General features: G+C 36.6%; 1 protein-coding gene across 2 annotated transcripts; it reads left to right on the forward strand.

Moving 5' to 3' along the window:
- Window positions 1-14,081: 14,081 nt before the first annotated feature.
- LOC117400356 (unconventional myosin-X-like) lies at window positions 14,082-116,067 on the forward strand. 2 transcript variants are annotated; one of them, XM_059023103.1, is made up of 41 exons: window positions 14,082-14,563; window positions 38,858-38,956; window positions 58,333-58,491; window positions 69,918-70,105; window positions 76,083-76,217; window positions 77,106-77,230; window positions 77,647-77,660; window positions 77,764-77,848; window positions 77,960-78,063; window positions 79,295-79,424; window positions 79,714-79,832; window positions 80,038-80,184; window positions 80,488-80,588; window positions 84,587-84,653; window positions 84,849-84,941; window positions 85,406-85,474; window positions 85,851-85,933; window positions 86,336-86,444; window positions 87,183-87,263; window positions 97,070-97,194; window positions 97,767-97,881; window positions 99,047-99,153; window positions 100,282-100,500; window positions 101,115-101,154; window positions 101,289-102,167; window positions 102,378-102,501; window positions 103,252-103,495; window positions 103,863-103,962; window positions 106,464-106,553; window positions 106,753-106,808; window positions 107,223-107,365; window positions 107,969-108,160; window positions 108,412-108,569; window positions 108,873-108,996; window positions 110,129-110,426; window positions 111,066-111,273; window positions 111,728-111,864; window positions 112,500-112,620; window positions 113,075-113,530; window positions 114,123-114,314; window positions 114,611-116,067. In XM_059023103.1, the coding sequence occupies exons 1-41, from the start codon at window positions 14,543-14,545 to the stop codon at window positions 114,722-114,724; spliced, it is 6,171 nt and encodes a 2,056-aa protein (XP_058879086.1). In that variant the 5' UTR covers window positions 14,082-14,542; the 3' UTR covers window positions 114,725-116,067. The 2 variants fall into 2 exon arrangements, with proteins under 2 accessions (XP_058879086.1, XP_058879087.1); XM_059023104.1 differs by lacking the exon at window positions 38,858-38,956.
- Window positions 116,068-121,507: the final 5,440 nt, after the last annotated feature.

Consider the following 121,507-nt stretch of genomic DNA (forward strand, 5'->3'; position numbering starts at 1 on the left):
CTTCTGCACTCAATATTGTAACACAGCCGCTCTCAACCCCTATAAAAACGTAGACCCGACCACAAACCTTTAGAGCTTTTTACGTGCACATTTAATAATACAAAAATAAACACCTAGTTCTACTCGAGCACTAACTAAACATACAGGAACACACTAACTATAAACAGGACAGCTAAGCTGTTTACCCATTAACAACCAAACACCCTGTTTTACACACTGTAGCACGGTAACACAGAGTACCTTTCATTTGACTGCTTGGCAACAGGGTACATCTTCCTGTTTCCTTCTACTCAGCAGTCAGAACAGACTGTCTCTCTCTTAAACTCTACACCTGGCTTTAATTTACAATAACTGCCAGGTGCAGGTGATAATTTAACAATACAATTCAACAATTAACACATGCATTTGCACGTGTGTTTGGCACTATGTACCCATAAGGGGCATGTTTTTGCAGTATTTTGGTTTTGAATTTGTTATTTACTAGTTACTTGAATAATAAAGTCAAAGGAATGTTGTGTAAACTAGACAAGATAAACAATACTGATCAAAATCAAACGGAGGACTTCCTTCTAATTATAGATCTCAAAATATCAGGCTTTTTTTCTGTAGCGACAAGGAGAGGAAGTCATTTCACAGTGCTTTAAAAAAAATTACTGATAGAGACGAGAGGAATTTGTAAGAGGAAAGGCAGTCCCTAATCTCAAATCTTTAGTTAAACCCAAATGGCCTAGGAAATGTTTGTTTTCCTCTTCCTGTTTATTTAAAATGTCAGGCCTTGCCGGGTCCTATTTCTCAAGGAATTCAATCAGCCCTGTCTGTTTGCTCTTGAATAGACAAGAAGGCCTACTATGGTGCTGGGTGATATACATACCACAAGCTGGAGTGGTTAATGTAGTCACCTTTTGAAGGATGTGGATTCAGTCCTCACTGGGGAAATGTATTTACTGTAGATCACTGCACCTGTTTGGGGAGAAAATAAATCCAAAATTATACACAGTTTTAGCTTCAAATGCGATTTTTTTTTATTTATTTATTTTTTTTTATTTTTTTATTTTTTCATATATATATATATATATGTGTGTGTGTGAGAGATGTTGCTCTTTCATTCTAGATGCCAGTCATAAACATATGTACTTAATGTAGGCTTAGTCAGCCTAAGATCACATATTATAATGTGAAATGGTTCATCTCAGTTTGTCTCAGTACTGTTCTATTGTCAAGCAAATTTGGTTGTTCATACTATCACCAAGCAAGCCAAACTATAATGGATCCGAATAAACCGCCTAACAATCCTCAACCTTCGAGATTCTGATATACTTAAAAGCAAACTACAGTATAGGTTTCTGTGAACTTAACATATGTATGCTTATTAAGTTAATGTAATGTTGTATTTGAATTAATATAATGTTTAAGTAATTGTCATAGTAATTAATTACATTCAAGAGGCTGGTAATTGTAATTCAAATTAATTAATTCTCAGGATGTGTAATTAATTGAAATTTGTAATGAACCACAACCCTCCTGTCAGCTGTAAGTCGGTTGTAATTTTGAAATAGTGGTAGATGCTACCTTGAGATGAATACCTTTTTACAAGTCTCTGTCATAGGTTGTATATTTTGGTGGAAAAAGGAGTATTTGCTTTTTTATTAGGGAGATTTGACCTTTTGATGATGAAATTCAAAACCTTAGTCATTGCTCTGGATTTAAAAGTTAATTTGCTGTAAGTTCATAACTTGTACCAAATTAATTATTGTTATAGCAATTAATACAAAATAGTTGTATTGTTTTGAAGGCATCAAAATGAATGAAACAAAAACCCAGCTATTTATCTGTTAATACACGGAGTAGTTTGGCAATACTGCAGTTTGTTAGGATAATCAATACCATGCTAGAGGAATAGAGCTTTGCAATGCAGGTATTTTCCATGGAGTTACAAAACCCTTTTGTTTCTCTAAAAAATGCACAATTCATTGATAGCAAGTGAAAATATTGTAATGGTTTATGACAGAATTACATTTTATGATACCTTAATCAGTCAAAATAATGTTTAGTCTAGTACTGGTACTTTTAAATTAAAAATAAGCCACTCACCTTCTGCCTGGGTTACAGAGGCTTATGATAATATCTTTTTTTTTTTTTGTCACCTGTGGCCTGATTTTGTTTGTGTGCCAGCAGAGCTTAGACTAAACAAGTTCTTTAGAATCTGGTAATTTAACCAATTTAGAAAAGCTGCTTTCCTGTAGTCCATAGAATGTACCTCCTGCAATTTAAACCAGTATTTGTTCTGAACTTGTGGTGATATAAAAAAACATTCTCAAGACTGGCCTTAAAATACCTTTTTTCCAAAAACGACATGAAAATCTCCCACTCGATAGCAAACAACTGACCATGTTGGGGTCCTCATGCCATGTTTCCATCAGAGCAACAGGAAAAGAATAGTAGCCTAAATGTGCATTACAACTGAGTCCAGTGTCTTGTAATCCATAATGACTGAAGAGGGGTTAATAATGATATCTAAAAACAGTTTTAGAAGAAGGCAAAACTTTGGAAAAGACAGTGTCAACACAAAGCGTTATTCAGAAAGAGCAGATGAAAGCCTCAAGAGATGAACTTGTTCAGATAAAAAAGGGGCCCTCCAGGACCTTGTTTCAGTATTGCGATAGGTCTTTCGACCAGTTACCGCCTGCTATTCCGATCAGTTATCACGTTTCGATATTCCAGTCCAATCGTAGTTGATGTTGTGTTGCAATATGACAGGTAGGCCAACAAATACTACCCCCATTCTGCATGCCGTATATCTGAAAATACATGAACCATGCAACACAGGAAAAACATGTATTTTGAGTGGTCTTGGAAATCACATTTTGCGCAATCATTTTTCATGTAAGAGAAAAATCTCACAACTCTCGACTATACTGGACTATATGGCAGCCACCTGTATCAGTACTTAACTGCTCCACTTTGCTGTATTCTGCTTCTGCTCTCAGTCATAATTATATTTTCTGTCTCTTGTACTTGATTTTACTCTTAAAGGTAACCATATTCACGCTTTTTTTCTCTTATTTGAATTGGCTCTTATTTACTACTGATTTTATTGTATTTTATAAGTGCTGTTATACAGTGCCTTGCGAAAGTATTCGGCCCCCTTGAACTTTGCGACCTTTTGCCACATTTCAGGCTTCAAACATAAAGATATGAAACTGTAATTTTTTGTGAAGAATCAACAACAAGTGGGACACAATCATGAAGTGGAACGAAATTTATTGGATATTTCAAACTTTTTTAACAAATAAAAAACTGAAAAATTGGGCGTGCAAAATTATTCAGCCCCCTTAAGTTAATACTTTGTAGCGCCACCTTTTGCTGCGATTACAGCTGTAAGTCGCTTGGGGTATGTCTCTATCAGTTTTGCACATCGAGAGACTGAAATTTTTGCCCATTCCTCCTTGCAAAACAGCTCGAGCTCAGTGAGGTTGGATGGAGAGCATTTGTGAACAGCAGTTTTCAGTTCTTTCCACAGATTCTCGATTGGATTCAGGTCTGGACTTTGACTTGGCCATTCTAACACCTGGATATGTTTATTTGTGAACCATTCCATTGTAGATTTTGCTTTATGTTTTGGATCATTGTCTTGTTGGAAGACAAATCTCCGTCCCAGTCTCAGGTCTTTTGCAGACTCCATCAGGTTTTCTTCCAGAATGGTCCTGTATTTGGCTCCATCCATCTTCCCATCAATTTTAACCATCTTCCCTGTCCCTGCTAAAGAAAAGCAGGCCCAAACCATGATGCTGCCACCACCATGTTTGACAGTGGGGATGGTGTGTTCAGGGTGATGAGCTGTGTTGCTTTTACGCCAAACATAACGTTTTGCATTGTTGCCAAAAAGTTCGATTTTGGTTTCATCTGACCAGAGCACCTTCCACATGTTTGGTGTGTCTCCCAGGTGGCTTGTGGCAAACTGTAAACGACACTTTTTATGGATATCTTTAAGAAATGGCTTTCTTCTTGCCACTCTTCCATAAAGGCCAGATTTGTGCAGTATACGACTGATTGTTGTCCTATGGACAGAGTCTCCCACCTCAGCTGTAGATCTCTGCAGTTCATCCAGAGTGATCATGGGCCTCTTGGCTGCATCTCTGATCAGTCTTCTCCTTGTATGAGCTGAAAGTTTAGAGGGACGGCCAGGTCTTGGTAGATTTGCAGTGGTCTGATACTCCTTCCATTTCAATATTATCGCTTGCACAGTGCTCCTTGGGATGTTTAAAGCTTGGGAAATCTTTTTGTATCCAAATCCGGCTTTAAACTTCTCCACAACAGTATCTCGGACCTGCCTGGTGTGTTCCTTGTTCTTCATGATGCTCTCTGCGCTTTAAACGGACCTCTGAGACTATCACAGTGCAGGTGCATTTATACGGAGACTTGATTACACACAGGTGGATTCTATTTATCATCATTAGTCATTTAGGTCAACATTGGATCATTCAGAGATCCTCACTGAACTTCTGGAGAGAGTTTGCTGCACTGAAAGTAAAGGGGCTGAATAATTTTGCACGCCCAATTTTTCAGTTTTTTATTTGTTAAAAAAGTTTGAAATATCCAATAAATTTCGTTCCACTTCATGATTGTGTCCCACTTGTTGTTGATTCTTCACAAAAAATTACAGTTTCATATCTTTATGTTTGAAGCCTGAAATGTGGCAAAAGGTCGCAAAGTTCAAGGGGGCCGAATACTTTCGCAAGGCACTGTATGTGATGTGATATTTTGTATTGTGATATTTTGTAATGATTTTTTTTTTTTAATTATTTAAATTGTTTTAAAAAATGTTCTCCCAATTTAGAATGCCCAATTATAATTTGTTTTCTCCTTCACCGCAGCGATTCCCCACACAAGCCAATACACCTAGGAACTAGAGAGCAGATGTCCGCAGGCTACCGACCTCTGGAAGACAAAGACCAGCCCAGCCCTGCAAATCTTTTGGCCTGTAGGGGTCGCCGCAGAGCAGTGAGGAGAAACAGTCTAGGCCGGATCCCACATCCAACCCTGGGAGCGCCAAGGCCAATCCGGCGCACCCCCAGAGTCACCAGCTGCCTCGCACAACCAGGATTCAAACTTGCGATCTCTGATTGTATGACTCCTCCTGCACGCTGCGGGGCAGTGCTTTTACCAGGTTAGCCATTCAGGGACCCCCGTAATGTGATACTTTGTAACAACTGTAAGACCCCCTGGATAAGGGTGTCTGCTTAATAATAATAAAAATAAAAATAAAAAGAATAATAATAAATAAATGACCTAAAACCCCATTTTCTATATAATCCATACTGTATATGTAATTTTATATATTCATATGTAATTTATACTTTTGGAACATAGCATTGTTACACTGACTAGTAAAGAGTTATTTAATAGTTATCTAAATTATTAAATCTGTTAGAACACATGCAACACATTTAAAAAAAAAAAACTAAATATTAAGGGGAATTTTGGGTTGTTAGGAGACGAACCAGACAGGAAAATCAGAAATGGCATCTGCTGAAACAACAAAAAGAAAACATACCAGCAGAACTAGCTTACAGATACTGAAATAATAAGGGAAAGTTATTTTGTAAAATGTTTTTTGTGTAATGTTTTCCTCAAAGAGGATAAAAGGGACTGAAATTGCAAATAAAATAAGTGCTGGCTAGCGAGGGATAACGGAAGCAAGCTTTTTTAAAAAAATGGACAGGCTATGCAGAAATTCTGGCCAAAGCTGTAGAAAAAAAAGCTCCAGATTATGTTACAAAAATGTTAATGGTTGCCTAGTGCAGAATGTATTGCTCAAGCATTTTTCAATGTGGTTAATGTGTTTCCTGCAAGAGCTGAAGTGATGCCAAAGAACAATGATATTATTTTATGAAACTGGTGCAATGTTCTCCGAAATTCAGGAATAGTGTTAGCAATTGTGTCCTGCAATTTAGAAATGTTGAATTTTTTTTTCCAATGGTGCAGTGTCTTTGAATAAACCCTGCATACTTTCTCTAAGATGTCTTTACTTTTGTTACTTTTTTTTTTTTTTAGTAATATCAGTCTACAGGCCTGGTGGAGACATCTATGATAAGTAACACATGGGCAAATGGGCAGCTCACCTTTGAGCTTCTACAACTAGGACTATAGAAATTACTAATGTTTCACAAGGAACAATCTCACAAGTTTGGTGTCAGTCTCAGCTTCAGGGTTACACCCCAGCTTGGTTATTAAAGGCTGTAATTATGTCTCGCATTCAATATATGGGGTCAGGTTGGATCCTAATCCATGTCGCACAGAACGACTGATACTTGGCTTCTTATTGGCATGATACATTTAAAGGGAGTTTTTAATTCTAAGTTATTATACCTTTTATAATTGTAATACAATTCAACAATTGTGGGGCTTGTCAACTATAAACCCTTGCACCCATCACTTCAGAGCAAACCGATCAGTCACCTTAATCATACAAATGTTCCACAAGCTGATCACATCTTCCTGTTTTAGAGTGTAGGCTTAATGGCCTGGCTATTTTTTACTGGGATTGAGACATTCAAAACCAGCCACTCTTAATAAACTATGAACTATTTGGGAGGCTGTGTGGTCCAGTGGTTAAAGAAAAGGGCTTGTGACCAGGAGGTCCCCAGTTCAACTCTCACCTCAGCCACTGACTCATTGTGTGACCCTGAGCAAGTCACTCTAGTCTCTGTGAGTTGCCTTGGATAAAGGCGTCTGCTAAATAAACAAATAATAATTATAATAATAACAGACCGTTCCTCCTGATAACAGTGCTAGTTTGTGGCAAGCTATTTGAATAGTTTATTAATGAAAGAGATAGGGGTCAGTTTGAAATGCAATTACTGTTTAGTTTTGAGGCATTTGTAATTGGACCTTTTCCCATTTTCAGGTTGACTTACATGCCTTTCCCATATTCAGTGAGACAGTAATCTAAACTAAATACAAACACAAGAAATATGTAATTATTAATTGATTTTGGTACCAAAAATACTGACTGCTTTATACTTTTAGTTGTAATATATTTTTGGTTTAGTTTTACTAACCTACATATTAAATACATTACTCATACCCATGGCAGACCAATCTTGTTAACAGTTGTATTATACCCTGACAATGTTGGACTCATCTTTAAACAGACATGAGGTATTAGAGTCAGACAACTATAAACAACTGTATATGCCTTATACATAGACACGAACCACATATCAATAAAACCCTTATTGTACGTGACAAACCTTAAGCATCCTCAACCTTTTGTTTTTTACAGTTTGATTAATGGCATAGTGTATGAAGACGGCTGTCCTGATAATTTAGGACTCATCTTTAGCAGACGTGAGGTTTTAAAACCATAAATGTATGCTTTGTTTAGAAATGAACCACTTGAGAATAAGACCATTATTATGCTTGAATACACTTTAGCTTCATAAACTTAAAAGGTTTTTTTTTTGTTTTTTTTTTGCAGTTCTTGATGACTGTCCTTTTGTTTCAGGTGCAATATCCACTCTATTTCCTTTGTTGTATAATTTGGCATTTAATTCAATGAGACGGTAATGTTTCATTGTATTACAAGTTGTCAAACAGACAACAGTAATTGTTGAACCTTTGTTATACAGACGATGCACTTGTTCAATTATAAGCTTGGTATAACACTTCTTTTAACATGTTTTTGAGGGCCTTGTATATATTAATATAATTAATCTTTACTTTAATATTTTTTTTCATTTTATTTATTCGTTTTAAATATTTGACATTCCCCAGTTTGGCGTTCCCATTTCCTCTAGTGGGAAAGCTGCAAACAGAAACACACTCGGGGTGATTTTATTCCTTGGTACAGCTACTTTTGAGGATTAGAAAATATCTTGTCAACCTGCTTCCTCCTAGAATTGGGATGAATGCTTGAGATGTCTGTTGCCTCTCCTTTGACCTCACCTTTCTCTAAGGAAGACACCGGATAAGGTCCAGTTGCTTGCCTCCCATTACAGATCTACTGTGCATCTGCAAATCTGAAATGGTTTCACTTTGTTATTCTTTGTGATAATTTCTACTTTTTATTACAGATCATTTAGTATATACATCCATGGAGGTGTATTTCCATACTTGTTTAGTATAGCTTTTTCATGAAATACTTTACAGCTAACGTAAAGGGTGTTGTGCAATCTGTGGATCTGCCATAAAAATCTATTCTTGAAAAAACTGATTTTGATTAACGGCATAGCTGTTTACATATACACTACCAGCTTGTGTCTCTCCCAATACAATGCACTGCTGTTTTACACATTAATACATTTATGCAGTGGTTTATTTAAAAAAAAAAACGACTATTAATCCAATTGAAATAGAAATAATAGTAAGCAATAAAGGATTTAGAAACTTAATGTTTCTTTATGCCATTTGTTCCAGTTAGATCAACCCCAGTGGTTTACATATGTATTATTTGCAAACTGTATATGCATATAGCATTGCATAACAGCAAAACTGTCAAATTTAAAATTCCTATTGCAATCCAAGAGAAATGAGTCACTGCTAATTTAGTATGATAAGGAAAAATGTTCCTTAAATTTAGTTTAAAAAGACTAAAAAATAAATAAAATAAATACTTTAATATTATCCCTTTAATATTTTGTACTGAAGTGCCATAAAAGGTCACTGTTGTCACTCAGAAAAGAGTAGTTTGACTAAGTTTACTATTGTGCACATGTAAAATAAAAGTATAAATTGCTGCTGTCGGACTTTGCCTTGGCCAAGAAATACTGTGTTCAATTTCAGTTAAGCATAATTATCTAATATATTCGTATAGGCCTCTAGAGGGTGCTCTACATAAAGTACTGTATCAATGAAGCTGCTCTTTGAAAAATACTGGTGTACATGTGCCAGGGTCTACTACTGTTAATTCCAGGCAAGTATTCGTTTTTATAATTAGGCTTCCAGGCCAATAGGGCTGGGAAGCCTCTTATTGCTGGGATTATTCTTATTATTCTTTCCACCAAAAGTTACTCAAAAACTGACGAAATTGGGTAAGATGGTAGATGTTAACTGAACATATGTCGTAGGTCACATGGTTTGGCCGCCATATTGGATTAAAAAAAACATTTTGCCTAAATGTAGAAATTCGTCTTTCGAAAACCACTTATTGCAGAGTGCTGAAAGTTGGTATAGTTGTTGAGGGATAGTTCAAGATTAACTGGTGTTCGTAAGAAGCTGATAGGTTGTGTGGTATGGCGGCTATGCTGCATGACATCATAATCACATGGTACAGACGTCATAATCACAAACTACAAAGATCTTCTCGCCAAACATGGCGACCACATTGGATGACACCATCAACATACAAAACTTTCTTACAAAAACCTCTCTCTGAAACCACTAGTCCGATTGAACTAAAAATTGGCACACATGATCCTAGTGTGGTTGTCCTTAAACGTTGTTCAATGGAAGTTGCTACAACAAAAAACATGGCAGCCACGTTGGATGACATCAACAACTTACAAAACTGGCTAATAACTCAGTGTAGAGTGCAGATCGGGCCATGGTTACTATGGAACACATATAGGAACCCATGTGTGCCCTATCAAAAAATGTCATTGCCTGTGACCTTTGCCTCTCAAAGGCCAAATGTAGAACTGGCTTATAACTCCTGAGAGAGTGCAGGTAGGGTCATGGTTACTATGGAACACATATAGTAACCCATGTATGCATTCTGCACTATTTGCTAAAGTGTTTGGTACTGTTACTGGCATTCTGCACTATTTGCTAAAGTGTTTGGTACTGGTACTGGCATTTTTCACTATTTGCTAAAGTGTTTGGTAGTGGTACTGGAAGCTGTAAAGTTGCTGGCAACTCTAGTTACCTTTATGGAACACACATAGTAATCCATAGGGCAGCAGTGTGGAGTAGTGGTTAGGGCTCTGGACTCTTGACCAGAGGTTCGTGGTTTGAATCCCAGGTGGGGGACACTGCTGCTGTACCCTTGAGCAAGGTACTTTACCTAGATTGCTCCAGTAAAAAAAAAAAAAAAACACAACTACTGTATAAAAGGTTGTTTTGGATTTCACACTGACCACCCAGACCTTCCCAATGAATGTACAGAAACAGATAAATAAAAAAAAAAATGGATTGCTTTAATACCAGAAATGATACAACTGAATACAGCTTACTTTGAGATGATTTACAAAACCCCCCTTCAAAACACCTTCCAGTATATCCCAGTACAAACGTTATCCTAAAAACCACTAAAACCTTCCATAAAACATTAGCAGGCTACTTGCGACTTCAGGGGGATATTATTAGTATTAAGATTATTCAACTCCACACAATATATTACCACAACCCGAACAATATAAGCAGCAGTTTGGTGAAACGGTAGTTCCAGTATATTCACCTGGGCCTCAAAAAGGCCTAAATAACAGTTTCAGGTCCAATAATTAATCCAAGTTGCTAAACATTGTCCCTGTAGAAACGCTAACAAGGAAAGGTAAAGTTGAAGGTGACCGATCCAAGAACCTCCTAATCCATTGGTTTATCCCAGTGTAAGGCTTATATTTAGCTCAAGACTTCCTGTGTCCTCCATTCAATTCCCCCTGGAACCACACATCCCCTTCCTGTACTTTTAGTTCCCGTTTTATAATGGACTGACAACGATAGTTAATTGGTGCAAATGGAAAACACCTGGCTGCATTTGGACTTTGAGGAATGGGACTATTTTCTCCTTCTATTCACCCGTGCTGTATTACAAATAATAAACATACTAAACTATAAATACATAGCACAGCAATACAAAATAAGCAGCAACATGCCTCTCTTTGGGTAATAAAGAAAATAAAATGTGAAGCATAAGTGCAAAAACCAAACTAACTAAATATAACAAATACAAAAGCATAATGTGCACAACCCCAACTACTGTATAGTCCCTCGTGACACACGATTCAGACTTATTTTGTGATATTGGTATGTAACATTCACATGAGCATATTTTGAACAATATTTATTATAGTCTTTGCAAGGATTTTTATTTCTGAATTAAATATTTTTTTGTCTGAATCAAGGGTAACACATACTTATTCAAAGAAAAACACTTCAGCCCATATTGACAACATGATACCTTGATGCTACATGTTGTCTGAAATATTTTCCGCATGTGTTTTCATCAAAAATAAAAACAACATCACAACATTGTTTTAGCCCAAACCCATTTTTTTTGATATTTTGATATTTTTTTTTACCTCGTGGCCAGTGAAATCTGAACCTTTTCTATGACTATAATTTGTCAGAATAAAAGTAGCGATTGACTTTATTCTGTCTCCAGGGATTATCATGTTACAAGTGCATAACAGAGAGAGCACCAATGCAATTTATTTTCCGTTGTTGAGAAAAAAAAAACTACTGGTATGCAGCCTAAAACAATGTGGCTCATGACTCAGAAGCTCCTGCAATTGAAACAATATCCTCTTTAGGATGTCTTTGTAGAAATAATAATACTGTCCCCAAGATACTTTTCTAACAAGCTAAGGACACAAATTGATCATCTTATAACAAAAGGACCAATATTCACAGCAGAGAAGAGAGAGTGAACAGGGGGATATACCCCCATATCAATTCCAAGAGGTAATTTTGTTACTTCAAATGTACCAAATTGATGCCTTACACAGAGCACATGTGAATCTATTTTATGATTCATCATTGTTTTGTTTATTGCATGCACTTATTTTTTTTCCTAAAATGCCTTTTTTCCCAGCTAAAAAGATCATACAAATTGGTACCAATGCTGAAGACAATGATCAAAGCTGTTGTTCAAGGTAATATGTTATTCATTAGTGTGCATTGTTGATTTGTTATTATATTAACACCACTATATATCTCCCATGGTGGCTATAATAAAACATTTTGGCATATAGAAATGTATTATTTTGCCAGCTGCTGTTGTGCCCCGAGGGACAGCAGAGAATGTAATGCTAAATTCACTACACTGATCGGGTTAGAAGTGTGAGATTAAGAAATATGTTAGCTAGGATAACACTCTTTTGTTGGGTGTAACTTTGACCTAGCTTTCTTTTATATATATACACAACAGGTACACCCTTACCCTAACCAGACTAGTCTTGCTAGTAACAAAATATAACCCGAGGGTCAGTCAGTCCACAAACAAGTTAATGCAGTAAACATTCCTGCTACAGTAATTAGATCTTGGTATTCATTTTTCTTTGAATCCCACAGACATAGATTGTAGGTTTCTGTCTTATGAAACAATATTGCTAATTAAGAAAAATGCTGTCTGCAAGTATGCAAATAAAAATATTAAAGGTTGTAATGGTTTAATTTAGAGCCATGGCAATGTATTGTCAGGACTTGCTGAAAATGGAAAGAGATCTGTATTGTATACCTTTATCTATCTTTATACGGACCTGCTGTCTCTGTGTAAATGGTTGTTTCCCAGCCTTTCTGACAAGTAATTACTGTGTAGGTTGATTTTTATGATGACATGGATGTAACAGCCACACCACACAGTGGAAGGAACCACATTTTTTGGTTTGGGAAGAGATTTGAAATGTTTGGAGAGGTATAGCATTAAGGTATAGTTCTCAGTACTCGTTTAGCACTGTCAGCAAAATTGAAAAGTAATTTATAAAATTAAACAAACATTTTTATGAGAAGTCTCTTTCAAAGGAAAACTCAGTTTGAGAAAAATAGTTCTACATTTAAAAAACAAATCTGTATTACCTACAAATATGTAAAATAGCATGCACTGAAAATATTAGTTTTTATAACATTACTTGACTGATGTAAACATGCTTTTTTTTTAACTTCCATGTGCCTTGTGGTATTATTACATTATATATTGCCTCTACTGTACTCTATCTTATGGGTCCTAAAAATAAGTTTTGATTGGTCATATAGAAGTTCCCATCTATATTTTGAACATTGTGACCAAGCCAACTAATTTATCTGAGATTTGTAAATACATACTGCCATCTTTGTGACAAAAATGTACAATGCAGAGTATATATATAAAATAAATAATGTAATTGTATGTAAAAATAATGTGATACCTTGTAACAATTGTAAGTCGCCCTGGATAAGGGCGTCTGCTAAGAAATAAATAAATAAAATAAAAATAAATAAATATATATATATTACAATTCTTAAAAGAAAATAAACCATCAGTTGGTAGGAAGGTAGTTGCCTCTGCTTACCAAATTGAAGGAGCTGAGAAGTAGAAGGGGTCATTAATGACCCCCCTCCCTCACAGAATTATACTAATTATCTCAGAGGTTTTCAATCCTTGTCCTAAATCACTTCCTAACAGTCTAGGTTTTTGTTTAAACCAGGAACAGTATATTAGCTTTGAACTGCATGGTGTTTTCCAATAGCATCTACTTGATGTAAACTTATACCGTACAGTTGCTGTTTTGTCGAGTTATTGGGGGCAGCAGTGTGGAGTAGTGGTTAGGGCTCTGGACTCCTGACCAAAGGATTGTGGGTTCAATGCCAGATGAGGGACACTGCTGCTGTTGCTCCCGTAAGAACCCAACTGTACAAATGGGTAATTGTATGTAAAGATAATGTGTAAAAAAATAATGTAATTGTATGTAAAAATAATGTGATATCTTGTGCCAATTATAAGTCGCCCTGGATAAGGGCCTCTGCTAAAAAATAAATAATAATAATTGTGATACAAAATTTAAAAAGCCATGATAAGAAAAAAATGATTTGAATTACAATGGGGTCTTTGGCAACACAATTTCAGATAAATACTGTGTAGCGTTTAGAGAAGGGAAAAAGTAAAATTATGTTTTATTTGTCGTTCTTTTTTTTTTCGAAACATATAGACAATGTGAATAAAGACAAACATGAAAACGCTGCCAATATAGCAGCTGTTTACTTTCAGTATTAACTAATTTGAATCAGCGGTTCTACAAGTATAAATGCTCATTCTTAGTAGTTTATACAGTATTCGTACATATGACGTGTTTAGCTGGACCAAGAACTAACAAGGCAACAGAAGCTGTGTGTTCCGGCTCCCCACGGGCGGAGCAAAGTGATTTATTCAGGAGATTGGTTTAAATTTCAAAACGTCCTGGGTGGAGCTCCAAGTTGCACGGTAGTCAGCCCCTGAGTTTGCCTTGAGAACTACATACATACTTCAGTACTTGACAATGTGAGAATGTGTGCATGTGTTTAGCATAGTCAGACAAAGTGCGATACAGAAAACATTTTTGTTTTCTTTTAAATCGAATTGTGTTGTGACACTTGACTGAAGAGTATTTTAAAACTGAGAGGATAATATTGTTCCATAGGTGGAGAAACGAAACGTGCCACTTTTTGTTTTGTAAATGCCCATAAGGAACTTCTGAAACAAAGGATTCTCTGTGGATGTTTTGTGTTCTGACTTTTGCTGTGGAGAAGACTATTAGTAACTGGTAATGTCGGAGGTGACTCTTCATTCATGTTTTATATACACCATTAACGTATAGTCCAGACGGACTTTTGTAGACTGTAATACATCTGGATTAATAAAAAAGCAAAAAGCATGGATAATTTTTTTATGGAGGTGAGTACAATATTACTGCTGTTACCGGTATATAATTAAAAGAAACATCTGTTATTTGTTGCTGTTGTTATTTTGAGAGAGAGAGAGAGAGAGAGAGAGAGACCAAATAAACGCAGCTTGACACATGAAATGGAAGTTATTTGTAGGCTATTACGCATGCATTTTAAAATAATCGAAAAAATAAAACTGCCTGTTACAGTAAGTAATATAAGAAATGTTTATGAAACAATTTGCTTGCCTTCTGTTTTGTTGCATTGGTAGATTATTTATTTAAGGAAATACTGAGTGTAAGCATGCAAAACTAAACTTGTTTTAGGGCTAAACTTATGTGGTGCGCTTGTGATGCTAGTATAACACGTATTTATACACAGCGCACCTTGGTGGATCCCTGCCACCTGCGGTTTCTCTTTGGAAATGTCTCTGGACATTTACTCCTGCTGATAACATGTTAGATTTGCGCAATTCAGGACATGTCGGGTAAGGTGCATCACCTCAGCAAGGATGTGTCTGGGTAAATGTCTTGGTTCCCCCGATGGTTCTGGTATTTCCTTTAAAAGGAGGGGAGGGGGTTTGTTTGAAAAACAAATATCAAAGAGCTGGAACAGTATATACAGTATTTGAATTTACTGAGCGGCCATTGGTTGTATGATTCCTTTTGATGACAGATGGACAGTAATGCACCTGTGTCATTTACATGTAAATATAGATATAGAAACCCATTATTGACATTTATGTTCCAAGTTTTATTGATATATTTTTATTATTACTGTAAATCTTATTTGGAACAGAATGTTTTATTATTGTTAATTGTGACAATGGTGACTTCCTGCAGAATATACACAGCTGGAAGCATACCGAATCATCCTGCTACAACACTGCTATTGCCATATACAGTGTGATCTATTAATTGTATCACAACTTGAATTCATGAATGGCCAGGCCACAGCACAGATCGCAGAAGAATTTTTGAAGCGTAGTCCAATTTAAGTAAAGAATTGCCAGTTGCCACTGGAACTGGAACTGGAAACTTGAATTTTTTTCAGGCATGGTGAATATTGACTGATTTTCCACTGTGTAAAAAAAAATTAAAATAACTTAACATAATTAATTACACAGGAACATTTTTGCTTATTTTTGTTTGTCCTGTGTGTGACAAATTTACAATTTGATTTTGTTTGTACTTGCTAGAACCAAAGTCATTGTATTTGTCTTGCTCTTAATAGTATTATTACTTGTACTGTGATTCTTGAAATGTATTTGTTTACGACTGTAAGTCGCCCTGGATAAGGGCGTCTGCTAAGAAATAAATAATAATAATAATAATAATAATAATAATAATAATAATAATAATAATAAAACTGCCCAGAAAGAAGGTTGGAAAAAAATCTATTTTAAATTTGTAAATTCTAATATGAGATGATTAAAACAGCACAAAACCACTCCCCCTTTCAGAATTTTATAGACAAATGGTACTTAGTCCAGAAGGTACAAAAAACAGCTGACCGGTCTTTCTGTCAAAACTGCAAGCGGTCAAATATTTTCTACAGCTTTTAGCTAATCTAGCTGAAAACAAAGGACCAGTCTTTGAGCTAAAGGGCAGACTAAAGTTAGAACATTAATCACAAATTTCACTTTTTTTCTCTAGAATAAAGATACAGCACCATCTGTCACATTATGTTGGCTACATTAATGCTCATTTAAAAGCGGTGTGAAAATGTGGTATGCAGCCTGGGTAGGACTGGTTGTTATCTGGAAACACTCCTTAGGTGAAATACCTGTTTTTATTCAAATTTCATAACAGGCTGTCTATCAGGAAGTGAATGTTTATTTACCTGTCGGTTACTAATCCTGAGAAATGATTATATTGCTCACCTGAGAATCAGTTGCTAAATGAAGGGATGGTTTCTGTAATTTACTCACAAAGAAATTGCTGTAATATAAGTTTCACCTCTTTTGTGACTCATGGATAGAGCCTTAGTGTGCTGTATAAAACCTGTGGGAAAGCACAAACACATGTATATGTTTAGAAGTAAAACAATTATGACGCATGTGTTTGTTTTCTTGCATTTTAACAGTACATTGCATAATATGTGTTTTGCATTACTTTGGAAGGGTGCTTTGCCACTTTTTGTTGCAGAGCTTTAGTATAGAATGAGAGTTTTATATAAAAACAAAAAGGCATTGCAAATCTTTAGAAGTTGCAGTGCTGACGTTTTAAATACACGGTTTGCTTTGAAAGAAATATTGGTGTTTATTGAATCAGGGCCTTATCTGATGACTGGCTAAATAAACCTGCATCTCTTTGAACCTCTGGTAGGGGATGGAAAAGAATAGTTTTCTTTTTCAGCAGGAGCTCAAAGGGTATAACTAACCTTAGGATGTGATTGTAATTATGGTTCTTCTATATTTATGGAGGTTTTTAAAAAGGACAGAATAAGAAAAAACAGTGCTGACTGTGTGGCATTATAACCAAACGAGCAAGATGGGCTGAATGGCCTCCTCTCGTTTGTAAACTTTCTTATGTTCTTATTATTTAATGCTACTACAGCTTTTGTTTGTTTTGTTATTTGGCACTTTTGAAAATATAGCATAAGAAAAGTTAAACTCAAACTATCTTTTGAAAATTTAGCGTTTTAGTTTTATCTTTTGTTTTCCAAATACTCATGAGAGAAGATTATTGTTAAAATGCCTGTATACTGAAAATAATTGTATATGCCTCAGAATTTGGTGTGTTGTTTATTTTATTTGTACACAAAAATGGTCACAGAAAACTTCTATATTATGAACAGATAAAAGTAAATAATCAGTTTCTGTGCCTGTACTGTGTAAACCTAAATAGTTTTAAAATCCCATTTTCCTAAAATCATTAGTTCAGTTAAGTGTTGACAGTGACTCCTGTTCTCTCACTATTAGCATTCCCTACATCTTTAGCAACTATATGATTATAAATGCTTTATGCATTTGAAATACTGTATACTGTCTACTAGTTATAATGCATAATACATAACCTATTTATTAAGAATGTGTTACAGACTGAACAGCTGTATTATAATACATTTTATCATAATACAAGAGCTATCTTTTTTTCATTCAAATAAACTAGCAGCAGCCCCACACCCTTCTATTGTACACATTTCATAAAATAACAAACATACATTTAAGGGAGATAAATACCTCTGTGTTTAAGTGACAGCTGTTGATCAAAGAAAATGCTGAACTGTCGGAGCACTTAAAAGGGGAATACTTCACTGTTGTAAATTACAGATGTGGGGTTAATTGTTACCATTGCTGACTTGCACGCGCCCCTATTGTATAACAGGCAAGGTCTCTGTATTGAACAGGGACTTAAATGACTCCCCCTTAGGATCAACAGCTCATGGCACCCAATGGGAGTAGGAAGATTTGAACTCCCATTGTGTTCCCCAATTACATTATATCTGCAACCTGTGAAGCATTATGCATAGCTTTAGACTGACAAATCCTCATCACAGAAACAAAGGCTGCTCTATTTCTAAAACCTTTTAGATGCTTAAAGACCAGAGCAATAAATAATATTTCTTAAACTTCCACATAACAGATCCTGAAGCATTATTCATTTGGTTATTAGACATGTTGTGCTTTTTAGAGATCCTGGCCACTAAAAACACTGTGAACGCCTGCAGCATTCATTTTCATAAATAGTGAAGTAGTCTCTTATTTTCACTTTATCATTAAAGAGTATACCAGACCTTTATATTTACTTGAAAGCCTGAAAGGCCTATAACATCATTAATTGTTCTTGGCAGATAGAGTTTAGAATCCCATCCTGTACTTGGTAAGTCCTTACCATTTCAATAGTTAAGTACAAACCCAGGCAACAGAATGAATTTGAATTGGGCACCATGAATGCAAGAAACCTGGCCAGCGTGACAAGGTTGTAGACCACCATAATAGATTGGACCAGTGGGAAGATAAGGGTGGAGATGTTGAAGGGAAGGCATGGAAATTAATCAAATGCAACAGGGACAAGTTACTTATTTAGGTTTTCTGGTTAGAATTAGATGGCATGTTGTGTGTAGGAGGCAGTCCTTTTGAACCCAAGTTTCAAAACTTCCTTACTGTATGTTTTAGTATCAAAGGAGAAAATGCATCCTATCATCAGAAGTACAAATGCTTGTATTTAACAACACTAGTGAGTGCAATTGTATCTTGAATGGGACAACAGCATATGTTGGCACTAACAAGATCAATAACATAATGACCTTCTGGGTCTGGTCTATACCATTGCATGGTGATCGAACTTGCTGAACATTAACCAAAAACACTGGAAATTAATTAGAGACTGCCCTGTTAGCCTTCATACTGCAGAGCACCAGAATGTTTAAATAATATACCCCTTTGTTAATATGTTATACATAAAGTGAGTCACGCGGTTGGCATGTGACAACTCAAGAAGTCATTCTGTTCAAGTGAAGCACAACACCTAGCACCAGCCTCAGACTTGAAATAATGATGCTCTTTAAGAAATTCTGAGATTACAGTCTGCCACTGTGGGATTTTAAGTATTTTTCATAATCTACCTAAAGTTCTACTGTAGTAGTTTTTCTTAAAGACTAATTGGTATGAATTTGGCGTTACATGAACCTTATGTGTTCCTGTAAAATAGGGAACATAACCTTTTGCTCTTTGAAATACCGCTGACATACAGGTGCTGTATAAATGATAAATGTACATGATTGTTGTTATAACATAAGTGTGTGAGGGGGAAGGGGTATGGTTGTGCTCCATGGTGTACAACATAACTTATGTCATGTATATTTTTCAAGTGCTGCAAGCATATCTTGAGACAGAGAGAAGCCCAAACTATATCAGTCCGAAAAAGTGGAGTACAAGTTGTGTAGGATTGGATATGATACGGGATACTTCAGTTTTAGTGCTCAAGACAGTATTACGGTGTTCATTATCATTGATTTACTATGGAATACTGAAAAGGTGTTTTTTCGGATTTCAATTGTCGACACTTGCAGTACATGGTACTATAGAGTCAAATTTAGAATTTAACAATGGTTTTAATACTATTTTTACAGTTTGAATTGAAAAGAAAAACTGCCATGAAATGTGTTTTTTAATCGTTTCTTCCAAATTGATATGGATAGCTTATTTTGACTTCTACATATAGCTGCATTTTTGTCCAAGAAATGGATTAGGCTGTGAAAACAATGACCTTCTCAAGTGGCTTGCAGTTACTGAAATGCAGTGTGGTCTTCAAGTTCTGAAACCCCCTAATGGTTTGTACAACAGCAGTATTCATAAGGCCTTTCAAGTATTTATGTCTGAATTCCTAGAATTATCCTTCACTGTTGACAACGTATGGTGTTAAAAGGGCTAAGGTGTATTGCAGAGATCAATCATGCATTTCAGAAGCCAAAATACTTCTATTGTAAGCGATCAAGTAAAGAGAACAAAAAAAAAAAAAAAAGCTAAGAATCAACAGATACATCATGAATATTCAAGCATTTTTCCATTTTAGGCTTTTCAAAGGCTTGCTGGTCTTATATGAGCTGGAAATATATCAATGTTTAGTATTCAGTTAAGTGCATGAGTTTTTGTTGTAGTCTTCCGGTTGTACAGACGTGCTCAAATTTGTTGGTACCCTTACAGCTCATTGAAATAATGCTTCATTCCTCCTGAAAAGTGATGAAATTAAAAGCTATTTTATCATGTATACTTGCATGCCTTTGGTATGTCATAGAATAAAGCAAAGAAGCTGTGAAAAGAGATGAATTATTGCTTATTCTACAAAGATATTCCAAAATGGCCTGGATACATTTGTTGGTACCCCTTAGAAAACATAATAAATAATTGGATTATAGTGATATTTCAAACTAATTAGTTTCTTTAATTAGTATTTAAGTTAGTTTAATTAGTAATTCAGCCTATTTAAATGGAGAAAAGTAGTCACTGTGCTGTTTGGTATCATTGTGTGCACCACACTGAACATGGAGCAGAGAAAGCAAAGGACAGAGTTGTCTGAGGAGATCAGAAAGAAAATAATAGACAAGCATGGTAAAGGTAAAGGCTACAAGACCATCTCCAAGCAGCTTGATGTTCCTGTGACAACAGTTGCAAATATTATTAAGAAGTTTAAGGTCCATGGAACTGTAGCCAACCTCCCTGGGCGCGGCCACAAGAGGAAAATCGACCCCAGATTGAACAGAAGGATAGTGCGAATGGTAGAAAAAGAACCAAGGATAACTGCCAAAGAGATACAAGCTGAACTCCAAGGTGAAGGTACTTCAGTTTCTGATCGCACCATCTGTCGCTTTTTGAGCAAAAGTGGGCTCCATGGAAGAAGACCCAGGAGGACTCCACTTTTGAAAGAAAAACATAAAAAAGCCAGACTGGAATTTGCTAAAATGCATATTGACAAGCCACAATCCTTCTGGGAGAATGTCCTTTGGACAGGTGAGTCAAAACTGGAGCTTTTTGGCAAGTCACAACAGCTCTATGTTCACAGACGAAAAAATGAAGCTTTCAAAGAAAAGAACACCATACCTACAGTGAAACATGGAGGAGGCTCGGTTATGTTTTGGGGCTGCTTTGCTGCACCTGGCACAGGGTTCCTTGAATCTGTGCAGGGCACAATGAAATCTCAAGACTATCAAGGCATTCTGGAGCGAAACGTACTGCCCAGTGTCAGAAAGCTCTGTCTCAGTCGCAGGTCATGGGTCCTCCAACAGGATAATGACCCAAAACACACAGCTAAAAGCACCCAAGAATGGATAAGAACAAAACATTGGACTATTCTGAAGTGGCCTTCTATGAGTCCCTATCTGAATCCTATCGAACATCTATGGAAAGAGCTGAAACTTGCAGTCTGGAGAAGGCACCCATCAAACCTGAGACAGCTGGAGCAGTTTGCTCAGGAAGAGTGGGCCAAACTACCTGTTAACAGGTGCAGAAGTCTCATTGAGAGCTACAGAAAACGTTTGATTGCAGCGATTGCCTCTAAAGGTTGTGCAACAAAATATTAGGTTTGCGGTCCCATCATTTTTGTCCATGCCATTTTCATTTGTTTTATTATTTACAATATTATGTTGAATAAAAAATCAAAAGCAAAGTCTGATTTCTATTAAATATGGAATAAACAATGGTGGATGCCAATTACTTTTGTCAGTTTCAAGTTATTTCAGAGAAAATTGTGCATTCTTCGTTTTTTGTGGAGGGGTACCAACAAATTTGAGCACGTCTGTATAATTAGTTTGAATTGTTAATTTTAATGCACTGTTTTTACTGGTCCATAATGGTAGTAATTTGTTGCCTAAATCTGGAACATTTTGTTCATTGGGAATCGATCAGACAGATTTGTTTGTCAAAAGACTACAGTACATTAGTCCTTCCTAAAAATGTAAATTCTAGCATGCAGTTGTAAAAATTATGGCCATAAGTTTTGCATCACCCTATATAATTAACTAATTTTGCTTCATAAAGTTGAATGAAACCTGCTGAATAATGTTACGTTAACGTATTGAATTATATACCGCTTTGTAGTTTTCCATATACTTAACGAAAAACTGACAAATTGAAAAATTTGAAAAATTTCAATCTTACATGAAATACTGTACTACTATTATGGCTTCTGGTAGACTTTTGCAATATCATTTTGTAGTTTCTTTCATATCTAAATTATGTTTTATAGTTTTGTTATTTTTTATTTTGTCTCAATCCTAAAATTGTAGGTGATGCAAAACTTTTAGCGGTACTTATCAGGTAGATTATTAGACTATTCACTAAGCAACTCTTACATTTGTTAGGAAGTTTAACTGCAATTTCAGTGCTATCTTTCTGAGGAAAGCTTTTAAAAACTATATATATATATATATATATATATATATATATATATATATATATATATATATATATATATATATATATATATATAATTTGAACCAGAAACTCATTAAAGATGACAATATTAGCAAAGAGATACAAACATGAAAATAGGTCAGTTATCATAATAAAGTTATGTATTCACTTAATAATATTGTTGCATATTTGGACCCTCACTTTAGATTTCCACTTGTTTTGGCTCAGCAGGCAGAAGGACTCTTACTGCGTTCTGTAAACTAAGAATGTGGTGGTTGGGGTTAAAGGTCCTTGGAGTGAGTATTTGATTGCAAACAGCAGTCGTTTGTCAATGTAATGAAGATAATGTTGCTATGCTAACCATCATTAATAGATCAAGAGAGAAGTCATGCAGCCATGAATTGCAAAATGATTTGCCTTGCTTGAGGCAGTTTCTTTATTTAACATTTCATGTCCTTTTGGTTTTCTTTCTACCTCACTGTTTGGGCGCGTGACAGAATCTTAGGGGGGATTTGTTTAAACGTTCCATCAAGCGTATCACATTTTCTATTGCGTTTAATTCTTCCCCACCCCTCTCTTAGTAATCTACTTAGCTCATATATGGACAGATGATTCAATTACCATGATAAAAAATGCATGCTTAAAAGTACAGTAGAATACCCAACACATTCTAAATAAGCCCACAGTGGATGATCAGTCCAGCAAGAATGAAAATTACCTGCATGCCTCGTGTGAATCACCTTGGCTAGGAAAGCTTATTTTTTGTATTAATATGAATTAAAATATTCATCACATTTGAGCACCATTACCGTACAAAAGTAAGCAGGAAAAATATGAGATCATAAAAAGCTTTGATCTGCTAATGAATACAGTTGGGCAAATAAAGTGATGCCTACCTGCAAGACATGGCACATACAAAGATAAAAAAACGGAATCCTTGAACAACCTCAGGCTTGTTTATTTTGGTTGTTAGAGGTCATACTGTATTTTGTTAAAGCGATCATATGTAAATGATGACAGACCTGTAGTTAAAAACTGAATATTTCAGTCTTTCTGATTTTATGTATGATAGCATTGCTTTTTTGACTGCAACAGTTTTTCATTACATTTGCCTGTAATTAGAAGTTTCCATCCTGGTCCTGGAGAGCCCCGTCCTGCAGCTTTTCTAGGTGTCTTTACATCATCAATGGTTAAAGATCTGTACCACATGTTAATCTTGACTAATTTAGCCTCTAATTGGTTCAATTAAGTATCTGAGAGCTTGGCTGGAATGAAAACCAGAAGACTGTAGCTCTCCAGGACCAGGGTTGGTGACCCCTGCATTTTTGTGTGGTTGAAAAAAAATGTGTTCGCTGAAAAGCATTGTGTAATTTTTTTAAATGCTTTTTATTCAGTTTAATACACATTACTCTACTCTAAGACATGTGACTATGATTAATAATCAGAAAGAGAGTAATGAAATATTTTAATTTTGCCTTAAAATTCCCCATTGGAATGCATTTTGTGTAAGTACCTTAAAAATGGAAGAATCACAGAATTGAGCCTCGTACCCCCCCCCCCCCCCTTTTTTTATTTGATTATTTTCATTACCAGTTGATGTACTTTCAGTATGCTATCATCTTGCAATTAACAGCTTTTTAACAGGTTCCTACGATGTCGTGTACAGTGTCACCCATTTCAAACTTTGCATATGATTTGTATCAAATTAGCTTTATACTGGATACTGTATACTGTTTGTATCCGAATATCTCGTAGGGAGCTCAAAGCAACCCACAAACACATGAGAGTGAGTCTCAACGGGGCTAACGGACCACCCTTGTATAAACTATCCTTAAGAGTGCAGAAAATATAAACCGTGTTCACAGCGCTGTATTGGGGCATAGCTGTAGAACTGTATAAGAACAATATAGGCTATGTAGTAAAGCACACTAATGACGTTTCTCGCATTTTTATATAGCACAAATGCAGCTCCACAATCGGGAGACTATATATTTTTCCCTTCATAATGAATTATAAATTGCAACGCTAATCACATTGAATGTAAAAGAAAAAAATGTTTGTTTTTTTTGCATAATGGAAAATACTGTAAAGTGACTGCATCTGTATTTGTCACCTTTTTTTTTTTTTTTGTGCAAACTTCATGGCCGAACTTGTATTTAAGAAAAATAAAACCGTGCTCGGGTCTTCTCAGTGCTGGGAAAGAGTGGGCCGGAAATGTCTGCTCCAGCAACCACCCCGCTCTAGTGTAATGGGGCCTCCAGGACCAGACTTGCCCACCAACTTAAAAGTGATATTTGCCCACCCCAGTGGCTCAAATAAAGTAAACACTCTTTCTTTCCCCAGCATTGACAGAATGTTTTAATAGAGCACTGAGGAATGCATGCTTCACAGTATGTGTTAATGTTCTTTAATAGTAGTTACAGGATATTGCATATTTAATACCAGGCACTTTTGCTACCATACTGGAAAAACTAAAACAAACTGCTGTTAACCCTGTGCCGTAGGTCTAATTAGTCAACCAAGTATAGCCTGTTATGTTACTGTGGCTGATGTTCTTGGATAATATTAACTCCGTCTTACACGTTGTAGTTGTTAAAAGCTAAGCAGTCATTTTAATAGTGTTGTGTATTGTCTCAAACTATATGAACAAAATTGTATTGAACAGCTGTTTATAATAATCGAGATCTGAATCTAATATCAACATTAACAATGCAAGACATCTTAAGTGAAGAAGGTTAGAATGGCATAGGTTTATTTTCTAAAAACTGAAGCAGCAGGCAATTCTAGGGATAAGGGGCAGAAAACTGTAGAGGGACTGTTAAGAACATGTGGTATTTTCGCAGGCATGCGGTCTCAGTTGAAATATTTTAAATGTGCAGCTGTCTGGCATACTTTAAAGTACTACAGATATAATGAGGAGGATTGCCATTTCCTCAAATAAAAAAACCCGAAAAAAAAGTACTGTGTTATTTATTCCAGACAATTCCAAAACCAGAACATGTCAACCCCACTATATATAATCAAATATATTTGGAGTCCTTTATGTAAATAAATCATACAATATGATATATTATTGGTCTACTCTTGATAGAGTTAAATATAACTGCAATTTTAAATATTTGGTTACTCAGACACCATTTTCTTTAAAAAATAATAATAAATGAAATAGAAAAACACAAGATGATTTGCTATTGGACCATTGCTGCACATTAAAAACTACCTGAAGGGTACTGTATTTGCACACATTGCTACTTATATTGAAATCAATTTACTTTCATTATGCTGTAGTGATAGATAGGCAGTGGCTGCTGTCCCCCTTTTCTTGGTGACACTCGAGACAGCATTACTAAGCTCTTGCTGCATTTTCTTGCTTCCACCCTATGTTTTTATTTCTGCTTTAGAAATACTAACTGATTTTTACCTACTTTGAAAAAAGTGGAGAAAACTTAGCTGGAGAAAAAGCAAACCTATCCAAAAAAACGAATATTATCAGATATTTTAAATAATATAAAAATATGAGAGTTTACGAACAAGAGTCCTTTCAGTCCATCTGAGCTTCTCCGGTTCCTCGTAGCTGATTGATCTCAGAACTTTGTCAAGGTGGGTCTAAAAGGATCTGGGTGTTTCTGCCTCAACAGCATCTCCAGGAAGCCCATTCCATACCCTCGCCACTCTCTGTATCTCCACTTAATTTCCAGCTGTGTCCTTTGGTCCTGGTTTCAGTACTTGGCTTAAAGTCATGGTTTGGGCTAACTAGGTCAACTCCTTTTAAGGCTTTAAAAACTTCAATCATGTTCCTTATCATGTCATTAACTTTCTGATCATCAACACAGACATTATTTGTCCAAAATTGTTTGTTTACATATACAGTAGTATTGAGCTGTATTTTAGTTTTAACATTTTTTTAGTATAGGATAATCAAAGGCTCTCTCGTGGCTAGTTGGACACCTGTTCAAGGTTACATAAATCTTATGTTTCTTAAACACATACATGTGACTAATGCCTACGTTTTCTGATTTATGTCATATTTTATTAATTGGGATTTAACAAGGCATCATAAACAGATATTCTTTCATAGCCTATACTTAGCTGTGGGCTACATGGAATATTACAGTAATTAAAACACAAGCAAACTCCTTTCTGAGACACTGCAGTTTATTATCAGACGTGATAGATTACTAATTGCTTTGGTAGCAGTGTTGTGCATTTGAGGGTAAATTATAATTAGGGCGTCTGATTTTCGGGTTAGATCGGGTAAAACCCAAAAATCAGACACCCTAATTATAATGTTTGTTTGTGTGGCAGATTTAGACATGTTCTTTTCTGTTTCTATGTTTAGAAACATACAGAACATTGAACACTTGTATTGCTATTCGTCACTGACCTGTTTATAGAGCATATAGGCCTTTTATCTGTATGGGAGAAAGAGAAAGTAGGAAACCTGAGCTCTCAACATATGCATATCAAACAGAGCAAGACAAGTTTATACTGGAAAATATCCAGTTTACATTTCTGTTAGCTTTTATGATTTACTTATTTAAAGATTGAAAGCACTTTATTCTCTGACTTTTTTTTTTTTTTTTTTTTTTTTAATTCCCGTTATGGCCTCCCTCAACAGCTGCACTTTAACAGCCACTTAAGTCATATCTTCCTACTGAAATGTGTTCTTCCTATGTCTTATCAAAAAATACATAGTGTAGTACTAGTAACTGAGATACTGTAGCTTCCAGACTGTAGCGGGTTCCTAGCTCTCCTACAGACTACCACATATTTCATGGTATTAGGAACCTGTTGTAGCTTTTTATTTCTTTTGTCAAGTTAATCTGAAATTTGAAAACAAATGTCAGCAAATTTGTACTATTTGTACAGCACCAGTATTTCAGTTTGCTAAATGGAGCCATTCAAATACAAATACTTGTACAGTAGTTCCGTTTATCGGCCTTGGATAGCTAAATGTTGATTAATTAGTCTGAAAAGTTCCTTATGAGCAAAGTAATACAAGAGCTGATTAGCGAGTCCAAAGGACTCATTAAATGTGAATGACCAGAATCCACATAGATTACCAAAAAAAAAACGTTTAACAGTAAATGGCCTTTAGTTTAATTCCTGTACAAGTAATGAGGCTCCTGCCACCCATAGTTCCATGACTGACAGCTGACTCTCTTGAAAGGAGACACAAGTCTTAAATTCCTTGCTACAGTAGTTCAACCTCAATTATTCTCTGAGTGAGTAGGAGAGTAGTGTTTAATGCTCATTTCCGAAATGCCAGGTTTGAGCAGCACAGCTGTCCCCTTGCCCTTTATTGTTCAGAGCTAAAGTAATATTATGAGCACTCATACTTCAGTTCCGAGTCACTTATTTAACATCTATTAACATCGGCTTGACGCTACATGCTGGGATACAGTGGGAACAGTAGAAGTCCTTCCTGGCTCTGTATAACCAGGTGACTTCCTGGTCCCAAATTGTGGCACGCATTATTAAACACCTTTTCTTGGAACCCCGAGGATCTATTTTAGTTAATTAAAGCAGAAAAGGGTAAGCCAAGGGAGTGAGTGGCTTGTTCATGTGACAGAACTATTACATGCTAAATGGAGAGACAATGGGTGATGGAGTTACTGTGTTCTAACATTACGGTTAATGAAGAAGTGGTAAGAGACAAGGGTGTTGCTGTGTTGCTGACAGCTTGTGTTTTAGATGTGCTCTGGCTGTTCACTGCATGTCTGCCAACCTGGCCTTGAGACCAGGAAATCTCTTTTCAGCACCCTGTGTTGCACTGTGAATACAGATGAAAGATGCTGTGAGATGTTTAGTGTTTGCGTTTGTACTTAATGTAACGCATTGAAATGAACGTTATACTAGAAAAAGTGTCTCGTTTTGGATCATGGATTCATCATGCTTATTTTTTCACAGGTTCTCCTCAAAAAAAGATTTTCATTCTAATAATATTACATTATTTTCTATTCCACCTGTAGCTGTGGTTAGTCCCAAAGGATTTGAAAGGCTTTACCTGCATGTCAAATAACAGACATTTACTTTTAACTACACTTCATATTAACGTGGAACACATTTGAGTACAGTAGGTAGCAATGTGAATGTAAAAAAGACTTTGTAAAAGTAGAATGGCATCAGAGAGTTGCTTTTTATGTTTTCCATGACTATTACATAACATGAAGGTATCAATAAATGGCTGAGTTAGTCTTGCTTGCTTGTTCCCATGTCATGTGGCTCTGCAGAGCTGTGGCTCATAAATCTAAACCTTCTGGTGTGCATTTTAATGATCCAAACAGCTTAATTACCTCTCAAATTACCCGAGATACTGTAGTGTAAAAACCAGCAAAAAACATATTTTGTACAAAAAAATCAGGTGACAGTGAAGAATCATGTCTTTTTTAAATTGATGAAAATGTTTAGTTTTTACACCTTGGATTTTATCTATGGGTGGGGAATTCTGAAAAACTGCAGTTCTAAGTAGACCCCAGTATATCTTATCCTGGGAATGGAACTGATCCGTTGGTGTGGGTGTTATGCAGAAGCATTACTTTGTACATACTAAACGGTGTGTAAGTCAATGAGTGGCTCGTTTAGGATGCTTCCTGTTTCACAGATTCTTATCAAAAAAAAGAGTTTCATTTGAATAATATTACATTATTTTCTTTTCCACCTGTAGCTGTGGTTAGTCGCAAAGGATTTGAAAGGCTTTATGTCAGATAATACAGGCATTTACTTATAACTACACTTTATATTGATGTGGAAGTAGTGGAACACATTTGAGTACACCAGACAGTGCTTAAGACAATGATTGGGGTTTGTTAAGGCCCTGGGTGATGCGTCGATCCATTGTATCGAATGATTAACGTCGATGGTCAAGCATATGCATATTTTTGTTTTATTTTTTTTGTGTTACTTTTGACACCACTTCCTCTGCCTGCTTGAGTTTTCTTTATGCACATTCATATCCTGTTCAAAAAACATAAGGTAATTGTATTTTTGTGTTCATTTTATAACACTACACACACATGAATGGTGAGAAAACAACCATGGTCGCTTTCCTAAAGTAGTCTGTTTGGTCAGAAGCATCTTGAGCAGCCCAGCAACGTCGCTTCCCAGCGAGCAGGTTTTCAGCAAGGCTGGGCAGATGGTAAGCAAGTTCTGTTCATCTTTTAAAAGCAAAGAATATGGATGCTATCATATTTCTTAACAAAAACAAAATCTAAGAAATGGACATCAAGATACAGGACTCTTTTTTGCAAATAAGTTACGTTGTTGTTGCAAAAGGTGAACCATCCATTACCTGGATTTACTTGTTTGATTATTGAATGGATTATAGTTGTGCTTTTACTGCCACTTGGCACCAATCAAGAAAAAGAGGGTAAGACACTTTTTAGAGGAGTTATGCATACTATGATGTCTTTTTTTAATTTGATGTTATAGTTTTCAGTAATTTAGAAGCAATTAAGTGTATTATCAATAGCTCTAAATGTGTTACTGGACTTTTAGTTTTGTAGACTTTTTTTAAGCACATCAGTGCATTGGCTGTTTTGGAAAATTGATGGATTCCTTTAGGAGGTGATATTTAAAATTTGTTTGGAGATGTACTGTAATTATGGCTGTCATGTTTTTATCCCAGATTTTGTATCTCCTACTGTAACATAGTATTTCCTACATATTTGTGGATTTATTAAAAATAAATATTTGGCTTTTAATTTGGAAAAGAAACAAACAATTTGTCTTGGATTCAGTGAATATCCACTTACTCATAGCACTGACCATTTCCCTCCAGTACCTTACAGTAGTGTTCAGGCAGTTGCCATGGTACTGTATTTGTCAGGCTCATAATATATGGCCCAACAGGTGTTGTTGATGTGAAAATAGGTTAACATAGAAATGTCTTTATCTAGTTGAAATGATGTTAGAGACAAACTGAAAGATATTGCACACTCAATAATCTACACTTTGTCTGGCTTCCACAATTAGCTTGTTAAAACTCTGCAAAAGGTACACTTAATTGGTAAGGTGTCATGTTATTTAACAGTTTTTCTTACTAACTTTACTGAATGGTACCGTTATAAATCTTTGTATTATTATTATTATTATTATTATTATTATTATTATTATTATTATTATTATTATTATTATTATTATTATATATATTTTTTTTGCATCATGCATTAAACTTCTTGACAAAAACTCAAATGTTAAACAGCTAAATTGTTTTTTTCAGTTGCCAATGTGCTACCACAGAAATGTATGAAGTACTCTGTGGTTTTTACTGCTGTTTATGAAGACTGGTCTTTAAAAAGTACCACGTAAGCAGACAAAAAATATATTTCAGCACTTGCCAGAGGGTGGCTGTGTACAGTAGGCTCATAGGTTTTCAGTTCACTTTTAGTTTTAAGCCTCTTAAACAGCAAGGTGGTATAATTGAAGCAGGGGGAGAAAAGAGAAAACAAAATGTTAAATTTAGTGATTGTTTATTCATTCAGGAAAAAGGGGAATTATGATTTAGGTCATGAGTCTTTTTTATGTTATTCATCGCAACTATAATATTTGGTGTTCTGCTGATTTGGGGTATTAGGAAGTTTTAATGTTTTATGTATTGCATTATGTATTGCATTGTAATTCATTAAAAAAAAAAAAAAACTTGAAAAAAAAAATAGTTATGGTTTAAGCTTAAAGCCACAAGTGTCAGAAAATCCCTTACAAAAAATGTCAACTAAATTAACTTCAGTGGTGCAGTTTGAAGCTACAAGTCAGCAAATGCCATACGACCCATAACTCGGCTACATCCAGGCTAGACTTTTAGCATAGATACTGAAATGTGATGGGCAGGGTAGCATTCAGTGGTAAGGGAGCAATGAAAAAGGGAAGAACATATATTTTAAAACCATAGCAATAACACGTTTAGTTTAAATGCCAAGCCTTTGTTTGTTCTTACCACCTGTTAGGCTCAGAGACAGACTTGGTTACTTACTTGCTTGCTGGGTGTCACTCAACTCAAACAAAACTGTTTATTGCATTTTAATATACACTGACATCTGCTACTGTACTGTTGTTTACTTTATTAATTATTGCACCGACTTTAAAATTAACCTAATTGTTTGTTTTTTTTCATACGTGATATCTTTGAAAGGGTCTAATGCAGCCATGCTCTACCCCAGCTATAGGAACTGTTAATCGGCTGCATTCGGTACTGAAATTTAACACTTTAAGTTACGCGATTGTGTTTACTTTGTGACTGTTAAACAAATGTTTAATTATGAAAAAGCTGAATATGTAAGTAGCATGTTGTTCTTAACCACCTGTAACAGCAGTGAAATTCACACCCTTTGATCTATATTCAGTTAATTTAAGTTCATACAGTTCTACATTTTTCTTAATGTGATTTAACTTTCAGATATCCCGCTAGCGTTCTGAAAAGCCTATTTTCAAAACCAATCGGAACAAAATAACACTAGTGTTCTTCCAGGATCGACTTAATATTCTCCCATGTGAGGATAGTAATACAGCCAAAATAAATACAAATTATAATTAATTGTGCTGTAGCTAGCAGTCTAGATAAGCTGCTTACCTGCTGTTTTTACGCATTAAAAAATCCAAAATGCTCACAAAATTAATTTAATGCTTACAAATATGCTTAGCAATTTTGCTGCACAGCTTGTCTACCTCCGCTCCCGCCTCCCCTGAAACTTCCACTAACAACTACATCTCCCAGAATGCAATGTCTTCAGTTACTAGGAAATTGTGCACAACAAAAACCAACCCAACAAACATTATCCAATGTCTGGCTAGCCCAGTTGTATTTGCAACCAATCACTGTAAGAATAAGAAAAAATCGAAGCTACACAGGTTGAAGCGTAAACCCCCCAGTCCGGCTACAAATCCAACTGGAACCATCGTCAGAGTCAACCACTGAAAAAAGGTGCCTATAATATTAAACAAACTGTTTAATGCATATTTTATTCATCTTTATCTTTATAGCTTTATATTGAAGTTTTAACATGTTCATGCACTGAGCCGATAAAGAACCTTGTAGAACACACGCCTGGGGTTATACAGTAGTTCAAAGTAACATTGCAGTTAAAATGGAAGGCTGTTTTTTAATGCCTACCCCATTACCATTAAAGATTGTACAGTATTTAATCAAGATTACTCATGACTTCAAGGTAGTGTCGCATTTAGCCCCTGAAATACATTTTACTCTATCAGTGTTTAAATTAGAGGGTACGTTACTCCCAGACCCAAAATCTTATCTGGAGCCCTGACTATAGCAGTATGTATTTTATAGTTTTTTTTGTTTTTTTTTTTAAATCAAGGTCTAAAGAAACAAATGAGGACAGTGTTTAACTGTTGGTTGATTATTTTTATGTATCATCTGTGTTGTATATTTTGGGCATTAACTATTAATAACAAAAATTGGATTTGCAAAGCAAAGATGTGTTTCCTATCACACATAACCCAGCATGACCAAGATGCATTTTGCAAGGAGAAATGTCACATGTTAATTTAAAATTACTTGTGCGTAGCTTTTCTGCTACATTTGTTTAGATGAATAATGGAGAAAAAGTTCTCCCAAAACCAAAGGATTCTAAACCAGTCGTATTTTTCATTTCGGTTGTCTGTTATGTGATGATAAAGTATTCCACAGCATCACATCTATTATGCAGACACCTTTGTTTCTGCACGTAGTCTACTCTGTGCGTGTCTATCAGCACACTTACATGCATAACTGGCAAGGGTTCAAGTCAGCCAGTTGTTGCAGTACCCAGCTGATTCAAATTATAGACTTGGATCCCATGCAGACTTTATTAACATTTTCCTTCACATCTCTCTGTTTTTGCTGAAATAAAAGGATTCCGAATTTAGGCCATTATCCTGAACATTCTTATCTGTGTACCTACGTAACTAAACACTTCTGTTAATTAAATATTGTAGCACGTAAATGCCAAGCTGGCTGCTGCTCAAGAAAGAAGCAGATTGATCTCACTACCAGTGCACTAGTATATATTCTGTTTCTTTTATTACATCTAACTGAATAGATAATGGCATGCGTGTTACCAAAGCAAACTTTTTTTTTCCCTCCACGCTTCAGAACAGCATTAGATAAAGGGGTATTTGAGTATTTTCATGAAGAAATTACTTTTTAAAAGTGTCACAACCTCATGAAAACAAAGGGGAGCGAATCCTATTTCTCAATTAAATAACAGTGTGTTGTCATTTATTTATCTTTATTGGACATTTTATAGAGAATATTGGCCTATTTTGAGATTTCTTATTTAAACCCAATCTGATTCTGGTGAAGATGTGTGTAAATAATGACCAGCTCAGCTTTTTTACAATCAAAGAGCAGACGAATCCTATTCTGCCTTTGTAGAGATCATACCGCTAATACCACTGGTTCCAAAGAAGATTTTCAAACCTTACTGATTAGAGCACACATATAAATAAATAGGTGGCACTAATTTGACAAATCTTTCACATTAGTTTGAGATTGAGGTTTTTGTGCTATCTTTTTTTAAACACAAGATTAAACTAATGATTTGGATATACAGTAGTCTGTTGCGTATCTGTCTGCGATGGGACCAGAGTAAGGGCAGATAAGTAAAAAGGAAGATAAATGAATCCTGTTTTAAATACCATTATACACAGCTGGAACAATTTCTATATTCACACAGTAATTGTTTTGAGATTCAGCTTTTAGTGGGGAGCTCCCCTAAATCCCTCGTTTAGAAAGATACAGGGTATTAATGCTTGTGACAGAGTAGCTGTCTGTCGTGTGGGTGCGTGCATTCGCTGCTGAGTGAACAGGATTTATTTACGTATCAACACACTGAACAGCTCACGTGACACTACCAGCAATGGCAGTGCACGGAGTACATACAACACAGTGTACGAAGACTTTGGTAGGATCTACAATCTCAGAACTACTCTGTTCATAATAAACTAACGTTGCTGAAGAGATTGATCATGGTGGATAAACGGTTAGGGCGGACGTGTGACGGGCGGACGTGTGACGGGCGGATATGTAACGGATTATTGTAGTTCATGTTTCTGTTCTCCTGTAACTGCATTTGTGTTTAACTAGCTATGTTTCATCACTGGGGGGGCAGAGGGGGGATCCCTTCAAGATACAAAATACGTTTTAGACGCGTGTATATTCAAATTATTTGAGGCTTGTTTAATGCTTTTCCTGTCTAAACAAGTAAATGGACATATTTTTAAAATTAGTAAGCCAGGTGTTGAAATCATTATTGCTGGAGGAGGTACTGTATGGGTTATGTATGTTTGACCTTACCCACAATGCACTCGTATATCCTGACTGTGGAAAAACTGGTCTTAACTTTGAATGACAGCCAGTTCAATCTAGTTCTATTTCTCAGTCCCATGTTATTTTTCTTACTTTTTTGGATTCTCTTCTCATTCTGCAGTTATGCATAAAAAATAAATAAATAAATAAATAAATAAATAAATAGATAAATAAATATCTATCAATCACACATTCTTCTTTTGGGTGTTTTAATAGTCATGGATGAATTTCTACAATTATGCTATAAACATTTTTATTAGTAGAACCTAGGCAAACAAACTGGCCTGGGCCCTCTAACATTTTAAAAATAAAATAAAACTACCAAAAATTTGAGAGAGTGTTTTTATTTGAATATTGAGGTCATACTTAAAGCGAGCCTGTTATCAGCTGGTTATATAGTATGTACGCTGGCAGTGCAAACTTCCGCTTATGAGTACACCTGTCAGCAGCTCACAGCCGCACCTGCCTGCTTGACCTTCAGAACTAATCAAGCTGACATTTTATCTTCTGTTCTGTGCACCTTCTTTGACCTATCATAAACATACACACACGCACGCACGCACACACACACACACACACAGTGGTACACATAAATATTGACACCATCAATTAATTTCAATAATATTCAATAATAAATTAGAATGTGAAATGATATCTGAAACCACACAGGGTGTTACGGGCAGCACATTTTTTATACAAATTTAACAATTATGGTATAATTTAATAAGACCAGCCTAAATATCTACAAGTTTGTCATCTGAAGTAAGATATCTTAAGAGTTTGCATTCAATCAATCAATCAATCAATCAATCTTTATTTTATATATCGCCTTTCATAGTGTAGGGCTCCTGATTTTCCATTCTTGGGAATGGTAAATTTCGTTTTTCAAAATGACCAATTCCATTTTTCAAAATGACCAATTCCATTTTTACCAATTTATTAAGAATTAACAACGTAATTTGAACATAAATAACATTTTTACATAAAAAAATCTATTGAATTCATTTTATTTATTTTTTAAGTCCCTGAGATACTGTAGTTTTCTGGAAAAATATTTCTTAAAGCAGTCCACTAGTAACAATGTAATGTAGGTCAGTCAACAAATAAAGGTGTTTTGAAAAAAAATGCTCATTGCTTGCATTACAATATACAGACTAGTCGAAAACAAGGGGCATTATTACAAAAATATACAATTTTCATAAAATTACAAATTCAGTACAATGTTCAGGACACTTCTCTCTCCCATCTGTAGTTTCATCTGCAACAACGCAGACTGGTTTATGCTGTACTTGCTGTAAAGCTGCTTGCATGTGTTTCTCGTATACCCTGGACAGATAGAGTTGCCTTAGTTAGAGCAGGGCTCTTCAACTAGTTTTTTTTTTAATTTAAGGGGGCCAGATTGGAAAAAAGTTAGCAGTAGGTGGTCCAGAGAATTTTACTCTGCACATTTTTAAGCAATAAGAAATATTACATAACTTAATGTTCATATATTAAACAAGACTTTCACATTTTACCATATGAACAGTACTTTAATAATAGAACAGTGTGAGAATTTAGTGGAGTACCATTACAAACATTTTAAAATGTATGCGACATATTAATAGTACAACTTAAGAAGAGATCAGCGCTTCTACTTTTGAGCTTCTAACTACTGTGCCCTCTGGATATGTATTTATAAAAGCTCCTTGTTTGGTTTCAGACTTGAGCACTCGAAGTTCAAGGGTGTACAATGGGCAGTTTTGATCTTTCTTGACGGTTGTCAGTGGAGCAACAGTGTCGATGATATGAGTAAGGGTGGCGTTGTAGAGGGTCACCGTATCGTCAACGGAGGACGGGAGAGTACCAGTTAGAGGGGATGAAGAGACACATTCAGAGAGCTTCAGAGGATTCAGCAGATTCTTGGGACAGAAGGAGATAACAGTATCAGTAGTGGAGGAAGGAGCAGGGAGATTAATATTAGCAGTGATTAAGAAATGGTCAGAGAGAGAGAGGTCTGAGACAGAGATTGGAGATATTGAGACCCCTGGTGATGAGCCCATGGTGATGTTCTTTAGTGGACGATAGATAACAAGGGTGACGGACATGGGAGAGGGGAGCTTGATGGTGAGTAACTCGTGCTTTAAATTATTGTACTTTAAAACCTGGTCTGTTCATGAGACCATGGCAATGGATCTTGAGGGAAAAAAAACACAGTTGGACTTGCATGTTTGATCGGACAAATTAGCAAAAAATACAATTCTTTAGAATGTATAAGCCAGGGGTATACCCTGGGTAGAAAAGGCATATTTGATTTCACGACCGAGGCTTTGCTAAATGGATTTGAGACCTTGTTTGCTTAGCCAAGTTACATTGTTTCTATTTCTTTCTTTGCTATTTATTTTCAATTAAAGCATTTCTCATTGTTTGTTACGTGAGAGCAGGTGACAGTTTTACAAGACAAATACAGATAGCATGTGCTAACAGAACCACAAAGGCACCAAGCTACATTAACGAAAAGACAATCTGAAAAGTTTTGAGTTTGTGCCAAGGCAGCAGCTGTTTGTTTAATAAGTGAATTAGCTAACTGGACTTGCAGGTGCAAATGTCAGCTCTCTGTGTGCTTTCCTTCTCACTCTTACCAGTAGTAGAGAAGGTTTAAATTCAGAGGGGGTTATACAAAAACAATAAGACTGTGTGTCTGGAGGGTTTGTTTTAGAGGGGAAAGCTAGTTAGCACACGAGAGCCAGACTGCCTGTTTTAATATGCTTAATGACACAACACAAAGGGTGTCATTTTGTAGAGCACACCTGAAAGCAACAGCATCAGGGTTCCAGCTGTCTGAGGTGGTTCAATGCGTATTAGCTCTGGAGTGACTATGCTAGAAAGTGCTGTGATACATTATTTTGACAGGAAGATGCATATCTGGGGATGTGTGTGTGTGTGTGTGAAAGTGTGTATTTGTTTTGGTGCCTTAAATTGCATATGGAACAAATTAAAATAATGTAAAAGCTGAAGAAAGTTTCTTGTATTTTTTTTAAGTCATCTTCTATGTAAGTGTAATTAATCTTTCGTGTTTACTAGCACACACTGTGTCATCATTTCCGTTCAGTACTGCACATTTGAACATTTGTTTTAACACACATGAATACAGCTTTAATAATATAGTGCTTACAGCTTGAATATATGAGTTAATCAAGGAAGAAGTCTTATAAGAGACAGCGATCAATTTCAGCCCTTGTTTAAAAGTTTCACGTGAGCAGTTGCCCGGAAGTCACTTTCGACAGGTTTCTGTTGTTGTATCAACAAAGATATACTTGCTTACTGAATAAAAGCTACTCAGCAGGTTCATGTACAGTACATATTGTGTGTTGGTCAACCTGGAACTTGACAGTCTGTGTTTGAATGTAGCTACAGTATGATGTGGGACCAGGAACACCTATTACTGTGCAGACAGCAATAATGAACAGTACTCTAGAACACTTTCTGCCACTTAGGTTCACATATTCACACTTTGTGCTTTTGGACTCTGAACCTGGGATACAGAACTATGGCGTATATTATGTTATGTTGACACCAGTGTGCTAAACTGAGGATTGCCCCTCTAAAACTCATGTGTTCTAGTCAGACCTTTCATTGCTGTTGGTTGGAAATTACTTTGATTAAGTGTAAACTAAGGCTTGATGTCAAAGGTCATGGCCCTCATGGAGAAAGAAGTCCCCTGCCCTACCATTGCTTTTCATAACAGTGAAGCTCTGTTACCACATAGGCTTTTTACATTAACTAATCCATAACCCATGCTGAGGCATAGTATTTTGCACATAGGGTTTTTCATTCAACTAACCACTGACTACAAGATGTGTGGCAATGTATTTGTTTTAATCCTTCTCCATAACTTTATAAATACTGCTTCGTAGAGATTGTACCCCCCCCCCCCCCCCCCCCCCCCACGGGTGAAGGAAAATAAGCTAATCTAAGCAGAAAGGAAACAATTGGCATAGCACGTTTAATACAGTTCCTAATTCTGTGAAGGCACAAATATGCTCGGTGTAGTTTCTACTGGGTCTGGTTGAACTAATGTTAGATAATTTATGAACTCTTAATCTGTAAAGTTTAACATTTACTGTATATAATCTATAAAGTGTTTTTTTTTTTTATTTATTCTACAGGGAGCAAGAGTCTGGTTGAGAGAAAATGATCAGTACCTACCTAGTACAGTCTCGTCCTGCGCAGCAGGAGTTGTGGTGCTCGCCACAGACTACGGGCAGGTATGTAACCAACTTAGACTACTGTGTGTGGGGATTTATTTTACAATGGCCTTACTTCACTTCACATTCCCTCCTACAATGTGGAGACTACCCCAGAGTGCTTATTTTGACTTCTACATCAAGTAAAACTCATCACATCTAAATCCTACTGTGAGATACAGCCAAGCCGTTTGGTAGGCTGTAAAACTTTGACATACTTTTAAATTGTAAAGAAAGTATCCATGCTTGAAACAACAGTTAAGCGATATGCTTTCTATAGCTTGGAGGCTAGGTCCTTGAGAACGGTTACATGACTGTAATTGCTATTCAGCAAGGACACTGTAATGCACTGAAATGAACAGTAGAAATTGGGAGTGCTGTGCTAGGTGAATTATTCCGAAATGCATATTTCAGATGAGCACCTCCAGGATGGCATTTTTTTCAGTTACAACCTACTTCATAAGGAATATATTTATTCCACATTTAGTCATGCTTTCATCTACAGCGGCATGTCCAGAGAAGTTGGGTTAAAGACACAAAGGCAAACGCTGATTATAATCAAAACAGCTTTAAAAATGTAGAGTCTGTATCTGAATTAGTAGAATTCATGTCCTCCTTTCATTATATTAACTTAAGTGTATGCTTCTAAAGCTAAGTAAATAAGTTAACTCATACCAATAACTAGCAAACCAAGCAACTTTTATTAATATGTACATGGGTGTTTGTTCAGTCTTCTGCTATAAATCGTAGAGATATGGCTTTATAATCTGAGCAATCCGCTTCAAGTATTTCATTTTTTTTGCACTGGTGAAAGAAATGACACCCCAAGTACAGTAAGTCTAATCTACACACGGTGGAGATCTAATCGAATTTCCTTGACGTTTCAAAAACTGTTGATTTGTTCCCACAAAAAAAGCTTATTGATGTTCGTGTGTGTTGGAGAGGGGCAAAGGGGGTTCTGCTTCTCACATATACTCCAAAGCACCTGTAAACACTTCTGTGCATCAGGAAGACTACACTGAACTGTGACTTTAACTCCTCTGTGATCAGCTCAGTTATTAGTGCTCCTTGAAGAATGTATGCTAACAGACTGAGAACTCTTTCAATGGATATAATCCCACATACTTCATAAAAATAAATTAATAATAGAAGTTAAACAAGGACATTTGGAAAGAATTACTACTACTATACAGTAATTTGTGCTGCATGCTTAAAAACATTTCCAATCAGTAATTTCTGTAAATAAATCATTTATAAAACTACAAAGTTTTATATAAAGTTTTAAAAGGTAACACAAATCCTAGTCTTTTTAACACCTTCACGTTCAAATCGGTTTATTTGAAAGGTTTAAAGCAAAAAGCAGGTTGGAGAGCAACATGTTACATATATTTACATGGTGGTGTATGTTATGTTTCGTATAAACAAAGTTATTCAAGCATGAAAAAACAGCTTACTATTATAGGTTAACATGTCCTTGTCCCTAAATCCAAACAAAAGGAAGACCAATGGCTTGGGGGAAGGATAACAAAGGTCATTGTTGGTGCAGGTGATTCATTTTGTTTTAGATCTTTTTTAGGTTAATATTGTGGTGAAAACCAATCTTGCTCTGAGCATGTCACTCAATAAAATGGTTTAATACAGGGCTGGCATGAAGCCTCTTAGCTTAGGGTAGCCACCCATGCAGTGACATATCTGCTGTAGCCCAAGCAGAGTGTTGAAGACCATGTGAGAAAATCATTTGGTTAATTTACTGTGAGCTGCTATAAAACTGTGTTCCCCATAGCTTCTTGCAGTAACAAAATGCACAGCATGTGTTGATATACCCAGCCCTGTGGTATAAATGGCAATGATCAATTTCTTAAAACGGGAATTTAGGTGGGTCAGATATCGGCGGTTTGTTTTCACACTGATTTAAGATACTTCCGGTCAGTGGTTGAATGCCCCGTGCCATTGAATTGAATGACCAGCGCATATGCTGTTTTAAAACAATATTTTTTGCATTACATTTTTTCTCTACTTTAAACCATCTTGGATAGGTATGTCTAGTTGACGAACAATGGAAGTCTACTTATAGAGGTGCCTTTCTGAAAACAAGTGTGATTTTATATATTTATCACAGCTAGATATAACAAGGGCTTTGTACACCCAGCCGAAAAGGCTGATGATAACTGAAGAAAAAGTGCACCAAACCATTGTCTCACTGTATTGCAAACTACAACAAACTAGACTTGCTTTATCATAATTAAAACAACTTTTATAAAAGCACACAGTAAACTGCACAACACTACCGTGCATGTGATATCACTAAACCTTGCGTGATTTTAAAACCATGTTTATTAAGCATGTACCAGAGGAACAGAGCTGTATTGATGTTATTCAGTGGAGACAGCTTGATTTGTTCACATGAGGTTGATGTTATCATGTCAGCAGAGCATCTCATTTGACTTCTATTTAACTGCCTCCTCTCATAAGTGTTGTGTTTGTCAAAGAATGCTTACATTTCTATTCAGTCTTTTTAATGTGTTCCATCAACACATTTCTAAAGTATAATTCCCACTTCATAAAAGATGTAAACCTCTTTCAGGGTAAGCAACAGCTTTTGTTGTTTAATCCCCCAAGGAATTCGGGTCAGTTTTAATTCCATTGTTCTACTAGGGTGATTTGTATAATTTACCTTTAACTTGAAATTGGTAACTGAATATGCGTTTGTTTTGCTGTTCTCTACCTTTTAAATTGCCTCCTAAACTAGGCCTGCCTTTGTTTGTAAATTTTAGCTAACTAACTGAAAAGTGATCTCCGTGCTTGCATGAAAATAATACATTCTCTCCAAAAGACAGGTGATCAAGTGTCGCAATTTTTATTTTAATCAGGTGATCAAGTTTGTACCTGGAAATGTGTCCATCATGCTCTGAGAGGTCAGGGTTCACACAGTCTTGTTCTCCAGCCTCCACCCCTGTAAGCTGAAACCATGGCACCTGTTAACTGGGAGATGGTTGATACCAAAGCAGTTAAAAAGAGTAGGGAGACCAGATGTTGTCCATTGTCCCTCAGTGACTGCCTAGCTACACAGTTACTGAGATACTGTAATTATGTAAAATATAAAGATGGGATGGCTTTCTTGTCTGTTTTTTTAATGACATTTGACACATGAATACCTCTGAGTCAACCACAGCTACAACTACTGAGGGCTTTGCAAAGCAGCACATGAAGACTTCTGAAGACTTCATAATGTTCAGTTCTACACTGCTCTGCCATTGAAAGAGTTATCTCACTTTGTAGAGACAGATCTTGCTGGCAGCCAAACAGGAAATAATGCACTTTATTCATTCTAGTATTGTTTAAGATATGTTTTCCAGTTTCAGTAAATATGTATGTAGTTATAAAAGTAGATTTTCTTTTATTATTGAGACTGGATTGAAAGAAATCAAATGTACTTAACTGCCTTGATGAATTTTAAGAGGGTACCCCGATCATCCTTCAGAAAACAAAATAAATGAAACCTATAAACCTTTTAAACATTGGAAACAGTTTAACATATTGGGATTTTTTTTAACTGTTAAAGCTCTCCAATATTGCTGTTACATAGGCATTCTGTGTTGGCTCTTCTTTCATATCAGGCTTAGTAGGGTTTGCTGTTCTATACAGAGAAGGGAAATTAAAGGAGAACACCAAATACTTTTAAAATTAATCCATATCTCTGTTAGACTAGCCTGAATAAACAAGACAGATACTCATATGTATTTATACTTAAGTATGTACAAATATTATTGAGTTGTTTACTTGGCTTGATGAGTTGTATACCATAGACGTAAGCTCTTTCCTTTTGTACCGCCAAAATGACCTACAGTATGTTACCACGGAGTCCTGTTTGACAGTTGCTAAAAAAGCATTTCAAGTTGTCCCATAATTGTGTTCCTGAAATAAATGTTACAGTGCATGGGAGTTGAAATGCAAACTGATCACATGCAAACTCTTGAGAAACGGATTGAAGGGAAGTGATTGGTCATAATTTATCGTTTTACAGATACACTCAATCTCTAATAAAGTGTAGCTCACATGTGCCTGGTGTCATCAGCAAGTGTCCAAGGTCTGCATTTCTTTCCATACTTACTTGACAAGGGTGTTTAAACCATGTTAGATATGATTTAGGATAAAGAAAGACACAGTTCGAAACGTCTTCTAGTCAAATAAAAATCTGTCTGCAGAGCTGGCATGCAGAACTAGCTTGTATAACTAATGTAACTAGTTAAAGCGTATTAATAATACTAATTCACAACACCTGTCATAACTACAAACAAAAACAGTGTTTTATATCTAAACTAGAGTGTGTTCACAAAGACAAAAAAGCTACTGGTACTGAATTTGCAAATAATTGTAGCCATATTGTCCCATAAGAAGTCAACATGTATTTAATTATTTTATGATGCATTTTTTGTACCAAAATATGTTTTAAAGAAAGAGCAAGCACAAAGGCATTTTTTTCTTAGACAAATATAACAATTGCAATGGTACAGAAGAAGTAAGAAACAACTTAGTTGCAAGAATGTATTGTTCTGTTTCTTGCTAGTTTTGTACTATTAAAAAAAAAAGAGTAGGTTCTGGCCTTTGTGCATGCTTTAAAATAAGAGTCTTGTATTTGGGCCAGAAAAAGGCATTGTATCACTACCAAATTATGGGTCAATATGGCTACAATTCAGAGTTTGGGGAAATTGTACTATTTTATTTTTATTTATTTATTTATTTATTTATTTATTTATTTATTTATTTTTTGTGAACAAGCTAGTAACTGTCTCTGACTTGAAAAGCCCTATTGGCTTTCTTTTTTTCTGAGAGGAATATAACAATTGTACCGTTTAGAAAAGCAGTAAGCTGTTTACTTGCAAAAATGTATTTAGTTTCTTGCTAGTTTTTTTATTTTATTTTATTCTATTCTCTGAACATTAGCCTTAGCCTTGTTGCAAAATAGAGCCAATGGGTCAGTCCTTGTCAGGTCAATTACCCTCGAAACCGAAAGTTAATAGATTTTGATGCTGTTTGGCAGGGATGTTGGTGCCATAGAGATATACGATTTCCCTAAGTTTCACGTCTCTAGGTCAAACGGTTTTTATGTGAGAGGTCACCAAATATTTGACCCGGAATGGCTCCCAGATCAGACCAATGACGTTAAAGTACCAATAACTATTTTTTAATGCTACAGTAAAAAGTAAACTATTGCTGGAAATATCTCTCTGTGCTCTATCATAATTTTGACCATTGACTTCAATTGACCTGTCAGCCCCAACATGGATGACCAAAATCAAGGTTAGATACTGAAGTTCACACCATCCTCCTAAGTTTGTACCAAAAATCAGCCTTGGATCTTGATGGGATCAGAAGGTATTCACTGATTACATTGTGTCGTTGTAGTTTCATGGGTGATACAAGAAAGAAAAAACAACTTGGAGAGGGAGAGGGTAGAGGGTTAAGTTAGTCAGTAGAAACATGTATAGGACACATCTAATGTCTACCAACAGTTCAGTGTGCTGATGCTGCATCATGTGTTGAAAGAAGAGAAGACAATCGGCCATGAACTGCTTATTATCTTCTCTTCTTTCTAGATGGCTTGCTCCATAGGGACTTTCATTAGGCCAGTTTACCCTTTACCCTTTCACATGGCATGAAATTGCGAAATCTATGCCGGTGTAATACTGTCATAACCCTTTCACACAGCCAAAGAGATCACGCGAGTACAACTTTTAAACCTGTCAATCAACAGATTGTTCTCGTGCAATCTGAAACACTGACAAGACCTAACACATGCACGCAGTGTTTAATTTGTAAAGAAAGAGGTGCTGGGGCGCAATAATACTGAACCTAAGAAGCGCATGTTCAAAATCATAATACGTTTATTTGAAAGATTATTGTACGTACTAGTGTTAGATGTTTACAATCACATATTCTACATCATATACAAAGTAAAATTATTAAAGGCAACCGCAGGACAAATAATTAAAAATAAAAAAAAAGCCTGTATACATGTTTTGTTATGGTTTTGCAAAAAAAAATGTAAAGGCATTCAGAAGGACGACATTGATGAAAAAACGCACCCCAACACGAACACTGGTTTGACCTACAGTTTGCACTATTATCAGTGATGTGTATGCAACAGAAGCCGCTGGTAGATTACAAAAACTATTAATTAAACTTAGGCTAGGTAGTTGTTAACTTAGTATGTTTTTATTCTCTATTAATTAAATTATATTCATTGAAAAAGGCAAGAGAACCAGATTGTTATTAATTTTATTGTTTTGGTTTAATATAATATAGCAGGCTACAATATATTTTCTTTCATTAAAAAGTTGTCGTTATTCTTTGAAATTAATGTTCAGGTTTCATATTTTGTAGTGTGCTGCTCATTTAATCAAGTTCTTACACAAGTAGTGTAAGAAGTTGCTTGTATCGTTCATGACGTTTTTCAAATCAAGTAAGCTTATTTGTGTATAAAAAACGACAATAGAGTTGCAGCCAGTGTCAGCTTACTTAAAGGGCACTAAGCTGAAATCGTAAAGTAATTTAAAGGTGGCTACAAACATGGCAGCGGACTGTCTCTTTAGCGTGCGCACACAAGAACTTGCAGACTTAGTGCAACTGTGTTGAGATTTTAAAAAGAAAACATTTTATTAGATTTTTAACTAGAGGTACCGGCACTATAACTGCACGCCCAGAGGTTCCGGGGCTGTGTGACGTGGCATGTTGACATTGAAACCACACCCACTATAGCGCTTCAGTGACGGTATAGCCTTTCACACAGGCAGTTATGACGGTTCAGTGCCGTCTCTGAACCACATCGCAAGGTGGTTCAGAGACAGCATAAAATATGATGGTTCTGTGGTGCTATAGGCAATACACACCGACCTATAAGCCGCTTCAGTGGCGGTTCTGAACCGTCATAACTCCTCTGTGTGAGAGCACCTTATGACACCAATATCCCTGCCAAGCAGCATCACAATTGGAAGAGGTCAGGTCACAAACCTTCCTGAAGTAAATGATTTGACATAGACTGACCCCACTATGGCTTTTCATTTCAGAAAAGATTACTGGAAAGGTTTTCATTTGCACTGACCCTCTGCCCTGTGAATGTATTTACTGGTAGTAGGGAATGTATGCTACTGTATTTTTTTTTCTGATTGCATGTTCATTATAATCTGTGAACGAATTTGGAGACAACTTTTCTGAATTGCAGCAGACCACTGTGCCTTGTGTACTAACTATTTGGTACAATTGTCTGTTTGTGTTAGTAGGGAGGTTTGCAGAGTACATTGTGTTTGTGGCAAAAGTGTATTGGTGTTGTTCTGTGAACAATCGAACTGTAGTATAAAATGAGTGGATGTGCACAACATTAGGAAGAAGTTTACAAAAAGTGTTAGTAAATGTTGCTCCCTTGTTTTACAGTGTTCAATTCTGTTAAAGCGCTTGCATTTACAGTATACTTTTAATTCCATTTGGCAGCCACTTGGCTAAGTTCACATGGACTCAAATGTTATTTCTAACACCCATCACCTTTAAGCATGAATGTAATCTGTAATTCAGAAGGGTAATGGAAAGCAAACCCATCTTAAAAACGGTAGCTACTTTCTTGTTGAAGTTTTACAGTAGTTAGGTCAGTTTTTGCAAGTCTTACTTATTGCTGCTGCCAGAAGAGGTTTATTCATTCTGCATCTGTTCTTTGGCTTAAGCCCCAAAGTAGTGACTTTGTTGTGTCTGAGCACTTAAATACTGTCTGCATCGCTAAGTAATGAAGGGATATCATTTTCACAATTGGGAAATCTAAATAGAACTAAGTTGAGCATAATCTTTAATGAAACATGGTTACTGTAGCTGAGCCAACCCTTTAGACTATCCACCTACTGCCTAAGAAGCTCATTTAAGAAGACATGTTGCTGACCTCTGTTGTATTAATTGTTTGGTATGTGAGAGCTAGTTTTTTTTTTTTTTAAGTGCTTTGGTGTATAGTTATTGTGTTCAATTTTTAAATGGAAAGAAATATCTTCCTACCCTTGCTTGGCTTTAATTATTTTAGGCCTAATCACATTGCACCATTCTGTTTGCTTAGTGTTTTGAAAGAATGAGAGAAAGTAACTATATTCTCCTGAACTATTTAGGGGCTTTCCTAAGCTTTACTTCCCTTGGATTTTATAGGAGAGTTTCTTAATAACAATAATTATTTCTTTTTTATGTGAAGTTCAGTTCACGACTTGAAGATTAGCGTGAGATCACCATGTGCAAATGATGTGGTTTTGATGTGAATACAAGGCCTACAGAATATGCTGTAAAAGATTATAATCTGAGTATGCCACTCAGTGTTGTCATGAGAATGTATTTACTGAAGATCAGTGACATTAAGTCAACACAGACTTGAAGAGACAACAAAATGTTTTGGTTGATAAGGCCTTGTGATGGGGTACACCTCGTCCCTGTATTATTATTTGTATATTTCGTATTATTATTATATTTGTATTTGACGGTGGGAAAGCCGTGTTTTTTTTATTGTTCGTTTTGTTTATTAATTTAAAAAACCTGTGTGAATGTGGCTGGAGCCTCAATAAGGTAATTGTTTTATTGATTATTAATTAAGGCTCCAGCCACAGCTTAAAAGAACCAGCTCCAGGCTAATAGAGGGAGATTTTCCTTTGAGTTAGAGACGGGAGGACGGTTTGGAACGAGATCATACATCCGAAGCAACTGCTACCGCTGTACCACTCGGTATTTGTTTCTTTATGTATTTTTGGCCATCAAGCCCTTTTGTTTGGTATAAATTGTTTTGTTTATTGTTTGATTTATTATTAAAACCCGAGCGCAAACGCGTCTGCCTTTGTTTTGTATTGCTTCTTCCTGGTCCGTGACGTCAGTACTGCAACCGCTCTGCCACATATGGAATAATACAGGGACGAGGTGTACCCCATCACAGGCCTTCTTCGTTGAAAGAGCGGCATTCTAAATAAAGGCACAATTGATGCATTGTGTCCCTTATTCCATAAGGAAGAAACATTAACTAAAACAATCAAATGGTTATCTACTTTACATAATCTGAAGTTTCAGAATAGGACCAACTACAGTACGTGTGAAACTGTCCTCATAATAATTGTTATTAACATGTTGGTAGCATTTGCCATGCTTTCCCATGAAAGGTCTTAGAGTGTTCTTCCACCTTTAACGATGATAAATACCTAATGTTCTGATGTGACGCTGAAGTTAAAATGGGACAAACGCAGTATTTTCAGATAGAGTGAATGGGAGCCCTGTTAACACGTTCATGTCTGTAGGAGCTGAAATAGTTAATAGTTGAGCTTGTTGATTGATTTGTGATGCAGTGAACTGTGCAGATCAACACCAGAATGTGAAAGTGCTTACATTCCATGTCTATGTGGGCTGAAAAGTGGAGAACTGAAAATGAACCTTAGTCCTGGTACAGGAAAAGAAAAAAAAAAAGCCTTGCTATGGAGGACAGAAGTGTAGATACATTTTCTTCCTTTTTGTAGGATAAATCCAAAATTTAACAATGGTAAATAATTGTTTGGTTTGGTTACTTTTAAGTCCAACAAAAGTCTGTAAACCACCTTTTTAATTGTGCTTCTTTACATTTATATCATTTTGCAATGTGTAAATTATATGCATAGTAATATATGTTTGTCATTCATCTAAAGGAGTAATTTTAGGTTTACTGAAAATCACTTTAAAAAAAAAAAAAGGGTTGTGGCCCACTTATTTTTGTATATCTTTGTCATTTTATTTCAATTGTTTTTATTATATATATATATATATATATATATATATATATATATATATATATATATATATATATATAAAAGCAGAATGAAAGTATATTTGATCAAAACACTCTCTCCTCTGACACAGCTGCTTTTGAAATTCTTACAGGACTAGAAAGTAGGATGCTAGATCCATGACTAGAGAGTAGGATGCTAGATCCATAATTCAAAATAGTAAATTCTCAACAATTATGCAAAGTAGCATAAACAATTAACCAGTGAATACCAGTATTCTTGCCTATTGCTGTTGAAAAACAAAAAGGTTATAGTGTGTGTTAATTGTCCTAAATTACACAGTGCAGTCTGTGCCGACTCACTGGAACTGGCCCTCAAGCTATTTCATAAGCACGCCTTGTGAATACATGGAAAAAAGATGGATTTTGTCAGTGGTTTATTGCGAAATAAAAAGCATATTATCAATGTCGGTATACAGTAGTCACATGTATCTTGAACAGATCCAGTAGATCAAGTTTAAATTGAACGAATTGCTAGGGTTGGATTTTTCTGTGGTGCTCAGTTTTTACAGCTCAGCAGGTTCTGGGTGTGCAATCAAGTGTGTTAACAATTAATTAATTAAAAACATTTCTAAAACAGCACCATATGTTTCCTTTGAAATGGGTGCTACAAATCAACACAAACATAGTTTAGATTTAGACAAGAAATTCAAATACTGTAAAACATCTTGAAATATTGAAAACGGTGAATCTGAGAAGGACCCTTTTACAGTGATGAGTTTATATATACATTTCACTGTCAACATGACCTAACTGTAAATGTACTGAATGTGTGAAATAACAATAATATAAGCTACATTTAAGACAGTACATTTTTAATTAAAGAAAAAAAAAATCAGATTTGAAATTAGAAATAATCATAAAAAATGTGCATGAATATATTTAATGTTGATTTCAGATAATACCGGTTTATTTTATGTTTAGTCGAATCACGTTACAAATCTTCAAATTATGTATTAGATGTAATAATATTAAATAACAATGAATAATCTTTGCTCCCTGTGGCAATGTGCCCCGTCCCTGTGTGCATTTGTGTGTATGCGTGCGTGTGTAAATGTTGGTGTATAGATTGGTACACGGGATATAAACGGGTCTGTGTTTCACGTGTATTTAAAAAGTGTAGATTTGTATTTAGGCACGGGATTGCACATCACGCACGTGCATTTAAAATATAATATGTGAACACGGGGTTGCACAGAATTAATTCACGTGCTGGGATTCAAGTGAATAATTAATTAGTAATTGAATCCCAGCACAATAGTATATATAGACGCACATTTCTTGCACTCAGGGTTGGGTGTTCGGAAGAGGAGAACGGGTGAGAGAGAGAGGAGAGTTAAAATCATTAGAATAATTATAAGTGTTTTGTACTCACCGTGTTTGTTTGTCTCCGTGCACCGTTTGTTAAGTGTTTAGTCGTTTTGTCTGTCTGTTTATTTTGGCGTCAAGTGCCGTGTCCTGTTTTGTATTCCATTGTTCAAACCTTTTATTTGTTATTAAACGCTGAGTGCAGCCATTGCACTCGGCTCATCATCACAACCACCATCTCTGTGTATTCCTTTTCTGGTCTGACGCCACCCACTCTGGCCGTCTTTGTGACACTCCCACACAGCAGCACTAAATTCTTTAGGTTTCGCTTAATCCCAGCATGTTTCAAATATGACTAGGTCTATGTGATTTAAGACTGCAGTCTACTGGCAATTATTACCTGTTCATTAATCATTTTTTAGCTGCGCTCAGCCTTTTTTTTTCATAGTGACACTTTATACCTTTTTAACATGAAGTCGGTTTGTTACTGCACCAGATTTAACGTCACATTGGAAAGTTAAGAATTGTTCTTATTAGCGTAAGGATAAGTTCAAAGGCAGGGGCCCAGCAAGAGGCCAGTTTAATAAGACAAAGCCAAATACAGCCATTAAGTTTTATCATCAAGGGGAAATAAAAAACAGATTTGCACTGTAGTCAACTGGCCTGATTTTTTACTAAAAAGCTGAATTTGTTTTTCATTGATTAGCTGCCTGTAACGTATGATATTATTTTCTTTATTACTGTTGTTTTAAAGGGCTAAAAGTTGTAAGAATTACAAAAGTTGAATATTTCTAGTTTACGTATTACATTTGAGATTACATATTTAACTGATTGAGTTTGAACCATACATGTTTTTTTATCATTGTTTGTACACTGTAATGGGTAGATCTCCTGGTTAAATAAATAAAAACTGTCCCCTCTGTCTCTAAATAACCTTCATCACTGTGCTATAGATTTGCAGTGATGATTCCAGGTTTTTAGGGTTTGAAGGTACTATTTCGCTATAGATTGTTAAATGGTCTGTATTTTTTTTTTTTTTTTTTTAAAGCTAATCTGTTGCAGAAACCCACACCCTCTAGTCCCAGTGGCGTTCCACATTCTCCTTATATTCCTGCTGATAAGAAGGGATGATGCTGAATTTTGCGAGAGGCCCTGATTTAACATCTTGCACGCTAACTGCAATAGATAAACATTTTACTGACAGGAAATTTAACAGAACATCTGTTTTAAATCCTCAAAAGATATGGATGGGATCAACATGTTTCAGAGTTTGAAACAGGTTCCAAAGTCATGAATACAGTGACCACTAAAGAGGTGTGTCTTTAAATTGATTAAATCCGTATCTTTTTGAGAAGAGATTATGTCAATCCCTGAAGATTTACAGTGTCTATAATCTCTTAAACCAGGTACAGTTTTTGTGCTTTGAATACAGCTTTACACAATATGCTTCAGAACTGTATACAGTATAATGTATAGTATACCTTTACAAGTTTAAATGTAGTTAATTGGAATAGCTTTTATACCCACAAAGGTTTACCCCTGAAACAGGGTTCTAGTGGAGGCTATTAACATGTTTTTACATTTACACTATTACAAACGTTTAACTAACTGTATACAATAGGAGTATGTATGTATGTATGTATTTGGATACATATTGGATGTGCTTTTCTTAGGGAATACATTGAGATTTATAATTTTACAAAATTCCTGTGCCCTAATTTATGTTTGACATAATTAAAATGAATTCTGTTTAACCTTTTATACAAATATAATAAGACAAGCTTTGTCTATTTAACAGCCAGAATTCAAAATGATTTGCCATGTGACTTCTAGATTGTTTTAGGGAAGGGAAAAAGAGAGTGACTTGTACGAAGTTCTGGAAGACTGAACATTTTCCTTCATGTGATTTTTTAATTTAATTTTGAAAATCTCAACAAAACACTATTAGATTATACATGAATAAGAATTCTTCTTTGTTCAATTCAGGTCAGAATCATTACCAGCCACAAGAGTCAGACAACCACAGATGCCTGTCTGCTTGTGTAGAGCTACCAGTATAGTCTGGCTCTGGGTGTGTGGTATACATGTTCTATGCTCTGATTTGGGGAAACATGGGAGTTTCAGGATTTAACATACAGAATCTGGTAACTGTGCATTCCAATAACACTTGCAATTTTATTTTACTGGGCTTAACATGAGCATACAATAATAAAAAATGAAAAGCAGAGTATTACCCCTACCAGAAACAGGATTTGGGGTGCTTGAGAGGAATGTGAAGAATGAGGACAACCACAAAATAGTGTCATTTCTAAGGTCAGACGATTCTTTCAGCTGGAAACAGCTTTGGTTGGATGCCAGAATAAAATGTCAGAACTGGCTTTGATTTGCATTACATTTCTGCCAGCAGCATGCCTCTATAATTAGCAGCATTTCCTGTTGAGATAGATGGAAGATATTAAAACTTCCCTGGTTCCCACTTTTTTTCTTTTCTTTTACATTTCATGTTCATGTCAGCAGAAAATGTATAAAGCTAATCTTAACATATGCCAGAGACGTTTTTTAGCGACAGGAAGGGTAATATTTTATTTGAAAGAAAAATAAAATAGTCTTTCACATCAGCTAGATTTGAACATCTTTAACACTAGAGCTACCGGAGTGTTTTTTTTATAACTGCTATATTAAAATGCGTATAAAACTACTGGTGAGTCACACGCTACGAAACTGTTCTGCGTTATTGTTTGTTTTACTTAAGATTATGTTTGTGACACCGTTTTTGCAGCCTGCTTGGTACACGTGAGGGACACCTGTTGCAGCACAAAACTTGGGGGTGGTTTTGGAAGAGGTTATGATTGGTTGCATTGTTTAAAATGTTGCAAGTTTATACAAATGCTGGGCTATAAAATGGGGTGATTTTAGCAGCTCAGAGATGAGTTTTGGGATGCAGCAGGAGCTTACGACACTGTGGAACAGTAGAGAATTGCAGTGCATGAGATTTGGTTGTTTAACTGTTTTATTTTATACAAGTGTTTTGTTTACCCGTCTTTTTATTGTGTGCCCAAGTTCGATTCTGTTGGCTATTCGATGGTAATTTCTGTCTCCAGTCTTGCAATAGCTGCTTTGGTACACTATTATTCCGTAATTATTTTTGTTTTTCAATATAATCATGCACAACAGGACTAAATTAAAAAATGGTTTATGGTTTTCAAAAGCTCAAAGGATGGAACTTCCAACTGCTCAAAACATGAATTGTTCAACTGTTCAAAAGATGGAAAGGTAAAACTGTTCAAAATGTGGATTATTCAACTGTTCAAAAAATGGAAACGTATGTTCAGAATGTGGAATGTAAAAAAACAGATCTTGTGGAGTCTAGTTTTTGCAATCAACACAGACATGCCACTTCTGTCCATGTGCAGCACACTTGCCACGCACATTCCACAGCATGTGTTTGTGTTTGTCTCTGTCCCAAAATGTCTGCCACTTTATCACTTTGACTATCACTAGCCTCAATGTCATTAGAGTAAGCTTCATCACTGTCTTGGTCTGGCGCATTTTCGTGTCCAGGTTCGTCTTCTGATAACTCATGAAAACACAGTACTGCAAGACTTGCAGTGCAGTCCTACGTTGTGTTGGTCTATTTTGTTGATTAATAAAATCGCTTCTGAAAAACTCTCCTGTTGTAGCTATACAAAATAAACGCAAAGCTTTGAAGTTCAGCAGCTCGATCATGTGATCGATCTCATGAGCACTAAGCTAATCCCACTGTTTTTTCTATGACGGTCAAAATGACAGCTCTGGTAGTTCTAGGTAATAACGTATTATATCGCCATAAGTTTTCTGCAAATTTAAAAGGTGGAAGAAGCCCTGACACTTCAGTTGATATTTTAACCATATATTAAGTTCATTGTGTTTGTTTAGGAATGTGTGCAATATGTGCTAAGGCCTTTTTCTCATGTGAGGGCTTCAATGGTTACCAAACAACTGCCATAATAATCTAGTCAGCAAGCTCTCACAGAGCATAATGCTTTTGAGCGCATGATTGACATGTCAAAACATAACATTAATCCTATTCAACTTGTATGAGTCATGCATGAAATATGAACTGTAAAAAAGGTTTCATCACAAGTGGCACCCTTGGCCTATTGCCATTCAGCAGTGGTGCAGGTTGGTCCCACCATACGCTTAAGCTTGTTGGCTGACAAAGACCCAATTTTTATTAGATTCTATGTGCTGTGCTCAAAGGCACAAGTAAAATGTATCCTGCAATTTCAAGTGATGTTCAAGGCAGACCTATAAACTGGATTAGTAGGACTAAAATGAGATTGAAATTTAAAAGTATTACCTTGATGTCTAAAAGGAGTTTAGTCTCCATTCTCCATCTGTATAGTCTCCAATCAGAAGAGCCAGCTCAATAATTTACAATTTACCAAAAGAGCTGAAAGTTACAAGTAAACTTGGTGTAAGTATTTTTTTTTTTTTTATAAAAATATAAAAAAATTTTTTTTTTTTTTTTAGGTATTGTGTTATTACTATTTTTTTTTTTTATACAAAACCATTAGTGAAACCATAACTAACTACTGTAAGATGTTTTGCTATCAGCACATCTGTACAGATCCCAGTTGACATTAGATAAAAAATAGATATGAAATAGAATTGTTTTAATATTTGTCAGTTTCCTGTTATTTAATACAGATAGCAAGTAGTCAAACTGCATTAAACCACAGAATGTGTAAAATGACTATTGTACTTTTTATCATGTGACTTGATTTGGGTTTGGCTATTGTGAAATGTTTTTGAGCTATTGTAAAAAGAAAAACTGAAAAAAAAAACTAAAAATGTAACACCCCTTTACCTTTACAAAAAAAAGATAACATCAGTTGATTTTAGGTTGGGGTATAAGTGTGAATAAATTGTTACGTAAAACAGAATTGAAAGGAAATGTAGATCTTTTTTGCCTGTTTTGTAATGAATGAAAGTTTTTTTTTTCAAGTATATTTCTCAGGTAATCTGGCCAGATTTTCCACAGACAAAGACATCCTGCTTTTTTTTTTCTTTTGTTATATCATGAATAAATGCTGAGAACGGGCAAGAAGACAATTGTTTAACATTCTTACGGTAACTGTTAGAAATTCACTGGTTTTGTGTGAAAAGTATTTGTTGTCTGTTTTTTTTATTTATTTTAATAGTGTTCTCTAGTGTGCGCTGGAGCTAGAGGGGACACACCCTTTTAAATGATGACAGGCTGATATTTTGTCCATAAATAATCTGCTTGTGTTAGGAGCCAGTAGTTCCCTTCCTGTTGTGGCCGTTGGCTTTTGGTGTTTAGCTTGAGGCAGATGCTATAAATTACAGAGTAGGACTCAATACTTGGCTTTCTTGGGATTAAAATACAGTTTTGATTCATCAGTAACATTTCTTGCCAATTGATTTTGACAGTGCATAAGATCCAGTAATACTGTGTCCTCTTTGATATGCTTTTAATTCAGACACAGGGCAAGCACCACATTATAATTCATCAAAATACTCCCTTGTGGTGGTATGTTAGCCTCAATATGGGGCAGACGCCGCTTGTTTTTCAGGTAGCTGGCACACACCCTGGGATACTGTTAGTCTGCGTGTATAGTCTGAAATGAAATAGTCCCACATTCTTACACTATTATTGGCTGTTCAGAGTGTTAGTTTCAGTGATCCTGAGGCTAGTGACTGGGTGTCTTGAGACCTTATTGATGGAGACAGCTATGAATGCTGCAGAACTATTGCATCATTGTGATAATGACCATACTTCCTGCTACGTGACATTAGATGCACATGATCCCATCAGCAAAAGATTGAATCTTTTGTTGATAGGTCCACAAAGAAGGTCTTCCAGGGCACAGATACATTCAGTAAGACCCTTATGATTACATTGTATCAGTTTTTTTTATTAAGTAATAAATTAAGCTTTGCACATTTGTGTTCATGAGTGTACAGTAGACTACTATCTACTTTTGTCAAAATACATAGGGTCTGTATCTTTGCATTTTGTGACCACAGGAGTGTGCAATTCGTATCGCCCGACGCCCTGGACAACAAGATTTGTGTGAGGGACAACAAGTTTTGCCGTTATACTTCAGACAAGTAGTTTTTATTTATTTATTTATTTTTCCTAAGTTCGTTCTGTTGCTAGAAAGACACTCTGGGTATATTTCTAGAGAGCCACGCAAGTTTCTGAAAACTGAATTGTGGAAGTCTAGCACATACACAGAGACATTTTAAAAAGTGTTTACGGCCCATCCCTATCACTTCTAATTGGCTAGCTGTGGGAAAAGCTGATCTTCTATTGGTTACAAAGAAACCCAGAAGTGGCTACCAAGAGAGCCTCTGGCAATGCATGGACTAATCTATTAAACTTAAGGTATTATTTACGTTTTTTGTAAATTAGCAAATAAGTGATGCTGTTTTCTTAATGCATGAACCTGACATTTAAATACAGCAGTCTAGAAAAGTTACAACAACAGAAAAAACACCATAGTTGCTAAGGTATTAGTGGATTAGAAAAAATCATGTTGTGTAATTTATAAAATTATTTCTGAGTCAACTTTGTGGTCAAGCGTGTACAGTACTTTTTGGGATGTTTAAAACAAAACGTGAAGTTTACGGTTTAGAATCATTTCAAGACATTTTGCCTGGCAAAAAATGTAAGGATTTTTTTCTTTCAATTTTAGTGTTGCTAACCTTGTTTGCTATTTACCATATTTATATATATTTTTTAAAATTTTAAACTCTATTAAAAAAAAAAAAGTTGTTTCCTAGAATTGAACAGAAGCGATATTAGTTGATTATTGGACATGCACAATCCATCGATTTGTGAAACTATTAAAACATGAAGATTGACAAATATGTTTACAATGATAGAAATTAAATTATATGAGATTATCTGTACAATGTTTTATTATTATTTTAAAATAAAACAGACTGTAAATCTCATGGCAATGTGTTTGTGTATTAATTAATGTATGTATTTATTTTTCAGTGAGCGTAGTGCAGGGAAAGAATGTTGTCCTCCAAAAAAGCCATCAGGGTACGAAAGCAGGATCACCATGCTGCAACAGTGTTCCAGTTAGTCATCATGTAACATGATAGATGATGAAAAAGAGCTGTAAAATGTTGTACACTGTTTAAATAAAATAAATATATATATATATATATAATAGAAATAAACAAGAAAAAAATATTTTGTCTTTGCAGAATTTGATGGAACCTACTGTAAATACTGCACGCATTTTGGTAGAAAAACAGTACAAAATGCAGAGAAACTTGGTTGGGGTGGGGGGTGGGGGGGGTGTTCCAGTTTGTAGTTTCCACATGACAAGGCAATAGTCCCTCAACCACCCCAGCTTTACTGTAAGAACATCAGGCTGTATCCCATTTTCTGTGCTCATGGTTTTTAAACAAACATTTTTTAATACAGTAGTCTCCGCGTATAGGAACACCTCTTAAGAGAACACTTCGGCTAAGAGAACAACCGTGGCTAATCAGATTTTTCCCATTGTAAAATAACTCATCATCATCAAACTTAAATTCAAATGGTTTATCCAATCTTTTATTGATTGCGAGAGTGTCTTAAGGAACTGTGCTTGGTTTATTCAGTCATTCCAGAACCGGCGTTGTTTATCATCGACTCATTTTGTGCACCTCATCGCTACAAAATGGCATGCAAAAAAACTCTGCTGTTTCTCTTGCTACAAAAAGTTGGAAAGTGTTCAAACTCTTGAAAAAAACCTGAATCAGACACAAGTTGCTGAGCAATTTGGTGTTTCACTTTCTGGTGAGTTGCTTCACCATTCTGTTAAATCATTTTTTGTGTGTCTTGAATATTGCTCCTGTACATGTATTCATAATTAATGTAGAACTGCTGCATATAAAGTGTGTAGGGGTGCTGTGTAATTTAGTTTGACAGTTAGATACTTACCTTGTTGCTTTTCTCTTACTAATTCTGTTCATTTCATATATTGATGCACGTGCATCATGACAAATAATACATATTTATTTATTCATTTATTGATTCATATTGTGCCTGGTGGTCAACTTGGAGAACACTTCGGCTAAGAGAACACCTCGCTTGCTTCCCGAGAGGTTGTGCTATGTATGCCACATTTTTTTCAACAAAATGTTCCATTTCTTATGCGTAGTGTAGTTTTTTGCTTCAGAATTTATAGTGCAGAGTGTTTAAAGTTACGGATAAGATGTTGTTCTCTCTGATTGTGTATTTAATGTTGTTTTTTTACTCTAGGTATATACCTACAAACTTAACTCCCTCACTCGGCAAAAGGTGATGGCCATGCATTCCACCAGTATTGAAGGAGTAGAAGATATGGCGGAGCTGGGTGACCTGCACGAAGGGGCAATCATGCACAATCTGTACCTACGATATCAACACAACATCATTTATGTAAGTCTTGGATAACATGGTCATATTTACTATATACAGTGCCTTGCATAAGTATTCACCCCCCCTTGGACTTTTCCACATTTTGTAGTGTTACAACCTGGAATTAAAATGGATTTAATTAGGATTTTGTGTCACTGATCTACATAAAATAATCCATAATGTCGAAGTGGGGAAAAAAATCTACATATTTTTCAAAATTATTTACAAATAAAAAACTGAAAAGTCTTGATTGCATAAGTATTCACCCCCTTTGTTGTGACACCCCTAAATAAGCTCTGGTGCAACCAATTGCCTTCAGAAGTCACATAATTAGTTGAATGGAGTCCACCTGTGTGCAATTAAAGTGTCACATGATCTCAGATTAAATACACCTGTTTCTGGAAGGCCCCAGAGTTTGTTATAGAGAGCATATCTAAACAAACAGCATCATGAAAACCAAGGAGCTATCAAAACAAGTCCAGGATAAAGTTCTGGAGAAGCAGCAATCAGGGTTGGGTTATAAAATAATATCCCAAACTTTGAGCACCGTTATATCCATTATTAAAAAATGGAAAGAATATGGCACAACCACGACTCTGCCTAGAGAAGGCCATCCACCAAAACTCAGTGACCAGGTAAGGTGGGCATTAATCAGAGAAGCAACCAAGAGGCCAATGGTAACTCTTAAGGAGCTGGAGAGATCCACAGCTGAGATGGGAGAAACCGTCCACGGGACAACTATAACCCGGACGCTCTACAAAGCTGGGCTTTATGGAAGAGTGGCGAGAAGAAAGCCATTGCTGAAAAAAAAACCATATCAAATCCTGTTTGGATTTTGCCAAAAGGCATGTGGGAGACACAGAAAACGTGGAAAAAGGTTCTCTGGTCTGATGAGACCAAAATTGAACTTTTTGGCCTTAGCGCAAAACGCTATGTGTGGCGCAAAGCCAACACTGCTCATCACCCTGAGAACACCATCCCCACGGTGAAGCATGGTGGTGGCAGCATCATGTTATGGGGATGCTTTTTATTGGCAGGGACTGGGAAACTGGTCAGGATTGAGGGCAAGAGGGATGGAGCCAAATACAGGGAAATTCTAGAGGAAAACCTGTAATATATATATATATATATATATATATATTACAGGTTTTCCTCTAGAATTTGACAAATAATATATATATATATTATATATATATATCACAAAATATTTAAGTAATCCTCACATACCAAGGTACTGTGACCAAGAACAAGATTGAAATGACTTGATTTTAGCTGCATTCTGAACATATTTTTAAAAAACACTACTAATAATAAACATCACTTTGCACCAACCGGTATTGGAGACCTTACCAGCAAAGCCATTTCTTTTTATCCCAGATCATTTTCTCAGAGGTCCTCCTCCTATTTATTATTATTATTATTATTATTATTATTTTTTTTTTTTTTTTTTTTTTTTTTTTTATTTTTTTTTTTTTTTTTTATTTATTTTAACAGGACACCGAACCTGTAAAATTTCAAACTCATGCGTCCTGTGTCTCTTTTATTTATTTATTTATTTTTTAGCCCTGTGAGAATCAACCATGTCAGCGTTATGTTAGAATTGATACAGCATTTCCGTGGTATTCGCCTCAAAGCAATACCAGGCTTCACAATAAACCATAATATAATAGAGATGTTACAGTTCACTAAAACGATACGATTGGGCATGACCAAATTGTGGATGGCCGAAAATACAAAACAATTTGGCGACATCATAAAATGAACACACTTAACTGAGCATTGAAGATATGTATGGAAATAAATATCAGTCAAAGGACGAAATAGTTGTTCTAGCCTTTGGAAAAGTAGGTACAGCGAAATGAGTAATTTATACCTGGTTCATTATTTACAAATCATGCACAAAAGCGCCTTCTCTGGCCACAACACTGCATTTCATTTAGAATTTTACCTTTCCTTCATAAAAATGAATCCTGTGAGGTCTGTGAGGTTGCTAGACGTCCTCTGCTTTTGACCAACTCTGAGGACACCAGTTTTTTTTTTTGTCCCGTGCGAATCATGACTTCCTTCAAGTAAAAGACAAGTTATTTAATCTGAAGGGGACTTAAAAAAGAAAATGGTGGATTTTCATTAAGACCACACCAGTGGTTTGCTGAGCTGTGGCTCCTCATTCTTATTCTGTGTAAATGTGCCGGTCTGTTCCTCACTGGTTGTACCTGAAATATGACTTTTATGTCATTTGCTTATTTTCTTGTTCATCATTTTCAAAGTGGAAAACTTTTATATGGGATATATTGGTTTATACTTTTAGGCTTGGTGACATCCTGTTTGTTTCCAGAGCCATACACTTGGCAGCATGTTGAAGGGAAACTAACTCGCTGTCATACACCACTAGCATTTATGTACTGGCAGCATTACTATTTGAAATAAGACATTCTCCATTTTTTTCAGGGTCTGAGACGGGCCTTCTTTCAATGCGGACATTGTTTAAAAGCCAAGAGAAATAGCTTGTTGGGTGAAAGTTTGGCCTTTTAGATCTATTTTCATTTGAAATGTAGGAGTTTTTCAGAAACATTTTTCTTTGTGGTTTCTGAGCTGTACCAAGAGCATAGAATCAGTGGGAAAGAGTGGAGACAGATGACGTGCACTGCCCACTTCTAACACAAACATGCTTGCTCTAGCAGTGAATAAAATGAGAATGTCACCATTAACTCAATCCATTGGTTTTAGCTTGAAGCACCCACACACTTTCTATGCCATGTTTTTTTCTCCTTTGTTATTTAGTGAATTTTTGGTGTCCTTGGAACATTGTTATCCAACCACACAATACAGTAAGTCTCCAGTTGATTGAAGCACAATGTTTGCTTTATTATGAAGAAATTAGCTATCACGAAGCATGACATTGCTTATGCTGTAGATCATATGGGTACACAGTGCCTTGCTCCACATCTTACAGCTTGATTATGTGATTACTTTGTGCAACTGAGAGAAAAACAATAAAACTCAGTCAAAATGCAAATGCACCAATATTGTAGATTTAGAAACTGCATTTTCCTGTTTATCTACATCAGAATATAATATTACTATTTGGCGTTTGTTAATTCTGTTAAAAATATTCAAGGCTAAGAATGAATCCAACAGAGAATGCTCAGTATGCATGTGTGGAAAGCTGGCTTGAGCAGTGATGCCAGACCCGGAAGAAACAGTAGTGCGAGTGAAATGAATGTGCTGCTTGTGCATTTTAATAAACAAATAAAACAGTTGAACAAAACACTGCACACAAAACAAAACGGCATGTTGGCCAAAACAAATAGACAAAACACGGCGAACACTAAACGCACAACTATCATGTTGATCTGTGTCAGCACGAGTAGCAATTGCTTTTTAGTTTTAATTTTACTCTCCTTCTCTCTCCCGTTCTTTCACCCTGAACACCCAACCCTGAGAGTGATTCGTGCATCTATATATAGAGCTGTGCCAAGATTCAATTAATTAATCATTCACTTGAATCCCAGCAAGTGAACTAATTTGTGTAATCCCTGTGCCCACATACTATTACACATTTTATCTGCACGTGAAGTGATTGTGCAATCCCCGTGCCTAAATACAACTATACATTTTAAATCATTCATGCTACAAAGCCCACATTATACCGCATGCACCAATACATACGCACCACATACAACATAAAACACAAAAACTACGCACAGGGGTGGGCACCCCAACACAGCACAGAGTTACACCTTCATTTTCATTCACATTTCTCACCCTAGCATTGTACTTTGCTCTACTATTGTACCCTGCTGTGAAATATACAGCTGGAGCTTTTTTTGTTGCAGATGCTGACACATCACTTTACTGCTTTTCTGTGTAAAGTGTATTATGATTGTATTATGCTTAGGGGGACTTTGTTTCAACATGCAGCATGAATGGAAAAGCAATGGCATTCCTCTTCGACCTATTTTCCAGTTTTACTCCAGTGATGAGGCGTTTCAAAATTCCCTCTAGTCCTGGGGGGGAAGGGTATGTCTGTTGGATCCGTTGACTCTAGTCTGGTTATCTTATCCACTGTCCAATTGTGTAGGAAGCAAAAGCATTTCGACTGCTCTGCAAGTAACTCAATCCACACTCTGATAACAGCTACAGCACATTGGGCATGTGCAAGCTTATACCAGTGTGATTTATTTTCAGATGAGTCTTGGGTTATGTAAATAAATAGACTGATTAAACCAAAACCACCCTAAAGCAAACTGACAGAGCGTTCGCACATCCCCACGTGTTGCTACAACTGTTTAAATAACATACCTGTCATTTATCTTTTCATTGTTAACATCCTGACAACTTTTTACACTTTTACTTACTATAACTTTAAAATCTGATTCAAAGCTCTTTTTAAAATGGCTGCTCCAGTGCACTGATAGTGTAAGGATTATTGCACACATTGTCAAACAGGTAACACAGCAATAACGATCCATGATGTGGTACGGAACACAAAAGCCAGAGCACCTGTTATGTTTTGTTTTATTTTTAATCGCTCTTCCTGCAGTGATTTCGAGGACAGATCTCAAACCCCAGTGCACTGGAGCAGCCATTTTGAAAAGAGCTTTAAAGTTATAAGTGTAAAAAGTTATCAGGATGTTAACAATGAAAAGATAAATGACAAGTAATTTATTTAAACAGTTGTAGCAACACGTGGGGATGTATAACGCTATATTTTAATTTTTTCATAACCCCACTACTTACTCTTTAAGAGGTCTTCTAAGCTTGAAGGGAACTTCATGTACCTGTTGATGAATGAAAAAAGGTTTCTTTATTTCTAAAACAAAGAATAATCTCTGCAAAGGAACATATTTGTATTGTTCTTAAACTGGGTATTAATATAAAAATCGTGTTTGCCTCTTTTTTGACATGAGAATCAGAATTTGTACCCTCATCGAAATTGTTGTATGTAGCCAATGTGAAATACTGGGTGTCGTGTAGTGTTTATTTATTTATTTATTTTTTTTTAAGACCCACTTTCAGAACTCACCAAGGAAATAAATATATTTTACTGTTGACAGTGCTCATGAAACTCATAGTGGAAAGGATGCCTAGACTTTCAACACATGCACACACTGGTATAAATCATGAGCTTCGAAAGTTTTTATTTGTCCCCCTTTGGTATTCAGGACATTCCTTTGCCTGACTAGTTCAGTTAACTTAAAGCCCTCCTGGGTACAGCAAGCTTTGACACTGCATATGTTTAGCAGCCATTTGCCTGTCATTAAAATGCTGGTCCCGACGGCACAGGGAATAGGGTATTCGGTGTTGCGCCTTGCGTTTGGCAGCCAATACGTTTTCAAGAAAATAATCTTTAGAAGAGAAAGGAAATGAGCCTATTTTTATAAAGATTTAAATTGAGAATGTAGCCACTTGTCCTTGATTGTAACCATCTGTGGCCTTATTTCTTATCCCTTAACCCAGAGTGAGGGACTTCCCATTTGAATCTGTCCAGCAGCAATTTCACATCAGACATACTGTAGCCAGGGGCAACTAGGAAAACCTTTTTTTCTTCCTTTCTTTCTAATTTATGGTATGTTTGATGAAATTGCATGAGAAACCATCATTGGTTACAACTTGTAATTGCTTGAAACCAGTGGTTTGACAGGCAAATTCATTTTTAACCTATTATCAGTTTCTTTTTAGAATCAAAGCCTGTTGTATTGTGCCACTTAACTGTTAGAAATCATCAAGCTGCTTGAACTTTTGGAATGCACTGAAGAAGGTCACATGTTCAATGCCTAAATCCTTTATTTTTTCTTAAAAAATAAAAAAAAAACTTGTTTGCGGTCCTTTCCCATCTGTGCTGGCAGTTGGGCCTGCTGGAGTGGTAAATGTAGATAGGAGTTGGAGTTTTTAAATGCAGATAGTGTGGTAGCCTTGATCTCTGCTCATCTATCAAAGGTTCAAATGAGTTAAAGTGTACAGTAAACTGTGATAAAACTAGAATGTAAGACTTTACCAGTTCAGCTCAAACCCCCAAACCTCGCACAGCTGTGAAGCCTTTTTCTTATTTGGGAAAGTAAAAGGTTCCATTTCTTTTTTTGTTTTGTTTAACATATATTTTCTCTACTGGAGATCAGTAGTTCACTCCATTATATCCCTGACCATTGTGCTACTGTAAAAATGGTCATAGTTTCATATGCATTTACATCGAATTTGTGTATATGGATAGTGTGTGTTTCACATGGATTGTAGTCAGTTGATGATTGAAGTCAGATGGAGTGATGTTATTGCTTTATTGAACAGGGGAAATTGTTCTCTGAAATCTGCATATTCTGCCACATTTCAGACCGACAGAATAAAGCGGATGAAAATATAAAACAGACGGTCTTCTTTGCAGTGATTCTTAAGAAATGTAATTTCGAAGACACACACATTTACATTTGAATTGTGATTAGATACTGATAAAGCTAAATTAAAAACAGAATGACAATTAGGTATAGCCTCAGTTGAAATATTGGGCTTCAGATGTAAGCAAAAGATAAACATGGTGGAGTTTGTACAACAAGCATGTATGCTGTGTTATTTTAATACGTTTGATATGGTGTTAAGATTGTGGCCGTTCCTTTCCCAGCTTGGGAACTAAGAATAGCCTTGTGTATCTCATATTCATGTAATTTGTGGTAGATATTATCACCACAGCTGTTTTATACAGTCATTGCCAGTAGCTGTTTTAAATATAGGCCTATATAACAGGTCCTAGGTTAAGTCTATTTCAATGACCTAAACAGTGTCAGCTCTTCATACCCTTTCACTCAACACTCTTACTGCAGGGTTTTCCTTCACTGTTGATTTACTGTCATTTTTAGAATAGGGATGTAGGGAGACACCGATTCCGATTCCGACACTAACACTTGCATTTTACACGTTTTTAAATCCACATTTTCAAGCTTAAAATCGTCTTTTTACAAATTGTATTTCAGTATTAACCTTGCACTTTGTTTAACATTGCAAACATGAATTACAACATAGTTTCAATTCTCAAGTCAATCCCATTGTTCTTTGATTAAATCTGTAGTGCTCACGTCATATCCCTTACTGATGTTCCATTGGTTGTTTTGGCTGTATAGGTTGCCAAATTGGACAGTTTGTTACATGCAGCGCTCTGAGGTTTTGGGAGTGGTAAAATAATTGAATGTGGGATATGGACTGGGCGAACATTGCGCATCTTCAGACAATTCATTCTTTTTCCCCTCTTCATTGATGCCCCACAGTGGTAAAATGGGTCTCTCCTGTTCAATGTAAGCCATTGTGGCTTGCCTCGAGAATCATTTATTGTTGGCAACGAAACCGTTTTTTGATAACCAGGATCTGTTCTTGGGCCCCTTCTCTTCAATATGTACATGCTTCCCTTGGGTCACCTCATCCGCCAACACAGCCTCATGTTTCACTCCTACGCTGACGACACCCAGCTCTAACTAAAACTCGACCCTGGAAGCCCCTCTGCCATGGTCTGGCTCTCGGCTTGCATTCAAGACATTGAGGCCTGGATGTCTGCCAATTTTCTTCAGCTTAACACTAGCAAATCTTAACTCCTTTTTAGTAGAATCTGAAACTCAACTTAAGAATCTAAATATAGCTGCCCTGAACCTTGTAAACTGACTGCTGCTGCCTTCCCCCACAGTATGAAGCCTTGGTGTACTTTTTGACAGCAGCCTCTCCATTGATGCCCACATCTCAGGTCCTGAGTACCTCCTCAACCTGCTGACCCGCTATGTCCCTGCCCGCAGGCTGAGGTCCTCCGACTCTGGCCTGCTTGTTATCCCCAAGCATAAGTGCACCACACTTGGAGAATGCTCATTTAGCTTCATGGTTCTGACTCTTTGGAACTCTCTCCCAGCTTTGGTGCGTGATGCTCCCACCGACGCTCGCTTTAAATCAACTCTCAAGACCCACCTGTTCTCTCTTGCTTTCCATGCTCTTTAAGCCTGATATCTGCTATTAGCTGCTGTGTTGCTGCTACTATTTCATGTATTATGCACTTTCCACTGTATTTAATGTGTTATGCAGTGTTGTTTTTAACTGTATATAATGTATTATGCATTTCTCTGTATTTAAAGTATTATGGATTTTCTTGTTATTAAGCGCTTTGTGATGGTGGTCCACTATGAAAGGCGCTATATAAAATAAAGATTGATTGATTGATTGATTGATTGATTGATTGATTGATGGATATATCTCGTAGATATACTGTGGCCCGTGAGTTAAGTCCACTGTTAGAAAGGTTTGGACATCACTGATAAAGTATGTTCCCAGCACTGAAAGACAGCAGGAACCATTTCGATGCCTGGATTTCAGCACAGACTTTTTGTAGTTGGTTTAAGGTCACCAGGTTTGCACTTGAAAATCCAAACTGCACTAATTGGGCAAAATGTGTGTATTGCAGTACAGTCGGCACTGGCTAATCGAGTTGCTGATAATCAGGATTTCTGCTTAAATGGGATACAACTCGGGGAGACAGTTCTCCCCAGTGCTATTTATGTTGTTTAATTAGAACGTCACTTTGTTTAATTGGGATTCAGTATTTTCAAAAGATGAATGGAGATCGCTTTTCAGAGCAAGACAGGTCGCGTAGCACAGTGTAGTGAGTACGTGATTATGCTGTGACTTGCATAAACCATGTTGAACTCTTGAAGGAGATGGAGTCTCCTGTGGTGTGTCAGGTTGTGTTGCAAACAAAGGTGCAGGTGCCTCGCTTTGTGATACGATGTGATTTTTATTATTTTTCATTTCATGTAGAAATAAAAAACAGCAGTTTGTTTTGTTTATGAGTAAAAAAAAATGGACTCATTTCAAATGATGTATTTAACATGTTATCATAAAGTGATGTGATTATGTTATTTTTCTTTACTTTTCCCGAGGCGTCCCGATAAAGGGGCACCAACTGTACATGTGTCATCCTGAACAAAATGTGGCAACATATTAATCTGAGTAGAGCTACCTTCAATCGCAATTTTGTTTAATGTGTCACTTACAGTAATTAGACTATGTTAAAACATGTGTGGGGTGTGTATGTGACCTAAATAGGACCTTGAATCTGTGACATCTTTGTATGCTTGGTTTATTTATTTATTGAATTCCTATTTCATTATAAAGCAAAATGATTGAACTGTTTTTATACAGTATCATTTTTAACACTCATTTATTTTGGTTATAGTTCAGACTGAGTTTCAGAGGTTCAAACTGCAGGAATGTTGATCCTAGTGCCCTGGCTGATTGTCCTCAAGAAGGTGAACATTACCATGTAACACTACAACTTTAATGGTCCTAACAGGCAAAATGCCAATATTTATAGTAACATCAGTAATTGGATGAAACTGTTATTATAAAGTCAAAAGACATCAGGTTACAATCTGTCTTTTTGTATGTTTTTTGTTGATTAGGGTTATTTCGGAGAATCAATTTTTACTCTGAAAAGCGTACCTCTAATTCCTGTTTAGACTGGGATATATGTTCAGTGCTGTTCTGATTTGCTCCAGTTGAGTTCTGGAAGTTGCAACAATCTTTCTTGTGGTCTGCCTAAAGTAGAAAATCATCTGCACTTGTCATTAGCGCTGCTTTGTACTGGCACAAAAAAACAAACAAAAAAAAAAAATCATAGCGCATAAAATAAAGGACCTCTCCTACCTAATACTTGAATCTTGTTGGGAGGAGCCTGGCGCATGCAAGAAATAGCTGCTTTTCAGTGGGTTCCTGTCATTAGTAAAACCCAGCGTAAGTCAAAAATCTCGAGAACCGCTTGCTTTTTTTTTCTGTTTACACTGAAAATATTGCTGGGCACACTGGGCTGTTTGACCCTCAACGATTTGCTGGAACAATGCAAGCTAAATGGGTTTGAGAAAGTTTCTATACTGCTGTGAAGCTCCTGGGATTGGAATGTTTTGCCAGCTTGCTTTATAATGAGGTCTTGTTCTCAGATACACACTGAGCAGCTAAGCAAAACAAAATCTAAATGTAAATGGTATTTATTTTGTTTAACTCACTGAGTCATTTTCAGTGGTGTCTCAATATTGTAAAATGTGTCACTCTGAATACTGTAAGACTTATGGGTAACAGCTAGAACCATTGTTTACAAATAGATACAGTACAGTATATGAAGAACCTGTAACATATCCATTTCAGCCAGATATGATTTGCTGGTGGGAAGTGTTTTATACGATTTCACTGTATTAGTTAGTATTCTTGGGATGGAATATGTTGTAAACTGGTATGCCTGTATACACAGATGATTTTATATTTATATTTTAGGGGTGTGTGAACCGACAATTGTATTTGTGTTTTAAAATGAACCTGTTTATTTTTTTAAACCTTGCCCATTCAAAACGTTTATGGCCACGGAAGGTTATTGTTGTATTTAGCTTCTTTTCAACCAGGGCACTTTTAACCTCAATCATGGTGACTTGGTCCAAACAGGAAGGGTGGTCACCCCAAGAACGAGAGAGTTGTTTAGCACATGTGAACAGTAATTGAGTGTAATAGCGTTGGAGCTCAAATCAGCAGCAACCAGTAACCTGTACAGAACTCTGGCCTTCTAACTTCTTCTCACCCTACCAAGTTCAATTCTAATGAGTTGCAGTATTAAAATAATCTGTAGTTATTGAGAGTAAAAAAATCATTTTGCCTGTAAATATGGCTGGGTTTTCTCAGTGCTTCCTGTATTTTTCTTTACTGAACCATTTTATACTTGGAAGTGGTTTGTGGAATTATCCCATACTGCCCAGTAAATTTTAAAATGATGGTTTTTCGGAGTCACCTCCCCTTGCCAGCTGTTCATATGTTTACAGTATACGTTCCCCCCAACATGAGAGTAACAGGATGGGACAGAAACAGGGTCTGTGGAGTTTTACCGTTTAAGATCAGTTTCTTTTTGCAGTGAAGTCCCATGCACTACTTACAGATCATGAAGGTCTTAGACTATTAAAGAGCTGAATTGGGTCTGTTGTTTTTTCAATGTCAGCCTGGCAATGAGAGAGAATAGTTGCCCCAGTGTGGGCTGAGAGTCATTTAGGAAATGTGGGATATAAATTGTATCTGGGGGGATTTTATTACTTGCATTTAGCATAGGTTCTGTTATTGTGAACCACCATTAAGGAGGCTGCAGAATAATTTACAGCAACAAGATTGCAATTAATGGAGTGCACAGTAACATTGCTATAGGGTCCCTGCAATTACGGTAACTCATCCTGTAATAAAGTATGTTGTGTATAGGGTGGCTCTTGTATAAGCGATGTCATCACATGTATTTTGGGCGTGAGGACTGAAAAACAATGCTGAATGGTTCTGGCTGCTCTAAATGGGTCTTCTTTCTTCTCACTTAGTTGTAAGGTTTTAATTTATTCATTTATATTTAAGTACATATGTGAATTCATTTAAAAACATTCAAGTGATCCCTTTTTTCTTCTTTACAGACATATATAGGTTCCATTCTGGCCTCTGTGAACCCCTACAAGATTATTCCAGGCCTGTATGACTGTCTCACAGTGGAGTCCTACAGCAAACATCGTCTAGGAGAAATATCCCCTCACATCTTTGCTTTGGCCAATGAGTGTTACCGCTGTCTTTGGAAACGTCTTGAAAACCAATGTGTTCTCATCAGGTAAGTTGTGTACTGTATGTTATTGTTTTAAATGCAGTTATCAGCATGTTATTATTTAGCAGATAGATTAAAAGCCTCTAATTGACATGGGGCCCAACAGTACTGCAATGTTTACACAGATGGTCTGCTCCCACCACCTTTTCTTTCCTCTGGAAGTAAATACATTTCAAATTCCTATAGTTTTTTTTTGTTTTGGGGTTTTTTTTACCACCAAATTTATCGCACTTGCTACCTGAGATTCAAACCCAGGCTCTTAACCAGCTGTGCTACCACAGTAGTCAATCTAGCTTGCAGGACAGATTTGAATTGTTCATGATACTGATAACTGTAATTTAGTTTTTACATCCATGGTGGGGAATGTTTACAATCATACTTTATAATAATCCATAAAAAAATAATATATACTTTATATACTGCATGTATTGAAAATTGCACACACCACTGTTCAAATACTGACAAAGTAATGGAACCCTTAGAATATCAACTAGTACAAAGTATTTTATGTGTGTGTGTCTTTCGGGTTTGTCTTCTGTGTGTGTTTTGGGGTTGCCTTGTGTGTTTCAGGTGTGTCGTGTGTGTGTTTCAGGTTTGCCTTGTGTGTTTCGGGTTTGTCTTGTTTGTGTGTGTGTTTCAGGTTTGCCTTGTGTGTTTCGGGTTTGTCTTGTTTGTGTGTGTGTTTCAGGTTTGCCTTGTGTGTTTCGGGTTTGTCTTGTTTGTGTGTGTGTGTGTTTCAGGTTTGCCTTGTGTGTTTCGGGTTGGTCTTGTTTGTGTGTGTTTCAGGTTTGCCTTGTGTGTTTTGGGTTTGTCTTGTTTGTGTGTGTGTTTCAGGTTTGCCTTGTGTGTTTTGGGTTTGTCTTGTTTGTGTGTGTGTGTGTTTCAGGTTTGCCTCGTGTGTTTTGGGTTTGTCTTGTTTGTGTGTGTTTCAGGTTTGCCTTGTGTGTTTTGGGTTTGTCTTGTTTGTGTGTGTGTTTCAGGTTTGCCTCGTGTGTTTTGGGTTTGTCTTGTTTGTGTGTGTGTTTCAGGTTTGCCTTGTGTGTTTCGGGTTTGTCTTGTTTGTGTGTGTGTTTCAGGTTTGCCTTGTGTGTTTCGGGTTTGTCTTGTTTGTGTGTGTGTTTCAGGTTTGCCTTGTGTGTTTCGGGTTGGTCTTGTTTGTGTGTGTTTCAGGTTTGCCTTGTGTGTTTCGGGTTTGTTCTTGTTTGCTTTAATGTCGAGAGTGTTTCTCTTATGAATAAATTATGAGGTTTACATTTTAATTGTTTGAAGAAATAGCAGTCATTGGGGGATAATGAGTTCTAGAGTGCTTTTCAATAGACATCATCCCAATGGCTTCAGATGTGGTGCTTCAACACGTGACGATACCTTTTTGCAACACCAGACTATTGTTAATTACAGATGCCAGCGACATAGTAGTGACATATATATGAAGCCAGCACAGAGATGTGTATTAAATTGCTGCAGTTTTACCTCAAGTGGTTTCCATTCTCTGAAGAGGTTGAACAGGAGGACTGTGCGCTCTGTTAATTTGTCACAGATAAATTAGCAGGGGTATGTTTTGTTGGATTAGTTGTGGTACAGCTAATGCTGTTAATGTTGAATTAAAATACAGCATAACCCACATTACAGTGAAGTTGCAGAATGGGGGGAGTAACATAGTCAATGCAAATGGTTCTTAAAGTGAAATGATGTTATTTTTGTTTTTTTAAATGTTTATTTGATTGTTATGATATATGTGTGCAAATTAAAAATGGCATACCACGACGCCCGAGATTAAAGGCATATTTTATACCATCTACTTTTTAGAATATTACTTTCTCACCTATTCATCTACACTGTGCTTTTGTTTAATTCTGTATTGCTTAGATCATTATTTAGCTAAAACACGTTCGGCAAAATTGTCCTTGTTGTTTAAATCTGAATTTATGAAGTGAAGTTACGAAATGAACACTGGAGGTGTATTAACAAAATGTTACGTTGATTACAATCTTGCCAATTCTTAATTATGTTTAAGTGGCATGGAGGTAAATAGTAATATTGTATACTACTTAAAAGACTAGTTCCACTTCACAGTATATCAATGGTCAAAAGGTTATGGAAATAAATTGTGTCCTGGCACCTTAACTGGGGCAAGGAAAGGAGAAAGACCCTAAAGCATGCAGGTAATGGGATCCAGCCTTGAGCAGCCCCTGGATGTGAAATAAAGGAGAGAAAGGGGCCCATGCTTTGAGCACTGTGGGTAAATAAAAGCTAAAATCACAGCCGAGAAGAAAATGGTTTTGAGGCCTGCACATTCAATTCATGCAGCACATTCTTTAAACCCCCAGCTGCAGAAAAACAACTTTCAAGAGGGGTCACCATTTAAAATGGCAATACAGCACTGGTCCAGTTACACACAAGAATGCTGATTAATTGGCGTTGTGTTATATTGCTAATACACTAGAGCTTCATAACGTGGTAGTTCTTGCTCCACAGCCAAGTCACGAACAGTCAGATACTGTTATTGGTTCACTCATGAGGTGTCATGCTCTTCTGCAAGTCTGTTCCCATACCACCTTTCACTCCTGTGGTGTTCAGCTTCTCAGTACTGGTATTGTAACATGTTTACTTTCAGAAACGTTTTTTGGGAAGCCACACCATATTCGCATACAGTCCCAGCATTCCCATGTATAATTATCATTACCAGGGACACCATGTTGTCCACATTCTGACACCTGAAAACAAATGTAGGACCATCTAGTGAAATACAGACTTTATGTCAGTGAATTTGAATTTGAAAGGCTAATCTTTCAGTTTTAACCCCAGTATGTGTTTCTCCACTGCAAGAGAAAGTTATGACAATTTTGTTTAAATCTTTACTTCCCTTGTAGGATAACACTTTCAACATGTCAGTTACTCAAATGCAATTGTAAATTAACAAATATGTTGGTAGAAAACTGTGATACTGGATTCCTAGTTATTCGTACTAAACCCTGTGTCTGGCAGACGTGGATCACATCCACTTATTGTCCCCTCCTGGCAGTGCATATTCATTGAGATGGGAATATACTGGAGGTGCCTGAATACTTTACAGTTTTAGATCTGCTGAACTGCTTATTCAGTTGTGTTGAAACTATAGGGAAGGACATTCTTATACACTGTAGGTTATTGAGAATGTGGGGGTATAGGGCCCTGATATTAAGTCAAATTGGTTAGCATGGCAGCTAATTTGTTAAAATGATACAGTAAGGTGTACAGCTGTGATGTTGGGTTCTGTATAAAGAGTGCCACCATGTAGCAATGTTAATATATAATTCTGAAGAATTCCCAGTCTGCAACCCCAGTTTCCTGAAATATATCTCTGGTTACAACCCAGTTCAGTGGAAAATAACTGTTCCTAAGAGAACAGAGGAGCTGACATAATGCCAGCTCACTTATTTAATTTAATAAAAGCATTCTGGAAGTCAGGGCTTCCAATGTACTTGTGAAATTGGCAGTCAGAGCCAAAGTTGTTAAAACAAAATCTAGCTCATTTTTACACGCCAGTCCCAATGTTACTGGCTACTATTTTAACTTTTACAGTAAGAAAATCACGTAACGTCAAGTACATCTCCAAAATATTAAAAAACATTTTTTTATTTTTAATGTACTTTGCATAAAAGGCACGTTATTATTATTATTATTATTATTATTATTATTATTATTATTATTATTATTATTTATTTCTTATTCAGGGCGACTTACAATTGTTACAAGATATCACATTATTTTTACATACAATTACAATTACGTTGCCACCCAAGAAGGCATTGCATGATTTGTAGTTACATTTACTCTGACAGAACACAATGAATATAACAAGAATGTGTCAGTGAATGATGTTATGTTCCCACCTCCCTCCTCACCCCCTCCTCATCACCTCCCTCCTCACCACCTCCCTCATCAACACCTCCCTCACCACCTCCCTCCTCACCACCTCCCTCACCACCTCCCTCCTCACCACCTCATCTGTCTTTAATATAAGCTGCTTTATAGACAGCATTCCATTACATGTTGCTGTCACTGAACTCATCTAGTAATATTGTTTTACAAAGAAAAAAGTCTAAATGTAACATAGTATTGATTATTTGTGGAGCTGTTTGCTGAGTTTAGTAAAACTTGTTGAGCCACATAATATTTTTAAAAGATACATCACACTACAGCTTTTTTGCAGATGTTTTTTTGTAGCAGATGTTCCGGAAAGCACTAGTTACCAGCCATTGCTCATTGGTACAAAACACATATACATAGACACATGCAGGCACACACTAATACTGGTCACGTTTGCAGTTCTCACAAGTACAGGCTTAGCAAAATCATGGTAAAGTGAAAGCAGTCCATGTAAGTACGGTTGAAGTCTTAAATGTTTCGTGTCAGCTTCAGATAAGGTCTGCATCACAGTGGCCGCTTGTAGTTTATGTGAAGTACTGTAGAGTTTCACTTACTGCAGTTGCAACATTCAGTAATGGGAACCTGAGAGTCTCTCAGATTTACTGTAAGTGAGAAAGGTATACAGTGTGTACCAGTCTATCAGCGTACCACTCTCTTAATTGAGAGAGCTCATTTCATTATTCTGCTGACATGTTTTCTGATATGCTCATAAATCATTTCAGAGATGCATGATAAGTATCAAATGCAAAACCCTTACAGGGAGTAATAGGTTCAAAAGCAAACCCCACAAAAAAAAACCAATGTGGTTAATTGTGCCAACTTTCCATATCAGACAGCAAAGGTCAGTAGCAGAACTCTTCAGAAATGTGTCCTGTTTCGCTCCTGAACTATAAGCCAATAAGAATGTTGCCATTTGGTTGGCTGAACACCAAAGGGCAGAATAGTTGCCACTCTTTTAATAGCATTTTTATTCTGGACCAGGTAGATGCTTTAGAGTCTTCTACTCTTTCAAACCGATTTAACAGGTACATTGGGTTAACCATTGTAGGTTCTGATACCTTTTTAATTAAATGTCGGCTTAACTTGATATTAAAAGTCATGTTTTGACTATTGAACAAATATGCATCAATAAAATGATTAATTTTAATGCCCATAAGTCTTAATGATAATGTATGTTTTTCATTACTGTTTTGTTAAACCTATGGGCCCTATTATGAAGGCACAGGCGCATTTGTTAAAATAAATAAAACAAATAATGTGCTATAAAACTAACCAGAAACATATGGTTGATTAACTAGTTGTAACATTTTGCTCTGAGCAGTTTCTTGCTAGTTTACAGACTCAATGAAACCTCTCAATTTGGGTAAAAGCATCTGCTAAATGACTAAATAATAATAATAATTTGCTTCTGTGTATGACACATGCCAGGGTAGTTTTATGGTCTAAAAAGGATTTACTGCCCTCTGCTGGTCACCTCATCTGCTGCACATTTCTCCTATAATTTAAGAAGCAACTGGATCTTTAAATACAAAAAATGAACCAACCTAGATATAGATAAAATTGGTTCTGTTTATAAATTGAGTACAATAACATGCAATTTGTCTAAGCAAGAACTTAACAAGTCTTTTCCTAGATAGTCCTTCAAAAATGTCATGTATTTTTTTTTTTTATTTGGTTGTAAAACAGTTTTATTATTATTATTTATTTTTTAGCAGACGCCCTTATCCAGGGCGACTTACAGTTGTTACAAGATATCACATTATTTTTACATACAGTTATTTTATTTTTTACATACAATTATCCATTTATACAGTTGGGTTTTTACTGGAGCAATCTAGGTAAAGTACCTTGCTCAAGGGTACAGCAGCAGTGTCCCCCACTAGGGATTGAATCCACGACCCTCCGGTCAGGAGTCCGGAGCCCTAACCACTACTCCACACTGCTGCCCTTTCAGTATTGCTTGTATAAAATGTTATTAACTACCAATTTAATGATGATATACTTTACATGCTTTTTTTCAGCTCATTTAAAATCTAACATGGTATTTCTTTCTGATTTTTTCTTTTTTCTTCAGTGGAGAAAGTGGAGCTGGGAAGACTGAAAGCACAAAGCTCATCCTCCGATTCCTCTCAGCCATGAGCCAGCGTTCACTGGAGGTGACGTCGAAAGAAAAAACTTCACATGTGGAACAGGCCCTCTTGGAAAGCAGGTGCAGTTTTTGTTATTCATTTTTGTATTCATTTTATTTTTGTATGCTAACGAAGAACAGACTGAACTGGATTTTATGATCAGTTGTTTGGCATAATGTATTCCCTCTTATTGGTTTGCTAATGTAACTTAGTGCTGCCCTCTTGTGTGTTGAGAAAGTATCACTCACACAGTGTCTTTGGAAGAAGGCACGGCCATTTCACTGTATTTCACCTTCATCAAAACACTGATCCACACAGCATTCCATCTGTTCGTTATTTTGTGCCTTGTATTTTTGCCATGTTTAAACACATGAAAACAAAGAAAATGTCAACAAAAAGATGAGGTGGTGATATGGTATTGTAGCAGATATAAGCCTGGGTGTTTGTGTGGGAAAATTGAAGGAAAACACTGATTTTAATCAAACCAAAATCTTGGCAAAAGCAGAAAACAACTATTAACATCAGTAACTTACGATGGATTATTTAGTGTCAGTTGAACATACAAATATAAAATACAAAGCTATGCAATAAATACTTTGTGTTTCTACTGTAGTCATGATTTCCAATCATACTCAACTTTACTGTGTGACAGTACTTGAATATAAGTGCATGCACCTATCTGTGAAACAAAAAAAAAGCATCTACTCCAGGAGCATGGCCTTCTATTCACAACATTATGGTACTAGGTACTGATTGTTTATGAATATTGAAATTCTCAGCAACAAAAAAAAGACATTCACATTTAAGGGATGGCATTGTATTTCTAGATAGTTATGAAATCAGTTTAAGCACATGTGTAATAAAGACAGGGTATAGTTACCTAATGTCCTAATTGTGCTGATCGGAATGTATATATTTTGTATCTTTATAGTTGATATAAATAACTTTTTTTTTTCTTTATCTTATAGCCCGATCATGGAAGCCTTTGGAAATGCCAAAACAGTTTACAATAACAACTCCAGCCGGTTTGGGAAGTTTGTTCAGCTGAACTTTTGTCAGAAGGGGAACATTCAGGGAGGAAAAATTGTAGATTGTATCCTTTATACACAATGCCATCTGTTGAAAGAATAGGAACTACTAACATGTAACATAAGTCCTAAATGCTCATACAGATGTTGGCACAATTCGATCCTTTCTCATCCAGAGTTGCTTGGAAACTGCATGGGGAAAGTGTCATTGGCAGGCTGTAAAATGAAAGAACGTTCATCACTTACATATAACCTCTTAAAGCTATTCTATAAACTGAGCTGTTTAGTTCTTTAATACTACACTTTCAATACTCCATTTACTGCATGATAAGATATTTTCAAATCTCATTTCAAAAGCGGAACCACCGCAAGATGCTAATGTATAAATAATCCCAAATAACTGTGTACTTTTTTCTGTTAGACCTTAAAGGGGGAAAAAAAAATACTAGTCATTTGCCTTAACTGTGACTTTTTAATAAAGATTTATTAGAAAAGGTATGTTGTATTCTTTTTTTTTTCAAGCTCTTAATGTTGTTATTCAAACCAATTTCAATGATTGTATTGACTTCTGTTGTTTTGTGTGTTTTTCCCTGTAAAGAACCGAGTAGTTAGACAGAACCCTGGTGAAAGGAACTATCACATTTTCTATGCACTGCTGACAGGAACTGATAGGGAACAAAAAGGTAAGGTAGGGAGGGAGGATACTGAGTATTAAGATTCCTTATACACTTCATAAAAATCCACTTGTAACATTCACTAGAATAACACCTTTCATTTTTTTATTAATTTTGCAGAAGAATTCCATCTATCCCAAGCTGAAAACTACTATTACCTGAAACAGTCTGGATGCACAGCAGACAAGACAATCAATGACGTGGAGACCTTCCAGGATGTCATGGTAAAACCTTTTGGCAGCTTTGCTTCTGTTAAATACACTACAGCTTAACTGTAACAGGGGAGCCAGTGGGAGCTTTTCCCATCCTTCATTGCATTTCTTCAATCGTTATGCTTTTTTGAAAGCTAATGGTGGAGGACGGACTAAACAGCATTGCGTTTTTAAAGCCTGTTAGTTTCTGCAAGTCAAAAGAAATAACAAAGCTGGACATTTTGCCAAGATTGTCTCTATTCCCTTTAAGTTTAAATGTAGGACACGCCTTGTGCTAATGTACAGGGAGGTTTTTAGCAATTGCTTGCAGCAAAGGGAATTATGTGGATAATTGGTAATTTTGGGAGGTTTTATAAATGATGCAATATGTATGTGTGCACTTGGCATGCGGCCATGGATACTAGAACTCGCTCCCATGACCAGTTATTCAAGTCATTCATTTGTTGAAGATATTTATATGGATTGTTCATTTAAACATGCCCGGGTAAAGAACTGAAGTTGGGGGGTAGTTGTTTACCTGGGTCCAAGAAATTCTATATAAATTATTTGTAAACCAAACTAGAGTTGGTAACTGTATTTAGATTCACTGCGGCTAAATCTACTTCATTTGCCATATCATTTAAATTGATAGATTTTTTTAGATGTCTTTTTTTTATCACATTCTGTACTTGTGTGTTCATTCTTAGGGTTTGTTTACACAGTTTTTAATTGGGTCATTCCACATTTTCCCTACCTGAAGTATTCTTGATACTCGCTTCATACACAGAACTGCTCTTCTGGTTTAATAAAGTGTGGCAGTGTATGTTAATGCAATGGAGCAAAATGTAGACAAAACTGCCAAGACACTAATACAAATGCTATATGGTACTTACAAGAACTACTGAACCACTCTGTTTATCCACTGTATTTTCTCCAAGTTATCCGACAACAACAAAGTCTATATGTTGTATGCAATTTCAATGTCACAGGGTAAATGGGTACTGAGTGGATGTCAGTCCAGAAACAACATCCCTTCAGCACCCCAGAACTCAAAAAGGAAAGCAGATACTGTACTGACGAGAGTTGAGAGCTAACATGTACATCCATAAGTGATATCCAATCACCTCTGATGGGGAAATCTGATGTCTTTATCTGATGAGTACCCATAGCTACTATTTTGTTAAAGACATAATTCTTAATATTATGTAATGCTGTTTTGATTACATTAAAACTGTTTTTTTTTTTTTTTTCTCTCTGTATTCAGACTGCAATGAAGGTCATGCAGTTCAGTAATGAGGACATCCATGAGATCCTTAGACTCCTGGCAGGGGTTCTGCACTTAGGAAACATTGAATTTATGACTGCAGGTGGGGCACAGGTGTCCTCTAAATCAGGTAAATGGATATCTGTCTGTCTATTGTTCTATCTATCTGTCTTTTCCAACAAATAGAATTGTGTTTTGATTTGAGAAATTCAGATGTTTGTAGAAATTAAAAGTATGCATTTGCATGGGCTGATCTTTAAATATTACTATTATTATTATTATTATTATTATTATTATTATTATTATTATTATTATTATTATTATAAAGCATAAAGCTGCCACAGCCGGCACATCTACTACTGCTTGTAACTCCTAGAGAGCCTGTGGTTAATTTACCTGCCGTCTTTCTGTCTTCTAAGCTTTGGGAAGAGCATCAGAGTTGCTTGGGCTGGACTCAATGCAGCTTGCAGAAGTTCTTACCCATAAATCTATGCTCCTCAGGGGAGAGGAGATCTCCACACCACTGACTGTGGAACAGGTAAGTGATTCGGTTGAGAGAACTTGTGTTTCACAAATGTTGACTTCATTAAACAGTTAGCTTATATAGTAGAAGTGAGACATTAAAAGCTTGGGTTTTAAAAAGTTGTTATAATTCATTATTCTTGTAAACCTCATGTTGCCCGTTTACCCTCACAATATTACCTAATGAAGGCTACGTGTACAAACCTGTGTTCCCTTTGCAGGCGGTAGATTCCAGGGATTCAATGGCCATGGCACTTTATTCCCAATGCTTTTCTTGGATCATAAAAAAACTCAACAGCAGGATAAAAGGCAAGGAAGACTTCAAGTCTATAGGAATCCTGGATATATTTGGATTTGAAAACTTTGAGGTAGGTATTTTGAAAAGTTTAATTGAATTTAATGTCATTGAAGGATTCATATTGAAGATTGGCTGTACAATGGCTTTTCATGAATATTTCTTTCTTTTACTAATTACATTGTAAATGAAATAGTGTTGATTGTACTAGTGTAACTGTAAACACTCTGACAGCTGGCTCTGCTTCAGTTCTGTTAACTCTAGTGCCTACTCATATGCTATAATTGACTTGCACTGGGGTCACTGATAATGAAGCCAGTCATACCTTGAAAATTTAGATCAAACTAGACTTGACCTGCCATATGTCTGTTTACAGGTTAATCGCTTTGAGCAATTCAGTATAAACTATGCAAATGAAAAACTTCAGGAATACTTCAACAAGCACATTTTTTCCTTGGAGCAACTGGAATATAATAAGTAAGTTGTACAGTTACATTTATTACTGAAATAAATAGATTCGCCTTCTGATTTAACTGGCAGGGGGAGCTAACAACTGTGGTACAGTGCCCAGTGAAATCTAAACTACATTTTAATATAGGGGTAATCACACTGTTTCCAAAACCTCCCTGAATTTATACAGCAGTGTTAAAAATAATTGACAATGTTAAACCAGAATTGTCTGTTATATGTAAAATACTCAATTTAAAGATATAATTTGTGCTGAGTGGTTAGAAATGCTAGAGCTTTAGTAGCACTGTATGAATACCCAATGAAATCAGTAAATAAATCCAGTTGACTCATTGCTGGTCTCAGCATTCCTGTCAGGACTTTTCACATCATCCTATCGTTCACTAGAAACCAGAAGTAGCATTTCCTCAAGGGAATAAATGAGCTGCAAAGCCACCCTAAAGAGAAAGGCCAACAGCAGGCAGGTGTTTTAATAGACAGAGAATACATCATTTTACTGAAAATAAGGCAATGAAAAAAAACAACAACAAAAAAAAAAACGTATAAGTAGATTTTCTAGGCATTTTTTGGGTGGCCCTAAAAAGGGGGGAGTGATTTAATACACCGGTCGACGTATGTGCCACAACACAATTTATTTTTTCAGGATCTACAACATTCAGGTCATGTTGCTGGGTAGAAACACAAAACCACTGGTCTAATTAAAAGTTTTAATTAGTTATCTCAATACGATTAGTCATTTTGAATGTTAAATGCAAGCTTTCAGACTCTTGACTGACCTCCTCTCAACCCAGATGCGTGTACGTGGAGAAATATATAGCTACTGTTGTGTAACACAGTAGCTGTCCATCTATATGAATTAACTTATTCCCACCCTCCTGAGGCATTGATTTGTCAACATTCAGACTGAACCCGCCCCTGGGATCCGTAGCAAACAGCTGTTGATTAGAAAGTCGAGTAAACTTATTAAATCTGCCGTTCGTTGTAACTGCAATGCAATATTATAATGCAGGTGTCTGTTACCTTGTTTCCATGAACCTGCAACACCATGCTGGCATTGTTCTGTCACTGTTATGAAAGAGTGCCACATTGTTTCCACGATTTTTGTAAAAACCCATACCGTGCCCTGGTGTGTCAGCACAATTATTATTTTATTATTATTTATTTCTTAGCAGACGCCCTTATCCAGGACGACTTACAATTATTACAAGATATCACATTATTTTTACATACAATTACCCATTTATACAGTTGGGTTTTAACTGGAGCAATCTAGGTGAAGTACCTTGCTCAAGGGTACAGCAGCAGTGTCCCCATCTGGGATTGAACCCACAACCCTCCCGTCAAGAGTCCAGAGCCCTAACCACTACTCCACACTGCTGCCCTAACCACTACTCCACACTGCTGCCATGCCAGCGTCCTTTCATACCTGATATTGGCACGGCACGGCACGGTGTGTGCAAAAATGTGTAACGAAACGGAAGAAATGTCGGAAAACAAACAAAGTACTCTGTGGGAGGATTTTAAAATTAAAATGTTGATAAAAACATGTTGAGAATATAAAAACACCTATTAAAATACCTGCCTGCTGTTGGCCTTTCTCTTTAGGGTGGCTTTGCAGCTCATTTATTCCCTTGAGGAAATGCTACTTCTGGTTTCTAGTGAACAATAATGAAGAGGATGATGTGAAAAAAGAAACTCATTTTGGCCATTCACAAAGCTTGTATTGAAATGGAAGAGAGATAGAGGGACAGTTACAGATTTGCAGCAGCTGAAAAATATTATTTGTAGATTTGCTTGCTTTTAATAATAGCTGATAAGTTTGCTATCACGCAATACTGTCTGTGAGACTGCTGCCTTTTATGTAAATAGTTTATTGATATTTTTATTCTGCTTTCAGTCGTTTTCATTTTTTGTTCATGAAGTTAATTAATTCTTACATTTTCTGTAAATAAGCTCAATAATTAAATTTACACAAAATGTTATTGTTTATGCAAAACCAGTGTGAATTACAATAAAACTTTATATAACTTAATATTGTTCTTTGTGATAATGTAAATCTTCTATAGCGGGCTTCACTTTGTCTTTTTCAATTTTTTTTCCTGTAAGTGTTTTTAATATATATATATAAAAAAATTAAACCATCGCTTAAAAAACAAAACAAAAAAAAGATTCAGCCTATCCATCTTGACGCGTCTTCGATACCATGTGTTACCATGGTTACCATTGTACGTATTGCGTCATTTCTGTTATCTACATAGATTTATATGTTTCGTGGGGACAACTTGGCATGCTTCCATTACTGTGCTGTTTAAGTACCGTGCTGACATGGTATGGAAATAGTAATCATGGAAACACAACAGGTTTGAAATTGCGAGTTGTTGAATTTGCCGAAAAGCATGGCAATCGCAATGCTGAAAAACGAGTACATGACTGGAAACGAAACAGACAAATTTAAATATGGCAAAAGAAAATAGGTTAATACAGATGTGATGTAGGATGTATAACTTGATTTTACTTACAGGTGCACTGTGTTAATTATTACTTTTTAAAGCAATTAAAGTACCGTCTGTAGTAGTAACAGTAGTGTTTCTACTGGTATGTACAGTTGTAGTGTTATATCTACAGTATATGTTGGTGTATTTTGACATTGCACTTAAATTTACTTGAACCAAATATTTAAAAAAATGGAATAGCGTTTCTATTAGCGGTTTAACTAAAAACAAAAAACATGACTGTCAGATTATTAATGGAATAAAATGTTGCAAACAAGGGTTATTTCGAAACTAAATCCGTGTATTTTTCTTTATATATTGGTGCTGAGCATGTAGCTAAAAAATCAATTGTAAAAAAAATATTTTAAACACAAAAAAGGTGTTTTCCTAAAATTAGTCTCAAAAAGCGGGGAGTGTCTTTTACGCCTGTGCAACCTATAAAACGATTTTTACGGTAATCAAGGTCAGCAGTTTTTCCTCAGTATTTTCTGTTAATTTTATCGGTTAACATTTTAAATGTAGTAACTTTTTTTTTTCAATTGTCCTACCTTTTTATTAATTCAGTTTACACATTAAGTGTGTGAAAGAAAAACAGTCATACTGATGCAGCTTGTAGCAACAATGTAGCAATTGCAACCAGCGAATTACAAGGCAATTGCAGAAGTGAAGCTTAAGCAGGAGTTAAAGGTGACACTAATAATCAAATTAGTCTCACTCTGTCACCTACCTCCTACTACTGTTTTAGACATAATACATTCAAGCATTTAGTTTTACAGATTATATTGCCACTATTACAGACAGCATTACTAAGAAATGGGTCTACTTTCTTTTCTGAGAAATCTAAGAAATCAACGTGTATCACTAGTATGGCATACATGTATTGTGTGATTTAATTCTTGATTACTGCAGGGCATCACATCTGACAGTTGCTTTTCGGTCCTAATATAACCCTGCTGAATTCGGTCATTGTCTGCTTAATTCATCGTGGCATGTTATAAATGTCAAAGTAAAGCATTATATGCCTGTGATATGACTGTTCTTTAAATCTTCATACACTGAGGCCAGTATGATTTGATTGATGAGAGTCCCACAAGATGGAACTGAAAGGTCCTTGTGTTTAGCAATAGCTACTGAGTAGCCCATTGCAATACTATTACAATAATTTAAAGAGCAGACACCCAGAGGAAAATAACAAGAATAATTTAAATAAGCTAATTTTAAATTCTCCCAAGGACATACTGTACGATAGTATTGTGTTTTTTGACCACCCCACATTTTTATAAATGTTGTAAATGTTAAATAAATATAAGTGGAAAAGTGCACTGTGGGTAAGCATGCCAGAAAAATGGTACACTTAAATACAGTAGTCATAAAAGCTCTAGTTGTATTTTTGTAAAATAAATCAGTAAGGCAACATGGAAGGGTTCTGTAGCCATCCAGCTGAAACAAAGGCTGTCTGTAATGAACAGCACGAGTTCTGTTAATAAAAACTATACATTCTGCTTCTTTCACCAGGGAAGGTTTGGTATGGGAAGATATAAACTGGATGGATAATGGGGAGTGTCTGGACCTAATCGAAAAGGTAAATCATAAAATCCTGATGAAACTCAATCAAGTACACACACATTTTAGGTTTTTGCCATAATCTAGCAATATCACTTTTAAATTAAAATAGGGTTTCTAATGCTGTCACTGTCACTTCTAAACTAAAACTGTGATGTGCTGCAAAAAAAAAGATCACAGTAATATAAAGACATTTCTGTTTGTATTTACGTAGAAACTGGGACTACTGGCCCTTATTAATGAAGAGAGTCACTTTCCTAAGGCAACTGACAGTACTTTGCTGGCAAAACTGCACTGTCAGCATTCGGTAGGTGGTTGTTTTTTTTTGTATGCAATAGCAATATATCCTTATGTTATTGCACAGCATATGAAAGTGCTTGTGCATCAACCCTCAACAGTTAAAGAACATGGAGTCTATTTATTCTAAACCGAAGAGGATTTCATTACTGCTGTTAAGATCACTAAACAAGTATTTTGTTTAAAAAGTTTAGGAAAACCAATAATCATACTCTATGTGATTGTGTGTCCAGTGTATTTTTGGATTACTAACTTGGGTACTGAAAGAGTAAATCTGTTATATAGTACAGGATGTGCAGGTTATGCTGAAAGAGCAAGACAGTGAATGTCTGTCCTTAGCAAGCACGATTGGATCTGTGAATCGGTGTAATGCAATACTTTATCGCAGAGTTAAAACAGTTTAATCAATTTGAAAGGTCATGCATTTTACAAGAGCAAATGTTTTTTATTTAATCATTTTATTTGTCTTCTTAGCAAAATCCCTTCTATGTGAAGCCCCGGGTTGCTGTGCACAATTTTGGAGTGAAACACTACGCTGGAGAGGTATTTTAGTCTTGTTTTTAAAATTGTGCAGACTGCTCGTGGAAAAGAACATTACCGGTTCTTGGGTAAATAGAGCCTGACTGACAGAGACAGTTCTATTTTATGAGAATGGTTAGAATGTATACTGTGTGTGTGTGTGTGTGCGTGTTTGTGTCAGTGGGTGTGTGTGTGTTTAGTTACATTTTGACCCCCTGCTGCATGTCGCATCACCTTTTTGTTCTTCCGTTTTAAGCTGTTTGGAAGTCAAGTCAGTTAGGCTATCATTGGATACACTGTGTTAAATGTATTTTTAATATAACTTTATAAATATGCTTGCTTATGAAAGCGAAAAATAAGCTGTGGTGTATAACTAATGTGATACCGCTTCTCTGTTTAGGTGTTATATGACGTGAGGGGCATTCTTGAGAAGAACAGAGATACATTCAGGGAAGACGTTCTTAATTTACTGCAGGAAAGCAGGTCTGTATATTCTTGCGTTCTTTCAGTCACAATATTCTGTTACATACAGTCTGAAGTATTTTTCCCAACACTGGAGATGTGAATGTTATACTCTACCCGCTAATAAGTATGCGGCCAAATGAATAAATGCTGAACTACGACCAATTTGGTGTTACATAAAAGTGTCAAAAACTACTGTTAATAGATCAGAAAAGTTGTCTTCAACAAAATAAAAAACGATTTTAAGACAACAGTGTTAAAGTTCAATGAAATCAAAACCGCTGTACTTTAGAGAAAAATTGAGGTTTACCAACTGAGGCTAGATCAATAAATCTTTCCTTTTCAAGGCCTGCAATATTGTCAGGACACATTGTCTGAGGTGATTGGTATTGATTGAATTCTTCATCTCCTCAAATGTTCTAGGCTGGATTTTGTCTATGACCTGTTTGAGCATGTTTCATGTTGGAACAATCAAGATACACTGAAATGTGGATCCAAACATCGGAAACCAACTGTGAGCTCACAGTTCAAGGTCAGTCATGCTGTGGGACAGGAAATTGAATTAGCCAAAGGGGAGCTCAAAGTCAAACCCATCACGTTACACTGAAATAACATATTGAATGTATTTTACATGTGAAAGTGATCAAAGAATGGATAGATGTTCAACTGAGCGGCAAGAAAGTATGCCGGAAAGACACAGTATGAAAGGGTTCACTAAATATTATGGGTGATGTTTCAGTACATATCTAATCCAAGATATTACTCATGTAACAAATGATATCTGAATAGTAGATAACCTTTGTGTGTTTTTCTGCTTGCCATGACTTGAATACCATTAACCGTGTTCCTATTCCCCTCCCATACTGTAATTCAGAATGTCAGAGTGTATTGATTTTGTGGTGAGTGAGTTGTACAAGCTCTGGCATGCACACATGTTAATAGTGTCATGCATGCCAGTATTTGTCCCCACAGTTTGAATTCACCTAAATTCTCATAGAAAATGAACATAAGTTAGACGGTAAGCAGAATGCATCAGCAAGCTAAAATGAAATATTTAGGTTCAGATATACCTGAGATGACTGATGGTACTGATATAGCACTCATAATGTGATGTGAGCTTTTTATATGACTTCAGAACTGTAGAGAAAATTCAACCTGAAAATCTAAACAAAGGACCAGTATGTATTAATGGCAGTATTTCAGGCGCTGTAAGGCACATTTATGCTACTCCATAAATGTCATTTAAATACACCATTGTTTTCCATTCTAGAATTCCCTGCATTCCCTGATGGCCACTCTAAGCACATCAAATCCTTTCTTTGTCCGCTGCATCAAACCAAATACCCAGAAGGTAAGACTGGACTGCAAACCAACGGCTCTACAGTTTCACTCATTAACTCAAGTTTCTCAGACATGCACGCTTAGTTGGTTCTTTTCTGTCTTGGTAATGTATGTTAAAAAGAAAATCATATGTTCTGCTTGTTTATGCAAGAAACATAAATGAATGCAAAAAGCAAAGCAAACCTGAAACTCACAAAAGTGAGTACATTTATTTAAAATCCACTAACCAAGTTCTGAAAATAACCACCTTGGTGTCAATGGTTTAGTTTGAGGTGAACAGCTCTTTCTTTGAAATATCAAGGAAAGCATATGGATATTTAAAATGATTATTTTTTAAATCAAATGTGATAGATATTTGACAGCTGGTCATTGATTCATTTACCTGACGATATCCATAAATATTAGCACCAATGTATTTTACTTTGTCTGAGCTACATAACAAATGTAATGTAGATAACAAAATGCATATTGAATCAATCCATGAGAACAGTTGTGTTAAAGTATGTGAAAGAACTGAAATATTATATAATATTTAAATACTGCCTTATATTATACTGATATATGGCTATCTCTAACTGCCTGTCGTGTGCATATTTTGAAGGTGAGGTGCTGGGTGAGCACACGCATGTGAATCCCAGAAATGCATATTATCTGTCATTTTAATAGGCTATATCCAGCTATATTTGGTGCCTGAATTGTTTTATTTAAATTAATGCATGGCAGCAGAGGGATTGATTAATGACTGTGGGAGAATGCATAGTTTACCAAGCAATCCTCTTTTTTCCCGTTGTGAAACAGAACAGGGAGGTAGCACAGGCTTGTCAAGAGATTAAAGGGGTGTGGCGACTAGTTATATTCCCATAAGTGTTGCTTCATGTGAAGAGGACAAACAAACCATATTCCCCTTGACTAAAGTGGGGGATTTAATCAGAAAACAGTAGATATGAGTCACTCTGAGGCATTCTCATAGAGACACAGTGCAGTGCTTGATAATTTCAGATCAACTACTAGCTCAAAAAATCTGTGTCTCAGGTCCCTGAAATGGGGTGTTCTGCTCAGAGTAGCTGCTGTATCGTGACATTTTGATTATCTAATGTGGCAGGGATTCCACTTGGGAAATGTGATCATTTGTAATTACTATTTGCCCTATAAATGTCATTTTGCTGTCAAGGAACAGAAGGAAACAGATACAGTACTGTTTCTGAAGTAAACATGTTAAGTATCCTGTGGTGCAGGGAAGGCACCAGTGCTGTTATGGGACAGATGGCCCCATGGCCCAGCATATTTGCATAGATTGTGTATATAGATGTATTTATATAGAAACTCTTTTTTTAAAATTTTGGATAGTATAGATTGTATGTCACTTGAAAAAATACAAACATAGATGTTCTGGCACTGTGCTGAAAAAAGTCTGAACCCTGCCAATAACAGATTTCAAAGGCTTGCTAACAAGTGCAGCATACAAAGATGTCTGATGTCATCTGCCTAAACTTGTCGTGACTCATGTGTATCAACTCAGAATAGCAAAACCAAGCAAAGGATTACTTTAATATTGTACAAGTAGAATTCTGCTTGTGGGAACTGAGCAGTTAACCACTTCGGATGCTTAAATCCATGATTTATTAAAATAATCATGAATTAAAAAAAAAAAAGAAAAGCACACTCTTGTGCATTTAGTAAGTGGAACCCCTACCACCTTCTATTAATTTACTATTGAATGCCCAATGTGACTGAATGTACAGCACGAAAGTACAGCCTTTGATTATCAAACCTGAAACTTGAAAGGCATCCCTACAGATACTCCCTGTCTGAAGTGCTAGTCCCTCTTTATACTTGATCACCTGCATTCTTTTGTGCTAAAGACTATAATTTGAAAAAAATGTGTGAATGTATTTTAATTGCTGTGATCAAGACGGCAATTAAACAGTAATAACAGTTTTTGTTAGTGGCCACCTGTAGAAGAAAGAATAGAAGGTGACTAAAAACCTGCCCCCATTTCAGAATACCTTTTGTAAAAGTTATACCAGTCATTGTTTAATTGAATATATGCCATTTTAAAATGGGGAGAGGTAGGAGACAATTATTACCACATTTAAACCTGTCATAAAGAACACGTGGCTGCTTTCCAACAAGTCATCTTAAGGATGGCGCCATCAGTTGGCAGCCTTCCTGTGACTTCAGTTATAGATTACCCAGAATTCCATTTGGGTTGTACATTGGTTTTCACCCCTTCACCCCTTAACCATTTCTGGTGTGGTTTTGCACTAAAATTGCACTAGCCTTGCACTTAAGCTGGGAGACCAAGCTTAACTGTAAAAATGTTTAAATTCTTGATGAGCAGCTTGTCGGATTAGTCTTCAGTTGCTTAGTATTACACACACCCCAACTCTTCCCCCCCCCCCCCCCCCCCCCCCACACCTCCCCCATTATCACAGAGCTAAGCCTCGCTAGGCATGACTTCTTTTGAGTAGGAGCAGGAATGAATTCAAGTAGAGCAGCCAAAGTGAGATCACATGAAATACTTGAAAAACTAGTGTGCAACAGAAGAGATATACTGAACTAAACCACAAACGCACAGGCTGGAAACATGGGTGACAACTGAAAACCAGAGGTAGGTTTCAACAACTTTATATAAAGTTTAAGAGATCTCTAGTAGCCTGAGATTTTATGTGATAAAATAATTGTCCAAAAAAATCTTTCACTTGTCATTTTCTGACTTGGGTTGGCAGGTAATATGATGCAATTTGAAAAGGATTACTTTTTATATAAATAGTTTCAGAACTAAATATATGGTAATAGAATAATTACCCTTTACTGCATACCAAATAAGCTCTGCATACAATAAAATCCAGGCTTGTGTTGAGATGTGTTTGCCGAATACAGAGCTGGTGGATGAAGGATGAGTCGGTAGTGTATTGTTTAGTGGAGTCAAAAAGGAATGTGTGTGTGTGTTAAACTTAGAAACTATGGGAGGCAAACTTAAGATCATAGTCTTTCGGTAGAATTACAGGCACCTCAGTGAACATTATTGCTCACATACATTCTATGAATATGCTTTGGCTGAAAGTACAGTATGAGTAATAGCTGTCATACAGTATTTGGGCAGGCGAGGTAGTTGAGCATGTTGAAGCTTGCTAGTCTCTGAATGACCGGGAGAGACAGGCTGATGCTTTCTTTTTAGTCTTGATGATTCACACTGAGAATGAAGAGATAGAGACAGTATGGAAAACGAGTTTCAAAAAAGGATTTTATATTTGGGTCAGTGAAGAAAGCCAACCTTGCTTAGTTTGCTATCCAGTACTAACATCTGTATCGGCTGTGTTTGGGAGAATGCATAAGGTCAGTTCTTTTTTATATCATTCTTGTCTATATACAATCAAATACTGGAACTCTACCAAGTTGGTTGTGGTTTTAAACTGGCAGGATACAAGTACAGCAGCAGTACAGAAGAGTCATTAACAATTTTTAAGAGTAAGTAGCAGGGTTCTGAAAAATACAGTGTTACACATCCCCACGTGTTGCTACAACTGTTTAAATAATGTACCTGTAATTTATCTTTTCATTGTTAACCTGACAACTTTTTACACTTAAAACTTTAAAGTCTGATTCAAAGCTCTTTTCAAAATGGCCACACTAGTGCACTGATAGTGTCAGCATTATTGCCCACATTGTCAAGCAGGTAGCACAGCGTCAACGATCTGATGATGACCCCCACTACTTACTCTTTAACTTGTATTACATATGTACATGTTTTTATAGACTATTATAAATAGCTGTAATGCTTCAAGAAACTTGGTTATATTTAATGCAACAGGCCTCTTTTCTCTCATGTGACATTTTCAGCAGTGTGGTCTATAGATCTGGAGAATCTATAAGAAAACTAATGCTAAAAGTAGCAGATAGATCTTGACTAAATCACTGATAAATGGGCAGTGGAAAGGAGGAATTACAAATGCAAACAAAGTTTCTTTTTTCACACTCAAAATCAGTTTAACAGAGGATGGGAATACTCTGGCCTTTGGATGCTGCCTGACCTCTGGTTACCTAGCAACAAGAAACAGTCCAGGGGAATATTTGGAGGCTTTTCTGATTTACACATATCAAATATTGGCTGTGATCAAGGCTTGGCTCTATTCCCATGGCGACTTCCAGAGTAATGTCCTCCAACGATAATAAGAGAAGGAAGTGTCATTGTGGACACGAGATTGTGCAGCTCACTAACGTTTTGGAATGGTCAGCTTTATTACACATTAAATCTTGAATGGTTAGGGTGTTTACAGATGTAAATTGAAAATATAAAGTATGGCACAGATATGTACAGACATTTCTTTTCACCCAGAAAACATTGCTATACAGGGCACAAATTGCATACAAATCATCAAACAAGGTAGTGTTAGATAGTCATGTAATTTAACCTTTGATAGTCTGCAGTATAAAATACAGTTTAGGCTGTTTGTTGTTAAACCATTAAAATAATGTTCTAGCTTTTTTTTAACTTCTAAATGTTAACCTAAATGTTCTAAATGTTAGTTTATGTTGAAAAAACATATTTATTTCACTGCAATAAACATATATATGTAGTATCACTCTTCCTTCTTTTGCTGTGCATGCTGACTAAAAAAAACATTCAATTAAATGTCTGAGATTTATCAAGACAGAACATTAACCATGAACAGTAAGCCTTCAAGGATTTGTATCATGTTTAATGTGGGACTCAAGTCAGTTTTAAGACATGTATAAGGTTCAGGAAAGATAATGCAGCTACAGTTTGAACACAAACAATCTCTCTCTGTTTGCTGTAATGTCTGTTTTAAAGAACAGACCAGTTGCATGTTACACAAGAGAACATCTACAGGGGTCAGAATAAGGGAACTGTGTACTGTGTGCTGAAATAGATACAAAATGAAAAGCTCGCCAATTGTTTGTCTTGAGGGTGTATTAATTGCTGTTATTAAGGCAAGCATTGACTTTAATGTACGAATGTATGCATCTGTGGCATCATTGCTGCAGGTGCATGTGGTAGTAATGTGACTGGCTATTGTGTCCTACATGAATTAGGCTGTGTTTCAGGCATGTCAGAGTCCTGGTCAATGGAGTAAACAATGGTAACCCTGATCCCAAGTAAGGCTGCTAGACACGGAGTTGGTGGGGAGGACAGTTGTCGCTTAATTACTTTCTAATACCATTAGTTCCTCCCGACAGCGTGATTGATTGGTGGTGGTCCAATGGCAATGGGAGGTGATAACTGAGCTGGCCCTACAAGGGGGAGTATAACGGAACACTCACAGGTGGTGAGGAGGATCTGCAAGGGTCCTCAGCTGGAGTTTGCTAAGGGGCCTAAACCTGTGACACGGTTTGTGCATTTCAGCACTTTAGAAGGAACTAGTTGGCAGTACAGATATCTGATTAAGTATAAAGTATGAGGAGGTTTGCTGATTGCTAAAGTAAAATGTCTTTGGAGATCTATTCTCAAAGCCCTTAGAGTACAAGGGACATGACTGAAATATTTCTTCTTGAAATTCAGGGGGAAAAAAATGTAGTGCTGGAAAAATGCATGATTGATTTAGACTAATGGACATTATTCTTGGAAACAGAAGTCCAAAAATTAAAAATGTATGTCACTCCCTTTTGTGTTGGTTTCCCTGAACACATAATTAGCTCCTCCTCTTTTTTTAAAGCTAAATATTATGTTGTAAATATGATAACACTAGGTACAAAATGTAAGGTAAAACACTAATGCAGACACAATAGTCTTGCCAAAAGAATCTGAAAATGTGGGTACAAACCACAGCTTTTTCACAACTAAACATCCTCAGGTTTGATTCAGTGTAAATGTACCTATGGCTTGTGTGCAAGCACTCTCTCGTGGAGTGGCTTTCGCAGCTGTTTATTGCACTGCAACATGTACAATTTGGCCTGAGGGAAATCGTGCCTCCTACACCATCAATATTGTCAATTTCAGCATTATTCAGCATTACCTCCATCTGTTGTCGCACTTAAATACATGACCAGAAACTTCGCCTTTCATCATGGTTTTGTCTGTGTGTGTATATGTATATGTATATGTATATGTATGTATGTATATGTATGTGTGTATATATGTAAAATTAGTGCTGGGACAAATATCTGAATATTCAAACGAATATTTTTGACATGTATTCGGATACAAAAATCAGATGTTCGTATTCACTACATTTGTTTACTATCTCACCAGAATTTGCACGACAGTTTCAAAAAAATGGCAAATGAAAAAGAGCTCAGTGTGATATGTGAGATTTAATATATAAAAAAACACACAGACTGTTGCCACTGTTTACTGTGAAGAAACGGCAATGGCAAGGAATGAAAAAATATATACTGTATATATATATATATATATATATATATATATATATATATATATATATTCAAAAATTTTTAACAACGTTTAACTTGAAGTGTTATTTGGCATCCTTTGTTTTGTAGTTAATTCACTGTGGTAAAGTAAGTCCTACACAACTTGTTCTTTACTCCTGGGATATTTTTCTATTTTTAACATGTTACATATTGTTAGGTCTTGCTAAAATAAAGGCACACACACAGGGCCACGGCCACACCTCCTGCCCCTGCTGCTATGCTGTCTCTGCCTGCGTTCAGAGCAATATAATGGCTTTTATTACTTTTTTGAAAAATGAACAAATATCCGAACAAATATTTAAATTATGAGCAAATATCCAAACATTAAAATCCTGTGTTCGTCCCAGCATTAAAATATGTACATGGAATACATTTGGTAGCAGGATCACTGAGGGCTTTACTGCTGAGCAATCCTGAAAATACTGTGTTTTTGTTGGCTGCTCTGTGTGTCGTTGTAAAATAACTAGAGTGTATTTGTGTTAATGTATTTATTTATTGTTTGTATATTTATTTTGTTTGTCTAAAGACACACTTACTCTGTTCTGTAAAATAATGAAAGTTCTAACTTTTAGAATTGTATGAGGCTATGAAAGGTCTAGCACACATTGCCCCCCCCCCAAAAAAAAAAAAAAAAAATTGATGCTAAAGATTAAATTAAATTAAAACCCCAAAAAGCTTATGAATATAATATTGCATAGGGATATTATATAGAAAAGTTCAAGTCAAATGGTTTTTTTTTGTTTGTTTTTGCTTTTTATTATTAATTTTCATGACAAATACAAAGGATACATTATACAGTAAATACATCACAATGGGTAAACACCTTCAGCAGACAACCTTTCCTGATATTTTGGTTCTGTTTAGTCTGTTATAAAACATGAAGCCTTGACTTTGGCCTCGCACTTCTGCAGGGTGAATTTTATTGGCTGACCTCCCCCTACACCCTAATTAAATTAGTGTGAAAAATACAGCTGGCATTTCTCTGTGGGTGAGCTGAAATTGCATAGGCAGTCTGAGGCCTTAAACTACTGGCCCACTGCTGCTGCTCTCTACCCTACGGGCCCTACAAGTCACTGCACAAATTAGCCTCGGCATGGGACGCGTTGCCTTAGCAACTGGTCACTCTAAGTGGCAGAATCTGTATTGTTCAGTCAGTGTGGCTTTAGCTCTAAACAGAGCAGATCAGTGTTGTAGTTTGTTCCCCTGTATGAAATTTGAATTGAGCACTGAGTAAAGGGAGGGATGAAGTACACAGTTCATTGCATGGTAAGTGTGTCTGGTATGAAACTAGTCATTTTAATGCAGAACTGTAGCCAATAGTCATTTTAATATGGGAGTCTCTTTCTTTACAGATTAGGATTATTTTGTTTAGCACTACAGAGAAGTTGCTCTGTGATGGTTGCAGAGAACCACATTTATAGGAACTAATAAATTGCACTGTTTTGTTTGATATGCACAAGTTGTGAATTATTATTAGAGGAAAAAAGCACTTAAAATTCTGTAAAACAAGATTGGCAAACAGATAAATATGGCATGTAAGATAATGTAATGAAATCATGAATCAAATTACTTTAGGTATTGTAAAGGTGTTTCAGTATTTGCTTTATAAAACATATTTTGAAGAAGTGTGATGTGTGTTGTTGTTGTTTTTTTTTTATTTTTATTAACGTGAGTACTTTTATACTTAATAAGTTGTTGTTTATTCATATGAATTTGTACGGGGCATTTGTGATGTAGTTATTCTTCAAATTCGAAAGGCCAGTGTTGTTAATACATGAAAAAACTAAAGGTAAGGTTGATGCCAAGCATCTATTGAAAGACAATGCAAAGATTTGGAAAGTAACACTATTGTTGTAATTTATATACAGTATGACCTCCAAGGATTTCTCGCCACAGAAATATAAGAAAATGAATACCTGTATTCTTGGAATCCATGTAAATAGATTTCAGTAAGGGTGCTATAACATGCACATGCTAGCGTAAATTTGCTAAACATTTGAACTAAACACAGATATATAAGCCACTAAACTCATATAATGTTATGTATTTGCTTTACTGTAAACAGTTGTTTTTGGTATATAATGTATAGCTTTGTAATCAGGAATGTTTAGTAATGTAAAGTAAATCAAACAATTTCTGAATGTTAGCTTTATCTTTTGAGTTTTGAAAAATGTATATCATTTATCTGTTAAGTAGAAGTTAGTTTATGCAGTTTACAAAACTTTGCAGCCTTACAGTAGTTATCAAATAGAGATTTAAAAAGATGTACAGTTAGGAAAAAACATGTAAAGGTATTAATGTGTGTAGAGGTTGTTTACTGAGTCAGGTTCGAGAAATCCTTACGTTACTGAGTGAAAGAGACAGAGACACAGTTTACACAGAATGGGCTTTGAAAAAAAGCCATATTTTGTTATACATTTTTTTTGTTTGCAAGGATTAGAGGTGGGATTAAGAATATTCCTCTGTAATCTGTCACATGGAATAAGTATATTTATCCAAAACACTTTGTATTAAGTGATGGTAACAATTTAATTGACTCTGTCTCATTCTGTGATAGAAAATAAAACATTTAATAGATAAAAGATATTTTTGTTTTCCTGAAAGCTGTAACTTATTCTTTTGAGACTATGGAAAGGTGACAGTAACTGACAGCAAGAGTTGGTTTTCTCCTGGGAGTAGCATACCCCCCCCCCAGACAAAGGTCCTCTGTCATCCTGATTCAAATGCCAAATCCCTTTGTTTGCCTGAGTGATCGCATAACGTAGGAATCAAAATATGAATGGAAAGAATGCAACAATTGCAACCATTTCAAAAGGCAGCTTTCTGACAGACTGTTTTATGGTGGCAATCATTGGACATTATGTGCACAACAGTTATGCAAATTCCATATCTGGCCTTTAATTCCAGACAGCTACTTAATGTAGGCTACTTATTGTGTATGACTCTTCAAGTCCATGTTTAAATGTCATGTACTGTACTGGGTTATACAGAGACAAATCTGTGGCTGTCTTGCAGTAACAGTACCCTACTTCTTTAAATTCGCCCAACAGAAAAAAGGGGGTATTCTATCGCAAACGCCCACCAGGGTTAATATTCTTTTGCACCCAGATCTGTAAGGCCACAAACCAAACTTATGGCCCCACGATAATACATTGCCCCATTGTAATGTGCACGCACATCATGGTTTTGGCTGGTCAAATGCGATGTGCTAAATTAGGGAAGAGGTAATAAAGTAATCCTGGTTTGGACAAAATACAATCAATAAGATTAGTCCCCACTGCCCGACTGTGAACAAGGCCTCTTTTGAAATTAAAATATAAGTTTAAATGACAAACCCATGAAAATGATATACGTTTGTTACAATAAAAGACATAAATGGATTGACAGACGTGTTTTTTTTTTTTTTGTAATATTATTTAGATGCCAGACCAGTTTGACCAATCAGTGGTACTAAACCAATTGAGGTATTCTGGAATGCTGGAGACCGTGAGGATACGACGGGCTGGATTTCCTGTCCGGAGAAACTTCCTAGACTTTTACACAAGGTAATTTATTTCATTTAAACCCTTTGACTTGAAGTGTCACCAGAAAAGAGAGACACTTTCACAACACAATCCCTGAATACTAGCAAAGACCACTGCCTTCTCTTAGTGTGTTTTCTATAGGGAAAGGATTACGTTTATCGATTTGAAGGCCACATTACCTTAAGTCTGAAAACTAATTGAAAATTTTGGATGGATAATCAATCTGCCTTGCACCAGTCAATGTTCTTTTCAACACGTATGTTGGGATAGACCTTACAATCTTCAGTCAGGTATTCAAAAATGTTCACTGCTGTTTTAATAATAAGGGTTTTTAATGTTTAAAAAAAATTGATGAGGAGCTGATGAGCTCAAGTTAGGGCGCAATGCTTTCATGTTCAAACTTTAGTGTAAAAGCCTTTATAACAAACCGCATATAGAGACACATTGTATCCATTATTTTTACTGCCAGTTCCTAAGTGACTAGCCAGGGAGTAAGTGGACAAGTTAAAGTTCACCAGACAGAATATTCTGGCTTTAACAGCTTATGAGGGCACCTACATGTTAAAATGACATACTTCTGCACTCAATTTTAGATACAAAGTATTGATGAAAAACATGACAGTTCCTGAAGATGTGAAGGAGAAATGTAGAAGTCTGCTTCATACATATGACAGCACAAGTGCTGAGTGGCAACTAGGGAAGACAAAGGTAAGTGTATCTCTGGGTTTCTTGCAAGTGAAATAGAAGAACATAGGCAAGTATGGTCACCAATACAAGAAGCTGGATACGGTGGAAGGATCCACACATAATTGTATTATACCCTCTTTCATCATTTCATGTATAATTGTACCATATTAAGTTAACTATCTATTCTACACTGTATGGCGTTAGTAAGCTTAAAAGCCATTATGCTTTTGTTTTATAATATGTATTTTGTGTTTGTGTTACCTGGTGATATCCAGTTAATGTGTGCTGGTGTTACTTACATTTAAAAGAACACCCATTTGGTCCTTGGTGGTGAATTTACTTTAGACTTTCTGTAGACCATTGTGTAGACTCTGCAAAATGTACTTATGCAGAACAGCCTAAGAAAGGCATATGTCCCAGTTTACTCTAATTAAAACTGACAGGAGTCACAATGGACCGTGTGACACAGCTGGAGGTGCTTGCCAAGTAGGGGACCATGCTAATAAAATCAATTGTATTCTAACCAGATAACAGCGGGGAGTATAGATAATGGAATCATTAATTATATTATAAAACAGAGTGTTTCATTCCCTGAAAAGATTAATGTATAAGTTAACTCTATTTTACTCAATGAACATGTTAATAGTATATGCATACAGTATAATATAGTTAGCCTGATCCTGATCAATTTGAATTATTTTAGGCTTGCAATTGATAACAAAAACAATTTAAAAAATAACAAAAGACAAGCGTTATACACACAAAAATGTCATATTTCCATCAGACAGCCGACCAGAAGTGTTGACAGCTTCTTAAGGAATTAATTTGTGATAGGACAGGATAGTTTTCATCACAGTTTCGATCCTAATTACTTTCTAACAGAAACACATTTGAGACACATATCCATACTGCTGCTTCAGTTATCACTTTCACTGCATCAGACAATTCCATTTGTGTCCTGTCATCTAGAACTGAAAATCTGCTTAACCCTTGCAGCAATAAGGAAAATCTTTACTATCAACTAGAAACAGCTGTGTGCCTGAGAGCAAAGAACCATCAGAAGCTGACAGTTCAGGCTGCTTTCAACAGCGGTTGACAGATCACACGTTGTTACTTCAACCAGGCATGCATCAAAACGTACATGATAAGAGACAAACAGATTTATTTATTTTTTATTTAACTCCAGGTCTTTCTTCGGGAATCCCTCGAACACAAGCTGGAAAAACAGCGTGAAGTTGAAGTTTACAAAGCAGCCATGATCATCCAAGCTCGTATAATGGGTTACATGGCAAGGTAAGTAGAAATATTAATGAATTAAGCTTTAATGGCTTTCTTCATCCACCTATTCAAGCAATAAAATTATGCAGAAAAATAAGATAATTACACATTTAGACTTAATTGCTATCAAAAACATTTACCCCCGTTGTACTGCAGCCTTACATTTATATTTGTATGGTGTATATATTTGTGCAACAATTTTTGAAATGTACAGCTTTGAAAAACTTTGTTGTATTCAATATCCTATTTTTTATCTTGGTCTCATTTTGGAATTTGCCTTGCATTCTGTTGCTGTATACCCACAGACAGTCTACTCAACCAACGTGCATTTCCATTATATTTGTTAAAAAGGGGGACAAATCATGTTGTTTTGAGGTCTAGCTCTGAGCTGTATCAGGTCCCCTTGTCTGTTCTGTAGTCATAGATTACTTATGACTGTTTGATTGGTTTTGTTCTAAAAAGATCATTTATATTGAGGCAGGTCATACAAACTAGACCCCATAATATGGCCTTGTGCAAGCCTGATTAAATAGTTTTTGTAATGGTGCAAACAAAGCAACTACAAGAAAGGTCACGAGGACAAAGAAGGGGAAGTGACAGAGTTAAATAAACAAAATTAAAAGAACAATAAAAAGCAGGTGACAGAGATATAATGCCAAATTGATTTATGTGGTGTGTTCTTTCCATGCATTATGTATCAGCTGCAGCCCATCTGTTTGTTTTTCAATTCTTTCAGTAAGTTAAAATGACTGTTGAATAATGGTTTGCACAATTAGGGCATTTTTTATGTTTTGTTCAGACAACAAATTTAACAGCCACTGAACAGTTTGAAATATTTAATGCCGTAATTGTTATTTTTATAATTACTCTAGAGGTAAGACCACAAAAATGCTTTAGCCACATCCCAATTCAACCAGACTCTGACGTCAGAGAATAAAACATTGAATTTTTCAAATTTAGTTTAACTATTACTAGATTTATTTTTGTATAAAATATTTAAAGCTATTTTGGTGCAGCTGTTTAAAACTCATTATTTTACAGTACTTGAACATTTAATATCTATTTATTTCAAAGTAACTTCGATTTTAAAATGTAGTGCTCGCTTTTAAATTGAAATTCTTACTTTCTCTATCTGTAACCTAGGAAGCAGTATCGAAAGGTCCTGCAGTGCATTGTGGTGATTCAGAAGAACTATCGGGCTTTCTTCTGGAGGAGAAGGTTCCTCCACCTCCGCAAAGCTGCCGTAACCTTACAGAAGCAAGTGCGAGGAAAGCTGGCACGCAAGATCTACAGCCAGTTGCTTGAAGAGAGACAAAGGAAGGAAGAGGAGGAGTGCAAGAGAAGAGAGGAAGAGGAAGAAAGGTAATGTTGGGGGTGTATTTCAAACAAAAAAGTAGAGGTGAGTGGGCTCCCGAGTGGCGCATCCAGTAAAGGCGCTCGACCTGGAGTGCAGGATGCGCTCTATAGTCTGGACGTCGCGAGTTCAAGTCCAGGCTATTCCACAGCCGACCGTGGACGGGAGCTCCCAGGGGGCGGCGCACAATTGGCCGAGCGTCGCCCTGGGGGAGGGAGGGTTAGGTCGGCCAGGGTGTCCTCGGCTCACCACGCACCAGCGACCCCTGTAGTCTGGCCGGGTGCCTGCGGGCTTTCCTGTAAGCTGCCCGAGAGCTGCATTATCCTTCGACCCTGTAGATCTTGGGTGGCTGCATGGTGAGTCCGCAGTGTGGAAAAAGCGGTCGGCTGACGGCACACGCTTCGGAGGACAGTGTGTGTTCGTCTTCGCCCTCCCGAGTCAGCGCAGGTGAGCTGAGCTTAAAAAATAATTGGCCATTCTAAGTTGGGAGAAAATAATAAAAGTAATTGGCAAGGACTACATTTATTAAAAAAAAAAAAAATAAAGTAGAGTGAGAAAAATACATGACTTGGCATCCATTGAAGATCTTCTAAAACCTCACTGTGAAATCCTTCTTTTACAGAGAAAAACAAAGATTGGAAGTTGAACGCCTTGCACAGCAGGTATGATTTTTTAAGTGGTTGTAATGTTTAAAGCCAGGAAGACAAAATAATTTATCTTGATTGGCTTGAAATTTTACTGCGGTTTAAAAACTGTCCACTGGATATTAATCAGAATGAATTCCTTTGAAATGCAGGCTGAGGAAGCCCGTAAACAGCAGGAGCTGGCAGCCCTCCTAAAAGCTCAAGAAGAAGAAATGGAGCACAGCCAGGCCGGGGAAAAGCCTCAGGACACCACCCAGGTGGAGGAGATCCTGAGACTGGAGCGAGAGATTCAGGACCTGCAGCGCAAGAAGGAGCAGCAGGAGCTCTCTCTGACTGAGGCCTCCCTCCAGCGGCTGCAGCTGCTCCGTGATGACGAGCTGAGGCGCCTTGAGGAGGAGGCTTGCCGGGCTGCCCAGGAATTCCTGGAGTCCCTGAACTTTGACGAGATTGACGAGTGTGTGCGCAACATCGAGAGCTGCCTCTCCGTGGGCAGTGGAGAAGCTGTCAGCATGGATAAACCGAACTTCAACTTCAGCCAGCCCAACCCAGAGGAGGAGGTGGATGAGGGCTTTGAAGCAGACGATGATGCCTTCAAAGATTCACCCAGCTCCAGTGAGCATGGTCATTCAGACCAGAGGACCAGCGGTATTAGGACAAGTGATGATTCCTCAGAGGAGGACCCCTACATAAATGACACAGTGATTACCACCCTCCCCAATCCTGCCATCACAGCTCTGCTTCTTCCTATCCAAGACTCTCTCAACGTGAACATGTCTGCCAGCAAGGATTTGGCTTACTGCATTGGTGACAACATGAGTGGCAGTCCCCAGGACTCTGTGGAGCTTATCCCACCCAATGAAGACTCTGACTATGACCAGGATGACTATGATGATGGGGCTATTGCCTCTGGCAGCAGCATGACATTCTCCAACCCCCGCAGTGGCCAGTGGTCTTCGGATTACCGTTTCTCTGTGGGGACCTACAACAGCTCTGGAGCTTATCACTTCAGCTCAGAAGGAGCACAGTCTTCAGTGAGTAATACATTTGTTCAGTTGATTTACAATAAAGTCCAATCACTTTTTTCATTATCCAGTATTTCCTTTTTGGGATAGACCTCCTTTTTTTTCTAATGAAAAGTGAATTGTTAAAATGTATTTTCCAGTTGGAAATATGTCATTTTGTACATGTGTATGTGAGGAGGACAGGGTGTTTCGTTACTAACCTAGTGCTTTGTTTCACAGTTTGAAGACAGCGAAGACGACTTTGACAGCAGGTTTGACACAGATGATGAGCTTTCTTACCGCAGAGACTCTGTCTACAGCTGTGTCAGCCTTCCCTATTTCCACAGCTTCCTTTTCATCAAAGGTGAATACAGTTAGAATGTTGTGGTCACAAGGCAGTAACATAGGCATGAGATTATCAAAAGCAGCTTTGGGTGTAGGAATGAGTCTTCATGTTTTGAATATAGGTTCTTGGAATGCCTGTTCAATCCTTTTCCCGTCACTTTTGGTACCCCCGTAACCCACCCCATACATATACTTATTTTTTTTTTAATCACATGCAGCAAAATGTGAAACACTGTAGCTTATGACATACTTACATTTTACCATAAATCTGTACCTGTCAATCACAGTTTTGACTTTCTAAAACTAAAACACACACAAAGAGAATATATTTTTCCCCATGGTTGCTAATTTGGAACCTAGCTTGGATTACTGAATCCTATATTAACTTTGCCATAGCGTGCAAAGAACTAATCAGCCCTGTCAAATGGAGCACAATGCTATTATTGTTTTATTCTCTTGTACTCTGTTTTTATCCCAAGGCTTCTCTCACAATTCTGCTGGAAGTGCTTCTGGAATGTCCTGAAGGACACAAAACAAAACAAAAAAGAACTGTGTGCTAAATAGAAGTGGTGTTCTATAAAGTCAAGGGTTGTAAAAGTGCATTCCTTCTGCCAGTTAGGAGCCCCAACGTTGGAGAAGGGCCTTTGGTTAACTTGAGTAAAAAGTGATAATGTTGCTCTGCATTAATGTCGTATTGTTCCTAAATCAGTTTTTTTTTTAATTGTTTCTCACATGAAAGCTACATTTGTCCTCCTGTCCCTTCTGCTAGGGGGTCTGATGAACATATGGAAGAGGCGCTGGTGTGTCTTAAAGGATGAAACGTTCCTGTGGTTCCGCTCCAAGCAGGAAGCCTTGAAGCAGGGCTGGCTGCACAAGAAAGGTGGCGGCTCCTCAACGCTTTCCAGACGGAACTGGAAGAGGCGCTGGTTCGTCCTGCGCCAGACCAAGCTCATGTACTTTGAGAACGACGGAGAGGAGAAGCTGAAGGGCACTCTTGACATGCGGGCTGCAAAGTACGTGCTGAAAAGAAACACAGAGTTCTTTGAAATCTCACATTCATCTTTTAATTTAGTAATTGAAATAGGTGTTTTCAGTCCATACCTATTTCTGTGTCTACAGTCTATTCCTTTGTATAATGGAAGGCTGCACACAAGCCAGTAGCATGAGAAAGTGCCATTTAGGGGAGACCCTCACAGAATTTTGAATGAGGGGGTGATAGAAGGATGAAATGAGTGCACCAGTTTTGAGTGCACCGGATGCACATGCACAGTACTAGAAGATCTAATAGTTAGCTAATACATCCAGGGTAAGTGATGTCACAGTATATTTGGCCACTACCTTGTTATTCTCTAATAGAATTTCTCGCCCTCTTATTTATAGGGAAATTATTGACAATACCGGGAAAGAGAATGGAATTGATGTAGTAATGCCAGAACGCACATACCACCTGATTGCAGAAACTGCTGAAGATGCAAGGCAAGTGAAGATTCCCTGTTTTACTAAATATTACCTTAATAATGAATTGCATTGCACATTAAGGGTCTGATGTCTCTTGACATCTAATTCGTTTTTGGTTTTTATTTTCAATCATTTGATGTCCCTTTTTTTGAGCCAACTCCATTCAATTAAACTCTTGGAAAAGTGTTGATTGTGAAAGAAGTTCACAGGAGGCTGTGTGGATCAGTGGTTAAAGAATAGGGCTTGTAACCAGGGGATCCCAGTTCAAATCCGGGTTCAGCCACTGACTCATTGTGTGACCCCGAGCAAGTCACTTAACCTTCTTGTGCTCCGTCTTTCGGGTGAGACGTAGTTGTAAGTGACTCTGCAGCTGATGCATAGTTCACACACCCTAGTCTCTGTAAGTCGCCTTGGATAAAGGCGTCTGCTAAATAAACAAATAATAATAATAATAATCTTGATTGAGATGATGATTCTGTTTCATTGATAATGTTAAAAAAGGCAGCTCCTTATTTTTGATTCAAACCAAGTTGATTTAATTAAATCGTAATTAAGAAGAAACTATTATTTGCTAAACAGGTTGTGACATTTTTTGCAATAAGTCATTAAGATTTTAAGTCCGGGAAAAGCAATTTAACTGAACTTGCATTTTGTGTTCGGTTTGAATTAAAAATAAGGAGCTGCCTTTTTTTTTGTTTTTGTTTTTCTTGTTTACATTATCATAGTCTCATTCAAGTTACAGGGGAGAAAACAAAAGTGATCTTGTTTCACAATCAGTGTTTTTCCAAGAGTTTAATTAAGAAATGGAGTCAGCTCAATATAACTTTTAAAGGGACATCACAGACCTGTGTATATTTGAACTGATTACACAGCACCCAGGGAAGCTGTTTAGCAGCTAGGTGAGACAGACACACAGAAAAACACACAGAGATTGTGAAATTGCCCCAGATTTTAATTTGCACTGAAATGCAAAGAAAGTCTGAGTACGGAAAAGACTGTCCCTTGTAGGAATGTTCTTTTATAGATGTAGGATACCTTGCTACCAGACTGTGCATCACATAGGGGAGTATTAATTGCAATGTTCTGAACAGTGATGGATATCAATATTGCTGCCCTTATAATCCTGCTGGTGTTTTAGTAATCCAATACCGGTATATATGCTGGCTTAATGAAATGTAGGATATTTCATGAACTTGCTTTAAACCTGTTCTGTATTTTACAGAACTGTTCCTTATTTGATAGTGAAAGTCTTGTTTCAAGGTAATACGGAATGGGGTATGTTCTGTACTTTGCTTGGCTATATTGATTTTTCAATTGAGCCTTTACTCCTGTACAGTCAGCACCAGTCTGTCGTGCTGTTACTCCCAGTCCAGATTCCATTGCACACTTCTGAGAGAAAGAAGGAGTGAGACAGACGCTACCATATGCACCTCTGGGTTTTCTGCACTCACAGATTTTCTGACAGGGATGAATCTGTGTGTGTCTACTCCTTAGGTGGCAATCCTATTTCAACCATCTTGACATTTCCACCCTAAACTGAACTGGTATTTTTATTTTTTTATTTTTTAAACTCACTTCACACCCTTATACTACCTGGAATTATATACAGCATTCTCTAATGACAAGGAAGATGAACTTCTAATTTTTCTGTCAGTGTTATGTGTTGTGCTGACTGTTTGGATATACAGTACACAAAACACCTGCCAAACTTAATCTTAAATGTGCCAATTTCACATTCCATGCACATTCTGTTTCATAATACGTTCAACAGCTTAATACAGTTGGAGGTTAAACGTGCCTAGACATGTTCTTTTGTCACCGAGTTTATGTTCAGGTGCAGACTGAATGTTATAACAGTATACAGTGTGTTTGTTTTGTTTATCAGCCAAGGATATTCATCAGTCCAACAGTTTGTACCACGACCCCATCTATAACAAAAATGTAATATGAATAACGTTTTAAATACTTGACTGGCATTGTATTTCATAAGATGAGGCACTGAGAAACTTCAAATAAATTGAAATGCAAAGAGCCGCACTGCTGTGGAATGTTCTTACACATTTGCCAATTATTCTGACAATTAAAACTAAACTTTCCTTAAAATAATTTAACAAAATGTAACAAATGTCACATGTATATTATACTTAAGTTAAGTACATAAATAAAGAATCTGTAAATTACTTTAACCACCCATGCTGAAAAACATATTTTTTAATTATTTGCACTGGTTGTTAGTCTTCAGTTCAGTGTGGATCTGCTTGTGTGGCTGAATGCAGTGCCACCAGGAATGTGTAGGTTTCAGCTCTTTTGGTTTGGTTCTCTTTTTCTGAAACTGGTACATATAAGTGGCTTTGTCATACAACTGGCACGTTTGCTTTTAGCCACAAGCTGTGAAAGGAATCTGTTTACTCCCCATGCTGCACTAGACGTGCACAGAAAGCCATTGGTCCAGATGAGGGCAATGCCAATCTGAGATTTGTGACGTCATAGTTGGATTTTCTCCACTTTTATCATTGCAGCCAGTGGTTCAGTGTCCTGAGCCAGGTCCACGGATCCACAGAGCAGGAGATTCGTGAAATGCATGATGAACAAGCCAACCCACAGAATGCAGTGGTAAGTCTAGATTTGTAATCATTTGAGCCGAATTACAAACTGAATTCTGGAAAGACTAACTGGCTTAAAACAGCATGGAAGGTTTATTGGAAATATTTATTCAGCATGTTGTACATTTTTCGACTGTATGTATGATCAAGTTATATTAATATGTTTTCAGTTTGTATTTTCCTAATATTTGATTTTTGATTTTGCCTAGGGTACGATTGATGTAGGACTAATTGATTCAGTGTGTGCTTTTGACAATCCAGAGAGGTAAGGGTTAAAATGGGAGTCTATGTGGTTAACATTTTACAAACCGTTTTATTTTTCATAAATATGGGGCTATTGAGGGGTCTGTAACCCAAACTAAATATGAACACCAATTATTTTGAAAGAAAAAAATTCTTAATGGTGAAAACGTGTACAAACAATTCTTAATAAATATATAGACAATCTATTCCTAACTATTCCTAATAAATATATAGACAATCCACAGGTTTCTACTGGTTGCTGTACAATCTGTGACAAAAAGACAACAGCATCAGTAAACACAGACTGTACAGTTTATAGATGTTGGTAGTAAATAAAAGGACGTTCTTACACGTCGCTGTTGTGTAAACAGAATCCAAATATTTATTCAAGGATTAATGGTTTTTTCCATGCGGTTTGCATTTGCTCCCTATCTAGACCCAACTCTTTTGTGATCATAACGACCAACCGTGTCCTACACTGCAACGCAGACACCCCAGAGGAGATGCATCACTGGATTACACTCCTGCAAAGATCAAAGGGGGATACCAGAGTTGAAGGACAGGAGTTCCTAGTGAGAGGTAAGCAGAGTGACCCGTAATGCCCATCACTGCAGCTGAGATACAACAGCAGGTGGACAATCCATTTGATTAACAATAGCAGGCAAATCAAATAAAAAAAACAAAAAAAACATTTACTATTAAAAATATAATTTTAAACTATAGTGTCAAATGCAGTGCATAAGGTATTTGCATGAATTTATTTATTGTGAAATCTTCCCCAGGTAAGCTGCAGTTATGGAGTTCTCATTTGTTAATCACATTCATTTTCTTGTTCAATTTTTCACTTGACTTGACAATACAGTATTTTGTTAAGTCTATTCTTTATGCTATTAAATGAGGTATCTCCTGATTGTTACCAGATTTTTTTTATGTAGATCTCTTCCACATCAAGTTTCCTGCACCCTTTTGCTTTTGCTACCAGAGTAGGTTAAATTTAAAATAATTATTTTACCTTAATTAACATTCTAGCGGTTCTTTCAAGAGCCAGAAGTTCAGGCAGCTTCACATTCAGTCATATCTATTGATAAATTCCAATCCAATGAGAGTTCCTCTTGAAACTAGGAACTGTTGGCAGCGCCTTTTCTTTTCCAAGTGCTATAGTAACACTTTACTGATCTGCAGGATGGCTGCACAAAGAGATGAAGAACAGCACAAAAGCTTCGATGAAGCTAAAGAAGCGCTGGTTTGTGCTGACACACAACTCTCTGGATTACTACAAGAGCTCGGAGAGAAACGCGCTTAAACTGGGCACTCTGGTGCTCAACAGCCTCTGCTCTGCGGTGCCGCCTGATGAAAAGACCTTCAAAGAAACAGGCAAGACCATCAATTACATTTTGAACAGTTCTTGGTTTTAATAGCGTCTTTTTACTTTGTGTTTATTTTATTAAATTAAGCTTTACATAACAGCTTTACATAATTAACATTTAACCTTACATTGAAGTAATTACATGCCTAGTGAAAATATTATTCTGTATCACCAGTATTGTTGTAAACTAACTAAATGTAAGATCTCTCTTTCTCTATTCCTCTGTGTGTGTGTGTGTGTGTGTGTGTAATGACTGCAGGTTATTGGAATGTCACTGTCTATGGGCGCAAGCACTGCTACCGCCTCTATACAAAACTGCTGAATGAAGCAACCAGGTGGTCAAGTGCCATCCAGAATGTCATTGATACCAAGGTACCCATTGACACACCAACGCAGCAACTCATTCAAGACATCAAGGTAAGGGCTGTTCTGAAAATCAAAAAGTGTCAGAATAGCTGTTTGGGTTCCAGTATGACCGTTGATTCTATCAGTAAGCAAACAAAGCCCCAAAACTGTAACCAAATGATCATGGCAAAAAGCCTTGTGTAATGTATAGTTAACACTGCTCAGAAAAGTTGAGTTTTTAAAAGAAAAAGTGTAAATGTCAATTTATCTATTTTGGTTTTTATACAGTGTTTCAGGTCATAACTGGTTATTATTATTATTATTATTATTATTATTATTATTATTTTAAAACTACTTTATTTTCTCAAATTTTAGGAAAACTGCTTGAATACTGAAGTTGTGGAGCAAATATACAAGAGAAACCCAATTCTTCGTTACACTCACCATGCTTTGCACTCGCCACTCCTTCCATTGCCCTATGGGGACATACACCTAAACTGTGAGCATTATTATTTGTTTATTTAGCAGACGCCGTTATCCAAAGCGACTCACAGAGATTAGGGTGTGTGAACTGTGCATCAGCTGCAGAGTCACTTACAACGTCTCACCCGAAAGACGGAGCACAAGGAGGTTAAGTGACTTACTCAGGGTCACACAGTGAGTCAGTGAAATGGCCGGGATTAGAAATTGACATATAAACATTGCTTTATGAAACTAACGTGTTATTAAGACAGCGTTTATTTTATAATGTGAATGTGAAACTGGAATCTGAAAACTTTTAGGAAGTTGGATTCTCAGTTAAATTCAAAGGACAGCATGGTATGAAGGAGTAAATCTTCTGTGAAAATGTATGGGACAGCTAAAGGAATTAGATCTATGGTGTGTTGTCTGGTAAGCAGGGGGATTTACGTAATGAAGCTGCTGTGGAAAAATACTAGAAAGAACAAGAAATTTCTGGTCTGTTCATAATTGAGCCTCGACTTCAGCCTTCTGCCTTTTCTATCCCCCTGCGGATTCCCGTTCGTTCCAGATAAGGACTTGGTCTCTGCTGCTTGTTTTATGCTCAGGAACTGGATCCTTTAGGGGTAGCCAGCCTTTTTCTGTAACTGAATACAAACACAAAGGGGGAGAGTGCTCCTCTGTGTTGATTCCTATAAGGAATATTTTGTGAGAATTTGCGAGTATTAGAAACATCTCTGCAAAATGAATTTGTTAAGTTAATGGCTTTGGGTTTCTCAGATGAGAAACTAAAGACCAACAATTAAGGTACAAGAAGAAAACAGTGACTTTGTTGAGTTCACTCACAAAAAAACTACTTGTTTATTGTAAACCACCTGCCTATAAAGGGAGAGGATCTGCAGTACAGTTCTGGACTATCTGTAAAATATATTTTATTATTTTCTACTTTTTCCATCTCATTCATCTAGCCATCTTTTATTATTTTTGTTCCTAATAAAAACACGTCATATTTGGGTTTTGTATTTAACATATACAGTGTCCGATTTATCTATTTGTGATTGAAATTATAGGCAATCACACCTTAATCGGGGATTTTCTTTCCTAATTAGGTTAGCAATTGTTACAGTATCGTTGGGCTAAATCAATCTGTTTCGAAATTATTTCTTGCACAGTGCTGAAAGACAAAGGCTACACAACTCTACAGGATGAAGCCATCAAGATTTTCAACTCCCTCCAGCAGATCGAATCTGTTCCCGACCCCATTCCTATCATTCAAGGAATTTTGCAGACGGGGCATGACCTTCGACCCCTGCGGGATGAGATCTACTGCCAGCTCATTAAGCAGACCAACAAGACTCCTAACACAGGGAGTGTAGGAAACCTGCGCAACTGGCAGATCCTAACCTGCATAAGCTGCACATTTGTACCGTCTCGAACCATACTCAAGTACCTGAAGTTCCACCTCAAGAGGTACAGCAGAAGGGGCTTGCTTTCTTAGATACAACACATGTGAGCTGGTGGAGACCATTATATCCTGCAGAGTTTATAGGATACATAACTGTGTCTCTTTAGAAAATGTGTTTTATAGGGAAAGACCTGTCAGATGCTATCTTTACAAATTGATGCACTTTTCTAATTTGGTTAAAATGTTGCATGTGTCAGCAGATAGAAGGTCAGAAATGTGGTACTGGAAGGATATTGTTAGTACTATGACATAAACACTATTTCAAAAAGCAAGTACTCTAAAAGATGTGTACTGCAGTATTCTAGTTGAATGGGAACTGAAACATTGTAGTACAGATAGGGGAGGATTCATTAAAAGGCTTTTATTTGGTCCGCAGTCTCCCTTGGGAAGATCTAACATTGTGTCTTGGCTGCTAACCATATGCACAGCTCTGTATTGTAAAACATTCAATAGCAATTCAAATATAAAATATAAATGTAAAATGAATAGCGTGTAGCTGTGCATTTTTAACAATTGCAACCTCAGCCATCTTCTGATCAAGAGCAGGGTTTGTAACGAACACGCTTACTGCATAAAGCACACCATTTGAAAAGCATGACAAAAAATATACATCATGTTCAAATGAATATTTCTCTTGTTTCTAGAGTTCGAGAACAATTCCCAGGCACAGAGATGGAGAAGTATGCAGCATTCACCTGCGAGTCACTGAAGAAAACCAAGTCCAGGGAGTTTGTTCCCTCCCGGGAGGAAATCCAGGCTGTGATCAGTAGGGAAGAAATGACAAGTACGGTTTACTGTCATGGTGGAGGCTCTTGTAAAATCACAATCAATTCCCACACATCTGCTGGAGAGGTAAGAGGAATCGTGTAACCTGCTCAGTGGCCAAAATCAATCATAAGGGTAATTTGCTGTCGAAGTTCAATATCAAAAGAGTGAACATGTCTCTTATTTTATCAAGTCTATAAAACTTCCCAGAATTCAACAAACTTTACTAGAATTAGAGTTTTAGCTGGTTTAAATGAACCTGGGATTCAACATGTAACTTTCCATGAGTCTTACATATCTATTTTCTGCTCAACTTAAAAAATACATATTTATATAAATGAACGATGTTAACACATTAATTACTACAATGTGTGTGTATTGACCACCCAGGGAATCTTGACAACCAGAAGGCAAACATTAGGCTAAATGGGCTAAACTTAACATTTATCCCTTTTGATATTTCATTTTCTGTATCATTGCACATAGTGTGCCAAACAGAGTATAGAAAGTAGTTAATAAGATGTTTGCTGTGCTTCTTCAGATTGTTGAGAAACTGATGCGTGGATTGGCAATGGAAGACAGCAGGAACATGTTTGCTTTGTTTGAGCACAATGGCACCACTGACAAAGCCATTGAAAGCAGGACCATTGTTGCCGACATCCTAGCCAAGTTTGAAAAGTAAGCAACAAAACTGAATTTTATTGACTTTCAACGGGACAATAGAAAGAGGACACCTCAGTATAGATATTTAAATTACCAGCTGTTAAATGTGCTTGTAAACCAAAACATGTTAGTAAATTTATATTAGTTCTGAAATAGAAACTACTTAATCTTTTTTATTCTTAACATACAATTTTGTATGATTTTGGTCATGGTTTTATGCCATCTAAGCAATAGTTTAATTTAAAGTAATTGCAATGTTTAAAAAACATTTACAAGTAATGTAGTATTGTACCACTGTGGACCCGCCTAACTCTTAATAACTAGAAAATTATATGGTATTGCATTCTTCAGCCCTTGCCTATTGAACCAAGGCTGGCTTAATTAGTCCATGCTGTCTTTGGAGGACATGGGTCAATTAAAATAACCTTTTTCTGTCTTTTGGTTGAAGACATATAACTCAAACCCAAAAATATGTTGCCATTAAATTAGCCATTGAGGATCCAATGGAAACCTAACTGGTGGTACTGGTTTTATAGTAATCCATAGAATTTCTAAAGATATTCCCGCTACTGTCATGATTTAATGTTAGAATGTTAAATGCATTTTTGGTTTTCAGTATGATCTCTAAAAGTGGTTTAACTTTTTTTCAGGCTTGCAGCCAGCACAGAGGAAAGCAGTAATCAGTGGAAATTCTATTTCAAACTCTACTGCTTCCTGGACACAGATAATGTGCCTAAAGATAGTGTGGAATTTGCTTTTATGTTTGAGCAGGTAAGAGCTTAGACAGAGCTTACTTGATGGCACTTCTTTTTTAGTTGAATTACCCACAGCTTTTTTATTTTTTTATTTTTTTTGGATAACTATTTAGAGGGCTGATTGTGTCTGTGGTAGATTAGTTCTCTTTTGTCATTTATGTATAAAACCACCTGAAGCCAGATTGGCAAAATACTAGTATTCTCATAGGAAAAGTATTAACTTGCAATACCAACATTTGAATGCACCAGTGGCGGGCGTGACTTCATGTGTATGTGCTTGTCTTTTTTCATAGCACATATACAGATTGAAAATATCTGACATGCATTGACTGATTAGATAGAAACTTTGCTTATCAAATATGCACCAAATGAAAATGAAATGTAACTTAAGAGGTTAATAAACCTGCAGTCTTATTGACATATTGAAAACCTGATCATTAAGGCTCTATCTCTGCTTTTCATTGCCGCAGGCTCATGAGGCTGTCATCCGAGGGCACTATCCAGCCCCAGAGGAGACCCTCCAGTTCTTGGCAGCCTTGCGGCTTCAATATGTGCAAGGAGACTTCACCACCCACACCACAATGCCCGAGATGGAAGAGGTATACCCAATGGAGAGGCTGAAGGCACGGATCACCCAGTCTACCAAGACCTTCACCCCAACCCAGGACAGGTGCGAGAGGAAGCGCTCCAGCTTCCTGGAGGGGACCCTGCGCAGGAGCTTCCGCGGCGGCTCCATCACCAAGCAGAAGCTGGTGGAGGAGCAGATGCTGGATGTGTGGGTGAAAGAGGAGATCACCGCCGCCAAGACCAACATCATCGACAAGTGGAAGAAGCTGCAGTCCATGACTCAGGCGCAGGCCATGGTTAAATACATGGCACTGGTAAAGGAATGGCCTGGATATGGCTCCACTCTTTTCAACGTGGAGGTGAGAGCTCAATGTAAAATGTATATAAGAACAGAAGAAAAAGCACATCTGGTTACTAGTAGCTAATCGATCCCAGAACCGCATCCAGACTGCTCTTGAAGGATTCCAATAGATTGGCAATAACAGAATGACTTGGCAACCCATTCCATACATTTCCACTCCACTTTTCCCAGGCTGAAAAGTACCTGAATCTTTCTACACTTAACTTCCAAATAATCACCTGGTTCTGTGCTAAAAAGTGACTTTGTTGACCCCTTTTATGAATTTAAACACTGTCTAATCATCTCGCATAACGGTTCTCTCCTCCTATCCCATTTCCTTGGCACTTGGGATTGGTCTAGTTCTTCTTTGGACTCTTTTCAAAAAATGTTTGTACTTAGACCAAAACTAAACACTACAAATTTGGTTTCACCAGGGAATTATGCAGCCTGTTTATAATCTTCATTTATGTCAGTAAATAATCAGACACTGCTTGTGAAAATTGGCAATTGGCAAAATGTGTAGGGAGATCATTCTAACTTGGTGTGCTTTTGTTATTTGAGCAACAATCTCAATGCTTCCAAATAATTATTTTGCTTTGCTTTATTTTCAGTGTAAGGAAGGTGGCTTCCCAAAAGACCTGTGGCTGGGAGTCAGCGGTGCTGCGATTTCAATTTACAAGCGAGGGGAGCCCAGGCCCCTGGAGATCTTCCAGTATGAGCACATTCTGTCATTCGGAACCCCGCTCTCAAACACATACAAAATTGTGGTGGATGACAGAGAGTTGCTGTTTGAAACAATCCAGGTATGGAAAATACGCATCCATGCATAGCCCTGGGTATTTCTGGAGTACTTCGTGAACTGGATAGATGCACTTGATAAATGACTCTTTATTACTCCAGTCGATTTATTCCAGATCTCTGTGTTAGAGTAAGAAACATTTCTATAAAAGTGCTTGTAGTGAAATTTGACATTTTTCAGAATAAAACACTTTTAGCCACATATTTGAATCAGTTAATGCTAAATAAATGTGTATACTTTTGCAGTCGAGCGCTTGTAAATATATGTAAACACTAACATTGAACTGCATTTTGTTTCCAGGTGGTTGACATTGCAAAGCTGATGAAAGCCTACATCAGTATGATTGTAAAGAAGCGTTACAGCACCCCACGTTCATTCGGCAGCCAGGGCAGCCAGTGCAGCAGCAGCAGGTGAGGTCGTCGGCCCGCTTCTGAGATACCGAATCAGGTGGTCTAATGGAGACCTGCTTCCCATGATGCTGAAGAACAAGCAGAGACTGGCTGTTGCAAGCCTCCAAGAACCATTAACCCGGAAGAGCAAAAATAAGATGAAACCTACAATGACTTTTTAGCTTTAACTCGTAACAGAAGATTGATCTGTGAAATCCATTCATAACGTTCTGGCTACAACTAACTTGCAGATACTGCTATTGAAGACTAAAGACTGTTTGTGATTTACCCCTATGTAAACCTCCAAAGCTTTACTATGTTGAATAATATTTAAAACAAATCATGCACTGCCAATAAGGCAGTACTAAGGTGCCTTATATAGTAGTTAAGCTGAAAACACAAAAGCTTAGTGGGGCTGCTTTAAACTCTGGGCACTTGTATGGTTAAGGACAAATGGCAAAGGAGGACTGCAGGGCTTCATTCTACCTGATATGTGCTACAGTGTGTGTTTTTTGGTGTGCACGATGGTATTCTCCTGCTCCCACTCTTTCAGCCTGTCTTGGAATGCTGCTGGCAGCCTTCCTTAACAAAAGCATTACATTTCATTCCTCATTAATTCTGTGCCTTTTTTTGTAATATATGTGTACATGAGTTTTAATCCATATTTTAAAAAATGTTTTATTGCAAAGATGATAACGTGCAATGTTTTATATATGTGGCTGTACATATTTTAATACATATGAATTTTAGGTATTTCAACCAGACTATTAATCCAATAATCATATGTTGCAATGAAATCAACTTGTTTTTCAAAAATGATAAACAATATAGATTGCCAAATGAGATGTTTTACAGCAAAAAACAAAAAAAACTGTAGCAGCTCTGTATTCTCTGTATTATCTGTGTTCTGTATTTCAGAATGTGTAGCAAACAAGCCATTAAATAAATATGCATGGTGTCCCATAGTAACGTGTACCTTTTCTGTTTGTGTAAGAGACTCGGGTACAGAATACAGTTCTTAATATTCCACTTGTAGTCTCAGTGTAATTAAAATGGCAGACTGGCGGACTATTTTCCCCTTTAGTATAAAATATGATGCATATACATTTTGTAGAAATGGGTAAATAAATGTTTCATATTGTAGAAAATAATTACACTTCATATGAAGGAATGGTACTGTTATCATTTGCTGGCAGGAGTACTGAATGAATCCTTGGGACCCAAAGTCTTGAGATTATGGCCTCCTGTCATTTGTAAATGTTCACCTGATTGGCTGAACAGATTCAGAATAAATAATTGACACGTTACAAGTTAGGATGCAAATATTTTTTTTCCCCAAATGTCCAAAATAAAATGAAGTTTACTGTTGTGCTTTTTTTTGCTTTTTTTTAGTAATGAGTTTCTTATAAAGATAACAACATGTGCACTATTAACTGTGAAAGCAAACAGGTAGACGCATGCCACCTCACTCTATCCTTTTATCACAAGGTCAACATGCACACCTCACAGAATGTCCTTTGACGGTCTAGAGACAATATTAAAAGCAAAAGGGGCTGAACATGGAATTGAATGTCCACCTAATTGCACAGTGCAGATACCATTTTGGTTACATGATTTCAGCAATGCACTTTAACTGTTTGTAATGAAGAAAACCCATTTGTGTGTCTATTAAAGCAAAAAAAGTGTTGAACAATGTTGAAAGACAAATAAGATGATATTCTTTTGTTCTTTTAACTCCCCACAGATGTATCCTTTGAAATCTGTTTTTCCATGGGTTGCCAAGAATACACAAACTTCAATCAAATTATAGACACCCATGTCCATGATGTACTGTAATCCTTTGTGTGAACTGCATTGAATCACATGAAAGTCCCTCAGATCTCTTGCCTCTTAGCAGATGACTCTTTGTGTAACAAAGGCAGGTTTAAATTAAGGGTGGGGTGTACTAGTGATTGCACAAGCCTGCATAACCTTTTTCATTATGGTGTATTGATTCTTTATTCAGAGGTACAGAAAATCTAACAGCCTGGCTGTGTTCCCTTGTGCTGCTATGTGCCATTGTTAGGATAAGGAATAAAGCCAAGATTTGTTCTGTACACTTGTATTCAATTTTGTTTTTGCTGTCCTTCAATAAATGTTGGCATTACACTGCCATCTAGTGGTGAGTTTAAAATGCAGGCAACTAAGACAAGAGTCTTTCACCCACACATTTAATTTGCATTGTGAAGTCTATGTTTTAGGCACACAGTAGATTTGTTTGAAAAGGTGCACCGTTTCTCGCACAGTGGCCTATTTTCTCTTGGAAGCACGGTCAATATTGCTCCTTGATACTTAATAACAATTATAAAATTGATTGAAGATTTCCTTTAACCTGATTGGTCAATACGAGGCCCCTAATTTATGGCAATGGACCTTGAATGTTCAAACTGTTTTATTTTCTAAATCAATCTGCCGGAAAATACGTAAATACAGTACTTTACCTTTTTTCTGCTTGATGAAAGAAAATCTCTGTTCTAGTACATGCCCTCTGAATGCTGTCTGCCAATGTAGACCAAGTCTGCCTCCTCGCTGTCTTATATGTTCAATCATACATTTAGAATAGAAAATAGTTTAAAAATAAATAAATAAAAAAGAATAGTGTTTACTGTCAGTTTGAATGACAAGTTGCAGAAATCAAACAACTGGATGCAGACTGATTACTTTCAGCAACTTTATATCTGCTTATCATAATAACAACAAAGGCATGGAGCTCTTGAACTCTAACAAAGCCAGGAGGCTTTAAATAAACTTTATGAACACATTGTGAATAAGGTACTTCAGCTCAGGCATTTAACAGCAGAAGGAGGGCCTTACCAGACAGTAAAGCCCTCTTATGAGGGTTCTATTGCCATTACAAAATGGTTGTGTTTTCCTCAATATTCTATCAATAATACTCAGAATTTCATCTGTGGTCTGGTAGCCTTCAGGCTTCAGTATCCCAGCGGTGGATGATGTCACATCCTGTTTGTTTTCAATAGCCCCAATAATAACTCAACACCACTCCTGAAAGTGGAATGTTGCCAGACGGACCTCAAAAAGACATCAGATGTCATTACTGTAGTTACACCTCACAAAGTCGTCAAAAATGTTGCTAGACCAGAATATTCCACATAATAAACTGATACAGGATCCCTAACACAGTTACTCCAAATCTAAATCTGCTAAATAAATGTCTTCATCCCAATCCAATTCTCCTTCTTTGGATGTAGATGGCTCAGGATGTTGACTGCTGGTATAAAGAAAACACAAATATTGATCATCCAACTAATACCAATTCAAGCTAAAATATATCCAGTTTCTAGTATTAATATGAATGATCCTACACTCATAATAAGACACTGAATCAGGTGCAACATACATGCCACACCCAGCTGTAAAATAAGAAAACAACTGATGAAATTCAGAACACCGACATAAAAAGGTCAGGGATGGGCAAAATAATCAAGGAAACTATTTAAATAGAAAATAATGTTCCACAAATCTATTTAAAATACAATAAATAAAAAAAAGGTTTGTAATGTATTTGAAATAGAAATAAAGTAAATACTATTTTTCAAATTGTATTTATTTATTTATTTATTCATTTATTTTGTAATAGTTGACACCATGTACTGGTCGTGGTATAGAATAAAAATTAGCAATGAAATGTTTAATCTCAGCAATTAGCAATGAAATGATATGCATACTTAAAAATGTTAGTGACATACAGACACTTCCATGTATATCCCAAATCTCTAAATGATGTATGCCAAATAATGTTAATAACAAGTTTCATGCCACCAAAATGTAGATGTGACATGCAAATGGATGGATTTCCACAGGGATGTCATAACCCAAGGAGAGCAGAACAAAACAGGGACAATTCCTGCACTGCACAGCCGTATAAAATAATTGTATCATCCCACAATCCCTCTATCAGAACATCATTTCGAACTAAAAGAGGCTCTAGAGAATTCAGAGGTTGGACATTTAACAAGTCCAAGCAAGCACACACAACCACTGTGCTCAGCCTATAGATTTATACTCTACAATTACACTTGTAGGCTGCTGGTAGTAAGAAGACATGATTTGTTTTTTTAAGAAGACAGGCAGTGGTGGATATGTTGCCATGGTAACCAGGCCACTCAGCACCATATATGGGGCTCCTGATTTTCCATTCTTGGGAATGGCAAATTCCGTTTATCAAAATGACTGATTCCTTTTTTTTTTTTTTTTTTTTTCAAAATGGTTAATTAATTTAAAGATATCTGTAAATCAGATTTGAGATATCTTTATTTCATTTTTAGATATCTCAAATTGATTTACAGATATCTTTCATTTTAGATCTCTTAAAAACTGCACAATTGAAGATATCTGGAATTCAATTTGAGATATCTTGAAATGTTTTACAGATGCCTCTAAATATTTCAAGATATCTTAAAATGCAATTTGAGATATCTCTAAATGATCATTTGGCTTGCCAATCATGTCAACCACTGTGTAGTTTCCTTGTGTTGAGCGGGTGACGGTGTAACGGATTTGCGATAATAACTAAATAAATGAAAACATAAATTCAATTAAGTTTTTTTTTTTTAATCGGGGTGCTGGCGATCGTTTTTTTTTCAGGTACTTTTAACATTCCTGTATATACAACTCCAAAATTATTCCACAGAATAAAACTCTCACAAAACAACTCGACTCACACAGCACACAGCAACGTCGCAACAAACAGACAGTCCATCAGCGTAACACCCACAAAACCACCTGTTTTCTCATTATCCAATGATCCAAATAAACATAAAAAAAAACGTTAAATAAACCCAAATAAACATAAAAATACAAGCGTCATCGCTGGGCTTCTGGGTAGTGTAGTTTTCAAAGCAATCCATTTTTTTTTATAGGAGAATAACAGCTGTAAAAGAATGCGCTTTTTTAAGGTGCAATTGCAAAGCAGAATTCCATTGCCACAATGCCAATTCCGTTCCCAATGCCTAATTCCGCGATTCCGTGTGATTCCGTGATCGTGGAAAATCAGTAGCCCTGTAGCCCCAGCTGGACAGGTTGATGGAACTCCAGCATTATTTGCAGGCTGGCAGGTTGCAAGGATGTTCCAGTATGTAACACAATTTTTGTTCCTGGGTAGTAAGTGTTATTTCCTAATTGCTTATGCCTCAAAAGTATAGAAAATGGCTATTATTCCCCACAAACTTTGCTTTTGTGACCAGGACAGTGATATTTTGAAATTTACCTATTTCCAATGAGAAAACGGGCGAATTTGTGTCTTTTCGTTCACATAAAGTCAGAAAAAAACAACATATGAATCCAAATTAACATGTATTTATACTAAAGTAATACAAAAATGACTACAAAAGATTTAGAAGTGAGTAGTTTTTCGAGATTTACAATTATACTGTAAATCACTTTCACGAATCAGCCCCCAAATGTAGTCTCCCATCATGTTCTCGTTATACTGTCCTTGGTAGCGGCGTTCAAAGTCCAGTATATCCTGGTGGAAGCGCTCGCCTTGCTCCTCCGAGTACGCTCCCATGTTCTCCTTGAATTTATCAAGATGATCATCAAGGATATGGACTTTGAGGGACATCCTACAGCCATTGTGCCGTAGTTCTTCACCAGAGTCTCAACCAGCTCCACATAGTTTTCGGCCTTGTGATTGCCCAGGAAGCCCCGAACCACTGCGACAAAGATGTTCCAAGCCGCTTTCTCCTTACTAGTGAGCTTCTTGGGGAATTCATTGCACTCCAGGATCTTCTTTATCTGTGGTCCGACGAAGACACCGGCTTTGACCTTTGCCTCAGACAGGGAAGAAGTCTTGAAGGTACTTGAAGGCTGTCGACTCCTTATCTAGAGCTCTGACAAATTGTTTCATAAGGCCCAATTTGATGTGCAGTGGTGGCATCAGCAACTTCCGGGGGTCCACCAGTGGCTCCCACTTGACGTTGTTCCTCCCCACAGAGAACTCGGTCCGCTGTGGCCAGTCCTGCCTGTGGTAGTGCGCCTTGGTGTCCCTGCTGTCCCAAAGGCAAAGATAGCAGGGAAACTTGGTAAAACCGCCTTGGAGACCCATCAGGAATGCCACCATTTTGAAGTCTCAAAATGCGTCTGCCGGATGCTTGCAGCCTCTTGATGCCATCTCAGAAAAATGCAGATATGTATCCACTTAGGCAGCTGGAACTAAATTGAACTGGTGGGCTTAAGGCCCCTGTATTTATACTACTATTTATCTTACTGGAAAGTTCTAGAAAGTTCTAGAAGTTACTCCAAGTTTACTCAGCACTGAATCTATCTGGAATGTTCTGGAAAATAGGTAAATTTCAAAATATCACTGTCCTGGTCACAAAAGCAAAGTTTGTGGGGAATAATAGCCATTTTCTATACTTTTGAGGCATAAGCAATTAGGAAATAACACTTAATACCCAGGAACAAAAAAAAAAAAAAATAATTGTTACACAGTGTTATGGTTCAAGATATAGCACTGATCTTTAATAAAATTGAATTCCCACATATTACCAATTCAATAGCACTAAGTAGGGCAGAAGTGCTTACCTTGGTGTCTTAATTTCGTGTACAAGGAATCACGAGGGATATTATTATTATTATTATTATTATTATTATTATTATTATTATTATTATTATTATTATTATTATTATTATTATTATTATTATTATTATTATTATTATTATTATTATTATTATTATTATGAGGCTATGTGGTCCAGTGGTTAAAGAAAAAGGGCTTGTAACCAGCAGGTCTCTGGTTCAAATCCCACCT

The sequence above is a fragment of the Acipenser ruthenus genome, chromosome 4, assembly GCF_902713425.1.
Source record: "Acipenser ruthenus chromosome 4, fAciRut3.2 maternal haplotype, whole genome shotgun sequence".
In the NCBI taxonomy this organism is placed as follows: domain Eukaryota; kingdom Metazoa; phylum Chordata; class Actinopteri; order Acipenseriformes; family Acipenseridae; genus Acipenser; species Acipenser ruthenus.

Bases quoted from the DNA above. Each gene is read 5' to 3' on its own strand.
- LOC117400356 (XM_059023103.1), top strand. From the start codon at position 14,543: ATGGATAATTTTTTTATGGAG. The intron at 97,195-97,766 runs GTAATTTATTTC...ACTCAATTTTAG, and splicing joins TTCCTAGACTTTTACACAAG to ATACAAAGTATTGATGAAAA. The intron at 111,274-111,727 runs GTAAGAGGAATC...GTGCTTCTTCAG, and splicing joins CCCACACATCTGCTGGAGAG to ATTGTTGAGAAACTGATGCG.